General features: G+C 43.2%; 4 protein-coding genes across 9 annotated transcripts; 3 read left to right on the forward strand and 1 right to left on the reverse strand.

Annotated features, from left to right (window-relative positions):
* The first annotated feature begins 29,307 nt into the window (after window positions 1-29,307).
* Window positions 29,308-34,719, forward strand: LOC311133812 (replication termination factor 2-like). The gene is made up of 5 exons (XM_084167390.1): window positions 29,308-29,518; window positions 30,026-30,120; window positions 31,777-31,870; window positions 32,404-32,543; window positions 34,116-34,719. The coding sequence occupies exons 1-5, from the start codon at window positions 29,450-29,452 to the stop codon at window positions 34,117-34,119; spliced, it is 402 nt and encodes a 133-aa protein (XP_084023516.1). The 5' UTR covers window positions 29,308-29,449; the 3' UTR covers window positions 34,120-34,719.
* Window positions 34,720-55,018: 20,299 nt separating this feature from the next.
* Window positions 55,019-99,781, forward strand: LOC311133811 (replication termination factor 2-like). Its single transcript, XM_084167389.1, has 5 exons — window positions 55,019-55,288; window positions 89,932-90,039; window positions 92,889-92,943; window positions 98,064-98,141; window positions 98,589-99,781. Exons 1-5 carry the CDS (start codon window positions 55,250-55,252, stop codon window positions 98,783-98,785), a joined length of 477 nt encoding a protein of 158 aa, XP_084023515.1. The 5' UTR covers window positions 55,019-55,249; the 3' UTR covers window positions 98,786-99,781.
* gcnt7 (glucosaminyl (N-acetyl) transferase family member 7) lies at window positions 70,312-72,722 on the reverse strand (the record flags this gene model as incomplete). Its single annotated transcript, XM_084166900.1, has 3 exons — window positions 70,312-70,550; window positions 70,734-70,826; window positions 71,756-72,722. 3 exons carry the CDS (start codon window positions 72,720-72,722, stop codon window positions 70,312-70,314), a joined length of 1,299 nt encoding a protein of 432 aa, XP_084023026.1.
* Window positions 99,782-105,346: 5,565 nt separating the features above from the next.
* Window positions 105,347-121,822, forward strand: tfap2c (transcription factor AP-2 gamma (activating enhancer binding protein 2 gamma)). Of its 6 annotated transcripts, none has more exons than XM_084167218.1 (8): window positions 105,384-105,460; window positions 109,536-109,994; window positions 110,169-110,220; window positions 111,911-111,994; window positions 112,932-113,154; window positions 115,525-115,643; window positions 119,540-119,681; window positions 120,026-121,822. In XM_084167218.1, the coding sequence occupies exons 1-8, from the start codon at window positions 105,425-105,427 to the stop codon at window positions 120,318-120,320; spliced, it is 1,410 nt and encodes a 469-aa protein (XP_084023344.1). In that variant the 5' UTR covers window positions 105,384-105,424; the 3' UTR covers window positions 120,321-121,822. The 6 variants fall into 6 exon arrangements, with proteins under 6 accessions (XP_084023347.1, XP_084023344.1, XP_084023345.1 ...); XM_084167219.1 differs by having other exon boundaries at window positions 111,911-111,982; XM_084167216.1 differs by lacking the exon at window positions 105,384-105,460 and adding an exon at window positions 107,958-108,397.
* Window positions 121,823-144,179: the final 22,357 nt, after the last annotated feature.

Below are 144,179 nucleotides of genomic sequence, written 5' to 3' on the forward strand. Positions count from 1 at the left end.
GTGTTATCTACCGTAGCTTTGATTGGACTGATCATGTCAACATCATACTTCTTAGCTAGCAAGCTAGACAAGCAGTCATCATCATGAATCACGTTGACAATCTACTGGTAAATCCTTTTCAATCCTTGTCATATGAAGAGAAATTTGAGATAAAACGTCTCGGTGCTCATCGGCCATGGACATAAACATTACACAAAAAGTCAGAAATCGCAAATTCAACAAAGAGTGGTTCGGAAGGAAGCAGTGGCTAACTGCAAGCGTCTCAAAACAATCACTATTTTGCTTCCCCTGCCTGCTATACGGTGGAGAGGGTGTGTGGTCCAAGTCTGGGTTTAAGGATTTAAAACATGTCTGAAAGGGTCTCAAAACATGTGAATTGTGCATCACATATAGACAATGCTGTTAAACTGGGATTACTGGGGAAATCAAACATTTTGGCTCAGCTAGACACCGCATATAGACAAGCCATCGACCTTCACAACCAACAGACGGAGGAGAATAGGTACATGCTTGCCAGAATTATAGCATGCATTAAATTGTGTGGCAATTGTGAGACAGCACTGCAGGAAAAGCAGCCAACAACTGTTCTGACTTGGTGGTGCACATGTAGCCTATAGCCTGTTTTAGAGAAATGTCATCATCGAAGATTATAAGATCTTTCATTGTCTGCTCATGTGCCCACGTTATTTATCCTATGGTTCAGACTTGGTGTACTGGCAGAATACTGTAAGAACGGCCCACGTTCTGAATTATGTCGCTGTCCATTTCAAAAGTGCTGAACAAATAGGCGGCGTATAGGCTACATCCGTCTCAGCTCGCTACATCCGTCTCAGCTCGCTACATCCGTCTCAGCTCGCTACATCCGTCTCAGCTCGCTACATCCGTCTCAGCTCGCTACATCCGTCTCAGCTCACTCATGTCTTAATCCAAATGACGGTTTGTCTCTTAACAACTTATCATTATTTATGCCATAGTTTGTACGTTTGTATAGGTCTATGTCATTAGTAAGCTATTCATTATTTTAGGCAACGTTAGAATTATGCATTTAATTGTTTTGCTTACTTTGTGTGTTATAATTAGCTCAGGTGCTTTTCTCCACGAGGAGGGGATACTATAATGTAATGTTGTTGGGTCTGTAAGTTACAGACCCAACAACATTATATTATAGTATCCCCTCCTTGTAACCATGGTTACCAGTGACAGTCTCTTCCCATTCAAATATTTTTGTTCAACAAAGAGTTTAGTAATAGTCCCATGTACAGTGCCTTCCAAAAGTATTCATCCCCCTTGGCATTTTTCCTATTTTGTTGCATTACAACCTGTAATTTAAATGGATTTTTATTTGGATTTCATGTAATGGACATACATAAAATTGTCCAAATTGGTAAAGTCAAATGAAAAAAATAACTTGTTTAAAAAAATTATAACAAATAAATAACGGAAAAGTGGTGCGTGCATATGTATTCACCCACTTTGCTATGAACCCCCTAAATAAGATATGGTGCAACCAACTACCTTCAGAAGTCACATAATTAGTTAAATAAAGTCCACCTGTGTGCTATCTAAGTGTCACATGATCTGTCACATGATCTCAGTATATATACACCTGTTCTGAAAGGCCCCAGAGTCTGCAACACCACTAAGCAAGGGGCACGACCGAGCAAGCGTCACCATGAAGACCAAGGAGCTCTCCAAACAGGTCAGGGACAAAGGTGTGGAGAAGTACAGATCAGGGTTGGGTTATAAAAAACTATCAGAAAATTTTAACATCCCACGGAGCACCATTAAATCCATTTTTTTTTAAATGGAAAGAATATGGCACCACAACAAACCTGCCAAAAGAGGGCCGCCCACCAAAACTCACGGACCAGGCAAGGAGGGCATTAATCAGAGAGGCAACAAAGAGACCAAAGATAACCCTGAAGGAGCTGCAAAGCTCCACAGCGGAGATTGGAGTATCTGTCCATATGACCACTTTAAGCCGTACACTCCACATAGCTGGGCTTTGCGGAAGAGTGGCCAGAAAAAAGCCATTGCTTAAAGAATAAAATAAGCAAACATGTTTGGTGTTCGCCAAAAGGCATGTGTGAGACTCCCCAAACATATGGAAGAAGGTACTCTGGTCAGATGAGACTAAAATTTTGCTTTTTGTCCATCAAGGAAAACGCTATGTCTGGCGCAAACCCAACACCTCACATAACCCTGTGAACACCATCCCCACAGTGAAGCATGGTGGTTGCAGCATTCCTCCTACAACTGGAGTTATACTTATCAAACATCAGCCCGGCTCCATCAGAGCGGGAGAAGGTGTCCGCCCTCGTCTCCTGCCTCTCGGGGAAAGCCCTGGAGTGGGCCAACGCGGTCTGTAGTGAAGGAGGAGCCGCGTTGGACAACTACGGGGAGTTCGCTCGCCTCTTTCGGGCCGTCTTTGATCACCCGCCCGAAGGTAGAGAGTCAGGCGAGTGGCTCTTCCACCTGAGGCAGGGGACGAGGACCGCGCAGGACTTCACCCTGGAGTTGCGGACTCTAGCGGCTGGGTCCGGGTGGAATGAGCGGGCCCTCATCGACCACTTCCGGTGCCACCTACGAGAGGCTGTCTGAAGTGAAGGGAGCTAGCCTGTCGGGACACCACATTGTCGTTCAATCAACTGGTGGACATGGCCATCCGGTTGGACAACCTGCTGGCTTCTAGAGGACATCCTGGAAGGGACCATTCAACCCCCCCAACCCGGATCCCGAGATGATGGAGCTGGGTGGAGCGGTGATCCGGTAGAGCGGAGGACGACAGCCTCAGTGTCACTCTTGTGGCACGAGAGGACATTCTCCTGCACGCTGTCATCTGCGTTCTTTTGGGTCTGGAGGCGGCAGGCAGGGCACTCTCACGTCACCCCAGGTATCAAACACCCACACTCGTTCAGAGCCCTCTACTGCAACCTACACATCCAATTTCCTGATTACACGGTAGTTCCCCAGTGTAAGGCACTGGTCGATTCAGGCGCAGCTGGGAAATTTATGGACAGGGCATTTGCACATAGGTATTACATTGGTTCCCCTATCCATTCCACACCACATCAGAGCACTTGACAGTTGACCATTAGGGTCCGGGTTTGTTAGGGAAGTTACAGCACCAGTCACTATGGTTACGCACAAGACCCATAGAGAGCAAGTCACCTTTTTTGTATTGAGTCTCCTGATTTCCCTGTTGTGTTAGGTCTTCTCTGGTTAGCACTACACAACCCCACCTTTTCATGGCCACAGAGGGTTCTCACGGGGTGGTCGCGAGAATGTCAGGGTTGGTGTCGAGGTGTTTCCGTTGGTGCAACCACGGTGGAAAGTCCAGACACTACCTCCACCGTGCGCATTCCCCCCGAATACCTCGATTTGGCGCACGTGTTTTCTAAAACAAATTACCACCCCATCGTGCGGGGGATTGCGTGATAAACCTCCGGGAAGACGCTGTGCCTCCCAGGAGTCATGGCGATGGACATCTCCGAGTCCCTGCGCCAGGGCTGTGGGAGGTTCCTCCGCCCCCTCTGGACATCGAGGGGGCACCGGCGTACTCTGTTCGTTCCATCCTGGATCCGAGGCGTCGGGCCTTCAGTACCTCGTGGAGTGGAAGGGGTATGGTCCGGAGGAGCGGTGCTGGATATCCTAGATCCCTCCCTATTGCGGGATTTCCACCGTCGCCATCCGGCTCGCCCTGTCCCTGAGGCCGGTGTCGGCGCGCTGCTGAAGCTGCGCATCAAGGGGGGACTTCCTCCGAAGCTGCCACCTCTCCTTGTACGGGCAGGCTTCGGCGTTCATCGTCACCGGCCTTCTAGCCACTGCCGCTCCTCATCTCATCCCATTTGTTTTGTCTTGTTTATTACACACACCTGGTTCATATCCCCTCATTAGTACCTGTATAAGTGTTCCCTCTTTGTGTGTGATTGTTTATTGTGGAGGATAGTGAAGCTGGGTGGAGCTCTGTGTATTTTGTATCGCCGGGATATTTCCCCGTGTGCCTTGTATTTTCCAGTGCACCTGTTTTGCGCTCTGGATAATTTTTGATGCATTACTGCGTAACTCTGTATTTGCAGAATAAAGCCTGTTATTCTGTGATTTACCCTCCTGCGCCTGACTCCTTCGACATCACCTCATCACATCTGGGGCCTTTCAGAACAGCTGAACAAGTATTTGATACACTGCCGATTTTGCAGGTTTTCCTACTTACAAAGCATGTAGAGGTCTGTAATTTTCATAGGTACACTTCAACTGTGAGAGACGGAATCTAAAACAAAAATCCATAAAAATCACATTGTATGATTTTTAAGTAATTCATTTGCATTTTATTGCATGACATAAGTATTTGATCACCTACCAACCAGTAAGAATTCCGGCTCTCACAGACCTGTTAGTTTTTCTTTAAGAAGCCCTCCTGTTCTCCACTCATTACCTGTATTAACTGCACCTGTTTGAACTTGTTACCTGTATAAAAGACACCTGTCCACACACTCAATCAAACAGACTCCAACCTCTCCACAATGGCCAAGACCAGAGAGCTGTGTAAGGACATCAGGGATAAAATTGTAGACCTGCACAAGGCTGGGATGGCCTACAGGACAATAGGCAAGCAGCTTGGTGAGAAGGCAACAACTGTTGGCGCAATTATTAGAAAATGGAAGAGGTTCAAGATGACGGTCAATCACCCTCGGTCTGGGGCTCCATGCAAGATCTCACCTCGTGGGGCATCAATAATCATCAATCCCGTTTCTTTTATTTATTCCACTTCACCAATTTGGACTATTTTGTGTATGTCCGTTACCTAAAATAGGAAAAAACGCCAAGGGGGATGAATACTTTTGCAAGGCACTGTATCTGTATCCATTCATCATCAATAGTGTCTCCCATGTCTTCCTCACATTTTTGTTAAACGTTTTGTGTCATCGGGAAAAGCCTCTATCAACCCTTGATACAGTTTGGAAATCAACTTCAGAGATTTGTCAGACTGCCTTAAAATAGTTTAAATCTTTGCAGCGCTGGAACAGGTTTACTAGTCTCGGTTGTGGTGCCTTTCCTTCCCTCCTTCAGGTTGACAGCAGTGTAGACGGGTAAAGGTTCTGTCCCTCTGATACTGCCTCCTGCTGGTCAGACAGGGTACTGGTGTTTCTCTACCAAACTTCCTCTTGCGGTGTGATTAGTACAGTGTGTATTGTAAAGTATCAGTGTACAGTAGGCTACTGTAGCTTCCCATGCATGCAGTGCTCGATGACCAGACCCCACGTCTATGAGTGACACCAGATGACCCTCCGTCTCTTTCTCTGCCATCTATCTGGTCTCTGTAGTACTCCAGGCTCTCAGGGGTGAAGGCACTGAGGAAACTCTTGGTGATCTCCCCCTCCATAGCCGAGATGGACTCATCCATATCACGCAGTGACCAATGTGCTTCCTGATACAGCACGGCTAAAGCCTTGTTGAACAGGAATTTGTTATGATGTCACATGACAAGGGGTCTCAGTAGTAGTATATGTAGAAGGTAAAGACAGGCTACAGTACCGTAGAGAGTACAGAGTAAAAATAGCATTGAGACACTTTCAGAGTAAGACTGAGCTCAAAAGGAAATTTATAGTGACAAAATTATTATTATTATATATTATTTTGGTTTGTTTGTTAATTCATTCATTTTTCTTATAATATACTGCAAATGTAAATGCAATGGAGATGAATGCCCTGCTCACCATGTGGATGTGATGGATGATTTGAAGGAGTCAGACGCAGGAGGGTAAATCACAGAATACAGAGTTTATTCCGGAAAACAGAGTTACGCAGTATAGCGTCAAACAGTCCAGTGCGCAAAACAGGCGCACTGGAGCAAATACAGGCACACGGGGAAAATATACCCCGGCAATACAAAATACACGTAGCTCAACCGAGCTATTCTCTCCTCACATAGAACAATCACCCACAAGGACAAGGGGGCAGAGGGAACACTTATACAAGTACTAATGAGGGGATATGAACAAGGTGTGTGTAAATGACAAGACAAAACAAATGGAATGATGATATGAGATGCGGCAGTGGCTAGAAGGCCGGTGACGACGAACGCCGAAGCCTGCCCGAACAAGGAGAGGAGGCAGCTTCGGAGGAAGTCGTGACAGTGGAGCCTGACAGAGTAAAAATACCATTGAGACACTTTCAAAGTAAGTCTGAGTTCATGGGTTGCAGGTAGCTTAGTGGTTAAGAGTGTTGTGCCAGTAACCGAAAGGTCGCTGGTTCTAATCCCCGAGCCGACTAGGTGAAAAATGTGCCCTTGAGCAAGGCACATAACCCTGATTGCTCCTGTAAGTCGCTCTGGATAAGAGCGACTGTAAAATAAAGACATTCATAGTGACAAAATTATTGTTATTAAATATTTTTTGGGTTTGTTTGTTAATTCATTCATTTTTCTTATAGTATACTGCAGATTTAAATGCAATGGAGATGAATGCCCTGCTCACCACGTGGAGCCTGACACACCGGTGATGTGGCTCACATCATCCAGTAGTCCCAGTCTCTGCCACACAGGCCAGTCACTGCTCAGGTCCTGCCCCTGAGCCAACCACAGCTATAACAGGAACCTGGGGAAGAAAGAAACACCATCTCTGTTTGGATCTTCCATCTGTCAGTCACCCCGTTTTAACACATTCTGATGAGACATGTTTCATAATGACACTGGACGATATTTGCGCACCACAGAAGAAATTAACATTTTTCCCCACAACAATGTGTTTCATGAGACTGGAAAAATACATATTTGGTCAGCATTCAGTCTCCATTTGTGCTGAAATTTGTGTTGTAATTATGGATGATAAGAAGCAATTAGTGCAGTGTGTAAATTAGTGCATAAAAATCCTCACCATGTACCTTGTCAGGGTCAGGATGAGAACTGAGGCCCAACCCCACTAGAATCTTTCTCTTCTTCAGGAATTATTTTTCCTCCGGATGGATGTTGAAATCAAGACACACCTCAAATTCATCGCCTGGGCTGTGATTTACAGGGGCCATACAACACGCACGCACGAACGCACACACACACGCACGCGCACACACACACACACACACACACACACAACTAGAAACAAAAATTCAGCCGCATAAATGTACCTAGAACTAAGTTTCTAACACATTAATAACATATAGATATACCATGTGTTTGTATACTTCTGAATGAAATACTGATGGTTTGTTTGGTCAAAGGAAAGCACTTTACCAGTCCTCTGCTCTCAAATGTAGCTTCACCGTGTCTTGTGAAAGGGGAGTATCCATGTAAGTCACATGGGCTTTACAAACACCCTTCATTAATAATCTTTCCTTGGCACTTTATACAAACACTAGAAGGTGGCAAAGACTAAAATGTGGTCTACTGTACTTCTCCCACAGGTAAAGATACTTCGTAGTCATTACTGGCTGGAAATTGCTGGAGTGGAATAGCAGATAAGCCTGTTACATTTGCATATTTTACCTCACCCAATTTATCCTGGGGATGCAAAAAATATGATAGTGAAATCTTGAAAAGTCATATAGAACTTGGATGAAGATGGGGTAGATATTGGTCACGTAAAGGATCAGTGAACCGCACCGTGACGCCAAGCTCTGTCTCCAGGTCTCTGTTGATGTATTAGTGCAGGGTTTTGGACAGGTTGCATGTTTCCTCAGGAGCAAGAATCCTCTTCTTGAAAGGCCCCACACAGTTTCAGAACCACATTCTGCTCCACTAGAACAATAACAACATAGATTGGTTGCTCAATTCAGTGCCCTTTGAATGTACTGTAGACCGATCTGATTCTGCTTTAACTGAACAGCCCTGCTTTAGACTAACTCGCCTATGAGCCGGCTCTCTCTCTCTGCGCCAGCAAATTCAAGCCTATCTTTTGACTGATAGATATTTCCACTTCTTAAATCTTGCAAACACTTTCAAACCTGTTTTCTGGGTCAAGTAAACACCAAACAATGTTCAAAAGGCACCAGGAGAAATAAACAGAGATGAAACAGCAGATAATACTTTGAATTACACTCACTGGCAATGGTCATCAGCTTTTCTACATTCACATCCACAGCAGAGAATAGCGCGGCCTAGGACAACATATACTACAATAATCAGTCAACAGAATAGCATTCTGTTTGTGGTTGTGAAGTAATTGTCTTAATTACACTACCGGTCAAATGTTTTAGAAAACCTACTAATTCAAGGTTTTTTCTTAATTTTTTACTATTTTTGACATTGTAGAATAATAGTGAAGACATCAAAACTATGAAATAACACATATGGAATCATGTAGTAACCAAAAAAGTGTTAAACAAATCAAAATATATTTTATATTTGAGATTCTTCAAATAGCCACCCTTTTCCTTGATGACAGCTTTGCGTACTCTTGGCATTCTCTCAACCAGCTTCATGAGGTAGTCAACTGGAATGCATTTCAATTAACAGGTGTGCCATCTTAAAAGTTAATTTGTGACAAGGTGTATGTGTGTGTGTGTGTGTGTGTGGGGGGGGGGTTCACAGAAGATAGCCCTATTTGGTAAAAGTCCATATTATGGCAAGAACAGCTCAAATAAGTAAAAAGAAGGGACAGTCCATCATTACTTTAAGACATGAAGGTCAGTCAATAAGGAACATTTCAAGAACTTTGAAAGTTTCTTCAAGTGCAGTCGCTAAAACCATCAAGCACTATGATGAAACTGGCTCTCATGAGGACAGCCACAGAAATGGAAGACCCAGAGTTACCTCTGCTGCAGAGGATACATTTATTAGAGTTATCAGCCTCAGAAATTGTAGCCCAAATAAATGCTTCAAGTAACAGACACATCTCATCATCAACTGTTCAAAGGAGACTGTGTGAATCAGGCCTTCATGGTCGAATTGCTGCAAAGAAACACTACTAAAGGACACCAATAAGAAGAAGAGACTTGCTTCGAACAAGAAACACCAGCAATGAACATTAGACCGGTGGAAATGTGTCCTTTGGTCTGGAGTGCAAATTTGAGATTTTTGGTTCCAACCGCCTTGTCTTTGTGAGACGCGGTGTTGGTGAACACTGTTTCCCATGCTTGTTCAATGAACCATAAAAACATAATGAACATGCACCTGTGGAACGGTCGTTCAGACACTAACAGCTTACAGACGGTAGGCAATTAAGGTCACAATTATGAAAACTTAGGACACTAAAAACAGGCCTTTCTACTGACTCTGAAAAACACCAAAAGAAAGATGCCCAGGGTCCCTGCTCATCTGCGTGAAGGTGCCTTAGGCATGCTGCAAGGAGGCATGAGGACTGCAGATGTGGCCAGGGCAATAAATTGCAATGTCCGTACTGTAAGACGCCTAAGACAGCGCTACAGGGAGACAGGACGGACAGCTGATCGTCCTCGCAGTGGCAGACCACGTGTAACAACACCTGCACAGGATCGGTACATCTGAACATCACACCTGCGGGACAGGTACAGAATGGCAACAACAACTGTCCGAGTTACACCAGGAACGCACAATCCCTCCATCAGTGCTCAGACTGTCCGCAATAGGCTGAGAGAGGCTGGACTGAGGGCTTGTAGGTCTGTTGTAAGGCAGGTCCTCACCAGATATCACCGGCAACAACATCGCCTATGGACACTGTCGCTGGACCAGACAGGACTAGCAAAAAGTGCTCTTCACTGACGAGTTGTGGTTTTGTCTCACCAGGGGTGATGGTTGAATTCGCTTTTATCGTCGAAGGAATGAGCGTTACACCGAGGCTTGTACTCTGGAGCGGGATCGATTTAGAGGAGGAGGGTCCGTCATGGTCTGGGGCGGTGTGTCACAGCATCATCGGACTGAGCTTGTTGTCATTGCAGGCAATCTCAACGCTGTGCGTTACAGGGAAGACATCCTCCTCCCTCATGTGGTACCCTTCCTGCAGGCTCATCCTGACATGACCCTCCAGCATGACAATGCCACCAACCATTCTGCTCGTTCTGTGCGTGATTTCCTGCAAGACAGGAATGTCAGTGTTCTGACATGGCCAGCGAAGAGCCCGGATCTCAATCCAATTGAGCACGTCTGGGACCTGTTGGATCGGAGGGTGAGGGCTAGGGCCATTCCCCCCAGAAATGTCCGGGAACTTGCAGGTGCCTTGGTGGAAGAGTGGGGTAACATCTCACAGCAAGAACTGGCAAATCTGGTGCAGTCATGAGGAGGAGATGCACTGCAGTCCTTAATGCAGCTGGTGGCCACACCAGATACTGACTGTTACTTTTGATTTTGACCCCCCCTTTTTTTCAGGGACACATTATTCTATTTCTGTTAGTCACATGTCTGTGGAACTTGTTCAGTTTATGTCTCAGTTGTTGAATCTTGTTATGTTCATACAAATATTTACACATGTTAAGTTTGCTGAAAATAAATGCAGTTGACAGTGAGAGGATGTTTCTTTTTTTGCTGAGTTTATTTTCATATGCACAACGTGATTGCACGAGAAAGGTTGGAATGTCTGACTGAAATACGGGACAAATCAACCTTTTTTTCTAAATTAGTGGTGTTCGAATTTGTTGATAAAATGAGGACAAAGGGCCAAAGGCCCAAAATGCGGGATTGTCCCGCAATAATCTGGGACATGTGGTCACCCTAGGCCAAACCCCAATTATCCCAGCCAATCTTGACTAGCCAAGAAGGATCCTGTCAGCTCAGTGCTTTCTCCTTGGATAAACTAGGCTCATAATTGAACATTTTTATTCATTTTTATGGATACCATTCAAGTTTGTAATTAAGGCACATGAAAGTTCACATGTTCAAGAAGGCATGTTCAAAATGTCCTTACTGTGAAGTAGGAACTAGCGTCAAACGCCCCCCCCCCCATCCTGTAACCAGTAACAAATGTGTGGCTACACTGTCATTACACCCTACCTACCTATGTGCAAATGCATCGGTTTAAGGAACACTATGTCACTTCGGGGTATCTCTGCCTAGTGATTGGCCTACTGTATGCGGGGGCTTACCTTGACGTGACTGTGGACCCTGAAGTGGAAACTCTCATTCCACTCTGGAATATTGCTGTTGGGCACAGTCTTAGTACAGTTGGTCCTGGCAGAAGCCGTGGGGAGACCTACAGTAACATAATAGTCTGACTCAGACCCTGCAAAACAAAACAGGACCATTACAAACTGTTTTGTGAATAGAAACAGATCAGAGTGATGAAATGCTTAAAGGGATAGTTCACGTTTTTTTCTTACCTTGAAATAATTGTCCGCTCTGATAATACATTAAGAAATCTATGAAAAGTAAGCAAAAGGCAAAAACAGTATTACTCACAATAATCCTGAGAGTGGTTGTTTATTGCTTGGAGTATGGTAACATTCAGGCTCTAGTAGGTCTTAACCTCTCTCTATCAGGCAAAGACAATACAGAAATACAAACACATATTCTGGACAAAAGTGCTGATGGTGTACTGAGGAACATCTACAAGTTTGCAGAGTCCAATTTAGTTTGCCGACAATTCGTCAATTTAGTGCAAATGTCGGTAAAAAATGTCTGGGGGAAAGATATGTCGGTTTACCTACCAAAATGGCAACGAAGCGCCAGAAAACCGAAGTTACTACTGAGACTAGCATTAGCTAGCTTTAGCTCAACAACAAGACAGAGGCAGTGGTTAAACGTGTCATCGATACCAGGGCCTTAAAACAGAGAACTGCAGCTCAAAATGGTGGCGCTCGAAGACCAAGACAGGCGCAATAATGTGAGGGTCACAGGGATTGCAGTCACAAGGATTGCTACAACACGGGAGGGAGGTGACGCAATTGCTTTCCTGTAAGAAATGCTACCCAAATGGATTCCCTCACTGGGTGCTACTGCTACTCCGATTCAAATGGAATAGGCCCACAGGATCTACAGCCCCAATGCGTCAGACCATGATATTCAAGGTCCTCAAATACCAAGACCGTAATGCTATTCTGCAAGGGGCTCCTGAAGCTAGAATGAACTCACCCATCCAAGATGCCGGGAGAACCATATGGTTTTATGTGGACTACAGTGCCTTCACAAATCAGCGAAGGAGGGCATTTGCAAATGTCCAGATGGAACTGTATGCGCTGAGCATACCCATTTGTCTGATCTACCCCGCCACCCTGCGACTGACTTTCAAATGCGGCCAGCTCTCCTTAACTTTCGGCAAAAGACGCAGAGGAATGCCGGAGAAGACTGCCCGGTGACTGGTCTACTTGTTCCTGGCCCACAAGGCCAGGGCTTTCCTTTACTGAAACCTGTGTGTCGGGTTAAAAGCGAAAGTGAAATTTCAGTTGGACCTTCTGTGCAAATGACTAATAAAGTGATCTTAATCTTTTCAAGCTGAGTCATGTCTCGAGAAACTAGAATTCCAGATGCAAAACCACTTCCATGTTCTGAAAAAGTAGATCAAGTTGCAGAATATTTTCTTTACATTTCCACACATCAAATGATCACCTTTATGTATGTGTGCTTGAATTTGACAAATTGACACTTTGATCAGCAGCTTCTCTTGTCAGAATATTTGTTGTTGATAATAGTTCCTTTTTCATTAATTAATGCAGGGGCGTTTATAGGATTTTTTAAATGGTGGACTTTTCAATATGACCCTACCTGGGATTTGAACTAACAACCTCTACATTTGGAGTAGACTGATCTTTCTGTAGCACCACAAAGTTTGTAGGATTGTCAGAAGTCCCCTACACATTTATAACCTATGATTCATCTCTGCACTTACCAGAAGAGGGCCATTGGTGTTATTTTAGTTGTCAGTTAATCTGACCGTTCTCTCATCATTCATTTGATTTACTTACACTATTTCACCAATTTTAGGAATATTTTTAATAGTTGTCTAATGTTTGTGGGGCATAAAACTTGGTTTTTATGTTACTCCTAAGATAAATAAAATAGTTATTCTTGAGTGTATTTTTAACAGAGCTCAAATTTACTTCGAAGTGCAAAGTGTAGCAATACAGTGAACTCTGTGATTGACAGACATAGTGGCGTGGCGGAAGATCGGAATGCCCTGAACCAAGAGGTTCCCAGGTGAGTACATGTTGAGTAATAAATACCTTATAAATGAACATGCACAGGGTATTCAATGTACAGTGGGGAGAACAAGTATTTGATACACTGCCGATTTTGCAGGTTTTCCTACTTACAAAGCATGTAGAGGTCTGTAATTTTTATCATAGGTACACTTCAACTGTGAGAGACGGAATCTAAAACAAAAATCCAGAAAATCACATTGTATGATTTTTAAGTAATTAATTTGCATTTTATTGCATGACATAAGTATTTGATCACCTACCAACCAGTAAGAATTCCGGCTCTCACGACCTGTTAGTTTTTCTTTAAGAAGCCCTCCTATTCTCCACTCATTACCTGTATTAACTGCACCTGTTTGAACTCGTTACCTGTATAAAAGACACCTGTCCACACACTCATTCAAACAGACTCCAACCTCTCCACAATGGCCAAGACCAGAGAGCTGTGTAAGGACATCAGGGATAAAATTGTAGACCTGCACAAGGCTGGGATGGGCTACAGGACAATAGGCAAGCAGCTTGGTGAGAAGGGAACAACTGTTGGCACAATTATTAGAAAATGGAAGAAGTTCAAGATGACGGTCAATCACCCTCGGTCTGGGGCTCCATGCAAGATCTCACCTCGTGGGGCATCAATGATCATGAGGAAGGTGAGGGATCAGCTCAGAACTACACGGCAGGACCTGGTCAATGACCTGAAGAGAGCTGGGACCACAGTCTCAAAGAAAACCATTAGTAACACACTACGCTGTCATGGATTAAAATCCTGCAGTGCACGCAAGGTCCCCCCGCTCAAGCAGCGCATGTCCAGGCCCGTCTGAAGTTTGCCAATGACCATCTGGATGATCCAGAGGAGGAATGGGAGAAGGTCATGTGGTCTGATGAGACAAAAATATAGCTTTTTGGTCTAAACTCCACTCGCCGTGTTTGGAGGAAGAAGAAGGATGAGTACAACCCCAAGAACACCATCCCAACCGTGAAGCATGGAGGTTGAAACATCATTCTTTGGGGATGTTTTTCTGCAAATGGGACAGGACGACTGCACCGTATTGAGGGGAGGATGGATGGGGCCATGTATCGCGAGATCTTGGCCAACAACCTCCTTCCCTCAGTAAGAGCATTGAAGATGGGTCGTGGCTGGGTCTTCCATCATGACAACGACCCGAAACACACAGCCAGGGCAACTAAGGAGTGGCTCCGTAAGAAGCATCTCAAGGTCCTGGAGTGGCCTAGCCAGTCTCCAGACCTGAACCCAATAGAAAATCTTTGGAGGGAGCTGAAGGTCCGTATTGCCCAGCGACAGCCCCGAAACCTGAAGGATCTGGAGAAGGTCTGTATGGAGGAGTGGGCCAAAATCCCTGCAGCAGTGTGTGCAAACCTGGTCAAGACCTACAGGAAACATATGATCTCTGTAATTGCAAACAAAGGTTTCTGTACCAAATATTAAGTTCTGCTTTTCTGATGTATCAAATACTTATGTCATGCAATAAAATGCAAATTAATTACTTAAAAATCATACAATGTGATTTTCTGGATTTTTGTTTTAGATTCCGTCTCTCACAGTTGAAGTGTACCTACGATAAAAATTACAGACCTCTACATGCTTTGTAAGTAGGAAAACCTGCAAAATCGGCAGTGTATCAAATACTTGTTCTCCCCACTGTATGTCAAACACTGCATGCAGAGTTCAAATTATACCGTGACATTCAGGGGTTCCTATTCTTTTCATGGGACATTTATGAGCCTAATAGTAAAGACATGTCACTTAAGAGAAAAGGATAGTTAATTGTGCTGTTCCATATACTGTGTGGGCATATTACTGAACAAAAATATAAATGCAACATTTTCAAAGATTTTACTGAGTTACAGTTCATAGAAGGAAATCAGTCAATTTAAATAAATTCATTAGGCCCTAATCTATGGATTTCACATGCCTGGGCAGGGGCTCAACCATGGGTGGGCCTGGGAGGGCATAGACCCACCCACTTGGGAGCCAGGTCCTCCCACTGGGGAGCCATGCCCAGCCAATGAGAATGAGTTTTTCCCCCAAAAAATACTTTAGTACAGACAAAAATACTCCTTAGCACTCCCCTCCCCTTCCTCAGACGATCCCGCATGTGAAGAAGCCGGATGTGGAGGTCCTGGGCTGGCGTGGTTACACGTGGTCTGGTGTTGTGAGGCCGGTTGGATGTACTGCCAAATTCTCTAAAACGGCATATGGTAGAGATATTAACACTCAATTTTCTGGCAACAGCACTGTTGGACATTCCTGCAGTCAGCAAGCCATTTGTACGCTCCCTCAAAACTTGAGACATCTGTGGAATTGTGTTGTGTGACAAAACTGCACATTTTAGAGTGGCCTGTAATGATCATGTTGTTTAATTAGCTTCTTGATATGTCACACCTGTCAGGTGGATGGATTATCTTGGCAAAGGAGAAATGCTGACTAACATGGATGTAAACAAATTTGTGCTCAAAATTCAAGAGAAATAAGCTTTTTGTACGTATGGAAAATTTGGGGGATCTTTTATTTTAGCTCATGAAAAATGGGACAAACACTTTACAGGTTGCGTTTATATTTTTGTTCAGTATATATTTCCTTGTAGGTAGACCATACAGTGCCTTCGGAAAGTATTCAAACCCTTGACTGTTACAGCCTTATTCTAAAATTGATTAAAATCTTGTTTTTCCTCATCGATCTACACACAAAACCCCATAATAACAAAGCAAAAACAGGTTTTTATGTATTAAAAATAAAAAAAACGGAAATATCACATTTACATAAGTATTCAGACCCTTTACTCAGTACTTAGTTGAAGCACCTTTGGCAGCGATTACAGCCTCAATTCTTCTTGGGTGTGACGCTTCAAGCTTGGCACACCTGTATTTGGGGAGTTTGTCCAATTCTTCTCTGCAGATTCTCTCAAGCTCTGTCAGGTTGGATGGGGAGCGTCGCTGCACAGCTATTTTCAGGTCTCTCCAGAGATGTTTGATCGGGATCAAGTCCGGGCTCTGGCTGGGCCACTCAAGGACATTGAGAGACTTGTCCCGAAGCCACTCCTGCGTTGTCTTGTCTGTGTGCTTAGGGTCGTTGTCCTGTTGGAAGGTGAACCTTCACCCCAGTCTGAGGTCCTGAGCGCTCTGGAGCAGGTTTTCATCAAGGACCTCTCTGTACTTTTCTCCGTTCATCTTTCTCTCGATCCTGACTAGTATCCCAGTCCCTGCCATTGAAAAACATCCCCACTGCATGATGCTGCCACCACCATGCTTCACTGTAGGGAAGCTATTCGCCAGATGTGACGCTTGGCATTCAGGCCAAAGAGTTCAATCTTGGTTTCATTAGCACAGAGAATCTTGTTTCTCATGGGCTGAGAGTCCTTTAGATGCCTTTTGGCAAACTCCAAGCGGGCTGTCATGTGCCTTTTACTGAGGAGTGGCTTCCGCCTGGCCACTCTACCATAAAGGCCTAATTGGTGGAGTGCTGTGTTACAGGAGGGGGTCGCAGTTCCGGAGTGACCCACTAGGTGTCATCCTCCGACAACCTTAGGCACCTCCTCACTCACTGTCGGGACTAATCATCATCCTATTGGTGTCACCTGTGTCTATCGGTTCAACTGTGTATTTATGCCCTCACTTCCCTGTTTTCCCTTGATCAGTTTTCTATGCTAGTTTCTCTATGTCCAGCAGTACTACTCAGTGTCTAATCGGAGATCTATGTACAGGTACATGAGAAGTGTTCTCCCTGTTTCGTTATTTGTTTCAGTCTTAGGTAGTATTTAGTATTTTGGGTGTCAGCCGGTTTTTGGAGACTTATTTGGTCCGCCTTTCTTTCATTGTGATAAGTCCATTATTTTGTATTTTGGCTTCGGGACCTCCAGTAAAGATCCTTGTTTCACCATCTCTGCCTACTGCCTACTGTACAGTGGGGAAAAAAAAGTATTTAGTCAGCCACCAATTATGCAAGTTCTCCCACTTAAAAAGATGAGAGAGGCCTGTCATTTTCATCATAGGTACACGTCAACTATGACAGACAGATTGAGATTTTTTTTTCCAGAAAATCACATTGTAGGATTTTTAATGAATTTATTTGCAAATTATGGTGGAAAATAAGTATTTGGTCACCTACAAACAAGCAAGAGTTCTGGCTCTCACAGACCTGTAACTTCTTCTTTAAGAGGCTCCTCTGTCCTCCACTCGTTACCTGTATTAATGGCACCTGTTTGAACTTGTTATCAGTATAAAAGACACCTGTCCACAACCTCAAACAGTCACACTCCAAACTCCACTATGGTCAAGACCAAAGAGCTGTCAAAGGACACCAGAAACAAAATTGTAGACCTGCACCAGGCTGGGAAGACTGAATCTGCAATAGGTAAGCAGCTTGGTTTGAAGAAATCAACTGTGGGAGCAATTATTAGGAAATGGAAGACATACAAGACCACTGATAATCTCCCTCGATCTGGGGCTCCACGCAAGATCTCACCCCGTGGGGTCAAAATGATTACAAGAACGGTGAGCAAAAATCCCAGAACCACACGGGGGGACCTAGTGAATGACCTGCAGAGAGCTGGGACCAAAGTAACAAAGCCTACCATCAATAACACACTACGCCGCCAGGGACTCAAATCCTGCAGTGCCAGACATGTCCCCCTACTTAAGCCAGTACATGTCCAGGCCCGTCTGAAGTTTGCTAGAGTGCATTTGGATGATCCAGAAGAGGATTGGGAGAATGTCATATGGTCAGATATAACCAAAATAGAACTTTTTGGTAAAAACTCAACTCATCGTGTTTGGAGGACAAAGAATGCTGAGTTGCATCCAAAGAACACCATACCTACTGTGAAGCATGGGGGTGGAAACTTCATGCTTTGGGGCTGTTTTTCTGCAAAGGGACCAGGACGACTGATCCGTGTAAAGGAAAGAATGAATGGGGCCATGTATCGTGAGATTTTGAGTGAAAACCTCCTTCCATCAGCAAGGGCATTGAAGATGAAACGTGGCTGGGTCTTTCAGCATGACAATGATCCCAAACACAATGCCCGGGCAACGAAGGAGTGGCTTCGTAAGAAGCATAGCCAGTCTCCAGATCTCAACCCAATAGAAAATCTTTGGAGGGAGTTGAAAGTCCGTGTTACCCAGCGACAGCCCCAAAACATCACTGCTCTAGAGGAGATCTGCATGGAGGAATGGGCCAAAATACCAGCAACAGTGTGTGAAAACCTTGTGAAGACTTACAGAAAACGTATGACCTGTGTCATTGCCAACAAAGAGTATTGAGAAACTTTTGTTATTGACCAAATACTTATTTTCCACCATAATTTGCAAATAAATTCATAAAAAATCCTACAATGTAATTTTCTTAATTTTTTTCCCTCATTTTGTCTGTCATAGTTGACGTGTACCTATGATGAAAATTACAGGCCTCTCTCATCTTTTTAAGTGGGAGAACTTGCACAATTGGTGGCTGACTAAGTACATTTTTTCCCCACTGTATATCCTGCACCACACCTGGGTCACACCTCACCCCAACCCTTACAGAAAACTGAGCCAATATGGACCCAGGGAGGCAGCACAGTATCTGAGCGCATTGGCAACACAGGGAGCTATGCTGAACCAACACGACCGCAGCCTGCAGCAGATCACCGAGAATCTCCACCAGCTGACGATCGCCGTGCAGAGCCGGGTGGACACCCGACCAGCCCCGGCAGCCGGCGGAGCGGAAGCCACGGCAGCGGCGTCTCCAGTCTTGCCTGAGACATCACGTCAACCCCGCCTACCACCTTCGGAGAGGTATGACGGATGTCCAGAGGGCTGCAGAAAATTCCTCACCCAGTGTTCCCTGTTATTCAGCCTACAACCCTCCTCCTTCCCGACGAAGCAGGGCCGGGTGGCCTACATCATCACTCTGTTGACGGGTCGGGCCCTTTCCTGGGCTACCGCGGAGTGGGAGAGCCAAACTCCGGCATGCTCCGACTCCTACCAATTCACCCAGGAGCTACGCAAAGTGTTCGACACCTCTCGGGTGATGTCGGGGCAAGAGGCCGGGAGGCGGCTCACGGCCTGTTGGCAGGGTGACCATTCGATGGCGGACTACTCCGTGGAGTTCCGGACCTGGGCTCGAGAGGCAGGATGGGAGGAGGCTGCCCTGGTTGTCCTTTACGCCCAGGGGCTATCGGAGGGGATGAAGGACGAACTCTCCTTCAGGGAGCTGCCTGAGAGACTGGACGGCCTCGTCGAACTCTCGGTGCGGGTAGACAATCGGCGTCGTGAGAGGGTGCATGAGAGAGGGATGACGCAATGCATGCCTCCACATCCCCCTATCAACCCGGAGGCTTTCCGCCGATTCAGGGAGGAGACGCCTCAGGAGGAGGCTATGCAGCTGGGGGCGGCGCGCTTGTCCAGGATGGAGAGGCAGAGGCGTCTGCGCCAGGGACATTGCTTGTACTGCGGCCAGGCAGGTCACCACTGCGACTCATGCCCGGAGAAGCCGGGAAACGGGAGGGCTCGCTAGTATCGGTAGGGGTGCTAGCGAGCCGGAACCGAAACCCCAAAGACTCCTGGACTTTTCTCCCCGTCAGGGTTCAGTGGGCCGGCGCTACGCGTCGGGCGCATGCACTGGTGGATTCTGGGGCAACAGGAAACCTGATGGACGTGGGGCTGGCCCAAGGGTGGCGTTTTCCGTTACTCTCCCTCTCCGAGCCGGTTCCGGTCATGGGCCTGGACGGCCGGCCATTGCGGTCGGGCTTCATCACCCGGCTCACTGTCCCCGTGCGTGTCCGGGTGGCGGGGGGGCTATGGGAGGATATCCAGTTTTTCATTGTGGACTCTCCGGAGTGTTCCCTCGTCCTCGGGCACCCCTGGCTGGTCGCCCACAAACCCCGGATAGTCTGGTCCACGGGGCGGCTCATCCTGGAGGGAGGCTCCGCCCCCATCCTGTTCCGGTCTCCACCGACCACTCATCAGCCCAAACCACCGTCCCAGACGACCTACCAGTCCTCACCTCTTCCCCAGGTCCCGCACTCCAAACCGCCTACCGTCCTAGCGGCAGTTGCCACCGGGAGGACGGCGGCTATAGACTCCGTCACTGGCCCAGACCTGGCAGGCATTCCCCGGGAGTATTGGGATCTGGGGGAGGCCTTACGACTGTGCTATCGATCTCCTGCCGGGCGCCATGCCCACATGAGGGCGATTGTTTTCCTTGTCCCGGCCGGAGACACTGGCCATGAGGGAGTATATTGACGAGGCACTCGTCGAGGGTCACATCCATCCCTCTACCTCACCCACGGGCGTGGGCTTCTTCTTCGTGGGGAAATAGGACGGTGGGCAGCGGACGTGCATTGATTACCGGGCGCTCAACGACATCAGGGTTAAGAACTGCTACCCACTCCCCCTGATGACGATGGAATTCGAGTCGTTGCAGGGAGCCCGGGTCTTCACCAAGCTGGACTTACGTAATGCCTACAACCTGGTGAGGATTCGGGAGGGGGACAAGTGGAAGATGGCTTTTAACACACCCAGTGGGCATTACGAGTACCAAGTCATGCCGTTCGGTCTAGCCAACGCGCCTGCGATGTTCCAGGCATTGGTCAATGACGTGCTCCGGGACCTCCTCGACTACAGCATCTTCGTGTATTTGGATAACATCCTAATATTTTCGAAGGACATGAGTGAACACCAGCAGCACGTTCGGCAGGTCCTCATACGCCTTCTCCGTCACCAGCTCTACATCAAGGCGGAGAAGTGTGTGTTCCTCACAGAGACAGTCTCCTTCCTGGGGTTCATCGTCATCCAGGGGGACCTACGGATGGACCCAGCCAAGGTCAGTGCGGTACTGGATTGGCCCCAGCCCTAATCCCTCAAGCAACTACAAAAGTTTTTTGATTTGCTAACTTTTATAGGCGATTTATTCGCAATGTTAGCTCCCTAGCCGCTCCCCTGACAGCCCTCCTTCACCTGGACCCCGGAATCGGGGAACGCATTTGATGCGCTTAAGTGCCGCTTTACATTGGCCCCGGTCCTCGGGCATCCTGATCCGTCCCTGCCGTTCATTGTGGAGGTGGATGCTTCAGACGTTGCGATGGGAGCAATCCTGTCCCAGCGGTACCTCACGGACGGTAAGACTCACCCCTGCGTGTTTTTCTCCCATCGGCTGTCCCCGGTGGAGCAGAATTACGACGTGGGGAACCGTGAGCTGCTAGCAGTCAAGTTTGCGCTAGGGAGTGGAGGCATTGGCTTGAGGGGGCCGCCCATCCATTCGTCGTATGGACTGACCACAAGAACTTAGCCTACATTCAGGGGGCCAAGAGGCTAAACTCGCGCCAGACCAGGTGGGCGTTGTTCTTCACCAGGTTCCGGTTCACCATCTCATACCATCCGGGGTTGAAGAACACCAAACCTGACGCGCTGTCCCGGCAGTTCGTCCCCGTGGACCTGGTGGAGAGGGACGACCCAATTGTACCCAATGCCCTGATTGCTGCCCCAGCTCATGGGGAATTGATAGGCTGGTCAGAGCAGCACTACTGCGGGAGCCCGATTCGGGCGGAGGTCCATCGGGGGTAAAGCCATAACACATACGTTTTTCCATCAGCAGGCTATGATCGGGTGTCCTGTTTCGCCAAGTCTTCTTTAACGGAGTCAATCTTTGTGTTGACCTCGGTGGCGAGGGTGGCTATTTATGCGGATAGGTCAGTGGATAGTGACCCCACCTTAGCCAGCACAGTCTGTTCAGACTTACTGATAGCCGCCATTATCTTGGCTAAGTTAGGGGTCAGAGTCCATGTCAGTGTCCGGTGAGCCCGAGGTTTTAGCAGAGGCCTGCTCTTTTGTGACTCGTGGCCCTTGTGTTTCGACATTTTACAATGAAAAGGCCAAAAATGTCAGGAAGAAATTGCCAAATTACTGAATTGGGTTTAATTCCTGATTAAATGTTACAAAATTAACGTGGTAGGGGAGGTGTTGGTGAAGTATTAATAGTAAATTGTTCGCCCTAGTCAGGAGCACCGAGAATACGCGTCTTCACATGTTTCTGCTCACCAGCGCGCCCCTCTGAGCACATTCTGACCTTAAACTTAAGCATGGGGAAATTCCAGTGAAAATATCATGACTGGGTGTGTTCATGCCACATTAAAAGGTAATACATTTTTACTATTAAATGACATGTCTTTACTATCAGGGCCATAAAACAATGTTATGGCGCAAGCCCATGGAAAGTTAGAGACTCCCCGCCCTCGAATGTCATGGTATAATTTTCATTCTGACGATTGACCTTTTTGCTTTCAGTGACGGAATGCGGGCTTAAAAGCTGCAAAGACTTCAAAAGGCAAAATGTGGATTTGCCACTGCTGTTGAACCGTTTCTGTTACAAACACCAATCCAAAGTTCAAACGTGCAGACTCACTCAACATAGATTGCTTCAACAAAGCTTTTCGCTCCCATTCATAAACTATAAAGCTTGTTGTATCCCCATTCATTTCAATGGTGGAATGCAGGCTTCAACATTCCAAACTGAAATCCCTGCCACAGAACTTTCAGAATGTTCAAACTAAAACATTTATAGAGCTTAAAAACACATTCTGTAGTACTCACTCTAGCCAACTATACTAACCAACTTCTGTATAACCCGCTATAATAACTCCACACCTACAAACCACCCGAAAATAACTCACTATAACTAACCCATAGCCTATGACAACCATGTTACTACAATTACTACTACTACCATTACTACTGCTGTGACTACCATTACCACTAGCTCTGGTCCAGGGTGTAGCTAGTCCATAGCTAGCTCTGGTCCGCACTAGCTCTGGTAAGCACTGTCTAGCTCTGGTCCAGGACATAGCTAGTAACTAGCTAGCTCTGGTCGGTACTAGCTCTGGTAAGCACTAACTAGCTCTGGTCCAGGACATAGCTAGTAACTAGCTAGCTCTGGTCGGTACTAGCTCTGGTAAGCACTAACTAGCTCTGGTCCAGGACATAGCTAGTAACTAGCTAGCTCTGGTCGGTACTAGCTCTGGTAAGCACTAACTAGCTCTGGTCCAGGACATAGCTAGTAACTAGCTAGCTCTGGTCGGTACTAGCTCTGGTAAGCACTAACTAGCTCTGGTCCAGGACATAGCTAGTAACTAGCTAGCTCTGGTCGGTACTAGCTCTGGTAAGCACTAACTAGCTCTGGTCCAGGACATAGCTAGTAACTAGCTAGCTCTGGTCGGTACTAGCGCTGGTCCTGCTCTAGTCCAACCTGTAGCTAGTAGCATTGGTCTAGCTCTGGTCCTCATTAACTAGCTCTGGTCCAGGGTGTACAGACTGACTCAACTTAGATTGCTTCAATAATGCTTTATACTACAATTTACCACAGTCGCTACTAATACCACTACTAATTTATTTTTATTTTTATTTAACCTTTATTTAACCAGGTAAGCCAGTTGAGAACAAGTTCTCATTTACAACTGCGACCTGGCCAAGATAAAGCAAAGCAGTGCGATAAAAACAACAACACAGAGTTACATATGGGGTAAACAACACATAAAGTCAAAAATACAACAGAAAATATATATACAGTGTGTGCGAATGTCACGATCGTTACATGATGAGGTGGACCAAGGCGCAGCGTGATAGGCATACATACTTTATTTAGTGTACACAACACGAACCAAAACAACAAACCAAACGATACGTGAAGTCCTAGGTCATAACACAAACCTTTCGGATCAAGATCCCACAAAATAACAGTGCCAAACAGGCTGCCTAAGTATGGTCCCCAATCAGAGACAACAAGCTACAGCTGCCTCTGATTGGGAACCACCCTGGCCAACATAGATATACACAAACTAGAACACAAACCTAGAAAACTAAACAATAGGAAATCCACACCCTGGCTCAACATTTAATAGTCCCCAGAGCCAGGGCGTGACAGTACCCCCCCCCCCCCCCCCCCCACCAAAGACGCGGACTGCGACCACGCCAACCAAACACAATAGGGGAGGGGCCGGGTGGGCATTCTGCCTCGGAGGCGGATCCGGCTCCGGGTGTGACCACCACTCTATCTCTACCCCTCCGTAGCGCCCCTGGTCTGGTCTGGCCCCGCTGGCCGGAGCTGGACTGGACACCGGTGGAGCGGATTGCTCTGGCTCCGGTGTGGAGCAGCTGACCGGTGCCGGACCAGGCACCGGTGGAACAGGCACGGACCGTGCCGGACTGAAGACGCGCACCACTGGCTTGGTGCGGGGAGCAGGAACGGGCCGGACCGGGCTGGCGACGCGCACCACTGGCTTGGTGCGGGGAGCAGGAACGGGCCGGACCGGGCTGACGACGCGCACCATTTGCTTGGTGCGGGGAGCAGGAACGGGCCGGACCGGGCTGACGACGCGCACCATTGGCTTGGTGCGGGGAGCAGGAACGGGCCGGACCGGGCTGACGACGCGCACCATTGGCTTGGTGCGGGGAGCAGGAACGGGCCGGACCGGGCTGGCGACGCGCACCACTGGCTTGGTGCGGGGAGCAGGAACGGGCCGGACCGGTCTGACGACGCGCACCATTGGCTTGGTGCGGGGAGCAGGAACAGGCCGGACCGGGCTGGCGACGCGCACCACTGGCTTGGTGCGGGGAGCAGGAACGGGCCGGACCGGGCTGACGACGCGCACCATTGGCTTGGTGCGGGGAGCAGGAACAGGCCGGACCGGGCTGGCGACGCGCACCACTGGCTTGGTGCGGGGAGCAGGAACAGGCCGGACCGGGCTGGCGACGCGCACCACAGGCTTAGTGCGGGGAGCAGGAACGGGCCTGACCGTACTGGGAACACACACCACTGGCCTTGTGCGGGAATCAGGAACGGGCCGGACCGGACTGGTGACACACACCACTTGCTTGGTGCGAGGAGCGGGACTGGGTTTCCTCATAAACCTCCGCTCCCTCTGCTGCCTAACCAGTTCCTCTCGCCGTGCCTCCACACTCTCCTTCTCCCTCGTGACCAGTGGCCTCCGTAACCTGGCGGCCTCCTCTGCTAACCTGCTGAACCGCTCTATCATGGCCTCCCGCTGCCTCGTCGTCCACGGCGTGAGCCCCCCCCTAAAAATGTTTTGGGCTTGTCTCTCCCCCGTGAACATGGCCTCCATGGCTCTCGCCAGACTCTCACTCTTCTCCTCCCAAGTCCATCCTCTCTCCTCTTCACACTGCTTGATCCAGTCGTGGTGGGATCTTCTGTCACGATCGTTACATGATGAGGCGGACCAAGGCGCAGCGTGATAGGCGTACATACTTTATTTAGTGTACACAACACGAACCAAAACAACAAACCAAACGATACGTGAAGTCCTAGGTCATAACACAAACCTTTCGGATCAAGATCCCACAAAATAACAGTGCCAAACAGGCTGCCTAATTATGGTCCCCAATCAGAGACAACAAGCTACAGCTGCCTCTGATTGGGAACCACCCTGGCCAACATAGATATACATGAACTAGAACACAAACCTAGAAAACTAAACAATAGGAAATCCACACCCTGGCTCAACATTTAATAGTCCCCAGAGCCAGGGCATGACAGCGAATGTAGTAAGTTATGGAGGTAAGGCAATAAATAGGCCATAGTGCAAAATACAGTGCAAAATACAGAAAATTCACATACTCCATTTTCGCATACGTTATGCGCGATTACGTTGTTTCCGGTTATTTGTTGATTTCGGTAGTGCATCCCCATATCTAATTGATCAGCTGTTGTCAAAACCAAAAAGAGTATGACATCCAGCATTTAAAGTACAGTGAGGGAAAAAAGTATTTGATCCCCTGCTGATTTTGTACGTTTGCCCACTGACAAAGAAATTATCAGTCTATAATTTTAATGGTAGGTTTATTTGAACAGTGAGAGACAGAATAACAACAAAAAAATCCATAAAAACGCATGTCAAAAATTTTATAAATTGATTTGCATTTAAATGAGGGAAATAAGTATTTGACCACCTCTCAATCAGAAAGATTTCTGGCTCCCAGGTGTCTTTTATACAGGTAACGAGCTGAGATTAGGAGCACACTCTTAAAGGGAGTGCTCCTAATCTCAGTTTGTTACCTGTATAAAAGACACCTGTCCACAGAAGCAATCAATCAATCAGATTCCAAACTCTCCACCATGGCCAAGACCAAAGAGCTCTCCAAGGATGTCAGGGCCAAGATTGTAGACCTACACAAGGCTGGAATGGGCTACAAGACCATTGCCAAGCAGCTTGGTGAGAAGGTGACAACAGCTGGTGCGATTATTCGTAAATGGAAGAAACACAAAAGACCTGTCAATCTCCCTCAGCCTGGGGCTCCATGCAAGATCTCACCTCGTGGAGTTGCAATGATCATGAGAACGGTGAGGAAGCAGCCCAGAACTACACGGGAGGATCTTGTCAATGATCTCAAGGCAGCTGGGACCATAGTCACCAAGAAAACAGTTGGTAAAACACTATGCCGTGAAGTACTGAAATCCTGCAGCGCCCGCAAGGTCCCCCTGCTCAAGAAAGCACATATACAGGGCCGTATGAAGTTTGCCAATGAACATCTGAATGATTCAGAGGAGAACTGGGTGAAAGTGTTGTGGTCAGATGAGACCAAAATCGAGCTCTTTGGCATCAACTCAACTCGCCGTGTTTGGAGGAGGAGGAATGCTGCCTATGACCCCAAGAACACCATCCCCACCGTCAAACATGGAGGTGGAAACATTATGCTTTGGGGGTGTTTTTCTGCTAAGGGGACAGGACAACTTCACTGCATCAAAGGGACGATGGACGGGGCCATGTACCGTCAAATCTTGGGTGATTTCCCTCAGCCAGGGCATTGAAAATGGGTCGTTGATGGGTATTCCAGCATGACAATGACCCAAAACACACGGCCAAGGCAACAAAGGAGTGGCTCAAGAAGCAGCACATTAAGGTCCTGGAGTGGCCTAGCCAGTCTCCAGACCTTAATCCCATAGAAAATCTGTGGAGGGAGCTGAAGGTTTGAGTTACCAAACGTCAGGCTCGAAACCTTAATGACTTGGAGAAGATCTGCAAATAGGTGTGGGACAAAATCTCTCTTGAGATGTGTGCAAACCTGGTGGCCAACTACAAGAAACGTCTGACCTCTGATTGCCAACAAGGGTTTTGCCACCAAGTACTAAGTCATGTTTTGCAGAGGGGTCAAATACTTATTTCCCTCATTAAAATGCAAATCAATTTATAACATTTTTGACATGCGTTTTTCTGGATCTTTTTGTTGTTATTCTGTCTCTCACTGTTCAAATAAACCTACCATTAAAATTATAGACTGATCATGTCTTTGTCAGTGGGCAAACGTACAAAATCAGCAGGGGATCAAATACTTTTTTCCCTCACTGTAGTTACAATTTCGTATTAACACTGGAATGATAGATGTGCAAAAGATGATGTGCAAATATAGATACTGGGGTGCAAATTAGCAAAATAAATAACAATATGGGGATGAGGTAGTTGGGTGGGCTAATTTCAGAAAGACTGTGTACAGGTGCAGTGATCAGTAAGCTGCTCTGACAACTGACGCTTGTCAGTGACTACCACTACTACTACTACTACCACCACCACTACTGCTACACTCACAACTACTACCACTACTATTACTACTAGCCCACTATAACCCACTATAATCACTCCAGACCTACAAACCATCCCAAAATAGGTCACTATGACTAACCCATAGCCTATGAAAACCCTATTACTACCATTACTACTGCCGTACCTACCACTCCCACTTCTTTAATTACCATGAAAAACACCTCAAAAAGAGCAAGCACACCAAATTCTCTTCAGGAAATGTCATTTTTCTAATTACAATCGAATGCTCGAGATCTGTAAAGTTCTAAGTATTGAGTTAGAAGTGACATGATGAAATATTAGTATTAATTTGTTTATTTGGGATTCATTGAACTGAGCATTCTATTGGGAACACGTATTGTCGTGTAGCTCAGTTGGTAGAGCATGGTGCTTGCAACGGCAGGGTTGTGGGTTCGATTCCCACAGGGGCCAGTATGACATTTTTTTATGCACTCACTAACTGTAAGTCGCTCTGGATAAGAGCGTCTGCTAAATGACTAAAATGTCAATGTAATTAAAGTGCAAGAAAGAAGCCTACAAGATATTACCAATTCTTACAACATACTTTTGAAAATAATATCAACTAAAATTCATTTTTTTAACAATAGCACAGCTATTCATCTAATTTTGGTCTAATTTCCTCTTGACAAAGTGTTTGAACTAGTTGAAGTTGTAGCAAAAACCTATATGATAATATAATATGCCATTTAGCAGACGCTTTTATCCAAAGCGACTTACAGTCATGCGTGCATAAATTTTTTCTGTATGGGTGGTCCCGGGGATAGAACCCACTACCTTGGCGTTACAAGCGCTGTGCTCTACCAGCTGAGCTACAGAGGGCCGCATGATCTCGCCATCACGGTTGACAACTCCATTGTGTCCTCCTCCCAGAGTGCAAAGAACCTTGGCGTGACCCTGGACAATACCCTGTCGTTCTCCGCTAACATCAAAGCGGTGACCCGATCCTGCAGGTTCATGCTCTACAACATTCGCAGAGTACGACCCTACCTTACACAGAAAACGGCACAGGTCCTAATCCAGGCACTTGTAATCTCCCGTCTGGATTACTGCAACTCGCTGTTGGCTGGGCTCCCTGCCTGTGCCATTAAACCCCTTCAATTTATCCAGAACGCTGCAGCCCGTCTGGTGTTCAACCTTCCCAAGTTCTCTCATGTCACCCCGCTCCTCCGCACACTCCACTGGCTTCCAGTTGAGGCTCGCATCTACTACAAGACCATGGTGCTTGCCTACGGAGCTGTGAGGGGAACGGCACCTCCTTACCTTCAGGCTCTGATCAGACCCTACACCCAAACGAGGGCACTACGTTCATCCACCTCTGGCCTGCTAGCTCCCCTACCTCTACGGAAGCACAGTTCCCGCTCAGCCCAGTCAAAGCTATTCGCTGCTCTGGCACCCCAATGGTGGAACAAGCTCCCCCACGACGCCAGGATAGCGGAGTCACTGACCACCTTCCGGAGACTTTTGAAACCATACCTCTTTAAGGAATACCTGGAATAGTATAAAGTAATCCTTCTTCCCCCACCCCCCATAAAAAAACAAAAAGGTGGTTGTCCCACTGGCTATCATAAGTTGAATGCACCAATTTGTAAGTCGCTCTGGATAAAAAATGCTGCTCCCTGGTGGTCATTACTGGAAACTATTTGAACAGGCAAACCTATATTTCTGAACACTAGAGTGCGACATCCAAATTAATGGAACATAGATAGACGTTCTTGGAATATCTTTGTTTGTTTACAACCAAACTGTTTGGTTTTTCTCGGAGCAACAGAGGCCATTCCAATAAATAACTTTTTGTGCTATTTGTCAAAATGGGATGTGATGGTGGAACTATTCCTAAAAGGCATGAGTTGGTGAAAGGCCCAAAGAAAGTTGAGAAGGTATGAGTTATAGCTAGCTAGCTTAAACTAGCTAGTTAACGTTAGGTTGCTAGCTGGCCGACACGTTAGCTAACGGATGTTTTGTTAAATAAAACTGACGCGTTAGTACGCCCAAACTACCCTAATGTTAGATACATACATGTAACCGTTTAGCTTGTTTTTATTAATCAGTTAGTTCGCTTGCTAACTCGCCATGCTCACGTAAAGTCCGCTAGCTAGCTAGCCTGTTATGTTAGTTTCAGAAATAAGAAACCATCAACATAGTTGATGAGACGCTTTGACATGGCTGTGTAACTAGCTACGCTAGTTAATAAGGAGCTTTATGGTACAGGTGGTAGCGCAGTGGACCTGCATTTAAATCACAGAGTTGCTGCAACAATTCCTCCCTTGGCTGTCCCCTATCACTGACGTTACTTAGCTAGTTACAAATTATTTAAGATATAACCAAATACAACGGAACAGCAGTGGGCATGAACTAAGTTGAAAGTGTGAATCTCTCCACTCAAGGTTGACATAAATGCAGAGCTTGCTGCTCGGTGGAAGTACTGTGCTCTCAGCACGGAGAAACTCCGGCGCCCTATTGTTGCTTGTGATCTGGGAAGGTGAGGATTATTTTCATCAGGTTGTTGTTGTTGTTGTGTACAAGTCATATACCTGGTATGACACCGTTATGTATTTATACTGAACAAAAATATAAACAGAACAATTTAAACGATTTTACTGAGTTACAGTTCATATAAGGAAATCTGTCAATTGAAATAAATTCACTAGGCCCTAATCTATGGATTTCACATGACTGTGAATGCGTAGGCCCACCCACTTCGGAGCCAGGCCTACCCACTTGGGGGCCAGGCCCAGCCAATCAGAATGAGTTTTTCCCCACAAAAGGGCTTTTTACAGACAGAAATACTCCTCAGTTTTCATCAGCTGGTCTCAGATGATCCCGCAGGTGAAGAAGCCGGATGTGGAGGTCCTGGGCTGGTGTGGTTACACGTGGTCTGTGGTAGAGAGGCAGGTTGGACGTACTGCCAAATTCTCTAAAACGATGTTGGAGATGGCTTATGGTAGAGAAATGAACATTAAATTCTCTGGCAACAGCTCTGGTAGACATTTCTGCTGTCAGCATGCCAATTGCGCGCTCCCTCAAAACTTGAGACATCTGTGGCATTGTGTTGTGTGACAAAACTGCACATTTTAGAGTGGCCTTTTATTGTCCCCAGCACAAGGTGGACCTGTGTAATGATCATGCTGTTTAATCAGTTTCTTGATATTGGAATCGTATGAACGTTCATTGCTCTCCTTCAAGGAGTGAATGGAAGTCAATTGGGCGCTAGCTCAAAACCCAACAGTAACATGAATTTTGTCAACAAGAAGTACAACATTACAAATAATTTCCGATATTTTATATAATTAACTTTGTTCTCTGTAATATCGTATAGCTTTGGAATCGTGACATTAAGTACTTTTGAGGGAAATAGGCAGGTTTCGACTCATACCCCGACTTTGAGAAGGTATTGCGTGACGATTAGCTTAGCAACCGCATTACGTGTTTTTGTTAACTTGTCTAGTCAAATGGGCCTAGGCTAGGCCTGTAGGGTATCTTCAGTCATAACTTCTTGTCCTAGAAGACAAATAATTTGGCTAATTAAATAAATCGGTGCTCACAATAATAAATGTCTTAAATGGTAGAATGAATGCATCAATCATCTAGCTGACATCTGTAAAGTTCTCTTTCAATGTTGCTCCTCTCGACGGGACCAAGGAGATAAAGCAATAGCTCTAAACAGTGCCTAAATACTCTTCCCTTGCAAACAGATTAGCTAGACAAATAACACATTCACGTTACCTGAAGTGAAATGTAGCCAGACCTTCATAGCAGTGATCCACGCACGTTGTCCTGTTTCAACGAACCCCAACAACACAGCACTCGATCCTTAGCTAAACTTAGTATCTAAAGCTAGCTAAACAACTTCTTCTTGTTGTAGCTTTCCGGCAGACTAGATGCTTTGTGGCAGATTGCTGAATTTCACAGGTCGGAGTGCGAATTACAAATTTTGGGAACATAAAAAGAGGAGAGGCTAAGGAGAGCTAGATACAACTTGTTGACGGCACACACTAAAATAAAATAAAAAAAACTTGCACCACGCAACAGGAAGTGGTCAAAAAATTAACAGTTCAAGAATTTTTGTCAAAAAAGGTCTATTAGATAGTTCTATCACACCTGTATTCCGTAATCAAAATGTTATTCTTGTTTACAGACTTTATAACAAAGATGCCGTGATTGAGTACCTTCTGGATAAATCTGCAGATAGACCCAACAGCGAGGTTGTATCACACCTTCGTGGCATTAAGGTATGGTAATTATCCATGCTTTCAATCATTGAGTGATTGGGGAAAAAATTCTATACAGTTACATTGCAATATATTTCACTCTAAGTATCGATTTGTAAATAAAGAAAACTGTATTTTTTATTTTTTTGTAATACTTTTTTCCTACTGTAGCTAGCGCTAGTCGGCTGTACCTGCGCCACAACTCCGGTATTTTTCATCCTATGTCTTGTTCTACATCTTCTTTTGAAATAGTGAGCCGACATGTTTCCTGCACTTTTATTTCCCTGACTGATCAAAACTCATTTTCTCCTGCTCTCTCTTGTATAGTGAGAAATATGTTTGGAACATCACATCGCAATAAAATCGCAGTACCGAATTACAATACATATAGAATCGTGAGAATCGCAATACATATCGTATCGGCACTTAAGTATCGTGATAATATCTTCTTGTGAGGTCCCTGGCAATTCCCAGCCCTAATATCATTGCATTATCTAAAGTGAATCAAATGAAATAATAACCCTTAATATTATGGTGTGTGTGTCCTGCCACAGGATGTAAAGGAGCTGAACCTGACTGACAACCCAGCCTGGGAAGGTGAGAGGAGGAACACCAAAGGGGACCGCTACGAGGACATGCACTGTGCCATGTTCATCTGTCCTGTGGTGGGCCTGGAGATGAATGGCAAACACAGGTACGGTGCATGTGCGCACGCGTCATTCCTCATGGATTTCTTCATCACTCTGAGGGACCTTCCCCAAGTGTATCCAATTAGTAAGGCTTGCTTTCCTTTGCAAAATGTTTTGCTACGGTGTGTGCACTAATGTATAGGACCCTAGATACTAGCTATATACAGTCAGTTCCAGGGTCAGTAGCTATATACAGGGTCAGTTCCAGGGTCAGTAGCTATATACAGTCAGTTCCAGTGTCAGTAGCTATATACAGTCAGTTCCAGGGTCAGTAGCTATATACAGTCAGTTCCAGTGTCAGTAGCTATATACAGTCAGTTCCAGGGTCAGTAGCTATATACAGTCAGTTCCAGGGTCAGTAGCTATATACAGTCAGTTCCAGGGTCAGTAGCTATATACAGTCAGTTCCAGGGTCAGTAGCTATATACAGTCAGTTCCAGGGTCAGTAGCTATATACAGTCAGTTCCAGGGTCAGTAGCTATATACAGGGACAGTTCCAGGGTCAGTAGCTATATACAGTCAGTTCCAGGGTCAGTAGCTATATACAGTCAGTTCCAGGGTCAGTAGCTATATACAGGGACAGTTCCAGGGTCAGTAGCTATATACAGGGACAGTTCCAGGGTCAGTAGCTATATACAGTCAGTTCCAGGGTCAGTAGCTATATACAGTCAGTTCCAGGGTCAGTAGCTATATACAGTCAGTTCCAGGGGTCAGTAGCTATATACAGTCAGTTCCAGGGTCAGTAGTTATAAACAGTCAGTTCCAGGGTCAGTAGCTATATACAGTCAGTTCCAGGGTCAGTAGCTATATACAGTCAGTTCCAGGGTCAGTGCCAATACCTTATTTACAATGTGCAGAGATACTGGAGTGGTAGGGGTAGGATACAGTGACTTCAGAAAGTATTCACACCCTTTTCCATTTTCCATATTTTGTTGTGTTAAAGCCTGAATTTAAAATTGATTAAATTGTGATTTTTTTGCTGTTTCTGGCCTACACACTATACCCCATAATGTCAAAGTGGAATTATGTTTTTTTGAAATATTTACAAACGAATACAAAATGTAATGCTGAAATGTTTTGAGTCAATAAATAGTCAACCCCTTTGTTATGGCAAGCCTAAATAAGTTCAGGAGTAAAAATGTGCTTAAAGGAAGATTCCACCCAAAAACTGCATTTTGGTATTTGTTTCATTAGTCCATTGTTGACATATTTCCAAAATGTTTTGCTTGTCAGCAATCGAAGTTTTCAAGATATGTAACTTTCAAAATTTAGAAATCATCCCCGTATAATGCATTTTGCATGATATAATGCAAAATGCAGCATCGAATGATGCAAAATGCATCATACGGGGATGCTTTTGGTATTTTGAAAATAATGATGGACTGTCGTTTCTCTTTGCTTATTTGAGCTGTTCTTGCCATTATATGGACTTGGTATTTTACCAAATAGGGCTATCTTCTGTATACCAACCCTACCTTGTCACAACACAACTGATTGTCTCAAATGCATTAAGAAGGAAATAAATCCCACAAATTAACTTTTAACAAGGCACACCTGTTAATTGAAATGCATTCCAGGTGACTACCTCATGAAGCTGGTTGAGAGAAGGCCAAGAGTGTGCAAAGCTGTCATCAAGGCAAAGGGTGGCTACTTTGAACAATCTCAAATATAAAATATGTTTTGATTTGTTTAACACTTTTTTGGTTAGTACATGATTCCATATGTGTTATTTCATAGTTTTGATGTCTTCACTATTATTCTACAATGTAGAAAATAGTAGCAAATAAAGACAAACCGTTGAATGAGTAGGTGTGTCCAAACATTTGACTGGTACTGCATATATTTTACAAATGTAAATTTTTTTCTTACACTTTAACATTGGAGTATTTTGTAGATCGTGGACAAAAAAATGACAAATCCATTTTAATCCCACTTTGTAACACCACCAAATTTGGAAGAGGTAAAGGGGTGTGAATACTTTCTGAAGGCACTGTACGTATAGGCATCAGTATATATGATAAACAGAGTAGCAGCAGTGTATATGGGGAAAAAAATCGCTCTGGATTAGAGCATCTGCTAAATGACTGAAATGTAAAATGTACATGATTGTGTGCATTTGTGTAGCGGCAGAATGAAGTGTGTGAGTGGCCGTGTCCGATTACCCATACTTACGTCCTAAATAGTAGGCCGCTTGAGTATGCGAAAAAATAAAGTTGAATATTATACGACATTTTGAATATGGAGTATACTTTAATTTAGTCTTGGGAGGTATCCAGATTTTCATTTTGTCATACCGCCCTTCTCTTATCCTGGGATTTACAGTATTACCGGCATAGCACACAAGGGGGCGCTAAAAACGCAAGAAAAGCCCATTGGGCCTCTATTACCAGAATGCACATTTTTTTGGGCCAAACTAATAGCGAAATTACAGTTTTCACTCATTAGCATTTAGCTAACATAAACTAATTGCTAAGACAGGCAAATCCAGCTCATGACGTTATACAAGCATAGCTAGTAGGTTCCGAATGTCATTTTCAATGAGTGTGGACATCTTACAAGCGAAAGTGAACGAGAGAAATTGTGCAAATGAACAAAGTTGTGATGCTGTTCTTCCTTCAGAAAAGCATGCATGTGTACACGGAGCAGAGAGGAGAAGAACAGAGGAGAAAGAAAACGCTAGTAGGAAGTACAGGGAACAAATGGCAGTTGTATAGACAACTCATCCAGAGGTCTTTGACTTCTGGCAGAAAGCCATTATAAGATATCTGATGGCAAACATTTAGTAGTGAATTGCGTAAAAGTGTAACTTCATCACCTCATGTGCGCTGCACAACAGACTCTCCAATAAATATAGAACGCTATGGACTCACCAGCTCCCGCCGTCTCCCGTTGTGCTATTTACCAACAAACACGTGACTGGCTCAACTGTTCTGGGGAACTACGGTAAGCTTCATAATGGAAAATAATGTGACGGTTGAAATTAAGAACGTAATCTGCTTTATCTCCTAACTTGTTGCACAAGTTGACTGCAGGTATTTACTTAAAATGTATCTACAAATATTCACATTTATTGAAAAACTTCAAATGAATTGTTTTGACGGTATTGAAAAACCTTCCCGTGCCTTTTCCAAATACCCCGGTTGTCACGCCCTGGCTCTGGGGACTCTAGTATGTTGAGCCAGGGTGTGAGTTTTCATGTGTGTTGGTTCTAGTTGTTGTAATTCTATGTTGGCCAGGGTGGCTCCCAATCGGAGACGGCTGTAGCTCGTTGTCTCTGATTGGGAGTCATACTTAGGTAGCCGTTAGGCATTCATTCATTGTGGTTTCTTGTTCGTGTTTGACCATTGACTGTCACGTCATCGGTTTTGTTGTTTTTGATTGTGTGATCATTATATAAATAAATATGTTCGCATTCAACGCTGCGCCTTGGTCCTCCTCTCTTAACGACGATCCTGACAGAAGAAACCACCAAGACTGGACCAAGCAGCGTGTCCAGGAGCCATCGCCAGGGAGATCTCTAGCAGATCTCCTTCGCCTCCTCGACTGGGTCAAGCCGGGTGAGGAGGAGAAGGGATTGACATGGAAGCAGAAGGGCGAAAGGCTGGCGAGGGACATGGAGACCTGGTCCACGGGTAGGAGAGACGCCCAGAAAATGTTTAGGGGGGGGCTAACGCCGTGGACGACGGGCCAGCAGGAGACCGCGGCAGAGCAGCCCAGCGGGTTGGCAGAGGAGGCCGCCAGGTTACGGGGGCCACTGGTCGAAGAGGGGATGGAAGGTGTAGAGGCACGGCGAGAGGTACTGGGGTGTGTTACCAGTCCGGTCCGGCCCATTCCAGAACCCTGCGTAGGACCAGTGGTGTGTGTCCCCAGTACGGTCCGGCCTGTTCCTGCTCCCCGCACCAAGTCAGTGGTGCGCTTCGTCAGCCCGGCTCGGCCCGTTCCTGCTCCCCGCACCAAGTCAGTGGTGCGCTTCGTCAGCCCGGCTCGGCCTGTTCCTGCTCCCCGCACCAAGTCAGTGGTGCGCTTCGTCAGCCCGGCTCGGCCTGTTCCTGCTCCCCGCACCAAGTCAGTGGTGCGCTTCGTCAGCCCGGCTCGGCCCGTTCCTGCTCCCCGCACCAAGTCAGTGGTGCGCTTCGTCAGCCCGGCTCGGCCCGTTCCTGCTCCCCGCACCAAGTCAGTGGTGCGCTTCGTCAGCCCGGCTCGGCCCGTTCCTGCCCCCCGCACCAAGTCAGTGGTGCGCTTCGTCAGCCCGGCTCGGCCCGTTCCTGCTCCCCGCACCAAGACAGTGGTGCGCTTCGTCAGCCCGGCTCGGCCCGTTCCTGCTCCCCGCACCAAGTCAATGGTGCGTTTCGTCAGCCCGGTTCGGCCCGTTCCTGCGCCCCGCACCAAGTCAGGGGTGCGTTTCGTCAGCCCGGCACAGCCCGTGCCTGTTCCACTGGTTCCTGGTTCAGCACGGGTCAGCTGCTTCACGCCGGAGCTAGAGCAATCCGCTCCACCAGTGTGTAGTCCAGCTCCGGTCAGCAGGGCCAGACCGGACCAGGGGTACTTTGGGGGGTTAGAGAGCGAGTGGGGATCATGCCCGGAGCCGGATCCGCCGCCAAGGCGGAGTGCCCACCCGGTCCCTCCCCTGTGGTATTTGGTTTAGGGGGGGGGGGGGGGTACTGTCACGCCCTGGCTCTGGGGACTCTAGTATGTTGAGCCAGGGTGTGAGTTTTCATGTGTGTTGGTTCTAGTTGTTGTAATTCTATGTTGGCCAGGGTGGCTCCCAATCGGAGACGGCTGTAGCTCGTTGTCTCTGATTGGGAGTCATACTTAGATAGCCGTTAGGCATTCATTCATTGTGGTTTCTTGTTCGTGTTGGTTTGTGTTTGACCATTGACTGTCACGTCATCGGTTTTGTTGTTTTTGATCGTGTGATCATTATATAAATAAATATGTTCGCATTCAACGCTGCGCCTTGGTCCTCCTCTCTTAACGACGATCGTGACACCGGTAAACGGTATACCGCCCAAGCCTACAGTGAGGGGAAAAAAGTATTTGATCCCCTGCTGATTTTGTACGATTTTGTAATTTTAAGCAGACCAAAAACGACTTAGTCTACATTTGAACACCACCGCACACATCTCAGGAGGGATTTTGTTCCAGTCCTCTTTGCAGATCTTCTCCAAGTCATTAAGGTTTCGAGGCTGACGTTTGGCAACTCGAACCTTCAGCTCCCTCCACAGATTTTCTATGGGATTAAGGTCTGGAGACTGGCTAGGCCACTCCAGGACCTTAATGTGCTTCTTCTTGAGCCACTCCTTTGTTGCCTTGGCCGTGTGTTTTGGGTCGTTGTCATGCTGGAATACCCATCCACGACCCATTTTCAATGCCCTGGCTGAGGGCCCAATCCATCGTCCCTGTGATGCAGTGAAGTTGTCCTGTCCTTAGCAGAAAAACACCCCCAAAGCATAATGTTTCCACCTCCATGTTTGACGGTGGGGATGGTGTTCTTGGGGTCATAGGCAGCATTCCTCTTCCTCCAAACACGGCGAGTTGAGTTGATGCCAAAGAGCTCGATTTTGGTCTCATCTGACCACAACACTTTCACCCAGTTCTCCTCTGAATCATTCAGATGTTCACTGGCAAACTTCAGACGGGCCTGTACATGTGTTTCTTGAGCAGGGGGACCTTGCGGGTGCTGCAGGATTTCAGTCCTTCACGGCGTAGTGTGTTACCAATTGTTTTCTTGGTGACTATGGTCCCAGCTGCCTTGAGATCATTGACAAGATCCTTCCGTGTAGTTCTGGGCTGATTCCTCACCATTCTCATGATCATTGCAACTCCACGAGGTGAGATCTTGCATGGAGCCCCAGGCCGAGGGAGATTGACAGTTCTTCTGTTGTCACCTTCTCACCAAGCTGCTTGGCGATGGTCTTGTAGCCCATTCCAGCCTTGTGTAGGTCTATAATCTTGTCCCTGACATCCTTGGAGAGCTCTTTGGTCTTGGCCATGGTGGTCTTGTAGCCCATTCCAGCCTTGTGTAGGTCTATAATCTTGTCCCTGACATCCTTGGAGAGCTCTTTGGTCTTGGCCATGGTGGAGAGTTTGGAATCTGATTGATTGATTGCTTCTGTGGACAGGTGTCTTTTATACAGGTAACAAACTGAGATTAGGAGCACTCCTTTTAAGAGTGTGCTCCTAATATCAGCTCGTTACCTGCATAAAAGACACCTGGGAGCCAGAAATCTTTCTGATTGAGAGGGGGTCAAATACTTATTTCCCTCATTAAAATGCAAATCAATTTATAACATTTTTGACATGTGTTTTTCTGGATTTTGTTGTTGTTATTCTGTCTCTCACTGTTCAAATAAACCTACCATTAAAATTATAGACTGATCATTTCTTTGTCAGTGGGCAAACGTACAAAATCAGCAGGGGATCAAATACTTTTTTCCCTCACTGTACTTTAAATGCTGGATGTCATACTCTTTTTGGTTTTGACAACAGCTGATCAATTAGATATGGGGATGCACTACCGAAATCAACAAATAACCGAAAACAACGTAATCGCGCATAACGCATTCTCTGTATGCGAAAATGGAGTATGTGAATTTTCGAAAATCGAGTATGGTTTAAATGCCAGGATGTTAAACTCATTTCGGCTCTAAATCTAGTAGAATTCGATGCACACTTGTCCACAATGCATTGGAAGAGGTGGGGCTGCGAGTGATAGGCCCTAGTTCTCTTCAAGTAGCCAAACAACAAAACTAGGCTACTTAACTACTTTTCCGAATATCAAAGCTTCTGCGGTGGTGTTCAAATGTAGGCTAAGTCGTTTTTGGTCTGCTTAAAATGATGTGTTTCATCATATAACTTTTTGTTTTACACCAAAGTATTTTAAAATGTTTTACCCATAGTGGATTTCTATTTTCTCATTGAAAAGTGTTTATTGTTCTCTTGGCATTTGTCAGAGCTTTTAAATTAAATACTAAACCATATTTTTTATTTCTGAACGTGTCGCACCGGGGACTCGGGATATGGCTGCGTTATTGATGTCATGTTAATCAGGCCTTTTGATTTGAACATATGGATTGTTGAAATATAACCAAATTATCTGTTTCTGTCTTCAGTCCTTTTTAAAAAAAGGATAGATGGGCTATATGGGCTACGTTAAGAGGTTGAATGTGATAGTCTGCCTATAACCAGCCTGAGTAGGCCTATAACTCCATTCCAATTCTATTCAGAGTTTGGAGAAATTAATCGAATTGGAAATGAGCTATTATCAGGCTGGTTAATGCGATGCACGTCTGTTGAATTTGGAAAAATCCACCCGCACTTGGCCCCGCCCCACCTAGTCAGCCAGTCAAGAGTCGCTACTGCGTTGAGGCCGTGGCATACTGCATACTTTTTACTAAACGGTATGTGCTAAATAGTATGCAACAATGAGTACATAGTATACAGTTTAAGTACAGTACTAGTCAAAAGTTTGGACACACCTACTCATTCCAGGGTTTTCTTTATTTACTGTTTTCTACATTGTAGAAAAATAGTGAAGACATCAAAACTATGAAATAACACATATGGAATCATGTAGTAATGAAAAAAGCGTTAAACAAATCAAAATATATTTTGTATTTGAGATTCTTCAAAGTAGCCACCGTTTGCCTTGATGACAGCTTTGCACACTCTTGGCATTCTCTCAACCAGCTTCATGAGGTAGGCACCTGGAATGCATTTCAATTAACAGGTGTGCCTTGTTAAAAGTTAAATTGTGGAATTTCTTTCCTTCTTAATGCATTTTAGCCAATCAGTTGTGTTGTGACAGGTTAGGGTTGGTATACAGAAGATAGCCCTATTTGATAAAATACCAAGTCCATTTTATGGCAAGAACAAATCAAATAAGCAAAGAGAAACGACAGTCCATCATTACTTTAAGACATGACAATCCAGAACATTTCAAGAACTTTGAACTTTTCTTCAAGTGCAGTTGTAAAAACCATCAAGCGCTATGATGAAACTGGCTCTCATGGGGACCGCCACAGGAAAGGAAGACCCAGGGTTACCTCTGCTACAGAGGATAAGTTAAGTAGAGTTACCAGCCTCAGAAATTGCAGCCCAAATAAATGCTTCACGGAGTTCAAGTAATAGATACATCTCAACATCAACTGTTCAGAGGAGACTGCGTGAATCAGGCATTCATGGTCAAATTGCTGCAAAGAAACCACTACTAAAGGACACCAATAAGAAGAGGAGACTTGCTTGGGCCAAGAAACACGAGCAATGGACATTAGACCGGTGGAAATATGTCCTTTGGTCTGATGAGTCCAAATTTGAGATTCTTGTTTCCAACCGCCGTGTCTTTGTGAGACAAAGAGTAGGTGAATGGATGATCTCCGCATGTGTGGGTCCCACCGTGAAGCATGGAGGAGGAGGTGTTATGGTGTGGGGGTGCTTTGCTGGTAACACTGTCTGTGATTTATTTTCAATTCAAGGCACACTTAAACAGCATTGCTACCACAGCATTCTGCAGCGATACGCCATCTCATTTGGTTTGCGCTTAGTGGGACTAACATTTGTTTTTCAACAGGACAATGACCCAAAACATACCTCCAGGCTGTGTAAGGGCTATTTGACCAAGAAGGAGAGTGATGGAGTACTGCATCAGATGACCTGGCCTCCACAATCATCAGACCTCAACCCAATTGAGATGGTTTGGGATGAGTTGGACCACAGAGTGACGGAAAAGCAGCCAACAAGTGCTCAGCGTATGTGGGAACTCCTTCATAGACTGTTGGAAAAGCATTCCAGGTGAAGCTGGTTGAGAGAATGCCAAGAGTGTGCAAAGCTGTCATCAAGTCAAAGGGTGGCTACTTTGAAGAATCTAAAATATAAAATAGATTTTGATTTGTTTAACACTTTATGGTTACTACATGATTCCATATGTGTTATTTCATAGTTTTGATGTCTTCACTATTATTCTACAATGTAGAAAATAGTAAAAATAAAGAAAAACACTTCAATGAATAGGTGTGCAAACTTTTGACTGGTACTGTATGTAATATGCTGGTATGGGTATTCGGACACAGCCAGTGTGTGTGCAAAAATAAGATAAAAGGGTCAATGCAAATAGTCTGTGTAGTTGTTTTGTTAGCTATTTAGCAGTCTTATGGCTTGGGAATAGAAACTGTTCAGGAGCCTGTTGGTGTCAGACTTGTTGCTCCGGCAACGCTTGCTGCACAGAAGCAGAGAGAACAGACTATGGCTTGGGTGGCTGGGGTCTTTAACAATTTTCCGGGCCTTCCTTTCACACCGCCTGATGTAGAGGTCTTGGTTGGCAGGGTGCTCGGCCCCAGTGATGTACTGGCATTTGGATATGGCATGGGACCTCCTTTGCTGTGTTTTTTCGCAGTATTACTTTAGTGCCTTGTTGCATACATATGCATGTTTTGGAATATTTTTATTCAGTATATTTGTATTATTCTTTTCCCTCTGTCATTCAGGTCATCATTGTGGAGTCACTACAATGTTGTTGATCCATCCTCAGTTTTCTCCCATCACAGCCATTGAACTCTGTAGCAAATAGCCTCATGGTAACATCCCCTGAGCAGTTTCATTCCTGTCCTGCAGCTCTGTTCAGAAGGACGACTGTATCTTTGATGTGTCTGGGTGGTTTAATACCTAATCCACAGCATAACTATTAACTTGATCATGCTTAAAGAGATATTCAATGTCTGGTTTGTTATTGTTACTCATCTACCAATCACTGAACTTCTTTATGAGGCTAAAAAACCTCCCTGGTCTTTGTAGTTGAATCTGTAATTGAAATTCAATACTTGACTGAGGGACTTTACAGATGTTTTATATGTTACATGGACTCACACGAGTGAGTCTATGTAATTTTTGTAATTTGTTTAGCCAAATTTTACTCCTGAACTAATTTAGGCTTGCCTAAACAAAGGTCCTGAATACTTATGCAATGACTATATTTTTGTTATGCATTTTTTTAACCTTAAATTATATAAATTTTTTCTTCCACTTTGACATTCAAGTATTTTGTGTAGATTATTGACAAAGAAATGACAATTAAATTCATTTTAATCACACTTTGTAACACAACATTTGAAGAAATCCAAGGGGTCTGAATACTTTTGCAAGGCATTCCACTTATCTAGGTGGGTGAGGGCAGTGTGGAGTGCAATTGAGATTGTGTCGTCTATGGATCCGTTGGGGTGGTATGCAATTTGGAGTGGGTCAAGGGTGTCTGGGATGATAGAGTTTTGTGCCATAACCAGCCGTTCAAAGCGATTCATGATTACAGATGTGAGTGCTACAGGGCAGTAGTCATTGTGGCAGGTAGTTGTTGGGAATATAAATAATGGTGTTCAGCTTGAGACGTGGGGATTACAGACTGTACTTGTTTGTGTCTTCGGCCGTAGCGTCAGATTTGGCTGCGATAGCGCTGTGTGTGGTTCCCCTGTCCTTTACCTCTGTCGTTAATCCAGGTCCTTTGATTGGGGAAGCAGTGACTGGGACAAGGAGAGGTTAAAAATGACCAGGAATATTGTTGGCAGCTTTTCTGCGCATGCTCTGAGGATGTGCCCTGGAATACCGTCCGGCCCCGTGGCCTTGCGAGTGTTGACCTGATTGAAAACCTTACTCACGTCGGCCTCGGAGAGCGAGATCACCCAGTCCTCTGGGTCGGCGGGGGCCCTCATGCAAGGCTTGATGTTGTTTTTGTTGAAGCGTGCATAAAATGCATTCAGTTTCTCGTGACGTGACTTTCATTATTGTGATAACTATAATGTATTGAATAATTACCTACTATGTTTAATTGTTACTAGATTAAATTAATCATATAACATTGAACTCATTAGGAGATTGGGGCACCACGGGAAAAGTTGTTTAACGAGTTACCATTTCCCAAATTAACTCTAAAGATATCTCTTATCATTTAACAGTCATTTGTTAATCATTTACCTCATATCAGTCTCATTCTGAAAGTCATAGACTCTTTAAGTCTGCACAAACCCGGGTCTTACTGATCATTCCGTACCACAAAAATGTATTTAATTATTTACTAACTAATTAAAATGATAACACTAGATACAAACACTTACACGGTATAGGTAGGGATTAGAAACTTAATACAATAAAAACGGGTCCCTAGCGGAATAACACAATATGACACTTGTTACAAAAGATAGCGAGTTAAAGAGAGAGAGCGAGAGAACACTTGGATACACATGGAACTACGCTCACAGTAATCCTAGTACCTTGCCCCAAACTGCCGCCCGTTTGGTAAGAAGTAATGCATGTTGGACCCAGGCCTTTTTGGGAAGGGGTCGATTGGGCCTTCTCTTTCGGATGGCCTTTTAGAAGTAAGGCTCAGATTGTCCGCAAGAGGTCACAATGTCCTTCTTAGTTGTCTGTTTACTTTCACTCGTTCTGGAAGTGGTCTTCTGTGGACGGCTAATCAGCCATGTCGATGATCCCCTATGGGGTGATGAGAGCAGTGTAGTAGACAATAGTTTGAAGAGAGTAACAGGATGGTTCCACTTAAATTCACCTTCTTAGATACAGTACTTAGAACAGCTACTCAGCCGTAACATTGATTGTTAGTGGAGGCAACTTTGTCATCTTCATCTTGTGATGATTTTCAGAGTCGGGACCAATATGGACCTCGCTGCAGCTTGAGGTCCATCTAGTCTCCCTGGTCTGTAGCGTTTAAAACATTTTGCCATATCCAGGTCGTGCTGCATGTCGGCTGGTCTGGTTTGTTAATTCTTAACTCAATCTTTTATGCACTTTGGTAAAGATGGCCCTCTGTAGCTCAGCTGGTAGAGCACGGCGCTTGTAACGCCAAGGTAGTGGGTTCGATCCCCGGGACCACCCATACACAAAAAAATGTATGCACGCATGACTGTAAGTCGCTTTGGATAAAAGCGTCTGCTAAATGGCATATTATTATTATTATTATATGGCGCTTACATCATGCGGACACTATTTCTGAGCTCCTGTGGGCGAGGCTATTTACTGGGGCAAAGTATTCTGAACACTATGATTTCGTTTAAAGAACCAAAATCATCTTCCTATCTTCATAAAAATATTATCTTTCTCCTGGATATTTCCTACACATTATAATGGATGCAAACTTGAAATGCACAGTATGAAAGCTCCTCGAGTTACAATGTTTTCGTTATAACGTTTTTATAAAAGCTTTTAATGACATCACAAAATAGACATTCATTTTAAAAATTCTCTCTTTCATCACTCCCAACATTCGGATGTTGAAATATACTGTTCCAGTGTCCACCTTTGGTCGTTTAGAGTTTTGGGCGGCAATCTGTCCCTGTAACACAGAGACATTCAGATCGCCAATACTAGCAAACCACGGATGATTTGGCGCGAGGGGTCATAAACCCCCCCCAACAATCTCTTCTTTGTTCTGCGGGAGAGAGAGAGAGAGAGAGATCTGTAGACTGTTGCTTCTCTGTATTCCGATCTTGGACTTTTCACGTGAAATCATCCCATGAGAGTCATGACAAGTCTGGTAGAGAGGCATGGTTGGTTAGATCACGGCTGTGTCTTCCTTTGTAATCCCTAATGGACTGTAGCCCCTGCCACATGCGGCGGGCGTCGGAGCCTGTGTAATAGGATTCCACTTTGATCCTGTGTTGTCTTTTTGCTTGTTTGATGGTTCTGCGGAGGTTGTAGCAGGACTTCCTGTACTTGTTTGTGTCTTCGGCCGTAGCGTCAGAGTTGGCTGCGATAGCGCTGTGTGTGGTTCCCCTGTCCTTTACCTCTGTCGTTAATTCAGGGCCTTTGATTGGGGAAGCAGTGAATCTTCACTGAGGGGACAATCGGGCGATGCATTTCCTAATGAAGCCTGTCGGGGTCGTGCCGGGTAGCAGAGCTCTAATTTTAGTGACGTCTCAAGGATGATCAAAGGAAATTGGATGCACCTAATCTCAATTTGGAGTGTCATAACAAAGTTGTATGAAGTGAATACTTGTGTAAATGAGATTTCTGTATTTAATTTTCAATAAATTTGCAAAAATTCCTAAAAACACGTTTTCACCTTGTCATGGTGAGGTATTGTGTGTAGATGGGTGAGAGAGAAAAAATCTAAAGGTATGAATAATTTCTGAAGGCACTGTATTTAAAAAGTAGCTACTAATATTCCAATTTATAAAAACAAACTGCAAATACCCCGGTGTAAGGTACAGTATATATGATATACTGCCCAAGCCTACCCCTCACTTACGCTACCCACTCCCCCATGGTTTTCTTTGTTACACAAAACCTGCTGTTATAGTCAGTCATCTGTATATTGACAGTTTGAAAATAACATTTGAGGCACTTTAGGTAGTTTGCTAATGGAGGGTGGTGCTGTTTGTGTGACTCTTCTACTGTAAATTACTCAACCTTTAGGATAGCGTGTCCTCTGTCGTGTCCTGGGGAATTTCTGTCGGATGGAGCTGGGGTGTTTCTAACTGTGGACCATTTAGCTGTTTGGTTCCATGGAGTTGGCCACATTTCCATGGCTAATGCATCAATAATTTGCCTTGATATAAACATACAACTCTTCCTGTTTTGAATTAACAGAATTATACAAATTGTGTAGTTCATGTTGATTCCTGCTGTGTGAGCGAGCCACTGTGCGCACGGAGGAAGGAGGGATGCATTCTGAGAAGAAAAAGACTGTTGCTCAAAATGCAATTGTGTGAAAAATAGTTTTCAAAGCAACTACTGTTATAATTAGAGAGGAGAGTCACATCATGTATTTCTCACCTCCTTAAGATTGAGTTCATGGCACTACTTTACAGCAAGTATGGTTTTGACGCGCCAGCGGAGCAGAGCGCGCCATTTGCAGTGAATACGCCTACATCAAGTAGCCTAGGCCTAGCGCCGAAAAAGTCAATCCGCCATCATTACCAAACTGGAAAAATCTAATGATTTATTATTGAAATAGCATGGACAACCGAGGAAAAACAAATTGGTACAATTTAAGGCCAAGTGGCAAACGATAATGCAGACACTAGGGATGGAGGTGTGATAATGCATACACTAGGGACGGAGGTGTGATAATGCAGACACTAGGGATGGAGGTGTGATAATGCAGACACTAGGGATGGAGGTGTGATAATGTAGACACTAGGGACGTAGGTGTGATAATGTAGACACTAGGGACGGAGGTGTGATAATGCAGACACTAGGGATGGAGGTGTGATAACGCAGACACTAGGGATGGAGGTGTGATAACGCAGACACTAGGGATGGAGGTGTGATAACGCAGACACTAGGGATGGAGGTGTGATAATGCAGACACTAGGGACGGAGGTGTGATAATGCAGACACTAGGGATGGAGGTGTGATAATGCAGACATGGGATGGAGGTGTGATAATGCAGACACTAGGGACGGAGGTGTGATAATGCAGACACTAGGGACGGAGGTGTGATAATGCAGACACGGGATGGCGGTGTGGTAATGCAGACACTAGGGATGGAGGTGTGATAATGCAGACACTAGGGACGGAGGTGTGATAATGCAGACACTAGGGATGGAGGTGTGGTAATGCAGACACTAGGGATGGAGGTGTGATAATGCAGACACTAGGGATGGAGGTGTGATAATGCAGACACTGGGGATGGAGGTGTGATAATGTGGGTCTTGGCAGATTACATTTACATTTTAGTCATTTAGCAGACGCTCTTATCCAGAGCGACTTACAGTTAGTGAGTGCATACATTATTTTTTCATACTGGCCCCCCGTGGGAATCGAACCCACAACCCTGGTGTTGCAAACGCCATGCTCTACCAACTGAGCTACATCCCTGCTGGCCATTCCCTCCCCTACCCTGGACGACGCTGGGCCAATTTTGCGCCACCCCATGGGTCTCCCGGTCGCGGCCGGCTACGACAGAGCCTGGATTCGAATCTAGTGGCACAGCTAGCGATGCAGTGCCTTAGACAGATGAGAGGTAGACCTTGTTTGTGGGCGTCTGTAACTCGTTGTTTGTACAGTATGTGTATGTTGTAAATGGTGTGGGAGGTAAAAAATAAAAACATGGGTGGGGAAAAAAACGTTTTTGTAGGACATTAGCCAACATTTACTGATAGGTTAATCAATTAGCCTACATGGCTATATAGCAACAATATCATATTTAGAGTTAGCAATCTACCTAAGTGTTTTGAGTTCCCACTTCCTGGTGGTGAATGATATAGATTTAGGCAAATTTCTCTGAAGCGCTAAAAATTAATTTGATAATTTTGTATCCTATTTTGACAGGTTGCACATCAAAATATAAATCATGCATTCCCTGGATATGTTAGATGAAATAGTTTACTTTTTTAATCATAGGCTACCATCTCAGTTGTAAAGTAAAGTAACTGTCCATTAATATGCCGTCAAATCAGCCTCTAAAGTCCATTGCGCGTGAGATGGCGCTGTGGAGCTAGATTAAACATAATTGAGCAACCAAACACTCAGTCGACAGCGCAGAGGTTGGGTCCCTTGAGTAGAGGATGTGTCTCTCAAGCAGAGGATGAGTTGAGAGCTATGTTCCCTAATTTTTTTAGTCACTTAGCAAATTTCAGGTCTACTGAGCACTAACTTGAACATTATGCCGTGAATTTTTACGCGTTTACCGTGAACACTGCTTTAAGTTACTGTTTCAGACAGTGGTCAAGTAGGCTCCTGTGATTATTAGATCATAATGTTGGCCTACCAGAGTGGCCTACAATCAAAAACAATGGAGAAAATGCATCCCATAACATTTTAACATGGAAATAGCTGTTCTATCATTCAGCCTACAGTAGCAGCCAATGTGTGGTGTTCAATGTAGGCCTACATTCCATGAAACTTTTGAAACAAACATGCAGGGCTTGACATTAACCTTTTTATCCACTTGTCCTTCAGACAAGAAGGTGACTGAATGTTGTTGTTGTTTGATGGAAGAAACCACTTTACAAAATAAAATGCATTGTTATTCTCATACCATTATTACAGAGAATCAGACAAATTATGCTACCCTCTGCCTATTGGCTACTTAGCTTATTCAAGCCGGTCTCAAAATACAGCACTGCTCCTTTAAAAATAAAATAAAAAGCTCTTTACCTGATTCGCTTTTCAAAGATGTCTAGAAATGTACACGTTTTGTGCTCTTGTAGGAAGCAAAGCAATCATTTCCCCATTGCCAACTTATTTATTAACTGGGCTAATAACTCACTAACTAGCAAAGGATATGAACAAATGTGCACACATGGCTACATACAGCTCTCCAGTTGATCTCAAAACAAGCGCAACTACTCACGACCGCTCATGCTGTAAACACAATCCAGTTCAAAGTAAATGGAGTGATGGACGAACTAACAAACGCTTGCCCTTGGTCAGTCCAGTGTTGTGTCGTGTGATTGGTTGAGTCTTCTTGGGTACATGATATCAAACAGATGACTTGGAAAACCCAGCTTCAACTTTAGCAAAGTAAATAAATTAAATTAAAGCTATTGTCGTATCGAGTGAGTGGTGGCAATTATTGCTGATAAACAAAGGAGACCGCTCATACTGAATCCTTGATCATAAGTTTATTCAGATCCCAAGCTTCAGCATAAGTGACAGGTGACATGACACCCGGAGAGACGCCTCAGAATGGCCGCTCTGCCCTTTCTGTAGTCTAGCCCCTATTTATAAACAATGCAAAAAGATGCTCCCTCTTCTGGCCAATCACCAGTCTCCCCTGTCTACAACACACTTCCTGTCTGTTGTATGTGGCGTTACACTAAAACATTCCCTCTTGATACTAAAATCAACATTCTTTCAGTTCCACTTAAAAAACATTTAACACCATCATAATCTCAATACACTACATTCCCCCCTTTCGAGACAAACTAAAAGTCTTGAAAACAAACAGAATAGGATTATGACAAGTAAATGTTTATCTTATTGAGTATCTTTAACAATAAACCAAAAACATTCTCCTCTAGAGTGTAAATACCTTTCTATGAAATATGAACAACTGTTTATGAAGTGTGAATACATTACTATGACATATGAACAAATCTTTATGGAGTGTAAGAGCGAAAAACTGTCCGGTAACCTTCCATCCATCAATCAAGACAGTAAAATTCTCTCACGGTCCCTCTGCCCCAGGCAACCACCTTCGGTACTCCAGATAAACTCATAACCCATGTAAATGCATTTGAAACTATGATGCAATTAAATACACATGTAAGCCCCTGCAAACAAAATCCTATCCAATAAATATCCATTGTAAGGCTGGTCAACCCATTGGACCCTACAGTGAACCTCTCCCTGCCTAATTCCCTGTCCCTAAACATCACCGAAATAAACAAAAACATCTAAGATCCTCACATGTATTCAATAACATCAAACATCATTCTACAAAAATTAATACCTAAGCATATAACACAATTATGTATTACACATGTCTATATTTCTTTGCAGACACTGGAATGTAGTCCACTACACTTCATCGCCCCGTAGTCTCCTCTTCCAATGGACTGTTGATGATGGAATCGGCCACACCCTCCTTGTTTCATCTCCTCCAGTCATATTGTCCTTTCATATTGTCCCTGTTTGAGTATTTCAATCTCCACATGTCCCCCAAATGCTTCTGGAAGAAAAAGAAAAGACCAAACAGTATCTTTTGCAAAACAAACACTTTCAAATTAAACATCAATATCAACTAAGAATATAAAAATGAAATGATATATTAATCACATTAACCTCTTCCCCCCTTGATTCATAAAATCATACCAACATCACCCTAATATTTTTTTTTTTTTTTTTGAAAAATCATCAAATAATCAAAAAGAATGATATTTATCCATTCAGTTCCACTGGTCCATTTTCATCCAGATCAGGAACAGTCAACAACGGCATCTGAGTGTTGTCTCCAGGCATCACTCTCCAACCTATCTCAATATCATAGCTTTCTCAAAGGTCAGTAACAAATTACAAACATCACACAGTGCTATCAAAGCTGCCATTAAATGTAACCCATCACTGCCCCTACTGGCCTACCTGATCTTGCAACCAAGACTTCTCAGATCTCCCAAACGCATCCCTTATATTCTTCAATGCATATATAACTATCTGAACTATCTGGACTCAAAGTATACCTAATATTATCAATATGATCTTCCCAAATGTTATACCATACCATGGAAAAAGTCCCCCCTTCTCCCTTAGATTTATCCTTCAATGATAGGCTTGAAGACTATGACATGTAGCCATGTCTCTTTTCATCCAATTTCAAATATAGCTTCAAATTTCTGTGTCCGGTGCTACCCCTCTTATAATGGTAGAAACCTCATATGGAAGCTTCAACGTTGACATGTAACAACATCCTGTCCATCCATAATGTAAGAATATATATGCTTTATCACCACAAACCCTCCAAATATCTATAAAATTCCCCATAGTCACATTGTCAGGCAAAAGCTAATCTTTTAACCATCAAAGTCCTGCTGTTCCTACTAACTGGTACATAAAAAGTGACATATTTCTCATTACTACCCTTAAGGTCATGCATACCCAAAGTTATCATATAACATCACAATCTGATATTCCCATAAACATACCCCTTACCTCATATGTTTTATTAGAACAAAAACAACTTTTAGCCCTCAATGGTTACACCTCAAATGCTTCAGGGTTTGCTGTTACCTGATTTTACTTTCCATCTAACAAATGCACCCAAGTTAATTCACTTAACCCAATACCACCTAACCCTAGGCTTAAACAAATGTTTTGACAACGACATTATTTTATCGGTTACTGATTGTTGCTGATACCACAGTCATGGCAACGCATAAGATTGACACATACTTGATAGAGGTCGAGCGACCGTCTCTTGCTGGAATTCTCAACAGACATGGACCCTCAAGATTCCTCACTGATCTTACAGAATGAGCTAACCGCTGGAACCAAAGATTCCTACCTGCCCATTTATCTTTAACTTTCACAACAGAAGAATCAAACCACTCCATTTAGTTTCTCTCTTCCCTAACGAGCGGTACTGATCAGATACCTCTCCTTGTCTGTCATTAAAATCAAAGATCTCATCCTGTACCTCCATGATGAATCTATATTCTCTCTACTGCTATCTGTTCTCCTATTTTAACCCTATTCGTACTATAATTGACAGCACTCTCCATCCGTAACATAACCCCTGAGTCCTTCTTACTACCCCTTTAATTTCAGAAAAGTTGTTGTCGGTGTCATACTTCCTACATTTGCTATTGCCATCGTATCATTAATCCCTTCCAAAGTTACCATTAAAGTAGTTGATTTAGTTGATGTATCAACCTTAATTACTTCTAGTGCGGAAGTTCCCGTTATCCTCTGTGTATTATCTACTGTTGGAGTGGCTACTGTAATCTACTCCTCCTGAACTCCCTCAATGACTGTGGAGGCTACAACAGACCTCAACTCTTCCATTATAAGCGTTACTTTATGAATTACATAGCCTTTTAACCAATAATTCTTAACCGGAACAAATTCTAATGCTTGCACTAGATAAGTACACATATATTCTCCCTGACCTTTCTCTGTAACATTACGCAACATAAGTGAACAGTCACTCCTAACCCTCTTCCAAACTATACCTCCTTTGATTAGGTGCCACAGCTTCTACTCTTGGTCCTGATAACAATACTTCTTCTCCATAATTATCTCTCCATGTGGGAGGAACGTCCCCATCCTAACCCTAATAAGTATTTTTTCCCCTAAAATTGGCGCTGGAGCTATTGGTTCCCTTATAATCAAGTGCGATATATTTATGGCTTTAATAACTATCAATGTTGAAAGAGTTAAATTGCTTCTCACTGTTGTTAGGCGTGACCCTGGACAACACCCTGTCGTTCTCCGCCAACATCAAGGCGGTGACCCGATCCTGCAGGTTCATGCTCTACAACATTCGGAGAGTACGACCCTGCCTTACACAGGAAGCGGCACAGGTCCTAATCCAGGCACTTGTCATCTCCCGTCTGGACTATTGCAACTCGCTGTTGGCTGGCCTCCCTGCCTGTGCCATTAAACCCCTACAACTCATCCAGAATGCCGCAGCCCGTCTGGTGTTCAACCTTCCCAAGTTCTCTCACGTCACCCCCCTCCTCCGCACACTCCACTGGCTTCCAGTTGAAGCTCGCATCCGCTACAAGACCATGGTGCTTGCCTATGGAGCAGTGAGGGGAACGGCACCTCTGTACCTTCAGGCTCTGATCAGTCCCTACACCCAAACGAGGGCATTGCGTTCATCCACCTCTGGCCTGCTGGCTCCCCTTCCTCTGCGGAAGCATAGTTCCCGCTCAGCCCAGGCAAAACTGTTCGCTGCTCTGGCACCCCAATGGTGGAACAAGCTCCCTCACGACGCCAGGACAGCGGAGTCACTCACCACCTTCCGGAGACATTTGAAACCCCACCTCTTTAAGGAACACCTGGGATAGGATAAAGTAATCCTTCTAACCCCCCCCCCCCCCCCCCCCCCCCCCAAATTGTAAAGTGGTTATCCCACTGGCTATAGGGTAAACGCACCAATTTGTGAGTCGCTCTGGCTAAGAGCGTCTGCTAAATGACGTTAATGTGCCCTTGAGCAAGGCACTTAACCCTAATTGCTCCTGTAAGTCGCTCTGGATAAGAGCGTCTGCTAAATGACTAAAATGTAAATGTAAAATGTTTTAATAGACTGAAGTGTTAATGTCCTTATTGTTACTTAATCCATTTTCCAAAGATTTGAAGTCTTTGCTTGTACTTCCATCTATCACCACTAGTGTCACTTTTTCCCCAACTCTCAGTCCTATCTCTAATCCCTAACTTTCAAACTTTTGATTATAAAAAATACACCTATAATTACCTTGATCTCCCTGCTGGGAACTGTAACTATAGATACTCAATCACCCTCAATCTTCTCTTATCATTCAGCAACACATACTTTCTCAATGCATCTGCTCCTAACAGATCTAAACTCCTACCATATCTTCCCACTAAACTTTAACATGTCCTTCACCACTGTTCTTTCTCTCTTACTACTAACTTTGAAACTTAGCTTACTGTCTTAGAGTTCCTTCAACCTAGTTCTCCTAACTTTTTTATCTAATCTTTTCCTCCTAACCTTTTAAAAACTTTTTCCACTGATTTATTCACAAAATCCCTTTACCACCAAATTTTTAGAATACGTGATTGGGAAAGTCCCCACCTGCTTCTGACTTTTTTTACACACAGACTTGGCAAACGACTAAACACCTTTTAGCCTAGCCTGAAATCTCTTGGTGTAAGAATGTAACCCAGAATAACAGTCACCCCTTTTCACTTTATTTCCCAGACAGATTGTCTAATAGGCAGTCTAATAGATTATCATCCTTCCTATGATATGATCTTTTTAAGCAAATGATTCCCAAAAACCCTACTTTTTTTAAAATCTTCTACCAGACAGCCGTTTAGTGTACATCCTATTGTACAGTTCAATTTACACCATGCATCTCTTCCCAACACTGCAACAGATTTATGTCCTAATATTAGTATGTCTATTTTAATTTCTCTTTGATTTTTATAGCAGAGCTCCATTGGTTCCCTAAGAGTAATTAACTGTTTTATTACCTCAGATCCCTATCCTAATTAGTTAATTTTACATAGTGAGATGTTTAACCTCTTTAGGCTGAACACATACGTTTTTCCACTATTCACCATTATTTCTCATAGTCCTCTGGTTTTACTTCAATTGTTAGCTATTTTCTCTTCTTCTCTAATCGATGCTATCAGCTGACACCCCCCTTCCGGATCTTCTAGGCACTCTAGAATCTTTAGGGTTCACCTGGAGAACAGGTGATCTTGAATTGCCCCTGTATCTTCCTTAAAAATGTTCTCTGTTTTTCCTCCTGACTTGTTGCACTCACAGGTAAAGTAACCAATCTGTCCACAATTATAACAGTCTTCTGAAAGTTGCTGGAAGTGTAGCTGAAATCTTCCTCCTCCTTCTAAGCCTTCTCGTCCTCTTCCTCTCCAATTCTGTGTCTGTCCAGAAACTGGCTGTGGATATGGAACATTTGGTACCCCTCTTGGCTGGTACAATTGCATTTGATATTGTTCAGTTGAAGCTGTAACAGTGATTGTTGATTTGGTTCACTCTGATTCTTCATAACCAAAGCTTCTTTTCTCCTTCTCCAATTCTTGGGATCCTTTTCTCAGCAGTTTCTCCTCTTCTGTATCTTCAGCTGTGTTACTTCTTCTAAACTATTTGCTTTATCCAGGCATGATAAACATCGGTCTATATCTCTATTTCTTCTTTGCTAGTCATTGTAGGATAAAATCCTCTTGAACATAAAGCACCTTTAATCTCCAAATCTTCATCGCTTTCTTCATCTTTGCTTTCATCAGAGATCAAATCTCGTGTATCCTTCTTCCTTCAACTTCCATCAGAGATCAAATCTCTAGTATCCTTATTCTTTCCTCTCTTGCCAACTTCCTTCTGATCACAGAGTCATATCCACCCATGCATGACCTCTTCTCAATCACTCATCTTCATCATCCTCATCTTCTTTAAGTTCCATCCTCCTTAACCTCCCTCTTTTCTTCCAGACATCTCATTTTCTTCCTTCTGGAGTTTTGGATTCATCTTTATCGTCGTTTCTGCTTGTCCTCTATCTATTATTTGTTCATCTTCATCTCTGATGCAACAATCACCCTCCTGGATGATCCCTGGAAGCTGATGATAAACATCCCTAAGCTCTCCTTCCCTTCTCATAAGGTGGGTGTCATTTTGCTGAATCCGTATGTGAGAAATGTGTACTAACTGGACCTGTATTATTAGTTTGTTTTGTTACGTGAAGGTTTCCAGTTGTCATTGTACTAGAAGCTACAGTAAAAGGTGTATAAGGTAGCTTAGTGGGTAAGAGCGTTGTGCCAGTAACCGAAAGGTCGCTGGTTCTAATCCCCGAGCCGACTAGGTAAAAAAATCTGTCGACGTGCCCTTGAGCAAGGCACTTAACCCTAATTGCTCCTGTAAGTCGCTCTGGATAAGAGCGTCTGCTAAATGACAAAAATAAAAAATAAAAATAAATAAACTTCTGCCATTAGTTTTTCTAACCCTACTTTAGTTAAAGGATTACAATTTTTTCCCCTATATCAACCCTTCTATATTCCTTTATCGTGAATTATTTTATTTTAGACTATATAGCCTATGGCTTCCCCCCTTAAATTATTAACATAAACCTAACAACTTTTTTTTTTTTTTTTTATAAATCAATTAAAAATCATGAATAATTAAAACCAATTTTTATTCCTATATCCTATGTCACCAATTTATCAATTAATGTTGGCTATCTTACCACAACCCATCAAGAAAGTAAATGCAAGTTAGTCAACTTCAAAAACAAAGCCTTCTAACCTTACAACCCTTTGATTTTTATAAATTCCATTGTTTAATATGCACCCAAGTATCTTAAATTTACAGAATAATGTCAGTACCTGATTTCCAACACAATTCCAATCAAACCCCAGTGATGCACAGAGCCTCCAAAATGCAATTTTTAATGAAATAGTATTTGCCAAGCCTATGTGAAATTGTCATCAAATATTTTGTAAGGGATGATTTTGTGAACTAGCCTGATATCTGATCCTCTGCCTCTGCCGCATCACGTGATGTCACGTCAGCACTTCCTGTATCTCCTCTCTCTCTCTCTCCTGTCTCTCATATGACAAGGGAACAAAGACACAGAAACAGATTTTAGTAGTTAATGCAATCACTGAGTATTTCCAACCATTCAATATTCATTCGTTCTACATTATTCACTCTAAGACTAAATTCAGAACTAAATAGATCGCTCAAAAACATTTATTTTATTTATTTATTTTAATCGTCATTTAATTTAATTTATTATAATCCGTCAACATATCTCTCTCTCATTTATCAATTCAATAGGTCACAAAACAAGTTTCATCTTTAACCATCCGCCGTTTAAACTAGAATACTCGTGTCAAAATATATCTTCTCTTTGTTTCCTCGTCTGTGTCTATTTCTCTCCCTGCGACACGCAGGCCCCACAGAGATATGACCCTGTACCCACAATCCCCTTTGTTGTAGTTTTAGCATCCCCTCGTGGTGTAGTTTAGTGCCGTAAACCAAAACGTGTCCTAATCTCGTGCCATAAACTCCCCCTTTCTGTAGTGTAGTGTCGCAAAATTAAACGCATGCGCAAATGCATTCAATGATACGATTCCCGGACAATAGAACGATAGCATTACGCTACAGCTTCACTATTTTATACCCTATACTCACACAATTACACATAACAGAGCTCACATTTGCGTAGAACTTTAAATTCTACACACACATACATATTTTAAGAGGCTTAGTCCATCGCAATGGGACCTCTAAGGATACATTAGCATGTAGCACAGAACACAATTAGCATTTAGCATTAGCCGCCATATACCATGTAGCATGAAACACACTCCCATTTAGCATTAACCTTAGCCTTAGCCTTTAGCTAACTGCGGCCTACCTAAGCTAACTGCGGCCTACCTAAGTAACCTTGCATTGTGCCCAAATCATTATCCATCATTATCCATATCTCCGCCTAACTTTATGCTGCCTTGAGTTCTGGATAATTATATGAGCGGTTACCCCAAACGAATAATCCGTCATCTATAAGATGAGCATAACATACAATATCATCGTCCAGCTCATGGTTCCCAGAACCAACCTGACGAAGTCTAATACGTCGCCCAGGATTTGTAGCCCACTCCTGCGAGTCGCCCCCGCTGGGGGTCTTTCCAGATTCACAATGCCATAAATATGCATACGTATTCCAGCTTTTATTCACTACCAATCCATTATTCTAGCCTTCATCAACCAAATTTAGAATATTTATTTCAGACTCCTAGTCAACAGCAATCACACCACCCGAGGCACGGTCGTAATGGTACATCTCTCCAGTGTACACAAGTCGTATCCAATCTAACAAGCTCCGAAGCGGTAAGAAAAACTCACCCTTGTCTGGCCATGCTTCAAAGCGAGTTAGCCTGGCAGCTGACTGAAACAAAGGAGAGGTGCAGACCAGCCCCACGTTGGGCGCCATTTGTCGTATCGAGTGAGTGGTGGCAATTATTGCTGATTAAACAAAGGAGACCGCTCATACTGAATCCTTGATCATAAGTTTATTCAGATCCCAAGCTTCAGCATAAGTGACAGGTGACATGACACCCGGAGAGACGCCTCAGAATGGCCGCTCTGCCCTTTCTGTAGTCTAGCCCCTATTTATAAACAATGCAAAAAGATGCTCCCTCTTCTGGCCAATCACCAGTCTCCCCTGTCTACAACACACTTCCTGTCTGTTGTATGTGGCGTTACACTAAAACATTCCCTCTTGATACTAAAATCAACATTCTTTCAGTTCCACTTAAAAAACATTTAACACCATCATAATCTCAATACACTACACTATTCTATACCTTGAGTTGAAATACTTGCTAAAGTTAGCTAGGTAGCTAATTACTTGTTAGCCAGCAACGTTTGTAAGCAACACCATAGTCCACCACTAGCTAGCTAAATGTTTTTCTTCACCTTTCCACAAAGTGTCTGGTATTTGTTTGCTTGATATGAGGGAGTTAACCCCAATTTATCAAATAATCGGTGGCTCATGGGCATAATGTGGCTGTGATCTAACAGGTTAATTCATCACACACTAGGTCCTGGCCATCATTTTAATACAGCTAAATATAATGACTCCATTGTTGGGAATAATATGTGGGTGCACACAATAATAATAATAATGGCAGAACGATGATGACATTGAAAGAAAGGAAGGACTAGTGGGCTAGTTAAGAGAACGTGCAGGAATTGAGATGAAGGCAGGATCCAATATTTTGGCTATTTATTAAGCCCTAGGGCACACACACAGCATATGGGGATTTTGGATTATATGGAGACACAAAGGGGAGGACCTGCTACATTAACAGTACATAACTGGTGCCAGATAATAGAAAGCAAAATGAAATGTATATGATTAACCAGCTAAACTCAGGTTAACATGTCATCATGGTACACACAGCATTCAAAGCAGGACTGATGACCCAAGCAACGCCATGCATTCAACAAACATTTAACTGAGGAAAACAGATTTGTTTTATGGCAATTGTCCAATTGGGAACTACCATTGTCTATCAAATTACAATGTCAAATTATTTCAATTTGGCATTGGAAGTTCTATTGAGTAGAGGCAGTAATACAGGAGTGAAATCGTATAGGGAGTCTCATCTTATCAGATGTTATCAGCAAGCCAGAGCCATCTGTGGAAAGAGCACAAGTAGGAAAATATGTATGTGCAAACAGATAACAAATGTATAATTCAACATAAGATTCTACCTAAAACAATGACATGAGCTCTGTCCCAATTAATCTCAGCTCAACTCCTCACTTCCTCACTACTCACATCCTTCTCAAAACCCATTGGAGGTCTGAGGGGAGGAACCTTTGGTCCTCTCCTCCGATGGGGTTTTAGAAGGAGGCACGGAAAAGGATGCAAGGAATTGAGGAAAGATAAAATGGTACAGAGCTGTTGCATGTTTGCCTCTATGGAATGGCAGACATCACTATGTGGGACTGAGCAGAGGTGTGCAATCCACGGCATTTGTCAGTATTATTGAGCCATAAGAAACCTACCTTAGATCTTTAGTTAAGAAACACATAAATGAGCATACAAGTATGTTTAAGGATGTTTAAGCAGTCCTGCATGTTCTTAAAGTGAGGCATCAGCACAATCTATATATCGGACAGAAAGATACTGAAGATGGAATTAGATGTAGTATGGAGTCAAAGGGCTGAATCCCAACATAAAATCCTTGTAGCTTGAATTTTCAATGCATGATTTACGCAAAGGTCTCAGTTCTGTCCATGTGTTTAACAGTGTGTGTGTGGGAACTAACCAAGTCAATGAGTGTGTATGGGGACTGGACATCACTGAGTGCAGAGTAGAGGGGCAAGCTCAGACGAACAGTGTAGTTCATCCCTGCCTTGAAACACTGGTCTGGGGAGCACCAAATATCTTGGGAGACGTGAGCGAGAGAGAGTGATGTCACAAAACACTGAATCACACAAGAAAAGTGTGTGGCAATAAAACACAGGCCTGTAATGCAGGGTGTATACAGACTCAGAGTAGACTCATATACATAAAATGTATATCCTACACTACACACACATAGTTGCATATACAGACCCATTACTCAATCTCTCACATGCAACATACAGAGAGAGAGGGGGAGAGAGAGACTAGGTGTGTGTTTACCATGATCCAGGGTGGAGGAGTATCATCTGGTTGTCGTCATCAGGCATGGTGTTGGCACAGCGGCTGATTGTTGAGATCACACTGGGACGCATCATTGTCATCAACACCTCCCCCCTAACTACACCAACACAACAGATACATAGACATTGGAGTTTGATACCCCTGGTCAGGACTCCACTGAGGAAGGTGGAGGAATACGTATGTGCTGAGTTGTGTAAGGTACAAAATTAGTTGGGGAACACCCATGACCCCAAAAGCCACAAAAGAGCGTTACATCAAGGTCAAAGGTGACTCACAGGTCCAAACTTGGCGTCCTCTGACTCGTAGGTGTAGTGGTCCAGGGCGATGAAGTAGAAGCCTAACTCCACCTTGTCAGACATATGTTCTCTACACACACACTGGCCTGTCTCATGAGAATAACGGCAGTGAGAGCGAGTAAACAGATGATGTCAGGAACTCAATTGGAGTTGAAAAGTTTTAACATCTTAGTGTTGCATTTGTCAACTATCGATAATCCTTTAGCCAAATAAGTGATAACACTCTATGTGGGACTGAGGTGAGCTGTACCAATCCACATCACTCGTCAGTCAGAATGGCTCAGTATTGAACAGCCTGCTGTCATTTCATGCCCAACCATCCTCTGTGGAGAGCTATCCTCCTAGAGATTTTCACTTGATCCCTTTTTCTAACCTACTTGTACACATTCAGTATAGAACCATCCTCTGTATAGAACTATCTTTCTAACCCAATAGACAGAAGTTGGTCAAAGTCAATAACATGTCATCCTATCTACATGACAAATGTCCTAATAAGAATGCCTCCATACATTGTCAAAGCAATTACAGGAACTCTCAGTACCACTAATGATTAAGTGACGGGGGTAGAAATCATGGTCACCTGCAGGAAGTCCCCAGAGTGCTGTTCATAGAGGAGAGCCAAGATACTTGGGACAGAGTGGACTCCTGTATCTCCTACAGTGGCTTGCGAAAGTATTCACCCCCCTTGGCATTTTTCCTATTTTGTTGCCTTACAACCTGGAATTAAAATGGATTTTTGGGGGGTTTGTATCATTTGATTTACACAACATGCCTACCACTTTGAAGATGCAAAATATTTTTTTGTGTGAAACAAACAAGAAATAAGACAAAAAAACAGTCAATACTTTGTAGAGCCACCTTTTGCAGCAATTACAGCTGCAAGTCTCTTGGGGTATGTCTCTATAAGCTTGGCACATCTAGCCACTGGGATGTTTGCCCTTTCTTCAAGACATCTGCTACAGCTCCTTCAAGTTGGATGGGTTCCGCTGGTGTACAGCAATCTTTAAGTCATACCACAGATTCTCAATTGGATTGAGGGCTGGGCTTTGACTAGGCCATTCCAAGACATTTAAATGTTTCCCCTTAAACCATTCAAGTGTTGCTTTAGCAGTATGCTTAGGGTCATTGTCCTGCTGGAAGGTGAACTTCCGTCCCAGTCTCAAATCTCTGAAAGACTGAAACAGGTTTCCCTCAAGAATTTCCCTGTATTTAGCGCCATCCATCATTCCTTCAATACTGACCAGTTTTCCAGTCCCTGCCGATGAAAAAATCCCCACAGCATGATGCTGCCACCACCATGCTTCACTGTTGGGATGGTGTTCTCAGGGTGATGTGAGGTGTTGGGTTTGCGTCAGACATAGCGTTTTCCTTTACGGCCAAAAAGCTCAATTTTAGTCTCATCTGACCAGAGTACCTTCTTCCATATGTTTGGGGAGTCTCCCACATTCCTTGTGGTGAACACCAAACGTGTTTGCTTATTTTTTTCTTTAAGCAATGGCTTTTTTCTGGCCACTCTTCCGTAAAGCCCAGCTCTGTGGAGTGTATGGCTTAAAGTGGTCCTATGGACAGATACTCCAATCTCCACTGTGGAGCTTTGCAGCTCCTTCAGGGTTATCTTTGGTCTCTTTGTTGTCTCTCTGATTAATGCCTTCCTTGCCTGGTCCGTGAGTTTTGGTGGGCGGCCCTCTCTTGGCAGGTTTGTTGTGGTGCCATATTATTTCCATTTTTTAATAATGGATTTCATGGTGCTCCGTGGGATGTTCAAAGTTGCAGATATTTCTTTTATAACCCAACCGTGATCTGTACTTCTCCACAAGTTTGTCCCTGACCTGTTTGGAGAGCTCCTTGGTCTTCATGGTGCCACTTGCTTGGTGGTGACCCTTGCTTAGTGGTGTTGCAGACTCTAGGGCCTTTCAGAACAGGTGTATATATACTGAGATCATGTGACACTTAGATTGCACACAGGTGGACTTTATTTAACTAATTATGTGACTTCTGACGGTAATTGGTTGCACCAGATCTTATTTAGGTGCTTCATAGCAAAGTGGGTGAATACATATGCACACACCACTTTTCCGTTATTTATTTTTTAGAATTTTTTGAAACAAGTAATTTTTTTCATTTCACTTCACCAATTTGGACTTAGTTCGGAGTTGGATCTCTCTTGGCTCCCCCTCACTCTATCTCAGTCAAGGGCCTTTTCCCCAGTGAGATCCTTCCCAGTCTGTTCTCACCCTGCCCGTCCCTCCTTCGCCACTCCCTCCCAGTCATGCTGGTCTTCCAAGTCCTCCTTCTCTACCAACCCCTCATTAACCTAGCTAGCTAGTTACAATGCTCTTGGTTAAACCAAAAATACTGGTAACTTTTATATGTAGTTAAACTTTAGCTAGCTAGCTTCCTAGCTAGTTGCTAGCTGACGCTAACCTAGCTTGCCTAATCAGTAGACTAAATAACTACCTGTTTTAATTTCAATTTCGATATTGAAATCAAGGTGGATTAACTTAGTTGGTTGGTTAGATTCTCTACTGAAAAACATACAGAGCTTACCTTTTTATCATCGGCCATCTTCCCTACTTCACCACCATCATCTTGCCTTTCACCGTCAATCCGGGTTTCCACTAGATAACACAGTCACAAAGTCTAAATTGACTATCGTAAAAAGTCATGAAAACAAAAATGAGCTTTTTGGTCTTCATTTAAGGTTAAGCACAAAGTTAGCAGTGTGGTTAGGTTTCAAATCCGCGTTTAAGAAGAGAAGTGTAGAAATAGGCATGGCTAGACTTTTCCCCTGTAATAAATTATAGTAAAATATAGCAGTTGTGAGAGCAAGAATTTTGGTGTGAGAGGAGAAGTCCATGTGGGGATGCGGTATTTGTGAGAGCGCAGTCTTGACATGTAGAAAGTATCTCTGCAAATCTTTTAAAAAATCTCTGCTCTCGCTTTCATATTTTGCATGCAACAATGATGTTCTACTCGCTCAAAGTCACAACTCAAGTTACATTTGCTTGCCCCCGCTGCCTGTGCGCTCGCGGTACTCATCTTCTGCTCGCGTGAGCCATCTTCTGCTCATGGGAGCCATCTTCTGCTCACGGGAGCCATCTTCTGCTCACGGGAGCCATCTTCTGCGCTCTCGACACAGTGTTTAGTTGCTCAATTATGTTTCATCTCGCACGCAATGGACTTTAGAGGCTGATTTGACGCTATACATAAAAACTTTTTTTAAATCGTTGTATTTATTGTTATCGAGCAAAAATAGTTACATTTGTCACAATATTACTCTTTGGTCCATTTCGCCCAGCTCTAGCACCTCCCCCCAAAATAATTCATCATAATCTATCGCTGATTTTATCGTTATCGCATTATTCTTTTTACATTTATTGCGATATGGATTTTTGTCTATATCGCCCAGCTCTACTTCCCCATCCACCATGCCTTCCCCATCCACCATGCTTGCCCCATACACCATGCTTGCCCCATACACCATGCCTGCCCCATCCACCATACCTTCCACCATGCCTGCCCCATCCACCATGCCTGCCCCATCCACTATGCCTGCCCCATCCGTCATACCTTCCACCATGCCTGCCCCATCCACCATGCCTTCTGCCATCCACGCCCCATCCACCATGCTTGCCCCATCTGCCATGCCTTCCACCATGCCTGCCCCATCCACCATGCCTTCCTCATCCACCATGCCTGCCCCTTCCACGATGCCTTCCTCCATTCACACCCCATCCGCCATGCCTTCCACCATGCCATCCCCATCCACGATGCCTTCCTCCATTCACACCCCATCCACCATGCCTTCCACCATGCCTGCCCCATCCACGATGCCTTCCGCCATCCACACCCCAATCCACCATGCCTGCCTCATCCACCATTCCTGCCCCATCCACGATGCCTTCTGCCATCCACACCACCTCCACCATGCCTGCCCCATCCACCATGCCTGCCCCATCCACCATGCCTTCCACCATCCACGCCCCATCCACCATGCCTTCCACCATCCACGCCCCATCTACCATGCCTGCCCCATCCACCATGCCTTCCACCATCCACGCCCCATCCACCATGCCTGCCCCATCCACCATGCCTTCCGCCATCCATGCCCCATCCACCATGCCTGCCTCATCCACCATGCCTGCCACATCCACCATGCCTGCCCCATCCACCATGCCTTCCGCCATCCACGCCCCATCCACCATGCCTGCCTCATCCACCATGCCTGCACCATCCACCATGCCTTCCACCATCCACGCCCCATCCACCATGCCTTCCACCATCCACGCCCCATCCACCATGCCTGCCCCATCCACCATGCCTTCCACCATCCACGCCCCATCCACCATGCCTGCCCCATCCACCATGCCTTCCGCCATCCATGCCCCATCCACCATGCCTGCCTCATCCACCATGCCTGCCACATCCACCATGCCTTCCCCATCCACCATGCCTTCCGCAATCCACGCCCCATCCACCATGCCTGCCACATCCACCATGCCTTCCGCCATCCACGCCCCATCCGCCATGCCTGCCTCATCCACCATGCCTGCCCCATCCACCATGCCTGCCCCATCCACCATGCCTTCCGCCATCCACGCCCCATCCACCATGCTTGCCCCATCTGCCATGCCTTCCACCATGCCTGCCTTATCCACCATGCCTGCCCCATCCACGATGCCTTCCTCCATTCACACCCCATCCACTATGCCTGCCCCATCCGCCATGCCTACCACCATGCCTGCCCCATCCACCATGCCTGCCCCATACACCATGCCTTCCCCATCCACCATGCCTGCCCCATCCGCCATGCCTTCCACCATGCCTGCCCCATCCACGATGCCTACCGCCATCCACGATGCCTACCGCCATCCAAACCCCAATCCACCATGCCTGCCCCATCCACCATGCCTGCCCCATCCACCATGCCTTCCACCATGCCTGCCCCATCCACCATGCCTGCCCCATCCACCATGCCTGCCTCATCCACCATGCCTGCCTCATCCACCATGCCTGCCCCATCCACCATGCCTTCCGCCATCAACGCCCCATCCACCATGCCTGCCCCATCCACCATGCCTTCCGCCATCCATGCCCCATCCACCATGCCTGCCTCATCCACCATGCATGCCCCATCCACCATGCCTGCCTCATCCACCATGCCTGCCCCATTCACCATGCCTTCCGCCATCAACGCCCCATCCACCATGCCTGCCCCATCCACCATGCCTGCCCCAATCCACCATGCCTGCCCCATCCACCATGCCTGCCCCATCCACCATGCCTTCCACCATGCCTGCCTCATCCACCATGCCTGCCCCATCCACCATGCCTGCCTCATCCACCATGCCTGCCTCATCCACCATGCCTGCCCCATCCACCATGCATTCCACCATGCCTGCCTCATCCACCATGCCTGCCCCATCCACCATGCCTGCCTCATCCACCATGCCTGCCTCATCCACCATGCCTGCCCCATCCACCATGCCTGCCCCATCCACCATGCCTTCCGCCATCCATGCCCCATCCACCATGCCTGCCTCATCCACCATGCATGCCCCATCCACCATGCCTGCCTCATCCACCATGCCTGCCCCATCCACCATGCCTTCCGCCATCCACGCCCCATCCACCATGCCTGCCTCATCCACCATGCCTTCTGCCATCCACGCCCCATCCACCATGCCTGCCTCATCTACCATGCCTGCCCCATCCACCATGCCTTCCGCCATCCACAACCTATTCGCCATGCCTGTCCCATACGCCATGCCTGCCTCATACACCATGCCTTCCCCACTGTGTTCTCGCCTTTTATTGACTACATGTTCTATTTATGGTAAGAATGTGATAGGAGAAATAGGACACAAAATACACAGGAAGTCCTATTGAGAACAGATGGCCTCCGAAAATCGATGTGCTGTGAACGTACGACAGTAACAGCTACCGCCTAGCCGTCCACCACGCTAGCGTTGCTTTAATGCTGAGCCCTCCTCGGTGTCATGGAAACCAGATAACCCCCAGATCTGTGCCTGTCATTATTCCCATGATGCCTCCTGCCAGCTGAGCGGAGGCTGAGCCAGGCTATATGAGGACGCTGCCAGATGATGGGAAACAGATGCTGCTGTGGTATTGGTAGACCGAGCAGCACAACAGATCACCTCTCTGACTCCAACTGACAGAGAGAGCAGCGTTGTTGTGGTTGTCCACTTGTGGGGCGCTCCCTCGTTAGGCCTACCTCTCAAGGGAAAAACAGATCCTAGTGGCTTGTTCATTTGTTGTGATGTACGGTTTGATGTTGTGATGTACGGTTTGATGTTGTGATGTACGGTTTGATGTTGCGATGTACGGTCTGATGTTGTGATGTACGGTTTGATGTTGCGATGTACGGTCTGATGTTGTGATGTACGGTTTGATGTTGTGATGTACGGTTTGATGTTGTGATGTACGGTTTGATGTTGTGATGTGAGGTTTGATGTTGTGATGTATGGTTTGTGTGTGCGAATCGAATCGACAACCGCTTGTCAAGTCATAAAGTGAAGAAAAGGTTAAGTTAAGACCAAGTTAATTTATAACTAATGTTGAATGTATTCAATGCTTTGGGAATTTCCGTGATTAGCTACACAAACACACATGTTTTGGGTAAAATGTTAATGCTGTGCGATTTCCATACAAGCCCTTAATAATATCAAATGTTAAATCAATTGTGTTTAAAACATTTGAAAATGTTTTGATGTCAAAGTGTAAGTTGAATAACTTAACAGCCTCTTCCTAATTTCAATTTGTTGGGCCCTGTTTTCTTAAATTGACAACATACACAATGTAACAATATTTCATGGTGGTGCAAATGTTTAGGCATATCTATGCTTATGGCACTGTTTAGCATTAGTTGAAATTATCAAAGAACAGGAGGACATTTTGGGATTGCACCTTTAAATAATTAGTAGTATTATTTTGTGATAGTTGCAAAACAAATGGCAAACAACGGTAATTAGTTATGATTAGCACATGCAACATTTTGACCTTTTAACAATCAAACATACAGTACCAGTCAAAAGTTTGGACACACCTACTCATTCCAGGGTATTTCTTTATTTTTACTATTTTCTACATTGTAGAATAATAGTGAAGACATCAAAACTATGAAATAACATATGGAATCATGTAGTAACCCAAAAAGTGTTAAACAAATCAAAATATGTAAGTAGAATTTCAAACACAGATTCAATCACAAAGACCAGGGAGGCTTTCCAATGCCTCGCAAAGAAGGGCACCTATTGGTAGAGCATGGTTGAGCCTCTGTAGCTCAATTGGTAGAGCATGGCGCTTGTAACGCCAGGGTAGTGGGTTCTATCCCCGGGACCACCCATATGTAAAAATTTATGCACACATGGATAAGTCACTTTGGATAAAAGCGTCTGCTAAATGGCATATTATATTATATTTTTATAAAAGTAAAGAGAAAAAAAACAGACATTGAATAATCCTTTGAGCATGGTGAAGTTATTAATTACACTTTGGATGGTGTATCAATATACCCAGCCACTACAAAGATACAAGTGTTGCCGGAGAGGAAGGAAACCTCTCAGGGATTTCACCATGAGGCCAATGGTGACATTAACAGACTTTTGAATGGCTGTGATAGCAGAAAACTGAGTACTGATCAACAATTTAGTTACTCCACAATACTAACCTAAGAGTGAAAAGAAGGAAGCCTGTGCAGAATAAAAATATTCCAAAACATGCATCCTGTTTGCAATAAGGAACTAAAGTAAAACTGCAAAAAATGTGGCAAAGAAATTAACATTTATGTCCTGAATACAAAGCGTTATGTTTGGGGCAAATCCAACACATCACTGAGTACCACTCTTCATATTTTCAAGCATGGTGGTGGCTGCATCATGTTATGGGTATGCTTGGCAAGAACTAGGGAGTTTTTTGGGGGGTTAAAAATTAACAGAATAGAGATAAGCACAGGCAAAATCCTAGAGGAAAACCTGGTTCAGTCTGCTTTCCAACAGACTCTGGGAGACATTCACCTTTCAGCAGGACAATAACCCAAAACACAAGGACAAATATAATAGTTTACTTTAAATATATTATTCTTAATGTGTCATCCAGTGTAAAAAAAAAATCTATTACTTTTAGTTTTTGAAATGACAACACATCTAAGCAGCCATGTTCAGAGAGTTGTGTATTGGTCTCGCCTGTAAAGTTTACCGAATCCCTTTGGTACAGTGGGTCTGTTGTCAAAGTGGGTCTGTTGTCAAAGTGCACCACAGGTCTCTAAAGGGGCCTTGTGTGGCGCAGCCGGGGGAGACTTATGAATTCCTTAGTGATTATGGTTGCGTCATCCTCTCAGCCACTGTGCGTCCGCATACATAGGTTGAGGTTTGGTTTTCTCTTTGCAGAACTCGGCTGTGCTCGTATAGTCCCTAAAGACCTTCGCTTGAAAAACTAGAAAAAAGGTGGCAATATTACAGTTGTTTGTCCCTTTTGAGCCACCGTAGCAACAACATAGCTAGTACACTTCCTCAAAATAGCCCAAATGAATCTAAGATTAATCAAGAAATCTGTAATAAATGTTGACATTTTTGCAGAGGAGGTCTTAGTCACGCAATTTTACATCTAAGATGTTTGGTGCAGTATTTCTCATGTGGAAAAATGTGCATGAAAACTAGTCGTCTCTCGTTGAATGACAACAAATACGTCATTGAAGAATCCCGTCCATAGTTCCCACTTAGGGCTGGGCGGTATACCGTATTTTACTATATACAGTACCAGTATTGATGCACGGACCGGTTTCAGTTTTTACTTTACCTTCTATTTAGCAAGGTGTTGCTAAAATAATTTGTGCTAACCGCTAATGGTAATCACTAGTTAGCTGGCTAGCTAGCTTGCTAAATGTACTAAGAGTCAGAGAAAACGTAGCTAGCTAATACTGCCTGTGTACCAGTGCTGGTGTAGGCCTAGATAAGCATGTTTGTGCATCGGTATCTTATCAGAGAGGAATAGGCGAAGCATGAATATGTTGGCTAGCTAGCTAGCTACATGAAGTAAGAGACCATGTAATGTGACATCTAATCACCTGGAAACACCCTGTCAATAATTCCTCCCTGGTTTATTCATTATTGTCATGTCAAACAACAATGTATTCAAGGGGCTGCCCACTATATTCCAACTCTAGAATTAGAATAATCATTATATTTCCATGATTCCAACAGTTCACATATTAACTAGGCCTATATTTTATGCTGCATGGCACAGTGTGGAAATTATAATAAAAGTGCAGGAAATGTATGAAAATGCTGAGAATTATTATTGTTTGGAGTTGGATTTAACAGTATAAATAAGGGGTGGGCATAGTGTCAGTGGGTTTTTGTTTTTTCCTTTCAATTAAGACCTAGACAACCATGTGAGGGGAGTTCCTTACTAATTAGTGACCTTAATTCATAAATCAAATACAAGGAAGGAGCGAAAACCGACAGACACTCGGCCCTCCGTGGAATGAGTTTCACACGTGGTATAAATGGAGAAAGCCCCATTGAAATCACTTATACTTTATGTGTTGCCATCCTATATCTACTCATAAAGCATATTTAGAACTTGTATTATTGAAAAACATAAAATACAGTCAAAAATATTGTGATATTATATTTTGTCCATATCGCCAAGCCCTATTCCCACTCCTACTAGGAGTAGTACTGTAGACCAATAACTGACGAACGGGCGTAGACTTCGGTAACCGGACTTTGATTTTCCTCAATAAAAAATGTTGTGTGCTTAAACAGCCCCAAAAACGAACAGAAACTTCACAAAATGTTGTCATAATGTTTGTGCAAACTGTTTCAACTGGGCAGCATGCGGCTTTAGTGATATACCAAGTCTATTTTTATCACAAAGCGTTTCAGGACAACCGAGATATGTCAATAACAAGTCTTCTCTGGTCACCTTGCATTCGGTTTCCTACGATTGGAGAGGAATTCCGCTTTTTTGCTTTTGAATAGGTATCCATGCAGTGACATTCTCGAGATTTGGGCTTAACGCACAAACAGAAATGCATCAAGGCCCTAGCAGCACACTTTAGTACAGCCCTCTAAAGCGATACAATAACCAACACGTCTATTGGAGATGTACATCCAATTCCGGTCAGGAAGAACCCCACGGCCTCGTCAAAGTCCCACTGTGGCATTGAAAAGAGCGGTAGTGTTGCCTTGCGTGGCAAGTTGCCACCATGACTGGATGGGAACCGTGGCTTGCTGCAGGACCTTGTCCCTGTGCCACTGCTCCAGGCAGTCCAAAGCTTCTGGGATGGTCTTGCTCTCAAACTTGTTGGCAAACATGCTGTTTCTGTTGATGATCCATTGCAAATCCTCCAGACCGTAGATGCAGATGTCCCTGACATAACGGCCTGCGGAAAGACGAGCAGCAGCAGAAAGGACATGCAGATCAGATCAGTGTCAAATCCTATCAACTGCTGTTGTGTAAACTGTTTACTTGCTAATCTAATCTGAAACCAAGGAGCAAAAAATGCCCTAGACAAGTGAGTTCAAGACTGGAAACTGACAATGACTGGGATCAGGAGTTGTTGTACCTTTGCATCCGTTGTGTTCAGTCCCCTCTTGGTCCCTCCATTTTATCGCCCTGATCTCGCCGCTCCAACCTCCGTCTACATGACTTCCTGGCGCTTCTAAGAGCAGATAACCGATCCAAAACAGATTATATCTCATTCTCACATTTCAGTATTCATAGCCTTTTGAATGTCATCAGTGATTCACGGGACACTGATCTACTCATATACTGTAGATAAAGCAAGCCGCAAAAAAATCAGTACGAATGAATTCCCCCTAACTTAATTTTAAGTCCTTCTAGGGAGTTTTTCCTAGCCACTGTGCATCTCCATTGCTTGCTGTTTGGGGATTTAGGCTGAGTATCTGTAAAGCACTTTGTGACAACTGCTCATGTAGAAATTGCTTAATAAAATAAAATGGATTGTGCTAGGCTGGTCTACTGTACTTGAAACAGTGTGGGCATGTTGAACACATTCCTTTTAAGTTTCAAGCTTTATTTACATTTTTACATTTTAGTAATTTAGCAGACGCTCTTATCCAGAGCGACTTACAGGAGCAATTAGGGTTAAGTGCCTTGCTCAAGGGCACATCGACAGAATTTTTTCACCTAGTCGGCTCGGGGATTAGAACCAGCGACCTTTCGGTTACTGGCACAACGCTCTTACCTACTAAGCCCTTTATAAAGGCTAAAAGTAATATTTGAACAGTGAACACCTCAAATACATTTAAGTTAGCCTTTCATGAACTTACATGAACTCACAGGTACTAGGCCGCCAGGATTTATGGACTTCGCATAGGTTTTTCGTCTCCTAGGTATTTGCTTTTGGAATGCATTTCAAATTGGAAAGGCTGTGTGTAGCATAGCTATGCACTCATGGAAAGGTCTAGTGTTGTAGAAGTCTCATCCGTTTTCCTCACGGATGTAACAGTTCGAAATGTCCCTATATATTGACATAAACTCAGTACCAATTGTGTTGTGGAGATTAACTTCTATTGGCCACTGTATTAGAAAGTTGCTTTTTATGAGTGGTTCTAAAGCCTTTACCTTTGATGTGATTGAGTGTCACCCAGTAGTGCTCATCTGGGCTGAATGCGTCTTTGGACCACTCCAGCAAGTCCCTGGACACCTGACTTCTCAGTACAAACTCCACAAAGGTCCTGGTTAGCGCGTAGTAGGCTGTGCCAAAGTATATCTGCACCCCGTGGGGTGGAGCACCCTTCTTTGGGGCTCCTCGCTTGGGGGCCGAGTGGGAGCCCCTGACCTCCCTGTAACTCAGCTGAGTCCGGTGCCTCATGGACGCCGGCTGCTTGATGCCCGGGGTCATGTTCCTGTCCCTCCACTCCTTGCTCTGCATGTAGCGCACCAGCTCCAGATTGCTTTTGACGGGGAAGTCCTGGCCACACAGGTTGACCACCTTCCTCCAGGGCACCGGCGATTCCACCAGGTCCCTCATACAGTTGATGTCTGCCTGCAGCCGCGAGAAGCCGGCGTAGGTCACCATCTCGCTGCGGCTGGCCAGGAACACGTTGGGGAAGCAGCCCACCAGGCTCTTCACAGCTTCCCTGTACTCCTTTGGAGCCTTGACGTCCACATGGACACAGTAGACATTCTGGGGCGCGTAGATGGCCCGCAGCAGGCGCACAAGCAGCTCCAGCTCCTTGTGGACAGTGAGGATGAAGGCCAGAGGGTAGTCTTCCTCTTCGCGGCTCAGTGGGCTGGTGATGAAGTGGAGCTCCCTCACCAGGCGGGAGCAGTCCAGGTTCCTGCCTCCACCCCCCATACGCAGAAGATAGCTCTCCACCTGGCAGTCGTGGCGTTGCCATGCTGGCGAGCCTGCAGTGCTGGGGAGGAAGGCTTGGCAGTACTGGGAGAAGGGCCTGCAGCCCAGGGGCCTGCGCTGACCCTTGGGATCTGTAGGGTCCTTGGCACTCAGGTAGATGACTGAGCAGATGAACATGCAGATTCCCAGGCAGAACAGGAAACTGCACTTGGTGCCATCCAGCTGGAGCATAATAATCCAGCACCGGACGGACACCATGCAACCACCTGCAACAAAAGACCAGGGTTAGCTAGATCCTCTGTAGCTCAGCTGGTAGAGCACGGCGCTTGTAACGCCAAGGTAGTGGGTTCGATCCCCGGGACCAGCCATACACAAAAAAAATGTATGTACGCATGACTGTAAGTCGCTTTGGATAAAAGCGTCTGCTAAATGGCATATTATTATTATATTATTTAGGCTGTGCTTTGAAACGACAAATCCCGACTCGAGACATTAAAAGTCTCTAAAGACTCTGAACCTTCCATACAGAAGAACCAACATTATCCTTGGCAATGTTTGACAATCTAAGGAGACTCTAGGTGTTCTTTCCTCATTGCTGCTTAGTTTGGGGTTCTTTCTAGAGGTGTTTAACGATCCAGCACACAGCAAACAAGAGCAGCTTTTTATGGAGCTCGTAGTAGTCCGATCACAACAGATGACGCATGAAACAAGTGTTTAGAGAAAAAATACATAGCCAGTGCAGCTAGATGGACTGAGGAAGCCAGCTCAGGTTGAAGAAGTTGAAGAAATTTATAATTAACCAATACAGGGCCGTTACCGAGTGAGGCAAGACTGCATTTCCTTTTGTGCAACAGAGGCATGGAACAGTCTGCAAAATACGTTTCACCTAGATGTACTAGTGCTCCTTAGTGAGTTTAAAACTATGTCCCAAAACTCTGTTGAGGAGGAATGTAAGTGTTTCCTGTAGGCCTAATCCGCTCTTAATGACGTGTTGTGCTGTTTGTATTGTATGTTGAAATGTTTTAATGTTATATTGACTGCTGCTGCTTTCTTGGTCAGGTCTCCCTTGCAAAAGAGGGGTTTCTTCCTGGTTAAATAAAACATAAAAAAATAAAAAAGGTATATAGGAAGGACTGAGAAGCTCAGTTCTGGTGACTTTTTAAAAGGACATTCTAGTCCAATGAAAATAAAATTATGCTGACACCAAATTGGTTAAATTATTATTTGTTTAAATTATTTTAACATATTAGAGCATACATATAGCCTATGCATGTTCCATATTATCAGGTATGCTTTTAGGAATAAGCATTATCACCTGTAGCCCAACTGATGCGGTATAGTGGCTATAAATAAATAGGCTGAAGCATGGGGTTGCCTATCTGCATTTACCCACTGTACTCTATTGGGCTAATCATTAGCTAGATCCCAAATGTGATATTTTAACTAGTTAGTATCCTATTGATTAATTTTATTTCCCCAATAAACTTACATAAACACAGTGAATATAATGTAGGCCTACCTGTTAGGGTAACTTGGGGTAAACTGCCACCCGGGGTAAGAACTACTTCTCACATAAACATACTTTTAGGTAAGGTGGTGTTTTTCACTAAGTTACCCTACAATTGAGCCTTGTTACATCTAGCCCCACTCTCCCCTATGCACTCAAAGTGAATTGTGGAGCGGTAACATGCCTAACGATGGCTCTGCATATTTAGGATTTGATAAATAAATAAAGTAGGAATGGAAAGCTAGGATCCCCCTATTTTTAACAATGGCTATCAAAACTGCTGTTTTCCCCGCGATTGCAAGACTTGTTGTGCATTGACTGCTTGTCAGAATGCATGTTTCCCTCCCTTGAATGCGCCTGGAGATAAATATTTATCTTGCATAGAACACACAACAAAAAGCCGACTAGGTACAGTGCCATCAGAAAGTATTCATACCCCTTGACTTATTCCACATTTTGTTGTGTTACAGCCTGAATTTAAAATGGATTAAACATATTTTCTTCTCACTCATCTACACACACTACCCCATAATGAAAAAGTGAAAATGTTTTAAAAATTTGTGCATATTTATTGATAATGAAATACAGAAATATCTCATTTACATAAGTATTCACACCCCTGAGTTAATACTTGTTAGAATTAACTTTGGCAGTGATTACAGCTATGAGTCTTTCTGGGTAAGTCTCTAAGAGCTTTGCACACCTGGATTGTACAATATTTGCACATTATTCTTTAAAAAACGTATTCAAGATCTGTCAAGTTGGTTGTTGATCATTGCTAGACAGCCATTTTCAAGTCTTGCCATAAATTTTCAAGCTAATTTAAGTCTAAACTGTACCACTTAGGAACATTCAATGTTGTCTTGGTAAGCAACTCCAGTGTTTATTTGGCCTTGTGTTTTACATTATTGTCCTGCTGAAAGGTGAATTTGTCTCCCAGTGTCTGTTGGAAAGCAGACTGAACCAGGTTTACCTCTAGGATTTTGCCTGTGCTTAGCTCTATTTCATTAATTTTTATATAAAAAAACTCCCTAGTCCTTGCCGATGACAAGCATACCCATAACATGATGCAGCCACCACCATGCTTGAAAATATAAAGAGCGGTACTCAGTGACGTGTTGTGTTGGATTTGCCCCAAACATAACGCTTTGTATTCAGGACAGAAAGTTAATGTCTTTGCCATATTTTTTACAGTTTTACTTTAGTGCCTTCTTGCAAACAGGATGCTTGTTTTGGAATATTTGTATTCTGTACAGGCTTCCTTCTTTTCACTCTATAATTTAGGTTAGTATTGTGGAGTAACTACAATGTTGTTTATCCATCCTCAGTTTTCTCCTTTCACAGCCATTAAACGTTTAAAAGTCACCATTGGCCTAATGGTGAAATCCTTGAGCGGTTTCCTTACTCTCGGGGCAACTGAGTTAGGAAGTACGCCTGTATCTTTGTAGTGACTGGGTGTATTGACACACCATCCAAAGTGTAAATAATAACTTCACCATGCTCAAAGGATATTCAATGTCTATTTTCTTTTATTTCTTATTTTATCTACCAATAGGTGATCTTCAATGCGAGGCATTGGAAAACTCCTGAACTTGTTTAGGCTTGCCATAACAAAGGGATTGAATACTTATTGACTCAAGACATTTCAGCTTTTCATTTTTACACTAAACAAAAATAAACACAACATGCAACAACTTCAAAGGATTTACTGAGTTGCAGTTCATATAAGGAAATCAATCAATTAAAATAAATATTTAGGCCCTAATCTATGGATTTCACATGACTGGGAATACAGATATGCATCTGTTGGTCCCAGACACCTTAAAAAAAAAAGGTAGGGGCTTGGATCAGAAAAACAGTATCTGGTGTGACCACCATTTGCCTCATGCAGTGTGACACATCTTCGCATAGTGTTGATCAGGCTGTTGATTGTGGCCTGTGGAATGTTGTCCAACTCCTCTTCAATGGCTGTACGAAGTTGCTGGAAATTGGCGGAAACTGGAACACGCTGCCGTACACGTTGATCCAGAGCATCCCAAACATGCTCAATGGGTGAGATTGAGCATGTAGGCCATGAAATAACTGGGACATTTTCAGCTTCCAGGAATTGTGTACAGATCCTTGCGACATGTGGCCATACATTATCATGCTGAGACATGAGGTGTGACGATGGATGAACGACACAACAATGGGCCTCAGGATCTCGTCACGGTACTCTGTTCACAACGTTAACATGAGCAAACCGCTCACCCACACGACGCCATACACGCTATCTGCCATCTGCCCGGTACAGCTGAAACCGGAATTCATCCGTGAAGAGCACACTTCTCCAGCGTGCCAGTGGCCATCAAAGGTGAGCATCCCTGGGTTGTGCAAACCCACAGTTTCGTAAGATTTCCGGATGGCTGGTCTCAGGCGATCCTGCAGGTGAAGAAGCCGGATGTGGAGGTCCTGGGCTGACGTGGTTACACGTGGTCTGCGGTTGTAAGGCCGATTGGACATACTGCCAAATTCTCTAAAACGACGTTGTTTGGTAGAGAAATTAGCATTAAATTATCTGGCAACAGCTCTGGTGGACATTCCTGCAGTCAGCATTCCAATTGCACGCTCCCTCAAAACTTGAGACATCTGTGGCATTGTGTTGTGTGACAAAACTGCACATTTTAGAGTGGCCTTTTATTTTCCCCAGCACAAGGTGCACCTGTGTAATGATCATGCTGTTTAATCAGCTTCTGGATATGCCACACCTGTCAGGTGGATGGTTTATCTTGGCAAAGGACAAATGCTCCGTAACTGAGAGAAATAAGCTTTTTGTGCGTATGGAACATTTCTAGGATATTTTATTTAGGCTCATGAAACATGGGACCAACACTTCACGTTGCGTTTATGTTTTTGTTCAGTATAAATTGTAAAAAAATTCAAAAAACATAATTCCACTTTGACTCTATGGGGTATTGTGTGTAGGCCAGTGTCACAAAATTGCAATTTTATCCATTTTAAATTCAGGCTGTAACACAACAGAATGTGGAAAAAGTCGAGGGGTGTGAATACTTTCTGAAGGCACTGTAAATAGATAAACTATTCTACTATGGGGTAGTCTGATTTTTCTATTCATTGTTTGTTTTGTTTGCAGAGGAAAAGTACAGTGCCTTGCAAAAGTATTCAGCTCCCTTGGCATTTTTCTTATTATGTTACATTACTACCTGTAATTTAAATGGATTTTTATTTGGATTTCATGTAATGGACATACACAAAATAGTCCAAATTGGTGAAGTGAAATGAAAAAAGTTACTTGTTTCAAAACATTCTAAAAAGTAAAAAATAAATAAATTGGTGTGTGCATATGTATTCACCCCCTTTTCTATGAAGCCCCTAAATAAGATCTGGTGCAACCAATTACCGTCAGAAGTCCCATAATGAGTTAAATAAAGTACACCTGTGTGCAATCTAAGTGTCACATGATCTCAGTATATATACACCTGTTCTGAATGGCCCCAGAGTCTGCAACACCACTAAGTAATTTAAATTTAAATGTAAAAAAGTAAGGGGCACCACCAAGCAAGCGGCATCATGAAGACCAAGGAGCTCTCCAAACAGGTCAGGGACAAACTTGTGGAGAAGTACAGATCACGGTTGGGTTATAAAAAAGCAATCAGCAACTTTGAACATCCCACAGAGCACCATTAAATCCATTATTAAAAAATGGAAAGAATATGGCACCACAACAAACCTGCCAAGAGAGGGCCGCCCACCAAAACTCACAGACCAGGCAAGGAGGGCATTAATCAGAGAGACAACAAAGAGACCAAAGATAACCCTGAAGGAGCTGCAAAGCTCCACAGTGGAGATTGGAGTATCTGTCCATAGGACCACTTTAAGCCATACACTCCACAGAGCTGGGCTTTACGGAAGAGTGGCCACCACAAGGCATGTGGGAGACTCCCCAAACATATGGAAGAAGGTACTCTGGTCAGATGAGACTAAAATTGAGCTTTTTGGGCATAAAGGAAAACGCTATGTCTGGCGCAAACCCTCTCATCACCCTGAGAACACCATCCCAACAGTGAAGCATGGTGGTGGCAGCATCATGCTGTGGGGATGTTTTTAATTGGCAGGGACAGGGAAACTGGTCAGTATTGAAGGAATGATGGATGGCGCTAAATACAGGGAAATCCTTGAGGGAAACCAGTTTCAGTCTTCCAGAGATTTGAGACTGGGACGGAGGTTCACCTTCCAGCAGGACAATGACCCTAAGCATACTGCTAAAGCAACACTCAAGTGGTTTAAGGGGAAACATTTAAATGTCTTGGAATGGCCTAGTCAAAGCCCAGACTTCAATCCAATTGAGCATCTGTGGTATGATTTAAAGATTGCTGTACACCAGCGGAACCCATCCAACTTGAAGGAGCTGGAGCAGTTTTGCCTTGAAGAATGGGCAAAAATACCAGTGGCTAGATGTGCCAAGCGTATAGAGACATACCCCAAGAGACTTGCAGCTGTAATTGCTGCAAAAGGTGGGGGTGAATAGTTATGCACGCTCATGTTTTCAGTTTATTTGTCTTATTTCTTGATTGTTTCACAAAAAAATAATATTTTGCATCTTCAAAGTGGTAAGCATGTTGTGTAAATCTAATGATACAAACCCACCCAAAAATCAATTTTAATTCCAGGTTGTAAGGCAACAAAATAGGAAAAATGCCAAGGGGGGTGAATACTTTCGCAAGCCACTGTAAATGTTGACTGTTCTAGCATCTTCAAAATGTGGCTCAGAATAAATATTTTTTAATATTCCATATTTCTTGGGTGGGTCTGGCAATGATTTGCCGTGGCGCCGCGCCATATACAGTTGAAGTCGGAAGTTTACATACACCTTTGCCAAATACATTTAAACTCAGTTTTTTCACAATTCCTGACATTTAATCCTAGTAAATATTCCCTGTTTTAGGTCAGTTAGGATCACCACTTTATTTTAAGAATGTGAAATGTCATAATAATAGTAGAGAGAATGATTTATTTCAGCTTTTATTTATTTCATCACATTCCCAGTGGGTCAGAAGTATTAGTATTAGTATTTGGTAGCATTGCCTTTAAATTGTTTAACTTGGGTCAAACATTTCGAGTAGCCTTCCACAAGCTTCCCACAATAAGTTGGGTGAATTTTGGCCCATTCCTCCTGACAGAGCTGGTGCAATTGACTCAGGTTTGTAGGCCTCCTTGTTAGCACACGCTTTTAAAGTTCTGCCCACAAATGTTCTATAGGATTGAGGTCAGGGATTTGTGATGGCCACTCCAATACCTTGACTTTGTTGTCCTTAAGCCATTTTGCCACAACTTTGGAAGTATGCTTGGGGTCATTGTCCATTTGGAAGACGCATTTGCGACCAAGGTTTAACTTCCTGACTGATGTCTCGAGATGTTGCTTCAATATATCTGTGCTTCACGGTTGGGATGGTGTTCTTCGGCTTGCAAGTCCCCCCCTTTTCCTCCAAACGTAACGATGGTCATTATGGCCAAACAGTTCTATTTTTGTTTCATCAGACCAGAGGACATTTCTCAAAAAATTACGATCTTTGTCCCCATGTGCAGTTGCAAACCGTAGTCTGGCCTTTTTATGGTGGTTTTGGAGCAGTGGCTTCTTCCTTGCTGAGCGGCCTTTCAGGTTAAGTCGATATAGCACTCGTTTTACTGTGGATATAGATACTTTTGTACCTGTTTCCACCAGCATCTTCACAAAGTCCTTAACTGTTTTCTGGCAGGTAGCTTAGTGGGTAAGAGCGTTGTGCCAGTAACCGAAAGGTCGCTGGTTCTAATCCCCGAGCCGACTAGGTGAGAAATCTGTAGATGTGCCCTTAAGCAAGGTACTTAACCCTAATTGCTCATGTAAGTCACTCTGGATAAGAGCGTCTGCTAAATGACTAAAATGTAAAATGTAAAAATTTGCACCAAAGTACGTTCATCTCTAGGAGACAGAACGCGTCTCCTTCCTGAGCGGTATGACAGCTGCGTGGTCCCAAGATGTTTATACTTGCATACTATTGTTTGTACATATGAACGTGGTACCTTCAGGCGTTTGGAAATTGCTCCCAAGGATGAACCAGACTTGTGGCGGTATACCATTCTTTTTCTGAGGTCTTGGCTGATTTCTTTTGATTTTCCCATGATGTTAAGCAAAGAGGCACTGAGTTTGAAGGTAGGCCTTGAATCACATCCACAGGTACACCTCCAATTGACTCAGAGGATGTCAAATAGCCTATTAGAAGCTTCTAAAGCCATGATATCATTTTCTGGAATTTTCCAAGCTGTTTAAAGGCACAGTCAACTTAGTGTATGTAAACTTCTGACTCACTGGAATTGTGATACAGTGTATTATAAGTGAAATAATCTGTCTGTAAACAATTGTTGGAAATATTAATTGTGTCATGCACAAAGTAGATGTCCTAACCGACTTGCCAAAACTATAGTTTGTTAACAAGAAATGTGTGGAGTGGTTGAAAAACAAGTTTTAATGACTCCAACCTAAGTGTATGTAAACTTCCGACTTCAACTGTATAAATGACTGCAGTGGAACCACTGACATACTCTAGCTCCTAAATACAATATCCCTGCTCTAAATAGAAGCACATGGCCATTTCTACCTTTATTCATTTTCATTTTTCAATAATAAGTGGACACAGCTTAATCCTCACGTACAGTGGGGAGAACAAGTATTTGATACACTGCCGATTTTGCAGGTTTTCCTACTTACAAAGCATGTCGAGGTCTGTAATTTTTATCATAGGTACACTTCAACTGTGAGAGTTGGAATCTAAAACAACAATCCAGAAAATCACATTGTATGATTTTTAAGTAATTCATTTGCATTTTATTGCATGACATAAGTATTTGATCACCTACCAACCAGTAAGAGTTCCGGCTCTCACAGACCTGTTAGTTTTTCTTTAAGAAGCCCTCCTGTTCTCCACTCATTACCTGTATTAACTGCACCTGTTTGAACTTGTTACCTGTATAAAAGACACCTGTCCACACACTCAATCAAACAGACTCCAACCTCTCCACAATGGCCAAGACCAGAGAGCTGTGTTAGGACATCAGGGATAAAATTGTAGACCTGCACAAGGCTGGGATGGGCTACAGGACAATAGGCAAGCAGCTTGGTGAGAAGGCAACAACTGTTGGCGCAATTATTAGAAAATGGAAGAAGTTCAAGATGACGGTCAATCACCCTCGGTCTGGGGCTCCATGCAAGATCTCACCTCATGGGGCATCAATGATCATGAGGAAGGTGAGGGATCATCCCAGAACTACACAGCAGGACCTGGTCAATGACCTGAAGAGAGCTGGGACCACAGTCTCAAAGAAAACCATTAGTAACACACTACGCCGTCATGGATTAAAATCCTGCAGCGCACGCAAGGTCCCCCTGCTTTATGGTAACAACCTCCTTCCCTCAGTAAGAGCATTGAAGATGGGTCGTGGCTGGGTCTTCCAGCATGACAACGACCCGAAACACACAGCCAGGGTAACTAAGGAGTGGCTCCGTAAGAAGCATCTCAAGATCCTGGAGTAGCCTAGCCAGTCTCCAGACCTGAACCCAATAGAAAATCTTTGGAGGGAGCTGAATGTCCGTATTGCCCAGCGACAGCCCCGAAACCTGAAGGATCTGGAGAAGGTCTGTATGGAGGAGTGTGTGCAAACCTGGTCAAGACCTACAGGAAACATATGATCTCTGTAATTGCAAACAAAGGTTTCTGTACCAAATATTAAGTTCTGCTTTTCTGATGTATCAAATACTTATGTCATGCAATAAAATGAAAATTAATTACTTAAAAATCATACAATGTGATTTTCTGGAGTTTTGTTTTAGATTCCGTCTCTCACAGTTGAAGTGTACCTATGATAAAAATTACAGACCTCTACATGCTTTGTAAGTAGGAAAACCTGCAAAATCGGCAGTGTATCAAATACTTGTTCTCCCCACTGTAGGTCTACCAGTTGCTCCTGCTAACAGATGGATTATCTCTGTAAGAAGTGAGCTACACTGCTTCACTTCGTTCACCGCACTACCACCCAGGTGGAGAGTCAATAAGAATCCACTAGAAAAGGGAGACGTTTTTCTCTTCAACACCCTCTGCAGTCGCCTAATAGCACACTAGAGAGACGTATTCACCTGAGACTTGCTGAAACCTTGTAATCGGTGGCAACCTGTTGCAGAGATTTGGACATCGGGCTTGTTATGGAAACGTGTGAGAGTGTAATGAGATCACAAGGGTCTCTCACAGAAAAGGCACAGGCCATTGTAACATGAGGAAAAGAACAAACAAAATTGGTATCCGCAGTAATTACGTCAACAGACAGAGAAAGCTGTCTTGGCATACTGACTCGTGAAGTAGAAAAGTTGTCTTGTTTGCTTATGACAAATGTTTTAACTGCCATTAATTCATTGTCTGCAGTAACAGTTAATAGGAAACGTTTTAATAATTATTATTTGACCCCCTCTCAATCAGAAAGATTTCTGGCTCCCAGGTGTCTTTTATACAGGTAACGAGCTGAGATTAGGAGCACACTCTTAAAGGGAGTGCTCCTAATCTCAGCTTGTTACCTGTATAAAACACACCGGTCCACAGAAGCAATCAATCAATCAGATTCCAAACTCTCCACCATGGCCAGGACCAAAGAGCTCTCCAAGGATGTCAGGGACAAGATTGTAGACCTACACAAGGCTGGAATGGGCTACAAGACCATCGCCAAGCAGCTTGTTGAGAAGGTGATAACAGTTGGTGCGATTATTCGCAAATGGAAGAAACACAATAGAACTGTCAATCTCCCTCGGCCTGGGGCTCCATGCAAGATCTCACCTCGTGGAGTTGCAATGATCATGAGAATGGTGAAGAATCAGCCCAGAACTACACGGGAGGATCTTGTCAATGATCTCAAGGCAGCTGGGACCATAGTCACCAAGAAAACAATTGGTAATACACTACGCCGTGAAGGACTGAAATCCTGCAGCGCCCGCAAGGTCCCCATGCTCAAGAAAGCACATATACATGCCCGTCTGAAGTTTGCCAATGAACATCTGAATGATTCAGAGGAGAACTGGGTGAAAGTGTTGTGGTCAGATGAGACCGAAATGGAGCTCTTTGGCATCAACTCAACTCGCCGTGTTTGGAGGAGGAGGAATGCTGCCTATGACCCCAAGAACACCATCCCCACCGTCAAACATGGAGGTGGAAACATTATGCTTTGGGGGTGTTTTTCTGCTAAGGGGACAGGACAACTTCACCGCATCAAAGGGACGATGGACGGGGCCATGTACCGTCAAATCTTGGGTGAGAACCTCCTTCCCTCAGCCAGGGCATTGAAAATGGGTCATGGATGGGTATTCCAGCATGACAATGACCCTAAACACACGGCCAAGGCAACAAAGGAGTTGCTCAAGAAGAGGCACATTAAGGTCCTGGAGTGGCCTAGCCAGTCTCCAGACCTTAATCCCATAGAAAATCTGTGGAGGGAGCTGAAGGTTTGAGTTGCCAAACGTCAGCCTCGAAACCTTAATGACTTGGAGAAGTTCTGCAAAGAGGAGTGGGAAAAAATCCCTCCTGAGATGTGTGCAAACCTGGTGGCCAACTACAAGAAATATCTGACCTCTGTGATTGCCAACAAGGGTTTTGCCACCAAGTACTAAGTCATGTTTTGCAGAGGGGTCAAATACTTATTTCCCTCATTAAAATGTAAATCAATTTGTAACATTTTTGACATGCGTTTTTCTGGATTTTTTTGTTGTTATTCTGTTTTACACTGTTCAAATAAACCTATCATTAAAATTATAGACTGATCATTTCTTTGTCAGTGGGCAAACGTACAAAATCACCAGGGGATCAAATACTTTTTTCCCTCACTGTATGTCACTATATATCAGTTTATCCAGTATATCACTATGGATCAGTTTATCCAGTATGTCACTATAGATCAGTTTATACAGTATGTCACTATAGATATTTTTTGTTAAATGGGAATTCATGATTGCCAAAAAGAACTGACTTTACCACCACCTGTTGCCATTATTATATTATATTAAACACTGCTAGTTCTCATGGAGCCATATGTTTATTTTTATCACCAGTTAATGAACCAATTGAAAGCTCATCGGTGGAATTGTTGTTACCACACACAGCTGAGCTTAGCATATTACCTTCACCACCATTTCAATTCCGGGCAATAAATACAATCTTTCATCACCTCCAAGAGTTTATGAAACACACACGCACAGAGAAAGAGCGAACAGAGAAAGAGCGGCAGGCTAAGTCTAACCAGTTACCTTAATTGCAGTTGAGCCCAGGTATTTTCGCTGAAGAAGATCTTAAACATTAAGCCCCTGACCAAAACATGGCGGGCCGGAACCAGCAGGGAGTAAAGACAGGTGCACACGGAGCTGGAACCATGGGTCGGCAAGGGATGGGCAGGTGGAGCTGAAGCTGCTGCTGCGCGCTGCGTTTGTTGTGGTTGTCTCCGGGTAGCGCGTGGCTCGCAAGGTTGCTGTGCTCCGCGTGTTTCTCTACTGTGAGTTTGTGTCTGCATCTGTATCTTTCATTTCTTGCCCTAGCGTGTGTGTTGGAGGTGCTTCCTCTGCATTTCCCCTGAGACGAGGGCCGGGCCCTGCCTGGTAACAAGCGGCTTCTCTCTCATTTGGCGCACACACACACATACACTCATACAAGCAACCTTTCCCAACAGTCTCCTCCCCCCTTCAAACTACTTCTGACTTCCTTTTTTCTCTCTTCCTCTCTCACCCCATCTTTCTCTCTCTCTCTCTCTCTCTCTCTCTCTCTTGCTCTCTCTCTCTCTCTCTGTCTCTCTCTCTCGCTATCTTCTCTCTCTCTGTCTCTCTCTCTTTCTCTCTCTCTGCCTCTCTCTCTGCCTCTCTCTCTTGCTCTCTCTCTCTGCCTCTCTCTCTCGCTCTGTCTCTCTCTCTTCTCTCTCTATCTCTCTCTCTCTCTCTTTTATCTCTCTCTCTCCCTCTCTTCTCTCTCTCCCTCTCTTCTCTCTCTCTCCTCTCTCTCTCTTCTCTCCCTCACTGCCTCGCTCTCTCTGCCTCTTTCTCTCTCTCACCCATCTCTCTCACCCCATCTCTCTCTCTCACCCCATCTCTCACCCCATCTCTCTCTCTCACCCCATCTCTCTCACCCCATCTCCCATCTCTCTCTCTCTCTCTCTCTCTCTCTCTCTCTCTCTCACACACATCTCTCTCTCACCCCATCTCTCTCTCTCTCACCCCATCTCTCTCTCTCTCTCACATCCTCTCATTAACCTATAATTTCCTTGCCTCTCTCTTTCTGTCTGTCTCTCTGTCTTTCTTTTCTTTGAGACCTCAGGTGGTTCTGCTGCCTGTGGCTTGTTTAGTACTGAGTAGAGCGCAGCCGGCAGCGACGACAGCCCCAGCCAGGGTTTGTTTGCTGCTTGATCAGCGACTGAGATTAGCCCTCGTTGTGTTAACAGGGCCACGTGTTCAGAGGTCACATTGAGCTGCCACCAGGACACAATAGGTCCCCCCTGCTGGTCGGCTTTTGTCTTCTTTTGGCCGAGTGTGACGTTATTAGTCTGCGTATGTCTCACCTCTCGTTTTATTAATGTAAAGAAACATTCAGTAGTGATCCACATAGGTCAGTGTTTTGTTTTTATGGAAAGGCAAAAAATAACACAAACTGATTTCCGGATAAGAAGCTGGAGTGATTTGAGTGGAATAGTGATTTTTTCCCCCCCCTTCATTTATTATTTAATTTCATATGTGACCGACCGCCTCGATTCGGTCTTATGTAGCAACATTTTAAATTGTGTTTTTTACATTGAATAAAAGTAGAGACTCAGAGCTACAAAATGGTATATCATACACTGCAGTTGAGGAACAATGGGGAGGTATTTCTGCTTTGAAAGTTGATAAACTTGTAAGAAAATGGTCCTTGAATGTTTTGGTACACCTACTGTAGAGTTCTTCTTTGTCTACACCAATTCAGCATGGTTCACACCATCTTAAGCCTTAGCCCTCCCATCTCTTTAAGGATTCACATGTGAGGCCATGTGCTAAACAGAGTGAGTAAGGTAGTGTATTAAACAACCAAATATTTCAAGGCTAAAAGTGGTGAAAGTAGGAGCCTACAATAAGGAAAAACTAAATGTAAAATACTTTTATCTAGTTCTTGGCCTATATCCTAATCTGACTTTGGTGCAGGTCATGTTGTTCTTTACATTACCGTCTCTGGTAAACACGCACTATATCAAATAAAATCTAAGTTTATTTAGATATGCACAGAAAGTATAAACAGTACAGTGAAATGAAATGGTTACTTGCATATTTGCATAGTATAAATATCAAAAATAGAGAGTGTCCAGATATAAATATTTTATCTTTACTTGTCTAAATTGATGGGTCATGTGAAATAAATGCTATAATCACCCCCCAGCCATATCTATCTAAGTGGATGGGTCAATATTGTATAGACATATACACATGTTCATGAAATACAATAGATGGCCGTAATCACCCCCAGACACACTTGATAGGTAATGTAATCATCTGGCGAAGTGGAGTCTTTTGTTAGGTAACATTAGGCTATAACTAGCAATGCAAATTAATTTCTGAGAGACAAATTATATTACAACACAGATCATGTAATCATCTGGCGAAGTGGAGTCTTTTGTTTAGACATGTAAGCTAGCTAGCTAGCTAAACAATGAACCATAATCCCAACCCATACAATACTAGCAATACAAACCGATTGCCATAGCTAGTCACCATGCATGAAATGCTGTAGTATGAATCTGCAGGTAGCTAAAGCTAACAAACTAGGTTCAATGTTAGCTAGCTAGCTAACATTAGGCTATAACTAGCAATGCAAATGGATTTCTGAGAAACAAATAATATTACTACAGTACACAGATCATACACGTAACGTTAGCTACATAGCTAACAGTATGCTTTAACTTGCAATAAGAACGACTTTCTGACTAAATTAGAAACGTATAATATCTGAAAATGTATCTAACTAGACTCTTACCCGTATACATGGATGAACGCTTCTCCCTCTCTCTCATGGATGCCATGGTTGCCCTTAGTTTGAAGCTGTAATCCAGAGACAGGTGTTTTATACAACAGCATTCTGTGTTATTTTTTCAACTCCCTCCGCATTTGCAATCAAATGCCAGAACTTTCTCCATCTGCTTAGCCACCGTACTCTGCTTCCATCGGGCATTCCACTGATTTCAAAACTTGGTCAACATCTTCTGTGACAACAACACTGTTGATTGCCGTTTCTTCCCCATCACTGTCATCAGAAGACTCTACAATGTCTGGTTCAATGTTATTGTTTTTTAACCTAAATCAGGGATTTTCTCATTGTCTGATTCATTTTCATGGCACGATCGTCCTCCAGAAAGTAGTCAGTCCATCACACATTCTTCCCACTGATCTTTGTCAATAGCACTAGCAATGTTGTTGAGAGCAGTAGCAACACTTTTGCAGTTCTCCATGATATCTTTGAAAAAAGCCACATTAGCAAGGACTATCTACACATACTGAGCAGCTCATGTTATAGACAGAAGCATGCTACATGGCAGACCAATCCGAACTCATCTCTCGGCATGTCCAGTCCATCCATTATCTCAGCCGATCATGTCTAGCGGGAACGTTCCTGTCTTTTTCCGTGGCTAAACCAACTAGGCTGGCCAATTACCGTCATCCAAAATTCCATGACCCTCACAGCCCTATTTGCATGCACACTGTATGAAACCACTTCAGTTGGTTGCAGCTATATGCCATTCATATCTGTTTGCTTTTATTGTCCTGCACCTATGCCTCTACTGACATTAATTCCAATTAGACTGGTTTTGGATTTCTCCCTGACCAAGGTGGCTGCCATTTTGGAACTTTGAGGATTTATGACATAGCCCCTCTAGTAATATAATAGGATCTCTATGGGTTGCAGTATCGTAGTACTAGGCTTAGGCTATTAAGCTATTTATTGTTTTGTGATTATAACTACAGTGGGGAGAACAAGTATTTGATACACTGCCGATTTTGTAGGTTTTACTACTTACAAAGCATGTAGAGGTCTGTAATTTTTTATCATAGGTACACTTCAACTGTGAGAGACAGAATCTAAAACAAAAATCCAGAAAATCACATTGAATGATTTTTAAGTAATTAATTTGCATTTTATTGCATGACATAAGTATTTGATCACCTACCAACCAGTAAGAATTCCGGCTCTCACAGACCTGTTAGTTTTTCTGTAAGAAGCCCTCCTGTTCTCCACTCATTACCTGTATTAACTGCACCTGTTTGAACTCCTTACCTGTATAAAAGACACCTGTCCACACACTCAATCAAACAGACTCCAACCTCTCCACAATGGCCAAGACCAGAGAGCTGTGTAAGGACATCAGGGATAAAATTGTAGACCTGCACAAGGCTGGGATGGGCTACAGGATAATAGGCAAGCAGCTTGGTGAGAAGGCAACAACTGTTGGTGCAATTGTTAAAAAAATGGAAGAAGTTCAAGATGATGGTAAATCACCCTCGGTCTGGGGCTCCATGCAAAATCTCACCTCGTGGGGCATCAATAATCATGAGGAAGGTTGAGGGTTCAGCCGAGAACTACACGGCAGGACCTGGTCAATGACCTGAAGAGAGCTGGGACCACAGTCTCAAAGAAAACCATTAGTAACACACTACGCCGTCATGGATTAAAATCCTCCAGCGCATGTCCAGGTCCGTCTGAAGTTTGCCAATGACCATCTGGATGATCCAGAGGAGGAATGGGAGAAGGTCATGTGGTCTGATGAGACAAAAATATAGCTTTTTGGTCTAAACTCTACTCGCCGTGTTTGGAGGAAGAAGAAGGATGAGTACAACCCCAAGAACACCATCCCAACCGTGAAGCATGGAGGTGGAAACATCATTCTTTGGGGATGCTTTTCTGCAAAGGGGACAGGACGACTGCACCGTATTGAGGGGAGGATGGATGGGGCCATGTATCGCGAGATCTTGGCCAACAACCTCCTTCCCTCAGTAAGAGCATTGAAGATGGGTCGTGGCTGGGTCTTCCAGCATGACAACGACCCGAAACACACAGCCAGGGCAACTAAGGAGTGGCTCCGTAAGAAGCATCTCAAGGTCCTGGAGTGGCCTAGCCAGTCTCCAGACCTGAACCCAATAGAAAATCTTTGGAGGGAGCTGAAAGTCCGTATTGCCCAGCGACAGCCCCGTAACCTGAAGGATCTGGAGAAGGTCTGTATGGAGGAGTGGGCCAAAATCCCTGCTGCAGTGTGTGCAAACCTGGTCAAGACCTACAGGAAATGTATGATCTCTGTAATTGCAAACAAAGGTTTCTGTACCAAATATTAAGTTCTGCTTTTCTGATATATCAAATACTTATGTCATGCAATAAAATGCAAATTAATTACTTAAAAATCATACAATGTGATTTTCTGGATTTTTGTTTTAGATTCCGTCTCTCACAGTTGAAGTGTACCTATGATAAAAATTACAGACCTCTACATGCTTTGTAAGTAGGAAAACCTGCAAAATTGGCAGTGTATCAAATACTTGTTCTCCCCACTGTATGTACCACTGACATTTGGATGGTATTATTGATCCGCAGTACACTGACTGAACTATGACCTTTGCTTCATGTCTTTGTTGTTGTGGCTCTGAAGTACACCAAATGTATTTCATATGTTTAACTCGTTTATTTGCGTTGAACATTGTGCACAACATAGACATACCGTAGGTGAGGTGAGAAGCCCTAAATGAAGCGTTTCATTAAGCCATCACCGTTGTGTTAAATTAATGAATTAAAAATAAGATACTAAAAAGCATGTATGTCATAACAATAATGTATAAGAATGTCAGGGCTTAACTAAACCTGCTCTTTGTTGTAGTGTGGTGACCCATTCAAAGAAGAAGACCTCGTCGTCCTCAACGGGACCAAGGAGGAGGTGGAGAAACTGAGGAAGATAATGGAGGAGAAGAGAGCCAAGGCAACAAAGGTTCGCATTCCTTGAGTTTTCAAATAACATTTTAAGGGGAAATCCTAACTTCCACTTAAAGGGATAGTTCATCCAAATTACAAAATTACATATTGGTTGCTAACTTTTGTCACACCCTGGCTCTGGGACTCTATATGTTGAGCCAGGGTGTGGATATTCTATAGGTTGTATTTCTGTGTTGGCCAGAGTGGTTCCCAATCAGAGGCAACGAGTGTCAGCTGTGGCTGGTTGTCTCTGATTGGGAGCCATATTTATAGAGGCTATTTGCCCACAAATGTTGTGGGATCTTGTTTCTAGTCTGTTTGTGTTAGACCGTGAACTGTCACGTTATCGTTTTGTTGTTTTTGATCGTGTCTCTAATAAAGAGTATGTTTGCCTGCAACGCTGCGCCTTGGTCCTCCTCTGTATACGACGATCGTGACAGAAGATCCCACCAAACCAGGACCAAGCAGCGTGTCCAGGAACACACGCAGGAGGTAACGCTGGTGGATGTCCTCCTCGGCTGGGGGCAGATTACGAAGGAGGAGGCCGTCCGGTACCGAAAGGCGATGAAGGGGGAGACCCAGGCAGGAGTGGAGAAGCGGCGTCGACCGGGCCGTGGTCGGACAGGCGAGAGGCACCCCCAATAATTTTTTAGGGGGGGGCACACGGCATGGGCGACTGGGCAGCAGGAGGCTGCCACAGGGCGAATTGGGAGATCAGGAGAGGAGGCCACCGGGTTTTGGGGGCCAGAAGGCAGGTTGGCGGAGCCTGGATGGAGAGCAGAGCCAACTCCCCGTACTCAGGCATGGCAGCATGAGACTGGGCAGGTTCCGCGGTATGCGGAGCTGCGCACTGTGCCACGAGTGGTCCGGCATAGTCCGGTACGTCCTGTGCGAGCACCCCGCACGTGTTGTGCGAAGGTGGGCATGCAGCCAGGACGGAGTGTGCCGGCTCAGCGCTCATGGCCTCCAGTGCCTCTCCTCGGTCCCGGATATCCTGCGCCAGTGTCATGTGCTGTTATGCCAGTACGGGTACACAGCCCTGTACGTCCTGTGCTGATGCCTCACACAGAGTGTGTGAAGGTAGGCATTCAGCCAGGACGGGTTGTAGCAGCTCTTCACTCCAGGTCTCCTATCCGTCTCCACAGCCCGGTCCGGCCTGTCCCTGCTCCACGCACCAAGCCTACGGTGTGCGTCGCCAGCCCGGTCCGGCCTGTCCCTGCTCCACGCACCAAGCCTACGGTGTGCGTCGCCAGCCCGGTCCGGCCTGTCCCTGCTCCACGCACCAAGCCTACGGTGTGCGTCGCCAGCCCGGTCCGGCCTGTCCCTGCTCCTCGCACCAAGCCAGGGGTGCGCATCGTCAGCCCGGTCCGGCCCGTTCCTACTCCACGCACCAAGCCAGGGGTGCGCATCGTCAGCCCGGTCCGGCCCGTTCCTACTCCACGCACCAAGCCAGGGGTGCGCATCGTCAGCCCGGTCCGGCCCGTTCCTACTCCACGCACCAAGCCAGGGGTGCGCATCGTCACCCCGGTCCGGCCCGTTCCTACTCCACGCACCAAGCCAGGGGTGCGCATCGTCAGCCCGGTCCGGCCCGTTCCTACTCCACGCACCAAGCCAGGGGTGCGCATCGTCAGTCAAGCACAACCCGTGCCTGGGTCACCGGTGCCTGGTAAGGTACCGGTCAGCTGCTCCACACCGGAGCCAAAGCGGTCCGCTTCTACGATGTCCGGTCCAGCTCCAGCCAGCGGGGCCAGACCGGACCAGGGGCGCCACGGGGGGATGGTGGAAGGGTGGTGGTCAAGCCCGGAGCCGGAACCGCCTCCGAGGAGGAATGCCCACCCAGCCCTCCCCTGGTGTGTGTACGTTAGGCGCCGTCGCAGTCCGCACCTTTAGGGGGGGGTACTGTCACACCCTGGCTCTGGGACTCTATATGTTGAGCCAGGGTGTGGATATTCTATAGGTTGTATTTCTGTGTTGGCCAGAGTGGTTCCCAATCAGAGGCAACGAGTGTCAGCTGTGGCTGGTTGTCTCTGATTGGGAGCCATATTTATAGAGGCTATTTGCCCACAAATGTTGTGGGATCTTGTTTCTAGTCTGTTTGTGTTAGACCGTGAACTGTCACGTTATCGTTTTGTTGTTTTTGATCGTGTCTCTAATAAAGAGTATGTTTGCCTGCAACGCTGCGCCTTGGTCCTCCTCTATATACGACGATCGTGACAACTTTTTAGCATTTTGGGTACAATTCCAATGCAAGAATGGTACCTATATTAGCATTTTCACGCTTCATGTCCAAATCATCTATAAGAAACTTAACTGAGTTATACAATCAATTTTAAGATACTTTAGGATGATTTGGACATGAAGCGCAAAAATTGAAATATAGGTCGCATTGACTTGCAATGGATTTGTGTCACAAATGCTAAAAAGTTAGCATTTGAAACCTTGTCCATAGACTGTTTACAGCAGGGGTGTCAAAAATCATTCCACGGAGGGCCCAAGTGTTTGTGGGTTTCTGGGATTTCCTTTCAATTCAAACCTAGACAACCAGGTGAGGGGAGTTCCTTACTAATTAGTGAACTTAATTAATCAATGAAGTACAAGGGTGGAGTGAAAACCCACAGACACTTGGCCGTCCGCAGAATGAGTCTGACACATCTTGTTTACAGGGTAAGGAAACCAACATGTACTTTTGTAATTTGGCTGAACTATCCCTTTAAGTCAAATTTCCCCCTAGTCATGATGCTTGCATGATGCATTGATGTCAAAGTGAAGATTTGACTCACTATAGGTGGAAGTTAGGATTCGCCACTTACTGGTTATGTCAGTTGCCTGGAATTTACGGTAAAATTTATGTTTTTTTTTTTGTAGAAATCGAAGAAGAGCAAATTTGCTGAGACTGTTTCCAAGCCATCACAGTCACAAGGTAGGAAGTGTGGAGGTGTCACGATCGTCATAATGATTGGACCAAGGCGCAGCGTGATATGCGTACATCTTTTTAATAGTGTACTGGCAACACGATACAAAACAACCAAACGAAACGTGAAGTCCTCGGTTAAGAACACAAACCAACACGGAACAAGATCCCACAAAACACAAGTGCACAACAGGCTGCCTAAGTATGGTTCCCAATCAGAGACAACAAGCAACAGCTGATTCTCGTTGCCTCTGATTGAGAACCACCCCGGCCAACATAGAAACACATAACCTAGAACAGAACATAGAAAATGAAACATACACACTACACAAAGAAACTAACACCCTGGCTCAACATACAAGAGTCCCCAGAGCCAGGGCGTGACAGGAGGACGCTTGACATATCTCATATTTTTGCTTTATACACACTCACACAGAAATTGGTGCAACCAGTTTGCTGAATGAATGACAGTTTTGCTTTTGTCTGCTTTTGTTTGCGTTATAGAACACATGACATTGTATTATGTAGACTTGGGTTGTGTTCCAAAGGGCACCCTATTGCTGATATGGTTTTCTAGTTTTGACTAGAGCCCTATGGAAGAAACTGGGTGTGTATAACCTTAGTTAGACCACAGGCAGTCAAACCGAGCTAAACATATAATAGTGAGTAGCTTATCGTTATGTTATTAATCTAAAAACTAAAATGTGCAATGTTATGATTAGGGCCATGTGGACATTGTATTGGTCACGTACGCCGAATACAACAGGTGTAGATTTATCAGTGAAATGCTTACTTACGAGCCCATTCCAAAAAGTGCAGAGTTTAAAAGTAAGACAAATATTTGCTGAATAAAAAAGGCAATATTAACAAAAAATCTATAATGAGGCTTTATACAAGGAGTACCAGTACTGACTCAATGTGCAGGGGTACGGGATAGTAATGAGGCTATATACAAGGAGTACCAGTACTGACTCAATGTGCAGGGGTACGGGGTAGTAATGAGGCTATATACAAGGAGTACCTGTACTGACTCAATGTGCAGGGGTACGGGATAGTAATGAAGCTATATACAAGGAGTACCAGTACCGAGTCAATGTGCAGGAGTACGGGGTAGTCGAGGTAACAGTATGTATGTGTAGGTAGGGGTAAAAGTGACCAGGAAATCAGGATATATAATAAACAGTGTAGCAGCAGCGTATGTAAAGTGTGTGTGTGTGTTTGAGTGTCAGTGTAGTATGTGTGAGTGTGCATAGAGCCAGCAAGGGATTCAGTGCAAAACAATTAAGATAAAGAAATACACTGATCAAAAATATTAACGCAACATGTAAAGTGTTGGTTTCATGAGCTGAAATAAAAGATCCTAGAAATTTTACATATGCACAAAAAGCTTATTTCTCTCAACTTTCGGGCACAAATGTGTTTATATCCCTGTTTTTGAGCATTTCTCCTTTGCCAAGATAATCCAACCACCTGACAGGTGTGGCATATAAAGAAGCTGATTATACAGGATGATCATTACACAGCTTCTATCTCAAGGCCATCAGACTGTTAAATAGCCACCACTAGCACATATTGGGCTGCTGCCTATAGGCATAGACTAGAAATCACTGGCCACTTTAAGAATTGAACACTAGTCACTTTAATAATGTTTACATATCTCATCTCAAATGTATATACTGTATTCTATAATATTCTACTGTATCTTAGTCCATGCCGCTCTGTCATTGCTTGTCCATATATGTATATATTCTTAATTCCATTCCTTACTTAGATTGTGTGTATTGGGTATATGTTGTGAAATTGTTAGATATTACTTGTTAGATATTACTGCACTGTCGGAGCTAGAAGCACAAGCATTTTGCTACACCCGCAATAACATCTGCTAAAAACGTGTATGTGACAAATAAAATGTGATTTGATTTGTGATAGTGTTACAGGTTTTGGTTTTTCCTTTTATGTTTTTTTGAGGACTTTAGCATGTTAGCACGTAGGGCGCACCAATTGGTTTCACCTCGTTAGTCAGTATGTGTTACCCCTGTGCTGGCTGCCATCTCGTTAGTGTGAAGGTGTTTCACCTGTGGCCCAGGTGCTATTTAATAGTGGCTGGCCCAGTGCTCCAGTTGTCTTGAGAGATGTGGAGGGTTAACTCCTTTAGTTGTCTTGATAGATGTGGAGGGTTAACTCCTTTAGTTGTCTTGATAGATGTGGAGGGTTAACACCTTTAGTTGTCTTGATAGATGTGGAGTGTTAACTCCTTTAGTTGTCTTGATAGATGTGGAGGGTTAACTCCTTTAGTTGTCTTGATAGATGTGGAGGGTTAACTCCTTTAGTTGTCTTGAGAGATGTGGAGGGTGAACTCCTTTAGTTGTCTTGAAAGATGTGGAGGGTTAACACCTTTAGTTGTCTTGATAGATGTGGAGGGTTAACTCCTTTAGTTGTCTTGAGAGATGTGGAGGGTTAACACCTTTAGTTGTCTTGATAGATGTGGAGGGTTAACTCCTTTAGTTGTCTTGAGAGATGTGGAGGGTTAACTCCTTTAGTTGTCTTGATAGATGTGGAGGGTTAACTCCTTTAGTTATCTTGATAGATGTGGAGGGTTAAAACCTTTAGTTGTCTTGATAGATGTGGAGGGTTAACACCTTTAGTTTTCTTGATAGATTGGGAGGTTTAACACCTTTAGTTGTCTTGATAGATGTGGAGGGTTAACACCTTTACTTGTCTTGATAGATGTGGAGGGTTAGCTCCTTTAGTTGTCTTGATAGATGTAGAGGGTTAACTCCTTTAGTTGTCTTGAAAGATGTGGAGGGTTAACTCCTTTAGTTGTCTTGATAGATGTGGAGGGTTAACTCCTTTAGTTGTCTTGATAGATGTGGAGGGTTAACTCCTTTAGTTGTCTTGATAGATGTGGAGGGTTAACTCCTTTAGTTGTCTTGATAGATGTGGAGGGTTAACTCCTTTAGTTGTCTTGATAGATGTGGAGGGTTAACTCCTTTAGTTGTCTTGAGAGATGTGGAGGGTGAACTCCTTTAGTTGTCTTGAAAGATGTGAAGGGTTAACACCTTTAGTTGTCTTGATAGATGTGGAGGGTTAATTCCTTTAGTTGTCTTGAGAGATGTGGATGGTTAACTCCTTTAGTTGTCTTGATAGATGTGGAGGGTTAACTTCTTTAGTTGTCTTGGTAGATGTGGAGGGTTAACTCCTTTACTTGTCTTGATAGATGTGGAGGGTTAACTCCTTTAGTTGTCTTGATAGATGTGGAGGGTTAACTCCTTTAGTTGTCTTGATAGATGTGGAGGGTTAACTCCTTTAGTTGTCTTGATATATGTGGAGGGTTAACACCTTTAGTTGTCTTGATAGATGTGGAGGGTTAACTCCTTTACTTGTCTTGATAGATGTGGAGGGTTAACTCCTTTAGTTGTCTTGATAGATGTGGAGGGTTAACTCCTTTAGTTGTCTTGATAGATGTGGAGGGTTAACTCCTTTAGTTGTCTTGATAGATGTGGAGGGTTAACACCTTTAGTTGTCTTGATAGATGTGGAGGGTTAACTCCTTTAGTTGTCTTGATAGATGTGGAGGGTTAACTCCTTTAGTTGTCTTGATAGATGTGGAGGGTTAACTCCTTTAGTTATCTTGATAGATGTGGAGGGTTAAAACCTTTAGTTGTCTTGATAGATGTGGAGGGTTAACACCTTTAGTTTTCTTGATAGATTGGGAGGTTTAACACCTTTAGTTGTCTTGATAGATGTGGAGGGTTAACAGCTTTACTTGTCTTGATAGATGTGGAGGGTTAGCTCCTTTAGTTGTCTTGATAGATGTGGAGGGTTAACTCCTTTAGTTGTCTTGAAAGATGTGGAGGGTTAACTCCTTTAGTTGTCTTGATAGATGTGGAGGGTTAACTCCTTTAGTTGTCTTGATAGATGTGGAGGGTTAACTCCTTTAGTTGTCTTGATAGATGTGGAGGGTTAACTCCTTTAGTTGTCTTGATAGATGTGGAGGGTTAACTCCTTTAGTTGTCTTGATAGATGTGGAGGGTTAACTCCTTTAGTTGTCTTGATAGATGTGGAGGGTTAACACCTTTAGTTGTCTTGATAGATGTGGAGGGTTAACACCTTTAGTTGTCTTGATAGATGTGGAGGGTTAACTCCTTTAGTTGTCTTGATAGATGTGGAGGGTTAACACCTTTTAGTTGGCTCTCCCTATTTGGATTTCTAGACAAACAAGCCTTTATCTGATCTTCCCTGTTTTAATTTTGCTCCACTTTATGGTCTGCTTCCTGTTTTTAAGTTTGGAATAGGTTTTTATTTTGTTTGCCTCTTCTTGGGCAAATGTAGTGGGCGCTCATGGTGGGTGTCTTTTAGGTTCCAGTTGTTGTTGCAAGTCAACTTCCAGTGGACACGCCCGTGAGTGTCTTTCAGAACCCCTCCTAAAACCCCAACTGTTTAGTTTTTGTTGTTGTCAGTGACTCTTTGTTAGTTCCCCTTCTGTTTGAGTGGCATTATTTGGTTTTCTTGCTGGGGAACGTAACAGATAGTTACTGTGCCTTCAGAAACTATTCACACCCCTTGACTTTTCCACATTTTGTTGTGTTACTGCCTGAACTCCAAATGAATTAAATTGAGATTTTGTGTCACTGGCCTACACACAATACCCCTTAAGTATTCACCCCACTGGGACAATACATGTCAGAAACACCTTTGGCAGCGATTACAGCTGTGAGTCTTTTGGGGTATGTTTCTAAGAGCTTTGCACACCTGGATTTGTAAATATTTGCCCATTATTCTTTTTTACATTCTTCAAGCTCTGTCAGGTTGGTTGTTGATCATTGTTGAAAGCCATTTTCAAGTCTTTCCATAGATTTTCAAGCCAAGTCAAAACTGTAATTAAGCCACTCAGAAAAAGTATATGTTGGTAAGCAACTCCAGTGTAGATATTCACACAATGTGCCACTGTTGATAGTCAAAGATTCTGCCATTCTTCAGACACAGACGGGAGGTTCATGTAATGTTTTCTCTACCTCGCTCTCCAAAATACCAGAGTAAAACTGCATGAAATTGAGGATAGATGAGTGATGGATTTTTATATTAAAACTTTCGATGTATTACTTGTTCACGTTCTTTGTTCCTATATAGAAAATCCAGACTCCACTGAAACCTTTTTTGCAGAGGGAAAAACTTCAACAGAAAATGGCGACGACAGCAGCCAGCCAGGTGTTTATTTGTGGTTTATTTGACTAGGGAGAAACACAAACACATTAACACTTTGAACAAACAATCATCCAATGCAGTTAACAATAGTGTGTAGCTTGCACTCATTTGTATTGCCTTTCTGACAGTATACTCACCTTACAGTTCATAACTCAGCAGCATGATGTCTTAACCCTATAACTGCCACTGTGCCCTTGAGCAAGGCTCTTAACCCCTAAAGTGCTCTCCATCCAGAGCCTGGACCGGATCCCTGTGTGTGTGTGTGTGTGTGTGTGTGTGTGTGTGTGTGTGTGTGTGTGTGTGTGTGTGTGTGTGTGTGTGTGTGTGTATATATATTTGAAGGCGTTGAGATAGACAGGAGACCAATTTCTGTTTCTCACAAAAGTGACAAAGTATTCTATTTTATGCTACACAATTGTCATTATTGGTCATTTTGTCTTCTCCCCGTAGCAGTCCCTGGGCCCTCTGGTTGGTCCAGCTCCTCCAAGGTGGTCAAACCCTTGGAGGCATCCGGGAGCAAGAGGTCCATCCAGACCATGGAAGAGAAGTCGGAGACCTACAAATCTCTCTTCACCAGCCACAGTTCAGCCAAGCGCACCAAAGACCAGATATCCAACTGGGTCACCCACACCCCCTACCACTTCTAAATGAGCCCACTACGCCTATATATCGCCTCCCAGTGGTCATGTCAGGCAGCACACTTAACCAGGTGCTCCTGTGTATTTGCAGTGAGAAACAATTTGAGGTATCCCTTTATTCGAAGGGTACCTAAAAAAAAAAGTAAAAAATAGTTATTTATAACCTATTCTTAATGCATTCATGAGCACATAAGTGTTTCGTAAATGCTGATGTCAACAACGGCAAGTTGAAATCTGCAGTATAAGTGCACATTTCTGTGACACAAAGGGAATATCAACTTGCTACTGCTTATGATTGTGTTGTATGTAGGTTATGAAGCCCTTATGTTGGTGTCCTTTTAATAAATTGTTAACGAATTTGACAGATGACTTTTTCTTATAGGTATTCATTGTTTCTTAAAGGTATTCATCAATACATGTGCTATAGGTTAGGGTTACTAATTCTCCTTTTCCTTTTTTTCTATGAATTGGCTGTATTATATGTTGGTCTTATCTAGATATCCATCTAGGTTTTTATATAGATGTGGATTTGGCAAGTCACTATGATTCATCTTTTGATTATGGTTTGCTATGCAATATGTTATACAAATGTTTTGAAATTATATTACAAGGGCCTAGTTAATAGAAAGTGGAGAAGTGGAATAGTGAGTGCTCATTCATAACATCTTATTGCTTATGTAAGTGGTCCTCTGTAGCTCAATTGGTAGAGCATGGCGCTTGTAACGCCAGAGTAGTGGGTTCGATCCCCGGGACCACCCATACGTAAAAATGTATGCACGCATGACTGTAAGTCGCTTTGGATAAAAGTGTCTGCTAAATGGCATATTATTATATTAATATTAAACATTGTCTATACTCAATATTTACATTTCCTCCAAATAACTTGTCACCCACCACCAATCAAAATATAGATTGATAAAAACACATTTTTTTATTAAGATGTCCATATTTGATTTTTATTTAAACGGATACCTTTTTAAATACTTTTTTCCACGCATATTTGTTCACCCCTCAACCCAAACAATGTCAAAATAAAGTATTTTTTACTTAAAAATTGGGTATTCCTTTTTACTATAGGACAACATATAGTACTGTGTACAAGTTAAGGTGCATTAAGTCGAATGAAACAATCAAGTTGTCCCCTTCTGCTGGTATTTTAGTTATATCCCTACATTACTGCCGTGTCTCACATTATCTTCTCAGTGTTTTTCAGGTTTGTGGTGGGTTTATAGCATTTGTGGTATATTTGAATTAATATTACATAAAAACAATTATTCTAGGACACACCATGAAAGTGTGCAAGATAGTATTTTAGGGTCACACAAAGGTGCCAAGGAAACATTGATAGCACAGAAAAATATGTGCTTGGCTTAAATAATTCATTCATGCCACAAGATGGTAGCAGAGGTTTAACTTTGCCTTAGATTCTACTTAGTGTGGAGTAGACAGACCTCTGGAATTTTACATTGACATTTTAGTCATTTAGCAGAGGCTCTTATCCAGAAAGACTTACAGTAGTGAGTGCATACATTTTCTTACTTTTTTCATACTGGTCCCCTGCGGGAATCGTACCCACAACCCTGCAGATGGCTAGATTCAACTAACTAAGGATATATACCTCTCCCTCAACGTGATCATGACAAAGGAGATGATTGTGGACTACAGGAAAAGGAGGACCAAGCACGCCCCCATTCTCATCGACAGGGCTGTAGTGGAGCAGGTTGAGAGCTTCAAGTTCCTTGGTGTCCACATCACCAACAAACTATCATGGTCCAAACACACCAAGACAGTCTTGAAGAGGGCACGACAAAGCCTATTCCCCCTCAGGAGACTGAAAAGATTTGGCATGGGTCCTCAGATCCTCAAAAAGTTATACAGCTGCATCATCGAGAGCATCCTGACTGGTTGCATCACCGCCTGGTATGGCAACTGCTCTGCCTCCGACCGCAAGGCAATACAGAGGGTAGTGCGTATGGCCCAGTACATCACTGGGGCCAAGCTTCCTGCCATCCAGGACCTCTATACCAGGTGGTGTCAGAGGAAGGCCCTAAAAATTGCCAAAGACTCAAGCCACCCTAGTCATAGACTGTTCTCTCTGCTACCGCACAGCAAGCGGTACCGGAGCGCCAAGTCTAGGTCCAAAAGGCTTCTTAACAGCTTCTAACCCCAAGCCATAAGACTCCTGAACAGCTAATCAAATGGCTACCCGGACTATTTGCATTGTCCCAAATAAGTATTTGGTCACCTACAAACAGGCAAGATTTCTGGCTCTCACAGACCTGTAACTTCTTATTTAAGAGGCTCCTCTGTTCTCCACTCGTTACCTGTATTAATGGCACCTGTTTGAACTTGTTATCAGTATAAAAGACACCTGTCCACAACCTCAAACAGTTACACTCCAAACTCCACTATGGCCAAGACCAAAGAGCTGTCAAAGGACACCAGAAACAAAATTGTAGACCTGCACCAGGCTGGGAAGACTGAATCTGCAATAGGTAAGCCGCTTGGTTTGAAGAAATCAACTGTGGGAGCAATTATTAGGAAATGGAAGACATACAAGACCACTGATAATCTCCCTCGATCTGGGGCTCCATGCAAGATCTCACCCCGTGGGGTCAAAATGATCACAAGAACGGTGAGCAAAAATCCCAGAACCACACGGGGGGACCTAGTGAATGACCTGCAGAGAGCTGGGACCAAAGTAACAAAGCCTACCATCAGTAACACACTATGCCGCCAGGGACTCAAATCCTGCAGTGCCAGACGTGTCCCCCTGCTTAAGCCAGTACATGTCCAGGCCCGTCTGAAGTTTGCTAGAGTGCATTTGGATGATCCAGAAGAGGATTGGGAGAATGTCATATGGAAACCAAAATAGAACTTATTGGTAAAAACTCAACTCGTCGTGTTTGGAGGACAAAGAATGCTGAGTTGCATCCAAAGAACACCATACCTACTGTGAAGCATGGGGGTGGAAACATCATGCTTTGGGGCTGTTTTTCTGCAAAGGGACCAGGACGACTGATCCGTGTAAAGGAAAGAATGAATGGGGCCATGTATCGTGAGATTTTGAGTGAAAACCTCCTTCCATCAGCAAGGGCATTGAAGATGAAACGTGGCTGGGTCTTTCAGCATGACAATGATCCCAAACACACCGCCCGGGCAACGAAGGAGTGGCTTCGTAAGAAGCATTTCAAGGTCCTGGAGTGGCCTAGCCAGTCTCCAGATCTCAACCCCATAGAAAATCTTTGGAGGGAGTTGAAAGTCCGTGTTGCCCAGCAACAGCCCCAAAACATCACTGCTCTAGAGGAGATCTGCATGGAGGAATGGGCCAAAATACCAGCAACAGTGTGTGAAAACCTTGTGAAGACTTACAGAAAACGTTTGACCTGTGTCATTGCCAACAAAAGGTATATAACAAAGTATTGAGAAACTTTTGTTATTGACCAAATACTTATTTTCCACCCTAATTTGCAAATAAATTCATTAAAAATCCTACAATGTGATTTTCTGGATTTTTTTTCTCATTTTGTCTGTCATAGATGACGTGTACCTATGATGAAAATTACAGGCCTCTCTCATCTTTTTAAGTGGGAGAACTTGCACAATCGGTGGCTGACTAAATACTTTTTTTTCCCCACTGTATCCTCGCTACTGTTATTTTACTACTGCTCTTTAATTTATTTATTTTTTTCTTCTTCATTTTTTTTTTTTACTTATCTATTTTTTACTTAACACGTATTTTTCTTAAAACTGCATTGTTGGTTAAGGGCTTGTAAGTAAGCATTTCACTGTAAGGTCTACTACACCTGTTGTATTCGGCGCATGTGACAAATACAATTTGATTTGATTTGATTGACACAGGGAGCCCAATTCTGATCTTTTTCACTAATTGGTCTTTTGACCAATCATATCAGCTGTTTTGCTAATAATTGTGCCAATGCAACCTTTGACCTCTGGAAAAAGTCAAGAATATTATGTTTCCCATTCAATTAAATAAATGAGGGACAGTCTTTAACCTTGTAATTTCTATCTTGTAAATGTTTAGTTAATTATTAGGCTTTTTTACAGATACTGTATGTTCATAACCATCTTCATTTATTGCTCAAAGATACAGTTGAAGTCGGAAGTTTACATACACCTTAGCCAAATACATTTAAACTCAGTTTTTCACAATTCCTGACATTTAATCCTAGTAAAAATTCAATGTCTTAGGTCAGTTAGGGTCACCACTTTATTTTAAGAATGTGAAATGTCAGAATAATAGTAGAGAGAATTATTTGTTTAAGCTTTTAGTTCTTTCATCACATTCCCAGTGGGTCAGAAGTTTACATACACTCAATTAGTATTTGGTAGCATTGCCTTTAAATTGTTTAACTTGTTTCAAACGTTTCGGGTAGCCTTCCACAAGCTTCCCACAATAAGTTGGGTGAATTTTGGCCCATTCCTCCTGACAGAGCCGGTGTAACTGACTCAGGTTTGTAGGCCTCCTTGCTCGCACACGCCTTTTCAGTTCTGCCCACAAATGTTCTATAGGATTGAGGTCAGGGCTTTGTGATGGCCACTCCAATACCTTCACCTTGTTGTCCTTAAGCCATTTTGCCACAACTTTGGAAGTATGCTTGGGGTCATTGTCCATTCGGAAGACCCATTTGCGACCAAGCTTTAACTTCCTGACTGATGTCTTGAGATGTTGCTTCAATATATCCACATCATTTTCCTTCCTCATGATGCCATCTATTTTGTGAAGTGCACCAGTCCCTCCTGCAGCAAAGCACCCCCACAACATGATGCTGCCACCCCCGTGCTTCACGGTTGGGATGGTGTTCTTCAGCTTGCAAGAACCCCCCCTTTTTCCTCCAAACATAACGATGGTCATTATGGCCAAACAGTTCTATTTTTGTTTAATCAGACCAGAGGACATTTCTCCAACAAGTACGATCTTTGTCCCCATGTGCAGTTGCAAACCGTAGTCTGGCTTTTTATGGTGGTTTTGGAGCAGTGGCTTCTTCCTTGCTGAGCGGCCTTTCAGGTTATGTCGATATAGGACTCGTTTTACTGTGGATATAGATACTTTTGTACCTGTTTCCTCCAGCATCTTCTCAAGGTCCTTTGCTGTTGTTCTGGGATTGATTTGCACTTTTCGCACCAAAGTACATCCATCTCTAGGAGACAGAACGCATCTCCTTCCTGAGCAGTATGACGGCTGCATGGTCCCATGGTGTTTATACTTGCTTATTATTGTTTGTACAGATGAACGTGGTACCTTCAGGCGTTTGGAAATTGCTCCCAAGGATGAACCAACCAGACTTGTGGAGGTCTACAAAAAAAAATTCTGAGGTCTTGGCTGATTTCTTTTGATTTTCCCATGATGTCAAGCAAAGAGGCACTTGAGTTTGAAGGTAGGCCTTGAAATATATCCACAGGTACACCTCCAATTGACTCAAATTATGTCAATTAGCCTATCAGAAGCTTCTAAAGCCATGACATAATTTTCCTGAATTTTCCAAGTTGTTTAAAGGCACAGTCAACTTAGTGTATGTAAACTTCTGACCCACTGGAATTGTGATACAGTGAATTATAAGTGAAATAATCTGTCTGTAAACAATTGTTGGAAAAATTACTTGTGTCATGCACAAAGTAGATGTCCAAACCGACTTGCCAAAACTATAGTTTGTTAACAAGAAATGTGTGGAGTGGTTGAAAAACGGGTTATAATGACTCCAACCTAAGTGTATGTAAACTTCCGACTTCAACTGTAGATCAAATCAAATAGAAAGACCGTGCATTTATTCACCGAACGCACATTACATTGTCACAGTGGATGGAAAGGCGATTCTTGTAAGCCTTCAGTCGTTCGTTGAACGAAAATTAGAATGCATCAATGCAACTTTGTTGATGTTGTAAGCGGCAATTCCAGGTAGTTTGCTGCAAGCTATTCTTTGTAATATAGCGTTTTGGTTATCCTCTGGCACTTGGCTTTGGAGTTGCGACTATTTCAGGATACATATTTGAATCTGTACATTTGACATTTTAGTCATTTTAGCAGATTCTTATCCAGGGCGACTTACGAGCAATTAGGGTTAAGTGCATTGCTCAAGGGCACATCGACAGGTTTTTCACCTAGTCGGCGCGGGGATTCCAACCAGTGACCTTTCTGTATTTAGTTAATAATTAGGCCTACCCTACACAAGTTTACGATAGGCTAAACAATAGGTTGAACGTTTATATGAGATAAATTGAGTCTCTAGTATTTTAGGCCTCAGGAATCCACAAAATACATTGAAAAGGAAAATGTAGCTGTTGTTTATTGAAATGGAAAGAAACGAAAAGAAATAAGCATATTGCCTATTCAGAAGCCTCTCTCGTGGTTTAAATGCATTTATTCTATGAAGATACACTTCCGTAAGTGTTGTTTAGGCTACCCTCGAATGTGTAGATTCAACTGCAATGAAATTGCAGAGAGATGTAGGAAAGTCGAACAACATTAGAGTAGGCCTATCACTGAAACGTGCATAGGGTTTCACTCAGGTGCAGTACCATACAGGGCGCATGCGCGTTCCAAGAGAACCAGGTGAAGTCAGCAATAGACAACTTGCGAATTCCCTCATTCATAGCCTCTCCACTGGAATTATACCGCGATCCTCACAGATGTCTTTACTGGAGAGGCTCGAATCAGACTGGCGGGTAAGCAAATGCATGTTTTGCTTTCAATGTGTTATTTAGAATGATTACGCCTATTACTTGTCTATCTTTCGACCTAAGTCAGTACGTTACATTAATTGTAGGTTACAGGTTTTTAGGACCGTGTAGTCGTTTGTACTAGGCTACTCCGCGGCCCTTGATAGTGGCTTTACTATTGCTAAATATGCCATTTCAATTAATTATTATTAAAACAATAATCATGATAATATACCCTATAACGTTTATCTATTGAAATAGTCGGGTGCTCACGACTTCGGAGGTTGAAGCCCTGCAGAAGAGATAGTCATAGGCCTACATTTGCCATACACCTTGGTCATTACATATCTTGTATGATTTTAAAATACGTAACCAACGGCAACTCAGATTTATAGTTCAAATTGGCAACTGGTTTTCTGATAACTTTAATTGTATTCGTTTCAAGAACATTATGTCTCACAATACTCAGTAGCCTATAGCCTAGACCAAATGTGCACCATATTATAATATATAGGCCTAAAATAGGCTACAATAAATAAATAAGCTTAAATAATATAAGACTATTAATAGAAAATCTGTTGCATTGAGATTGATTGCACGTCCATCAAAATTGGTCATTTGTCTCTGAATATAGTTAAACATAGACTATATATTCTACATGAGTTTAGCTTCTTCAGTGTGACATCATTTTTGCATAATTCACCTTTTTTTTCCTATTTCGAAAGAGGATTTTTTACATTTACATTAAACCACATGGCCCATGTGAAGCCTAACATTTGTAGCTAATTGCCTTTATGGATAACGATTAAGGCCTACTTTAAAATGGGCTATTCTGTCAAGAGTTCTTGTTTAAACGAATTGGCATTGCCATGATTGTCATTGAAATGATAAAAAAAAACCTGTTGAAAACACAACAGCTAGGCAACTCTTGCGTGTCTAACCTCATTTACTCTGTGCCACCGCGATGTAAAGATCCCTTAATTAGTGAGCATTCATTTCTGGTTCATATCATAACACGCTCAGAAGAAGGACACGCAGCTTAAAGACACGGCGTCGTTCATGGATGAGATGATCTTTTCCAATCGTTATTGTTTCCCAGAGACGATGACCACGTGTACGTAATAGGCGTAGAGTTATTATTAAGCATTCCCAAAACCTTAATGATAAAGACGCATGTATTGTTTTGCCAGACAGAAAATTATTCAAAGCCTTAGGTTAATTAACTGCTGTATCTATAGGGTAAATAATCTTTCACCATGATATTGGAAACAATAAAAAGAAAAATCCAAACGTAAGTGTATTTATTTCTTTAAAATAGGCTATAACTCCCTTTTGCGTCAAGTTATGCATATCAAAACATTAAGTACACTTTTATTTTAGACATTGCAGTGCTCCACCAAAAATGTTAATGAAGCTTTAAGGGGGAGATTTTCGTTAAGATGTCTGGTGCTTAGTGGTTTGAAGAAGAGCAATGCTTTTAAGCCTTGGGGCTTTACTGGTTTTGAAGGCACCAAACTACAAGGTAAAGCTCCAAAATGCAACTATTCCTTATATGTTAAGGTTTATGATGGAAATCGGATTATTTGATATGAGCGCGATGACTCTTGCTTTATTAAAGCTGGAATCCTTAGTTGCTAGATCCATGTTTGGACGTATGAATTAATAATATATACCCATTGATTCTTGAAGAATATAACCTATAAATGCTTCATGAGCTTAGTTCAACTGTCATAACACATCAGAACCCCAAATATAGGCTTTTTTTCTCCAATGTTTGTAAACAACGTAAATGTAAACAAACACTGTATAGCCTCAAAACATGGTTAAAACTATAATGTTTATTTCATGGAGTTTTTTTTTTTAATGTATTGTTTCAACTAAGGAGTCAACTAGCGAAATTGGCTAATTCATGTTTTTCAGACTTTGTTGACAAGTGGAGTGCTTTGCCACTGAACCCAACGCCTGGTCTAATCGAATGATTTGAAAAGTGAAGTGTCAATAAGAGTCAATAAAAAGTGAAAAAAGTAACTACATATTGACAGCACTGCAATGTAATGGGACCACAATGGAGGACGTGCGCATAATGCTTTAAAGCCTTTTCGTAGGCTATTGTTTTGCTAATTTCTATTGAACATTTTATTGCCAATTTAACATGGCTAAAAAATATCAATTTTCTCGATTACATTCATAGGCTATTGTTATCACTTACAGTATTTTAAAATAACTTTTTCAAACTATGATGTTATTATAGGCTATGTAATAAGATGCATTTAGTTATTCGGCCACAATTACCAATAATAATTAAACTCTAGTAAGGCTATCGAAAGTATAATCATATAATATTTTCACGTCAAGAGAGCAACTGCAGACGGACAGCAATATGATTGGCTCCTTATTCCAATAATAACCAATCAGCAAACTTTTCTTCTGCCATATTCAAGATGACGTCACGACAAAGGCACGCCCCTTAAAAATATCTAACCTTTGTAAATATAGTACACATGCTTTCAAGCGAGTTCAGTAAGGAGCAAAGTATTGAACATCATCGCTTTGTCCGTCAGAGGGAGTCGAGTTTCATATATTCAGCGCTTCGTCCCATATTCACTGCAGAACTGCTTACCGCGTCGGGCTGGAAAGGGATCTTGCTTGAAAAACTATTTTCACTCATAGTTGCTGTTGAGACCTATGTTGATAGCCGCCCGAATCACGCTCAAACGTCAGTAGGCTCCGCTCAAACGTCAGTACGCTTCAAGAAACCGCAGCCCCACTCGAGTTGAAGAAGTCTATTCATGATTTCTAGGAAGTAGACTTTGTTTCCTACCTGGATTAACTCGTAGACGACCATCAATTTACCTGGTCAACGTTCTTGTTGTAAGATTTTGCCTGTCAGAAACTATGCTGTGGAAACTAGCAGATAACGTGAAGTACGAGGATGATTGTGAGGTGAGTTTTAGCAACACAAACCGCACGGCATTAAGTTTCAACAAGGTTAGGAATTATGGAAGAACATTATTTCATAAAAAATGTTGTGGCCCTCATGCGCCCCATCGCTCTATCGCATCTTTAATGGGTATACTTTTTGTTTATGTGTATTTGTCGCGCGACAATCGCTTTTAGGCAGACTACTTGATAAAAGCTTGACGGAATGACAATTATTTTAATGGGAAAATTGTTAAAACTATGAAGCATATTTTGAATAAGACAGATCAGTGGTCAGTTTATGCTATTTTTCATTGTCGAGTGGAAGTTCAAGTGCATTAGCACACATGTTTGGTTTTCTTTCTTTGAATGGTAGCCTAAATATAGTTCATAATGTAACATTATAAGTTGTCTATAGGCTATTTTAGATGGGCTACTCTTTCCGCAGCATCTCGACCATTGTATTGGCGACTAATGACGTGTGGTTTGATTTCAATAAATAACATTTATTTTGTGTTGCTTGAGTTGGATTTAGGTGACAGTGTAAAGCGTTTTGATTTACTTAGGTGGGCCTATTTTTCTGAGCTGAGTCAGGTTATTGTAAATTATTACAATTCCAAAAGTATTGTTGTTATTGTTATGATTATTAATAATAATATTATAGGCCCACATGGGTAGTAAAATAGTCCCCTGCTGACTGTATTTTGAGGGTCTGTGGTGACAGCAATATCACAGCAGTCCACATAGATTGCATGCTATCAGAAATTAGAAAATGCTTTTAGTTATTTTCCTTTTCTGTGTAACTAAATATGCATTATTACTTTGAATAGTGAAACAATGTCTTGCTTTTCAAGGCTGGGCTAAGTAGTCTTCTTCTGATAATTGTGTACTGAAATAACATTATAAAAATAGCTTAATTCCGGCCACTAAATATTATTCATGAATGTGTAAACCATTTCACCATATGCTTTCCTAATCGATGGAGAAAATAAATATTGATGTCAGCGTCAGGCCTAGCTGTCAACACAGTTGTCTTTCCAATGAATTCTGTTGAGGACTGTTGATTCACTACGCATTTGTCTGATTGACAAGGGGCACAATATATTATAATTTATCCCAATATCATTATCATCCTAAATGAAGGTCTCTCTTCTGTCTCCAGGAAAGGCACGATGGGAGTAGCAATGGGAACCCCCGGTTACCTCACCTCCCTGCGGTGAGCCAGCACATTTACAGCCCGTCGCCGTCCCTCTCCCACTCCGCCAACTCAGACTTCCAACCCCCGTACTTCCCGCCTCCATACCAGCCTATATCATACCCCCAGTCCAGTGACCCCTACTCGCACCTCAGCGACCCTTTCAACATCAACTCCATACACCAGTCGTCCTCGAACCAGCAGCAGTCATGGCCGGGGCGACATGGTCAAGAAGGACTGGGACCTCATTCGCGAAGCGGACTCGCAAGTCAGATTCTGGGCCTGGATGGCGGCTCGTCCGGCTTGAGGAGAGATGGCTTCCGTCGGCCGGAGCTGCTGCCGCCTCACGCCCATAGCATCGAGTCAACCATCATTGGTGATAACATAGGACTGCACGAAATGGGCCATGGCCTGGATGACGTTCAAGTGAGTGATTTGATTGTGATTTTGTTGTCTGAGTGAAATTGAATGAGGCATGCAAAAGAAAGGCATGGTTTTATTGTCATGATGGAATGGAAATGTCATATTTCATAATTAACTCCCTTAATTATTATTTTAAGAATAAGTATTACATATTGCTTTTTCTAACTTATTTTTCAGCATGTAGATGACCACAGTATTATAATGGCAGATCAGACAGTCATCAAAAAAGGTGGGTTTATTTTACTTTCCACATACGTGCATGTAGCCTATTGACATATGAGAAATGCTTTCACAATTTCAAGACAATATTCCCTTACTGGTTTGTGAGTTACACATGCTTGATGTATAAGGGCACAGTGCCAGCCATTGGTGTGCAACAGGTAACAAGAATGCAATAGAGAAACATTGAGTGCTGTTTACATTTAGTCCATCCCTGAGATTGCTTGTTACCAAGTACCTACCTGGAGAAATCTACTTCTACAAATATTTTGCTATTATTTGTACAGTGACATGTCCTTGCATTTGATGATGGAAAATAAGAGTGGGAAAGTCTGGTAGTTGTACTTGTTCATACATACATTGATAATCCCAGTAGTCATAAGGTTGACTTAACTAAACCTAGTTTGATGCTCTATATATTCCTGTGCTGAGCTTATTTGAATAGAACAGCAGAAAAAGAACCTTTTCAAAATGGCAGGCTATAGCTGACAAGATGGGGCTGTGAGGACATTGTGCAACCGTTGAAATACTGCATTGAGAGAGGAAGACAGAGGGAGAGGGAACGCTTTGGAAAGTCTTTAGAGGTCTAAGCTGGTGCATTCGACTCCTTTTGAATTCCAGTTAAAAGCAGTCCAATGGGTCGTTGCTCTTCTCGAGACTCGCTGGCTGACTTTCTGAAAAACCAGCTTTAGCTGGGGTGTGGCATCCTCCTTGCATGCGAAGGACAATTCAGTAATTTGTTGGGACATGAAATGTTTTGAATGAGGAGGATTCAGTGTTATCTATTAGGCCCTACCCTCAACAGTCTTCCATTCAGTCATTTTGTGCGTTGATTTGAAATTCTGCACCACCTTTGTAACCCAATTAATTTATAGATTCATGTATTGTAGATATTGAATTCATGGCTATCATATTTGTAGTAAATGGATAATAGATGTTATGAGGTTTATTAAAACAACATCACTGTAAACATACAATTTCAGGAGCTTTGACGGTAGATAACATTATTGTGATGTGGTGGGTCACTAGAGTTTGTATGAATGGTATGTCCTTAGCAACATTGGCAGGAACAATAAAGAATAGTTTATGTATTTTCTGTAATAAAGCCTACATATATAATGCTAAACTGCTTGCGCCACAGGATGAAGTTTGAGATTGATGCAGCGAAAAAAATTATAGTAAACATTATGTAGAATGAATAGCCTAACGTGCATGCACACATATTTATTTATATATTTAGCCAAAATAAGGAAATGAGTACAAAAATCTGCCGGATTTTTGATGGCAACTTAGGCAGTTGAAAGCTTGAATAAAATATTGAATCCAGCTATAACCATTTGTGTTAGAGCTACCTAAATGCTCTTAATGCTTTGTTTTGCGTAGCCTACATATTTTTATCAATGGCAGCCATTTTGGATTGTATTAAATTGGTGGACATTTTTGATGATTAGATTTGAATCAATACGACAATCCGATAAAAAACATACAATATTGAGGTAGCAAGTTGTACAGCACAATAAAGGACAAATAGTATTTGTTACAGTGTGCGCTGACTCACTTTATTGATCTTCCTCTCAAGGGCAGACTGTGGGTAGCCTACATTCTTGTAAACTGCGGCAGCAATGCCTCACTCTTAGCCATTTACCCTATAGATGAGCTCTAAATCATAATTTTGTCCCCCTTTGTGATTCTTGTCTCAGTACTAGGACTACGAGGTGGCAGAAACCTTGATCGCTTACAGAGGACTTATTATGAGGGGGGCATTCTTGCGGGTGAGGACGAAGGTATATGTAGTGTACTTGTATGTTTGTCTGGGTGTGACTTGTGTGGTTTGACCCTTGAACTTTTGATCTAAAATGGCCACCCAGTTTGCCAGTTTGGGCCCTCTTGCTGTACAACAGAAGTCTTTAGATTAGGTTCTTATTAGTCACTCAATTAGAAGCTACAGACCCTTGAACGTTTGATCCAAAATGGCCATCCAATTTGGGACCTGTTTCTGTAAAACAAGTCTTTATTTTAGTCACTCAATTAGAAGTATCTACAGGGTTCGTCTAAGGCAAGGCAGGGAGAATGGACTCTGTGAAGTAGCATGGAGCAGTTGTGTATGCGTGTGGATGTCAGTGGGTGGTAGGAATGAGGCGACTTTTAGCTGTGAAACCTCAGGAATGACTGTTGGTAAAAAAAATACTAGTTCATCATAGTTACCTAGTGAATGGCCACTTATGGTATACATCTTGGCTTCTGCAAAGGTAACAGGTTTGTTGTTTACGTGTAACAGTTCAGAGTTATATAGATTTTTTACAAATCATTATGATGATGTTAAATTTCACTGTTTATTAATAGAGAAAGCATGTCAAAGTTGGAATCCAAGCTGCAGTGTGGGGCGGTAACAGACAGTGGTGAGGGATTTTTACAACTGTCGGCAAATGCAGCCAGTCTTGATGACTCAAATCCTTTTAAAAAACTAAACATTTTCTAGAAAATTCTCTTCACCCAGAACATGTTTACAATGTAGCACAACCTTCATAAAGTCCAATAATGTTGTCTAATGTCCGTCTATCCTCTCTGCAAACCAACATTTCCAATGGGACAATAAAGATACTCTACATTAACCTTGATACTCCAACTTTTACTCGCACATTTACTCTCATTATAATTTCTCTTCACATTATTAACCAAACACTCATACTAACCTCTCCTCTCTCCACCCCCCTTCCCCAGGCCCCGTGTCCCTCCCTAAGGGCAACTCATTGGGCCTGCCCTTCCAGAAGGAGTCCCTGCTAGGCATGGTGTCCAACCCCACCGAGGTGTTCTGCTCGGTGCCCGGACGACTCTCGCTTCTCAGCTCCACCTCCAAGTACAAGGTGACAGTGGCAGAGGTGCAGCGGCGCCTGTCTCCTCCCGAATGCCTCAACGCCTCCCTGCTGGGGGGAGTCCTGCGTAGGTCAGTATCCACACAACATTAATCCATTATGAGATGGCTATAAGACATGTTAAGGGTGTTAAACGTGCTTATGACAGGTCTTGCAAAGCATTATAACATCAGTCATAATGTGCTACACCTGGTAAAGTGTTACCCCGAAGGTTTAAATAAACAAATGCATTATAACTGCATCATAATGCACTATAATGGCAGGTGTTACTGTTTTTTCATTGGGTGCAATTGTGAACAATAGCCAACATCTAGTCCATTAAAATATGGTTGACAGCAGCTCAAAGGATCAGTGATTTTGGTCCAGCTGATGTGGTGTATTTAGGAGATCATGGAGAGATGTCCACACAAAACATGTCTCTGGTAAGTTTGATATTGCTGCTGTTCTATAGCTAGTGAGCTAATTCAGATGTACAGTGCATTGGGAAAGTATTCAGACCCATTGACTTTTTCCACATTTTGTTACGTTGTAGCCTTATTCTAAAATGGATTAAATTATTATTTTTTTCCTCATCAATCTACACACAATACCCCACAATGACAAAGCAAAAACAGGTTTTTACAATTGTTTTGGCAAATGTATAAAAAATTAAAATAGTGAGCTACTTCAGATGTGTTGATTCAGGGGGGTGAATACTTCATTAAATGAAATATTTATGTATTTCAATAAATTTGCTAACATTTCTAAAACATATGTTTTCACTTTTGTCATTAAGGGGCATTTTGTGTAGATGGGAGAGAGAAAAAAAAATACAATTTTTATCAATTTTGAATTCAGGCTGTAACACAACAAAATGTGGAATAAGTCAAGGGGTATGAATACTTTGTGAAGGTTCTGGGCTTCAGGGTACTGCTGGATACTAAGCTAATGAACGTTTTCGACCTGGTTCATAGACAGACAGTAGGTCAGTAAAGCAACGTTGATGGATACGTAAAAAAAAGGTGTTCTCTAAAAGAAGATGTTCCTCTTCAGTAATTGTGTGGTTGAAAGCATCTTGACTACCTTTTTGTATACTCTGCAATTCCTGGTACTTCACTTTGGGGAAAGGTTACATCAGATAAGTTAGCACCAGTATGTATGTGTGTGTATGTATGTGTGTGTATATATATATATATATATATATATATATATATATATATATATATATATGAGAGAGAGAGTGAGTTCAGGGGGGTTGCAGGGCTATTTTAATTGCTGCTGAGTAGTTGACCTTGTGCCCCATATGTCAGCAGGCAGTCTGTTGAGGGACTAGGGGATTCTGACCAGGGCTTCTGCCTGTTTCTGCTGAGAAGGCATGTTTCTCACTTCCCATGTGCCCCTGCCAGTGCCACATACGTTAAACGCCTCTAACACACACACGCACACACACACACACACACACACACACACACACTGAGACACTGTTAAGTAGGTCATGAAGCGATAGGATGGAGTGGGGGCTGTGGAGAGAGGGGGGCAGTCACACACATGCCTCCCCAAAGATGCCGTCTCTCTCACCCACCACGGAGGGAGCGAAGCCTGCCACTCAGTCATGCGGAAAACTGAATCGTGTGTGTGTGTGATTTCCCTGCTATGTGCTTAAGGCGGGACAAGCATCATTTGTGTCAGTGTGTTATTTATTTTAGGTCAGGAAGGGTATCGGAGGCTCTTTTTCGTTTGATTTATTCGTTTTCAAAATTGAATGATGAGGCCTCCTTCAGGGATGGGCCTTTCACTGCTATGCTCTCTCAAAGTGACAGGAAGTCTGGAGTTAGGGTGACAGGAAGTCTGGAGTTAGGGTGACAGTAGCCCTTACAACACCACTTAATGTTGCTGACTCTGCGCTTCATAAAAAAAACATTCCATCACAAATAGCCTATAGAATGGAATATGATATATTCTTCAGTTAGAGCAGGGGTGTCAAACTCATTTTGCCCCATGGGCCACATTCGGTCTTCAAAGAGGCCCGGCGGGTTCGCACTGAAAATGTTCCCCGACTGTCTAGCTTTCATTTCAGTGATTAAAAGCGAGCTGGACACAGTCAAGAAACTGTATGAATGTAGGTCCATTATAATTTCTATACAGTTTCGATTTGGTTTCAGTCCTTTTAAAGTATATTGAGTTCGTCCCCCCCCCCTCCAAATAGGCTATATCTATCTATCTATATATAATTTTTTTTTTATTTTATTTTTTTACCCCCCCGTGGGCCATATTGGACCCCCTTGCGGGGGACGTATGTTTGACACCCCTGAGTTAGAGGGGACTGTATGACTGTTATGAATTAAGGAAACACAATTTCTTCACTATAAAGGAACCCATTGTGGCCTTGTTTATATGAAAGCTTACATATTGTCAAGTAACGATGATGATGCTAATTGTCTTCTTCCTTATTTTTCCTACAGAGCCAAGTCTAAAAATGGTGGCCGGTCATTGAGAGAGAAGCTGGACAAGATTGGGCTCAACCTGCCCGCTGGAAGGAGAAAAGCTGCTAACGTCACCCTGCTAACTGCACTGGTAGAAGGTACGCCGCTCAATTTCCTCTTCAAACTTAAACTGTGGTAAATGTGCCCCAGAGTGGTCTCAACATATAACATTATAGAAATACAATGCATAGAACTCCTCTCCATCTTTACTCGTTGAACAAGCTGGCTGGTCCAAAAAATGGTCTGAATTGATTATTGCACATATTATGCACAGATAGATGTGATCAGAAATAACTGATTAAGTTGTCTGAGATGGTGATCAGACACCATTGCTTACACCCATGGTTGTTTCTTCCACTGGCGATGGACCAGCTATCTATTCATTATAGATTGAGATCCCTAAGCTACTGTGACATGATTACCATACTGCTATAATACTGGCTGTATATAGCTTCAATGGTAACTGTGGCTAGTACTTTTCTTGTCAAAATGGCTGTGACCTAGCTGATGTTTGAGTTCTTGCTGGCATTCCTCTGTCTTTAAATATCAAGGCAGCGTTGACGTTATCCACCCTGACTGTCTTGGTGACATTTTGAGGTTATCAAGCAGCTGGCCAGACCTGAAGAGCAGGAGAAACACAGCTTTATGGAGTCCAGTCTATTACGGCTGTGACACTATCTAATACCACACACAGCTTTATGGAGTCCAGTCTATTACGGCTGTGACACTATCTAATACCACACACAGCTTTATGGAGTCCAGTCTATTACGGCTGTGACACTATCTAATACCACACACAGCTTTATGGAGTCCAGTCTATTACGGCTGTGACACTATCTAATACCACACACAGCTTTATGGAGTCCAGTCTATTACGGCTGTGACACTATCTAATACCACACACAGCTTTATGGAGTCCAGTCTATTACGGCTGTGACACTATCTAATACCACACACAGCTTTATGGAGTCCAGTCTATTACGGCTGTGACACTATCTAATACCACACACAGCTTTATGGAGTCCAGTCTATTACGGCTGTGACACTATCTAATACCACACACAGCTTTATGGAGTCCAGTCTATTACGGCTGTGACACTATCTAATACCACACACAGCTTTATGGAGTCCAGTCTATTACGGCTGTGACACTATCTAATACCACACACAGCTTTATGGAGTCCAGTCTATTACGGCTGTGACACTATCTAATATGACACACGCGACCAAAGGACAAAGAAATGTGTAGCTTGTAACCTTCCTGTCTTACAGATCACACAAACTCTACAAAGATGTAAAGGGAAATCACCACACACAGTAGCCATCTCCAGGGCTGTAGCCAGGGTGTGAGTTTTAGTGGGGGTGGGGGGGGGTGCATTTCTATACAATTTAATAACTCTAAAATGCTATTTGGAGAACAGCAAAAACAAATAAAGATTACCCTAGCCATTATCACATTGATTGCTGTAGCTTCATTCACCTCAGTTGATCTACAAACACATAGCCTATTAGCTACACAATTAGCCGCTACACATTAACTCAGCACCAGGATTAAAAACTATAATTTAATACGTACACAGGGATCTGTTAGCAGAAAAAGTATTATATTAACAAAAGGTAAACAAATGCTTTACAGAAGGGGAAAAAATGTTGCAGTTTTACAGCTAATGTCCTGCAATTCTACACATTTTGCTATGACTTATGCCATGCTAATATGACACATACAAAAGTATGTGGACACCTGCTCGTCGAACATCTCATTCCAAAATCATGGGCATTAATATGGAAATGGTTTGTCGAGATCGGTGTGGAAGAACTTGACTGGCCTGCACAGAGCCCTGACCTAAACCCCATAGAACACCTTTGGGATAAATTGGAACACCAACTGCGAGCCAGGCCTAATCGCCCAACATCAGTGCCCGACCTCACTAATGCTCTTGTGGCTGAATGGAAGCAAGTCCCCGCAGCAATGTTCCAACATCTAGTGGAAATCCTTCCCAGAAGAGTGGAGGCTGTTATAGCAGCAAAGGGCCCGTGCACAGGGGCATTGTCATGCTGAAACAGGAAAGGGCCTTCCCCAAACTGTTGCCACAAAGTTGGAAGCACAAAATCGTCTAGAATGTCATTGTATGCTGTAGCGTTAAGATTTCCCTTCACTGGAACTAAGGGACCTAGCCCGAACCATGAAAAACAGCCCCAGACCATTATTCCTCCTCCAACCAAACTTTACAGTTGGCACTATGCATTGGGGCAGGTTGCGTTCTCCTGGAATCCGCCAAACCCAGATTTGTCTGTTGGACTGCCAGATGGTGAAGGGTGATTCATCACTCCAGAGAACTCGTTTCCACTGCTCCAGAGTCTAATGGTGGCGAGCATTATACCACTCAAGCTGACGCTTGGCATTGCGCATTTTGATCTTAGGCTTGTTTTCATTTTCATGGCTGCTCGGCCATGAAAATAATTTCATGAAGCTCCCAACGAACAGTTATTGTGCTGACATTGCTTCCAGAGGCAGTTTGGAACTCGGTAGTGTGTTGCAACTGAGGACAGACGATTTTTACGCGCTACGCACTTCAGCACTCGCCGATCCCGTTCTGTGAACTTGTGTGGCCTACCACTTCGCGGCTGAGCCGTTGTTGCTCCTAGACGTTTCCGCTTCACAATAACAGCACTTGACTGGGGCAACTCTAGTAGGGCAGAAATTTGACGAATTGTTGGAAAGGTGGCATCCTATGACAGTGCCATGTTGAAAGTCACTGAGCTCTTTATTACGGGCCATTCTACTGCCATTGTTTGTCTATGGAGATTGCATGGCGGTGTGCTCAATTTTATACACCTGTCAACAGTGGGTGTGGCTGAAATAGCCGAATCCACTAATTTGAAGGGATGTCCACATACTTTTGGCCATGTGTATCTGAGTAAGAGTGACTAACAAAATCAATGGGGGCCCCCTGGAGGTCAGGGCCCCTGGGCACGTGCCCTTCGTGCCCGGTCGGTAATTCGACCATGATTACTACAAGTTTAGATAGCTGGCTAGAATAACTAGACTTATTTACCAATCTAAAATGTTTTAACTGACATGGGCTAATTGAGTGACTGTCAGTGAGTGACATATAACAAGAGGAAAACTGCTGACAGACAACCAAGTTTCTAAATTGCACCTTGTGAATTCGACTACTCTAACACTCAACAGTATTATTTTTTAAATTAAAAATTAAAAAGCATACTGTGGTCCGAACCTCAGTGTACTCATATGTAGCAACGGCCCTGCACATCTCCTCACTATTTCATGAAGATGTTTCTTGTCTAGATTCGTTCATTGTTTTTGAGACAGGATAGTCACGTCCATTTATTAATGAATCCCGTCTTTGACGCTCTCATCAGTCATACCTCGGCTAGACAATGTCTAAGCAATGACACATAGCTGTGCGCCCAATATTAATTGAATCACGTCTAACTGCTCATAGCCACGTGTGATTTCAGTTTTTCCCTCTAATCCTTAATCACTATAAATGGGTGCAGGAGGATGACTCGGGGCCAGTGTTATTTAGAGACCTTCAAAGTCTGAATCAAGGCTGGTTATCACGTGTTCCACTTGCCAGGAGGGCCAACTGACCTTAAAGCCTAGCGTTTCTGAATTGCTACATTCCCCATGTGATGTGCGTGCCTATCAATAAGTGACTCTGTTTGGCGCTACAGGCCGTCCGGGTGCAGTTAGCCACATTAGCCCATTAAAGACCACGCAGGAAGTCCCCCTCTGAAGATGGGATATATTCACCCTCAGTGGCTTGTCTTCCCCCGAGCTAAGAGACTGAGCACAACTGATTATTATTCATTGCACTGTTCCACTGTCTACATATAGTGCCCTGTGGCCTGTGCTATGTCAGCAAGACCACATTTGCATCTACGGTCTCCTAGAAAAGAGTTTTGGTGTATTGTTTTGCATCTGTTTGTGTGTTTGTGGAGTTTTCAAACCGTGTCTTTGTCTTTATAGGAGAAGCCGTTCACTTGGCAAGGGATTTTGGCTACTCGTGTGAGACAGAGTTTCCGGCAAAGGCCGTCGCTGAATACCTGTGTCGACCACACGTGGAACGCAATGAGGTCAACTCCCGCAAGAACATGCTCCTTGCTGCTAAGTGAGTGTCTCTCTGTCTGTCTGTGTCTCTGTCTCTCTCTGTCCTCCAAATTAAGGGATGTAATTTACATAAAAGCCCTGCAAGGTTTTGAACATATGTGAAGTTTTTGACTTGGTTTTCAACGTTTCAAAAAGCATTTTTGTAGTTTTCAATCTGCTCTTGATTTATAAAACATCTTGATGCCTATGCTACTTTTAAGACCTCCCAATTTCATAATGTCAACATGAAACAGTGTACTTCTCTGATTGGATCATTGTCAACTAGACATAAATCCAGTAGTCCATGTCTGGGTCATGTACATTTCGCTATCTTTATCAACATTTCTGTCGTCTTTTTTTCACCAGGCAAATCTGTAAGGAGTTCACCGACCTGTTGACTCAGGACCGGTCGCCTCTGGGGAACACGCGGCCGGCACCCATCCTGGATCAGGGCATCCAGGGCTACCTGACACACTTCAGCCTCATCACCCACGGCTTCGGCTCACCCGCCATCTGTGCTGCCATGACCTCCCTCCAGAACTACCTGAATGAGGCCCTCAAACAGGTGGACAAAATGTACCTGAGCTCAGGAAGCGACATGCAGGGCTCCTCTGACAACGGTAGCAAAGCCTCTGACAAAATGGAGAAGCACAGGAAATGAGGAAATGCTCTCCCCCCCCCCCCCCCCCATTCCCCTTTGGACTTCTTTGACATCGATATTTAGAAGCGAAAATGGTCTGTATGATTCTAATTCTAGATTTTTTGTGTTTCTGCACAGTTGAATTGAACATTTTACCCCGTTATGGCCAATGTTTACAAGTTTAGTATCTCAAAAGACACTGCTTTTGCCCGGCTACCACCATTGGCTGCTTTCAATGCGAGATCGACCTACCTTGGTGCCTACTGTAAAAGTGGGTGCTTAAACTGTGCACAGCCAAAGGGTCTGGACTTTGTTGACATGGGGTAAGGAACAGAAAGCAGACTTTGTTGTTTCCCTAGAGGACATCATTTCAAGATGGGTCGCTGTGGTTGTGAATTCTTTTCAGCTTTTTTCCCCTCCTCTTCTGTCTGGAGGCAAAGCCTCTGATTTCCTGTGTCTCTTCCGCGGTGCTCAGTTCCCATTGGACTTACCAAAGGACACTTTTTTCTACGGGAGAGAAGAAAATCCACTTCATTCGTTTTTTTATTCGTTGCTTGAATTTTCAAAACGACTTCAATGGGTACAGTGTTATTGTGCTTTTTTCATGGGAGTTTTTTTTAGTAGGTCTGGTATAAAAAAAAAAAAGCCTGTTTGTGTGTTTCTCTGTTTTCCCCAGAAACCAGAAACCTTAGAGAAGATTTGCAATAGCAGCCATTCAGTGTTGGATCAGGGATGGTTACTTGTGGGCTATGACAAAAGGCAATGGACTATTTTTTTGTCTTCTTTTTTTGTTTTTTGGAATCTTTGTTACTTTATATCCTGTCTTTAAGTACTCATATTGCCCATTGGTTCCTTTAGTATTTGTACACATTGCAATGTAAAAGAAATCAGTCCTGGATCAGATTAGATATCCCTCACCTTCAGTACAAAACTATTCAATGTTGATGTTAACTATATCCAATCATAATAAGACATTTTCATCTAAACTGTATCTCTTTCAGCCAGTATGCCAGCAAGAGTGTATGTGTTACATTGTGTGTGTCTGTGTATGCAAAATGTTTATATTTCTTTTGAGAAAGAGTGTTTTTTGTCCGTTACCTTTACCCTGAATGTAAATATTTTCTAATTGATGTTGTAATTTAATGGGATATGTAAATAATGGTATCATTCTGGTGTATGGCTTAACCTTTTATGATGTAATAAACTTTTATAAATGGGTTAGTTTTTATAATGTAGAGGTTAGGCAGTGGGTATGATATACTTTTTGAATATGTGTAAAACTGTTTTAAAGTAATAGGAAAAAATAATAAAAAGTCAACCCTGTTATAACGACTTTGATGATATTCTCCTATTTGGGCAAGAGTTTTGCCTTGCATAGACATTAATGAGCTATCAGACAAAGGCTTCTCTCCCTCTCTCCATTTCTCCCTCTCTCGCAACCGCACACATTCACACACACAAAGTAGCAATGTACAACAGCCCCTGTTTTTTCAGCTGTGTGTTTAATAAATGATGGGCAAGTCATGTGTGTGAAGATTTTCCTATTAGTAAATGGCAAAGTCCCACAAATAATGGGAACAGTGGGCATCATTATCTGTAGTAACTTAGCTACACAAATAAGCAATGTGGCTTGGTAGAAAAAGGCCTCATGTGGGGGTCAGGCACTCTAGTCCGAGCTAACCATTGCTAGTTTATGTTTTCACTTAGTTATGTATGTGTGCTGTGCACCAAATGGTTGTTTGTCCCCCTAAAGCTGTGGTTTATTTTGTGGACTGTATATTTTTTAGAAAGTTCCCATTTTCACATTCATATGCCCATCTGGGGAACAGGTGTTTTCATGTGTTGCCCAATCTAATCTGATCTCTACTTTAGCATATGACACACTAAAACGTGTGAGTTGGATGTTTCACAATAGGGGAAGACCATTTTGATCTGTGAGGAAAAAAACGATTGAATTAAGGTGCTGTGGTTCTCAATGTGTTGAGACTTGAACAAGGCAGCCTAATCATCATCCACTGTCTCCACTGAATCATGCGGCAAGTCTGTTTACAGGGATCACAGCAACTCTCACAACACAAATCCCTGCCCCCATGTGAAACAAATGTGTCATACGATTATCCATGTTAGACACTTGAGTTAAGATTACAGCGGGATTTCAGAGTATCTCTCACTTAAGTGACGCATACAGTATGTAGGAAGCCTACAACATTCCTCTTATCTGGGCTATCCAATGCCTCATTGAAATGTGTTACCACTGACATCCCTCTTTTACTACCCTGTGTCCTGCGGTGTTGTTCACTAAGAAACCAGTGGCTTTGTCCGAATAACCATACTAGCGTACTAAATAGTATGCGAAAAAATAATGTTTTATAGTATGTGGAATGTCTAAACTAATACTCTGAATGCGTCATCTGATGTGCGATTGTGCTGACCCCCGCCATCCGTTCATTTTGGTACAGCCCGTCAATTTATCTGATTATCAGCTGTTGTCAAACACGTGAGTCGGAAAAGACAATTGAATTCTACTACAGTAGATCAAACGCCGAAATGAGTATGCAGTTTAAGTATGTAGTACGCTAGTGTAGGTACTCGGACACGACCACCGCCTAGTTGGACAAATAGTTTGCTGTTTGACTCCTGTCATGTCTAGCAGCCCAACAAGTAGGAGCGTCTCCCTTAGAACCTGTTTGACCAGACCTGTCAGTCCCGCTGTAGCTGAGCACTCTTAGCACTCTGCTAGCAGTTTTCTGTAACTGCCTTCAGTTACATTTTTTTTTTTCTCCAGAAGGGTTGAAAGCTGAGACAGGGAACTGCTTCAATTGTCTTTGATGACCGGTCTAGCATGGTTATGGCAACACTTCCTTCCTCAAAGGCATCGACCAGAGGCGATTTTCTTTATTTTCTCTCGTCTATCAAACTCTTGTTAATGTTCGTCCACTCACAGGTCTTGCTTTGTGTTGTTAGCTTTAGCCACAGACTAGTTGTTAGCTAAGTAACTGTTTACAGTTCTCGCCGTCGCTGTTTGCTCTTTTGAAAGCCACCAGTGGATGTCATAGTTTTGTTGGTTTACTGTCATATGCTCAGAATGTAATGATGTCAGAGATAGCTGTGGGTTCTGAGCTACCACCAACATTCTTGGTCTTCTATGTAGCTAGGTTTTAAATTACACGTTTCACTCCTTTACATGACAACATGTAGAATATTCAATAAAAGCTGAATGATCCTGTATTTGTGTCCGTTGATGAACTTGTAAAGTGTTTTCCCCTGCCATTTCCCCCCATTCATCACAACAAGATACTCATTTGCATTGGCCATAGTCCACTCATAACATGGTAGTTATGGAAACCCCGTTTTTTTCCCCCTTACCCTTTTCATAGACATGTTGTTTGTTTTGATGGGTTTTGTTGATAGGAAAGGGAGCATGATAGTTCAGCAGTATAAAACAATCATTTTTAATTGTATCCCTATATGGTCACCCAAGTGCTGCACCCACTCACACAATTTCAATCAACACAGGATGGTTTATATGTGAAGCAAGTTTGGACCTGTTACGCGTACCTGAATCTAATCTGTTCTCTGAAACATAATTGACGAGTTAATATATAATAATCGTTTGATCTCATTTTGACTCCCGGAGCTAGTTATCAACTCTCAATTCATCGGGCCATAAACATATTTTATGTAAGCCGTGACTCGATGACCTTTCTATGTAGGTCACGAGAAGTCACATGACACTGTTGTTTCAAGATGGAGGAGGACAGATCATGAAACACTCACTGGCTTCAAAGATGACAAGAATCCTCAATTGTTACCCAAGTTGTGTGTCACATTCTTTTGGCATATTATCTATCCTGTCTTGATTTTAAAAAATGGGTTCAGTTGACAGCCCCTCAGTGGGAATGTGTTCATGTATGATTGACTGCATCCCAAAATGTCAATGTCAGTTTCATAGAAGCAATGTCAATTAGAAGTTCATCACTTCTTTTATCCACTCCATTCTTAACCGTTTCCTAACAGACGCAACATAACCGCCTTTTAATCCTGCTCTGCATTAAGAGTCATTTGCAGTCGCTCTAATCGGTACTGAAACTCCCGACCACTGAAACCACTTAATAGCACAAGGTTGAAAACATGGGGGGTAAGTGGGGGGGGGGGGGGGGGGGGGGGGCAGTTAAATAACAAGGACATCGAACAACAGCGGGGATGGTAAACAACTAAATGTGGGGAGAAAATGTGGAAGAAATTAATCTAAATTACAGACGAGAATAGGTTTAGCTAGGGTGGGGCGGAGGGGCGCATAGACCCAGGGAAGGATGGGTTTAGCTAGGGTAGAGAGGAGGGGCGCATAGACCCAGGGAAGGATGGGTTTAGCTAGGGTGAAGAGGAGGGGCGCATAGACCCAGGGAAGGATGGGTTTAGCTAGGGTGAAGAGGAGGGGCGCATAGACCCAGGGAAGGATGGGTTTAGCTAGGGTGAAGAGGAGGGGTGCATAGACCCAGGGAAGGAGGGGTTCAGCTAGGGTGAAGAGGAGGGGTGCATAGACCCAGGGAAGGATGGGTTTAGCTAGGGTGAAGAGGAGGGGCGCATAGACCCAGAGAAGTGGGGAAGGGGGAGGGAGGAGGTTGCACTCACTGCCTAAGTGACTCCTCTTCTCTGCTTTTTGTTATTTTATTTTGGACTCATTCTGTGGGAACATGGTGGCCTGTCCCTCTTCCTCCTCGGCCGCCCACCCAACACCCCACCCTTCCCTGCGCCTCACTAATTCTACCAATTAGGCTGCAGTCCAGGCTACAGTGTCGTCGGGGCCGCAGCGACCCTTCTATCCCTCGACTCCCCTCATAGACAACAGATGTCTAGGTTTCTCAGGGAACTATCTCTGCTAGCTAACTCCGCTAGGAACCAAAATAAGGATGTTTCCCTCTTCCTGGAACTGCTAACTAACTGGGACTCTGCCGCTTGTGAAAGAGGTAACTTTTATCGAGGGCAAGATTCCCCCCATTCGCCAGGGCCTCCTCTTCCTCCCTCTTTCTATTTAGCACAACAGAAAAACAGATAAATTACAAGATGGCCGACACCGCATCTCTAGCAAAATTAAAAGCGTCTGTCGTCTCCCGAACAAACACGCAGGCAGCCTTGTCCACCGATCTAGCACTGAGCAGCAACAGTAATTGGAACAAGCTGTTTGGTCAACAAACTACATGTACACAGACTTGGTACTGTACGGTCCAAATGGCTGAACAAACACAGCCTTTTTAACAATGGAGTTGAAATGTCTGATCCTATGTATTAGCCTTTGACATTTTTCCAATATTGTCTTCAATTTCTATGGATTATAGTCCTTATGGATTATGAAGAGATTATTGATTTGTCTCTTCCACTTCTCTCCCCTAGCTCTCCCTCTCTATATATCTGTCTCTTTCTCATTGCTGACCACATGGCTGATTCCCAAGCCTATGCTGTTAATGATTGTTAGCAGACTCCTAATGCTGCTGTAATGTGTTAGCCGTTAGCACTGGGTGGGAGGACTCCGTGGGGGAGAGGCAGGAGTCACCCAGGAGCCACCTGTTAGCCAGCCCAGCCCAATACATCATGGGAAGGCTTGGTGATGCCAACTGCCAATCAGTGTGTGACACCCACATACTGTAAATGGAAGGATTTAGGCTGATAGAATTCCAAACAAACATTTTCAAAAAGCAAAGGTTTTATGGAACTCAAATGTAGCCAAACGAAGCAGGTTATGAAATGCTGTTGTAGATTCTGTTATTGCAAAAGCGGAAAATTACAGAAAATAATATAAAATGAAGGGAAATGTATTAGGCACATGACAGCTAATTGATATATATTAGCATGACAGCTAATTGATATACATCAGAAAATTCACTTTTCCTACATAACTGAAATACACTAAGGAGGAGAGAGAGGAATTTGGACAAAAGCTGATCTATGTGATGGCCTATTGACACACACAGAACAGAAAACATATACAGTCATTGTTTTGTCAGTAATAGTGTTGATTTTCCAATGGAATAAAAGCATTTTAAAACCAACAGTGGAGATTGTAGCAGTGAATCATAAAGCAGGACTTCTGGTTGTGACTTTGTAGCAACAATGTTACAGATGAGAATTCTCAGGTTTCTCTCTATACATAGTGTACTGTAATTCAACGTCTTTACAGACCACTGAACCATCTAATGAAGTCAATGCAATGTCTTGCTCCATAAAGATTTCAGGAAAAGTAAAGATAACCAAGAGCACGTTGCGGCGAAGATACTGTATGCTGTAGCAGAAAGCAAATGACCCATGAAACAAAGTAAATACAGCCTTCAAATGAACCTCTGGTCCGTTTACCATCAATCATGCCTTCAAATGAACCTCTGGTCCGTTTACCATCAATCATGCCTTCAAATGAACCTCTCTGGTCTGTTTACCATCAATCATTCCTTCAAATGAACCTCTGGTCCGTTTACCATCAATCATGCCTTCAAATGAACCTCTCTGGTCAGTTTACCATCAATCATGCGTTCAAATGAACCTCTGGTCCGTTTACCATCAATCATGCCTTCAAATGAACCTCTCTGGTCTGTTTACCATCAATCATGACTTCAAATGAACCACTCTGGTCTGTTTACCATCAATCATGCCTTCAAATGAACCTCTCTAGTCTGTTTACCATCATTCATTCCTTCAAATGAACCTCTGGTCCGTTTACCATCAATCATGCCTTCAAATGAACCTCTCTGGTCTGTTTACCATCAATCATGATTTCAAATTAACCACTCTGGTCTGTTTACCATCAATCATGCCTTCAAATGAACCTCTCTAGTCTGTTTACCATCAATCATGCCTTCAAATGAACATCTGGTCCATTTACCATCAATCATGCCTTCAAATGAAACTCTCTGGTCCATTTACCATCAATCATGCCTTCAATTTTCCTCTCTGGTCTGTTTATTTTTTTTTATTTTTTTTTTATTTTATTTATTTTTTTGTCATTTAGCAGACGCTCTTATCCAGAGCGACTTACAGGAGCAATTAGGGTTAAGTGCCTTGCTCAAGGGCACATCGACAGATTTTTCACCTAGTTGGCTCGGGGATTAGAACCAGCGACCTTTCGGTTACTGGCACAACGCTCTTACCCACTAAGCTACCTGCCGCCCCATCAATCATGCCTTCAAATGAACTTCTCTGGTCTGCTTACCATCAATCATTACTTCAAATGAAACTCTCTGGTCCGTTTACCATCCTTCATGCCTTCAAATTAACGTCTGGTCCGTATACCATCAATCATGCCTTCAAATGAACCTCTCTGGTATGTTTACCATCAGTCAAGCCTTCAAATGAATCTCTCTGGTCCGTTTACCATCCTTCATGCCTTCAAATTAACCTCTCTAAGCCATTTAACATCAATCATGACTTCAAATAAAGCTCTCTGGTCTGTTTACCATCAATCATGCCTTCAAATGAACCTCTCCGGTCCGTTTACCAACAGTCATGCCTTCAAAAGAATTCTCACTGGTCCATTTACCATCCATCATGCGTTAAAATTAACCTCTCTGGTCCGTTTACCATCAATCATGCCTTCAAATGAACCTCTCTGGTCCGTTTACCATATATCATGCCATCAAATGAACCTCTCTGGTCCATTTACCATCAATCATGCCTTCAAATGTACTTCTCTTTGGTATTTTTACCATCAATCATGCCTTCAACTGAAACTCTCTGGTCTGTTTACAATCATTCATGCCTTCAATTAACCTCTCTGGTCTGTTTACCACCAATCATGTCTTCAAATGAACCTCTCTGGTCTGTTTACAATCATTCATGCCTTCAATTAACCTCTCTGGTCTGTTTACCACCAATCATGCCTTCAAATGAACCTCTCTGGTCGGATTACCATCAATCATGTCTTCAAATGAACCTCTCTGGTCCGTTTACCATCAATCATGCCTTCAAATGAACCTCTCTGGTCTGTTTACCATGAATAATGCCTTCAAATGAACCTCTCTGGTCCGTACAATCAATCATGCCTTCAAATTAACGTCTGGTCCGTACACCATCAATCATGCCTTCAAATGAACCTCTCTGGTACGTTTACCATCAGTCAAGCCTTCAAATGAATCTCTCTGGTCCGTTTACCATCCATCATGCCTTCAAATTAACCTCTCTAAGCCATTTAACATCAATCATGACTTCAAATAAAGCTCTCTGGTCTGTTTACCATCAATCATGCCTTCAAATGAACGTCTCTGGTCCGTTTAACATCAATTATGCCTTCATATAAACTTATCTGGTCTGTACAATCAATCATGCTTTCAAATTAACCTCTTGTCCGTTTACCATCAATAATGCCTTCAAATGAACCTCTCCGGTCCGTTTACCATCAGTCATGCCTTCAAAAGAATTCTCACTGATCCATTTACCATCCATCATGCGTTAAAACTAACCTCTCTGGTCCATTTACCATCAATCATGCCATCAAATACATCTCTCCGGTCCGTTTACCATCTATCATGCCTTCAAATGAACCTCTCTGGTCCGTTTACCATCAATCATGCCTTCAAATGAACTTCTCTGGTCCGTTTACCATCTATCATGCCTTCAAATGAAACTCTGTCATCCGTTTACCAGCAATCATGCCTTCAGAACCTCTCTGATCCGTTTACCATCAATCATAACTTCAAATGAACCTCTCTAGTCCGTTTACCAGCAATCATGCCTTCCAATGACTCTCTCTGGTCCGTTTACCGTCTATCATGCCTTCAAATGAAACTCTCTGGTCCATTTACCATCAATCATGCCTTCAATTATCCTCTCTGGTCTGTTTACCATCAATCATGCCTTCAAATGAACTTCTCTGGTCTGTTTACCATCAATCAATCCTTCAAATGAACTTCTCTGGTCTGTTTACCATCAATCATTTTTTCAAATGATTGTCTCTGGTCTGTTTACCATCAATCGTGCCTTCAATTAACCTCTCTTGTCTGTTTACAATCAATTAAGCCTTCAAATGAATCTCTCTGGTCCGTTTACCATCAGTCATGCCTTCAAAGAACCTCTGGTCCTTTTACCATCAATAACGCCTTCAAATGAACCTCTCTGGTCCATTTACCATCAATCAATCCTTCAAATGAAACTCTCTGGTCCGTTTACCATCAATAATGACTTCAAATGAATCTCTCTGGTCTGTTTACCATATATCATGCCATCAAATGAACCTCTCTGGTCCATTTACCATCAATCATGCCTTCAAATTTACTTATCTTTGGTATGTTTACCATCAATCATGCCTTCAACTGAAACTCTCTGGTCTGTTTACAATCATTCATGCCTTCAATTAACCTCTCTGGTCTGTTTACAACCAATCATGTCTTCAAATGAACCTCTCTGGTCTGTTTACCATCAATCATGCCTTCAAATGAACCTCTCTGGTCGGATTACCATCAATCATGTCTTCAAATGAACCTCTCTGGTCCGTTTACCATCAATCATGCCTTCAAATGAACCTCTCTGGTCTGTTTACCATCAATAATGCCTTCAAATGAACCTCTCTGGTCCGTACAATCAATCATGCCTTCAAATTAACGTCTGGTCCATATACCATCAATCATGCCTTCAAATGAACCTCTCTGGTATGTTTACCATCAGTCAAGCCTTCAAATGAATCTCTCTGGTCCGTTTACCATCCTTCATGCCTTCAAATTAACCTCTCTAAGCCATTTAACATCAATCATGACTTCAAATAAAGCTCTCTGGTCTGTTTACCATCAATCATGCCTTCAAATGAACGTCTCTGGTCCGTTTAACATCAATTATGCCTTCAAATAAACCTATCTGGTCTGTACAATCAATCATGCCTTCAAATTAACCTCTTGTCCGTTTACCATCAATAATGCCTTCAAATGAACCTCTCCGGTCTGTTTACCATCAGTCATGCCTTCAAAAGAATTCTCACTGATCCATTTACCATCCATCATGCGTTAAAATTAACCTCTCTGGTCCATTTACCATCAATCATGACTTCAAATAAAGCTCTCTGGTCTGTTTACCATCAATAATGCCTTCAAATGAACCTCTCTGGTCCGTACAATCAATCATGCCTTCAAATTAACGTCTGGTCCATATACCATCAATCATGCCTTCAAATGAACCTCTCTGGTCCGTACAATCAATCATGCCTTCAAATTAACGTCTGGTCCGTATACCATCAATCATGCCTTCAAATGAACCTCTCTGGTACGTTTACCATCAGTCAAGCCTTCAAATGAATCTCTCTGGTCCATTTACCATCCATCATGCGTTAAAACTAATCTCTCTGGTCCATTTACCATCAATCATGCCATCAAATACATCTCTCCTGTCCGTTTACCATCTATCATGCCTTCAAATGAACCTCTCTGGTCCGTTTACCATCAATCATGCCTTCAAATGAACTTCTCTGGTCCGTTTACCATCAATCATGCCTTCAAATGAAACTCTCTCATCCGTTTACCATCAATCATGCCTTCAGAACCTCTCTGATCCGTTTACCATCAATCATAACTTCAAATGAACCTCTCTAGTCCGTTTACCAGCAATCATGCCTTCCAATGACTCTCTCTGGTCCGTTTACCATCAATCATGCCTTCAATTATCCTCTCTGGTCTGTTTACCATCAATCATGCCTTCAAATGAACTTCTCTGTTCTGTTTACCATCAATCATTCCTTCAAATGAAACTCTCTGTTCTGTTTACCATCAATCATTTTTTCAAATGATTCTCTCTGGTCTGTTTACCATCAATCATTTTTTCAAATGATTGTCCCTGGTCTGTTTACCATCAATCATGCCTTCAAATGAATTTCTCTGGTCCATTTCAAATCAATCGTGCCTTCAATTAACCTCTCTTGTCTGTTTACAATCAATCAAGCCTTCAAATGAACCTCTCTGGTCCGTTTACAATCAGTCATGCCTTCAAAGAACCTCTGGTCCTTTTACCATCAATAATGCCTTCAAATGAACCTCTCTGGTCCATTTACCATCAATCATGCCTTCAAATGAATCTCTCTGGTCTGTTTACCATATATCATGCCATCAAATGAACCTCTCTGGTCCATTTACCATCAATCATGCCTTCAAATTTACTTCTCTTTGGTATGTTTACCATCAATCATGCCTTCAACTGAAACTCTCTGGTCCGTATACCATCAATCATGCCTTCAAATGAACCTCTCTGGTCCGTTTCCCATCAGTAATGCCTTCAAATGATCTCTCTGGTCCGTTTACCATCCATCATGCCTTCAAATTAACCTCTCTGGGCCATTTACCATCAATCATGCCCTCAAATGCACCTCTCCTGTCCGTTTACCATCAATCATGCCTTCAAATGAACCTCTCTGGTCCGTTTACCATCAATCATGCCTTCAACTGAAACTCTCTGTTCTGTTTACAATCAATCATGCCTTCAAATGAACCTCCAGGTCCGTTTACCATTAATCATGTCTTCAAATGAACCTCCCTGTTCCGTTTACCATCAATCATGCCTTCAAATGAATCTCTCTGGTCCGTTTACCATCTATCATGCCTTCAAATAAACCTCTCTGGTCCATTTACCATCAATCATGCCTTCAAATGAACTTATCTGGTCTGTTTACCATCAATCATGCCTTCAATTGAAACTCTCTGGTCTGTTTACCATCAATCATGCCTTCAAATGAACGTCTCTGGTCCGTTTACCATCAATTATGCCTTCAAATAAACCTATCTTGTCTGTACAATCAATCATGCCTTCAAATTAACCTCTTGTCCGTTTACCATCAATAATGCCTTCAAATGAACCTCTCCGGTCCGTTTACCATCAGTCATGCCTTCAAAAGAATTCTCACTGGTCCATTTACCATCAATTATGTCTTCAAATAAACCTATCTGGTCTGTACAATCAATCATGCGTTAAAATTAACCTCTCTCGTCCATTTACCATCAATCATGCCATCAAATACACCTCTCCTGTCCGTTTACCATCTATCAAGCTTTCAAATGAACCTATCTGGTCCGTTTACCATCAATCATGCCTTCAAATGAACTTCTCTGGTCCGTTTACCATCTATCATGCCTTCAAATTAAACTCTCTCATCCGTTTACCATCAATCATGCCTTCAGAACCTCTCTGATCCGTTTACCATCAATCATAACTTCAAATGAACCTCTCTAGTCCGTTTACCAGCAATCATACCTTCCAATGACTCTCTCTGGTCCGTTTACCGTCTATCATGCCTTCAAATGAAACTCTCTGGTCCATTTACCATCAATCATGCCTTCAATTATCCTCTCTGGTCTGTCTACCATCAATCATTCCTTCAAATGAAACTCTCTGGTCTGTTTACCATCAATCATTTTTTCAAATGATTCTCTCTGGTCTGTTTACCATCAATCATTTTTTCAAATGATTCTCTCTGGTCAGTTTACCATCAATCATGCCTTCAAATGAATCTCTTTGGTCCATTTTCCATCAATCGTGCCTTCAATTAACCTCTCTGGTCTGTTTACAATATATCATGCCTTCAAATGAACCTCTCTGGTCCGTTTCCCATCGGTCATGCCTTCAAATTAATCTCTCTAGTCCGATTACCATCCATCATACCTTCAAATTAACCTCTCTGGGCCATTTACCATCAATCATGCCCTCAAATGCACCTCTCCTGTCCGTTTACCATCAATCATGCCTTCAAATGAACCTCTCTGGTCCGTTTACCATCAATCATGCCTTCAACTGAAACTCTCTGGTCTGTTTACAATCAATCATGCCTTCAAATGAACCTCCAGGTCCGTTTACCATTAATCATGTCTTCAAATGAACCTCTCTGTTCCGTTTACCATCAATCATGCCTTCAAATGAATCTCTCTGGTCCGTTTACCATCTATCATGCCTTCAAATAAACCTCTCTGGTCCATTTACCATCAATCATGCCTTCAAATGAACTTCTCTGGTCTGTTTACTATCAATCATGCCTTCAACTGAAACTCTCTGGTCTGTTTACAATCAATCATGCCTTCAAATGAACCTGTCTGGTCTGTTTACCTTCAATCATGACTTCAAATAAACCTCTCTGGTCTGTTTACCATCAATCATGCCTTCAAATGAACGTCTCTGGTCCGTTTACCATCAATTATGCCTTCAAATAAACCTATCTGGTCTGTACAATCAATCATGCCTTCAAATTAACCTCTTGTCCGTTTACCATCAATAATGCCTTCAAATGAACCTCTCCGGTCCGTTTACCATCAGTCATGCCTTCAAAAGAATTCTCACTGGTCCATTTACCATCAATCATGCCTTCAATTATCCTCTCTGGTCTGTCTACCATCAATCATTCCTTCAAATGAAACTCTCTGGTCTGTTTACCATCAATCATTTTTTCAAATGATTCTCTCTGGTCTGTTTACCATCAATCATTTTTTCAAATGATTCTCTCTGGTCAGTTTACCATCAATCATGCCTTCAAATGAATCTCTCTGGTCCATTTTCCATCAATCGTGCCTTCAATTAAACTCTCTGGTCTGTTTACAATCAATCAAGCCTTCAAATGAACCTCTCTGGTCCGTTTACCATCAGTCATGCCTTCAAAGAACCTCTGGTCCTTTTACCATCAATAATGCCTTCAAATGAACCCCTCTTGTCCATTTACCATCAATCAATCCTTCAAATGAAACTCTCTGGTCCGTTTACCATCAATCATGCCTTCAAATGAATATCTCTGCTCCGTTTACCATATATCATGCCATCAACTGAACCTCTCTGGTCCATTTACCATCAATCATGCCTTCAAATTTACTTCTCTTTGGTATGTTTACCATCAATCATGCCTTCAACTGAAACTCTCTGGTCTGTTTACAATCATTCATGCCTTCAATTAAACTCTCTGGTCTGTTTACCATCAATCATGTCTTCAAATGAACCTCTCTGGTCTGTTTACCATCAATCATGCCTTCAACTGAACCTCTCTGGTCGGTTTACAATCAATCATGTCTTCAAATAAACCTCTCTTGTCCGATTACCATCAATCATGCCTTCAAATGAACCTCTCTGGTCTGCTTACCATCAATCATGCCTTCAAATGAACCTCTCTGGTCCGTTTACCATCAGTCATGCCTTCAAATGAATCTCTCTGGTCCGTTTACCATCCATCATGAGAGGTTGTGTTTTCTCTAGCAGGAGGTAAGCTTCTTATATGGTGTTGAGTAAAGCTTAAACCATGTATTTAGATTGTAGGTAGGTATTGTAGTTAGGTATTGTAGGTAGTAGGTAGTTTATTTAGGTAGTTATTGTAGGTTATTGTAGGTAATTATTGTAGGTAAGTATTGTATTCGGCGGAGCCCGGCGAAGCACGAGGCTAGCTAACCCACTACCTGGACCAATAAAGCTAGCTAGCTAGCTAGCGGGTAGCTACTGGTAACTTTTAGCAACTTTGGATAGTTGTTTCCAATGTTATTTCACGCTTAAGAGTACCTGTAATTAAGCCAGCTAGCTACCTACCATTCAGCTGTTTTTCTAACCTCATTATCTGAGGCATTAACGTTAGGTAGTTAGTAGCTACTGTACTTAATTACAGCTACTGATTGCAGAAGACCAATGTCTTCCTGTCTGCCACCCAGACAGCTGGCGTCGGGTAAGTTTGGCTTTATACATAGCTTGGGCTTTGTCGAGTAAGGCTTAAACTATGTATTTAGATTGTAGTTAGGTATTGTAGGTAGGCATCGTGGGCTGTTGTGGGTAGTTATTGTAGGTTAGCATTGTATTCGGCGGTGCCGGGTGTAGCACGAAGCTAGCTAGCTAGCTAACTCACCTCCTGGACTAGCTGGCGAGTAGCTATTAGCAATGGTAGCAACTAAATACAATATCCTTTTAGCCAGCTACATTTGTTCGCAGCGCCGCCGTTTTTCAAACAAAGTCAACACAGCAGCCATTGCTAGCTAGCCAACACGACCAGCTAGCTGTACTGTAGCAGCTAAATACAATATATTTGTGCTAGCTAGCCAACGTTTAATTATTGCTGCGTTATGAAAGGAACTAGACACGGACACGAATTATCTGTTTAGTGTGTTAACACACTATTGGTAGTTTGTTGTAACCAAGTATTGGTGCTAAACTGTGTGTTATTGGATGCTAGAATGCTAGTTAGCTATGGCGTCATAGTTAGCTAGCTGAATAAAGTAAGTTGAGTCTACTCCTTGAAACATTGAACCGCTGTAGTTCACAACAATTCTAATTTCTAAAGTGGAAGTTGGGAGAGTTTTATTCGGGTGGTTCAGTGAAACAATTATAGTTTCTGAGGTGGAAGTTGGGAGAGTTATATTTGGGAGTTTTTGGTGAGGGAGGCCCTACTCTCTCCTTTGCCAGATGTTTAGTTCATTCCATTCTGATCTCCTCTGCATTATTGTAGCCATTTGCCACAGCCTGTCAACTATGCCTCTGCCTATCCCTGTTCTCTCCTCTCCGCACAGGCTACACAAACGCCTCACACCGCGTGGCTGCTGCCTCTCTAACCTGGTGGTCCCTGCACGCACCCCACACCTGGAGTTCCAGGTCTCAGGCAGCCTCTGGAACCGCCGTTCTGCTGCCAACAAGGCTGACTTCATCCCAGCCTATGCTACCCTCCAGTCCCTCGACTTCCTGGTGCTGACGGAAACATGGATTACCACTGAAAACACTGCTACTCCTACTGCTCTCTCCTCGTCTGACCATGTGTTCTCGCATACCCCGAGAGCATCTGGTCAGAGGGGTGGTGGCACAGGAATCCTCATCTCTCCCAAGTGGACATTCTCAATTTTCCCCTAACCCATCTGTCTATCTCCTCATTTGAATTCCATGCTGTCACAGTCACTAGCCCATTTAAGCTTAATATCCTTGTCATCTATCACCCTCCAGGTTCCCTTGGAGAGTTCATCAATGAGCTTGACGCCTTGATAAGTTCCTTTCCTGAGGATGGCTCACCCCTCACAGTTTTGGGGGATTTCAACCTCCCTACGTCTACCTTTGACTAATTTCTCTCTGCCTCCTTCTTTCCACTCCTCTCCTCTTTTGACCTCACCCTCTCACCGTCCCCCCCTACTCAAAAGGCAGGCAATACGCTTGACCTCATCTTTACTAGATGCTGCTCTTCTACTAATCTCACTGCAACTCCCCTCCATGTCTCCGACCACTACTTTGTATCCTTTTCTCTCTCGCTCTCCTCCAACACTACTCACTCTGCCCCTACACAGATGGTAATGCACCACCGCAACCTTCGCTCTCTCTCTCCCACTACTCTCTCCTCTTCCATCCTATCATCTCTTCCCTCTGCTCAATCCTTCTCCCTCCAATCTCCTGATTCTGCCTCCTCAACCCTCCTCTCCTCCCTTTCTGCATCCTTTGACTCTCTGTGTCCCCTATCCTCCCGGCCGGCTCGGTCCTCCCCTCCAGCTCCGTGGCTTGATGACTCATTGCGAGCTCACAGAACAGAGCTCCGGGCAGCGGAGCGGAAATGGAAGAAAACTAAACTCCCTGCCGACCTGGCATCTTTTCACTCCCTCCTCTCTACATTTTCTTCATCTGTTTCTGCTGCTAAGGCCACTTTCTACCACTCTAAATTCCAAGCATCTGCCTCTAACCCTAGGAAGCTCTTTGTCACATTCTCCTCCCTGCTGAATCATCCCCCCCCCCCTCCCTCCTCTCTCTCTGTGGATGACTTCGTCAACCACTTTGAAAAGAAGGTTGACGACATCCGATCCTCGTTTGTTAAGTCTAATGACACTGCTGGTCCTGCTCACACTGCCCTACCCTATGCTTTGACTTCTTTCTCCCCTCTCTCTCCAGATAAAATCTTGCGACTTGTGACTGCAGGCCGCCCAACAACCTGCCCACTTGACCCCATCCCCTCCTCTCTTCTCCAGACCATCTCCGGTGACCTTCTCCCCTACCTCACCTCGCTGATCAACTCATCCTTGACCTCTGGCTATGTCCCTTCCGTCTTCAAGAGAGCGAGAGTTGCACCCCTTCTCAAAAATCCAACACTCGATCCCACTGATGTCAACAACTACAGACCAGTATCCCTTCTTTCTTTTCTTTCCAAAACTATTGAGCGTGCCGTCTTTAGCCAACTCTCTTGCTATCTCTCTCAGAATGACCTTCTTGATCCAAACCAGTCAGGTTTCAGGACTGGTCATTCAACTGAGACTGCTCTTCTCTGTGTCACGGAGGCTCTCCGCACTGCTAAAGCTAACTCTCTCTCCTCTGCTCTTGTCCTTCTAGACCTGTCTGCTGCCTTTGATACTGTGAACCATCAGATCCTCCTCTCCACCCTCTCCGAGCTGGGCATCTCCGGCGCGGCTCACTCCTGGATTGCGTCCTACCTGACCGGTCGCTCCTACCAAGTGGCGTGGCGAGAAGCTGTCTCCGCACCACGTGCTCTCACCACTGGTGTCCCCCAGGGCTCAGTTCTAGGCCCTCTCCTATTCTCCCTATACACCAAGTCACTTGGTCACCACCTTCCGGAGACACTTGAAACCCCACCTCTTTAAGGAATACCTGGGATAGGATAAAGTAATCCTTCTACCCCCCCGCCCCCCCCCTAAAAAAAATAATAATAATAATAATATTGTAAAGTTGTTATCCCACTGGCTATAGGGTGAATGCACCAATTTGTAAGTCGCTCTGGATAAGAGCGTCTGCTAAATGACGTAAATGTAAATGTAAATGTAATCATAACTTCAAATTAACCTCTCTGGTCCATTTACCATCAATTGTGCCTTCATTTAACCTCTCTGGTCTGTTTACAATCAATCATGCCTTCAAATGAACCTCTCTGGTCCGTTTACCATCATTCATGCCTTCAAAGAACCTCTGGTCCTTTTACCATCAATAATGCCTTCAAATGAACCTCTCTGGTCCATTTACCATCAATCAATCCTTCAAATGAAACTCTCTGGTCCGTTTACCATCAATCATGCCTTCAAATGAATCTCTCTGGTCCGTTTACCATATATTATGCCATCAAATGAACCTCTCTGGTCCGTTTACCATCAGTCATGCCTTCAAAGAACCTCTGGTCCTTTTACCATCAATAATGCCTTCAAATGAACCTCTCTGGTCCATTTACCATCAATCAATCCTTCAAATGAAACTCTCTGGTCCGTTTACCATCAATCATGCCTTCAAATGAATCTCTCTGGTCCGTTTACCATATATTATGCCATCAAATGAACCTCTCTGGTCCATTTACCATCAATCATGACTTTAAATGTACATCTCTTTGGTATGTTTACCATCAATCATGCCTTCAACTGAAACTCTCTGGTCTGTTTACAATCATTCATGCCTTCAATTAACCTCTCTGGTCTGTTTACCATCAATCATGTCTTCAAATGAACCTCTCTGGTCTGTTTACCATCAATCATGCCTTCAAATGAACCTCTCTGGTCGGTTTACCATCAATCATGTCTTCAAATGAACCTCTCTGGTCCGTTTACCATCAATCATGCCATCAAATGAACCTCTTTGGTCTGTACAATCAATCATGCCTTCAAATGAACCTCTGGTCCGTTTACCATCCATCATGCCTTCAAATTAACCTCTCTGGTCTGTTTACCATCAATCATGCCTTCAAATGAACCTCTCTGGTCGTTTTACCATCAATCATGCCTTTAAATGAAACTCTCTGGTCTGTTTACCATCAATCATGCCTTCCAATGAAACTCTCTGGTCCGTTTAAATTCAATCATGCCTTCAAATGAATCTCTTGTTCGTTTACCATCTATCATGCCTTCAAAGAACCTCTGGTCCATTTACCATCAATCATGTCTTCAAATGAACTTCTCTGGTCCGTTTACCATCAATCATGTCTTTAAATGAACCTCTCTGGTCTGTTTATCAATCATGCCTTCAAATGAACCTCTCTGGTCGGTTTACCATCAATCATGTCTTCAAATGAACCTCTCTGGTCCGTTTACCATCAATCATGCCTTCAAATGAACCTCTCTGGTCTGTTTACTATCAATAATGCCTTCAAATCAACCTCTCTGGTCCGTACAATCAATCATGCCTTCAAATTAACGTCTGGTCCGTATACCATCAATCATGCCTTCAAATGAATCTCTCTGGTCCGTTTACCATCAATCATGCCTTCAACTGAAACTCTCTGGTCTGTTTACAATCAATCATGCATTCAAATGAACATCTCTGGTCGGTTTACCATTAATCATGCCTTCAAATGAATCTCTCTGGTCCGTTTACCATCAATCATGCCTTCAAATGAATCTCTCTGGTCCGTTTACCATCTGTCATGCCTTCAAATGAACCTCTCTGGTCCATTTACCATCAATCATGCCTTCAAATGAACTTCTCTGGTCTGTTTACCATCAATCATGCCTCAACTGAAACTCTCTGGTCTATTTACAATTCATCATGCCTTCAAATGAACCTGTCTGCTCTGTTGACCTTCAATCATGACTTCAAATAAACCTGTCTGGTCTGTACAATCAATTATGCCTTCAAATTAACCTCTTGTCCGTTTACCATCAATCATGCCATCAAATGAATCTCTCTGGTCCGTTTACCATATATTATGCCATCAAATTAACCTCTCTGGTCCATTTACCATCAATCATGACTTCAAATGAAACTCTCTGGTCTGTTTACAATCATTCATGCCTTCAATTAACCTCTCTGGTCTGTTTACCATCAGTCATGTCTTCAAATGAACCTCTCTGGTCTGTTTACCATCAATCATGCCTTCAAATGAACCTCTCTGGTCGGTTTACCATCAATCATGTCTTCAAATGAACCTCTCTGGTCCGTTTACCATCAATCATGCCTTCAAATGAACCTCTCTGGTCTGTTTACTATCAATAATGCCTTCAACTGAACCTATCTGGTCTGTAAAATCAATCTTGCCTTCAAATTAACCTCTGGTCCGTTTACCATCAGTCATGCCTTCAAATGAATTTCTCTGGTCCGTTTACCATCAATCATGCCTTCAAATTAACCTCTGGTCCGTTTACCATCAATCATGCCTTCAAATGAATCTCTCTGGTCCGTTTATCATCTATCATGCCTTCAAATGAACCTCTCTGGTCCGTTTACCATCAATCATGCCTTCAAATGAATCTGTCTGGTTCGTTTACCATCCATAATCCTTCAAATGAAACTCTCTGGTCTGTTTACCATCAATCATGCCTTCCAATGAAACTCTCTGGTCCGTTTAAATTCAATCATGCCTTCATATGAATCTCTTGTTCGTTTACCATCTATCATGCCTTCAAAGAACCTCTGGTCCATTTTCCATCAATCATGTCTTTAAATGAACCTCTCTGGTCTGTTTACTATCAATCATGCCTTCAAATGAACGTATCTGGTCCATTTACCATCAATCATGCCTTCCAATGAAACTCTCTGGTCCGTTTAAATTCAATCATGCCTTCAAATGAATCTCTCTTGTTCTTTTACCATCAATCATTTTTTCAAAGAACCCCTTGTCCATTTACCATCATTCATGTCTTCAAATGAACCTTTCTGGTCTTTTTACCATCAATCATGCCTTCAAATGAAACTCTCTGATATGTTTACTATCAATCATGCCATCAAATGAACCTCTCTGGTCTGTTTACCACCATTCATGCCTTCCAATAAAACTCTCTGGTCCGTTTAAATTCAATCATGCCTTCAAATGAATATCTCTTGTTCGTTTACCATCTATCATGCCTTCAAAGAACCTCTGGTCCATTTAAAATCAATCATGTCTTCAAATGAAACTCTCTGGTCCGTTTAAATTCAATCATGCCTTCAAATGAATCTCTTGTTCGTTTACCATCTATCATGCCTTCAAAGAACCTCTGGTCCATTTACCATCAATCATGTCTTCAAATGAACTTCTCTGGTCCGTTTACCATCAATCATGCCATCAAATGAAACTCTTTGGTCTGTACAATCAATCATGCCTTCAAATGAACCTCTGGTCCGTTTACCATCCATCATGCCTTCAAATTAACCTCTCTGGTCTGTTTACCATCAATCATGCCTTCAAATGAACCTCTCTGGTCGTTTTACCATCAATCATGCCTTCAAATGAAACTCTCTGGTCTGTTTACCATCAATCATGCCTTCCAATGAAACTCTCTGGTCCGTTTAAATTCAATCATGCCTTCAAATGAATCTCTTGTTTGTTTACCATCTATCATGCCTTCAAAGAACCTCTGGTCCATTTACCATCAATCATGTCTTCAAATGAACTTCTCTGGTCCGTTTACCATCAATCATGTCTTTAAATGAACCTCTCTGGTCTGTTTATCAATCATGCCTTCAAATGAACTTATCTGGTCCATTTACCATCAATCATGCCTTCCAATGAAACTCTCTGGTCCATTTAAATTCAATCATGCCTTCAAATGAATCTCTCTTGTTCTTTTACCATCTATCATGCCTTCAAAGAACCCCTTGTCCATTTACCATCATTCATGTCTTCAAATGAACCTCTCTGGTCTTTTTACCATCAATCATGCCTTCAAATGAAAATCTCTGATATGTTTACTATCAATCATGCCATCAAATGAACCTCTCTGGTCTGTTTACCATCATTCATGCCTTCCAATAAAACTCTCTGGTCCGTTTAAATTCAATCATGCCTTCAAATGAATCTCTCTTGTTCGTTTACCATCTATCATGCCTTCAAAGAACCTCTGGTCCATTTACCATCAATCATGTCTTCAAATGAACCTCTCTGGTCTGTTTACCATCAATCATGCCTTCAAATGAAACTCTCTGGTCTGTTTACCATCAATCATGCCTTCCAATGAAACTCTCTGGTCCGTTTAAATTCAATCATGTCTTCAAATGAATCTCTTGTTCGTTTACCATCTATCATGCCTTCAAAGAACCTCTGGTCCGTTTACCATCCATCATGCCTTCAAATTAACCTCTCTGGTCTGTTTACCATCAATCATGTCTTCAAATGAACTTCTCTGGTCCGTTTACCATCAATCATGCCTTCAAATGAACCTCTTTGGTCTGTACAATCAATCATGCCTTCAAATGAACATCTGGTCCGTTTACCATCCATCATGCCTTCAAATTAACCTCTCTGGTCTGTTTACCATCAATAATGCCTTCAAATGAACTTCTCTTGTCCGTTAACCGTCAATCATGCCTTCAAATGAACCTCTCTGGTCCGTTTACCATCAATCATGCCTTCAAAGAACCTCTGGTCCATTTACAATCAATCATGTCTTTAAATGAACCACTCTGGTCTGTTTACCATCAATCATGCCTTTAATTAACCTCTCTGTTCTGTTTACAATTAATCATGCCTTCGAATGAATCTCTTGTTCGTTTACCATCTATCATGCCTTCAAAGAACCTCTGGTCCTTTTACCATCAATCATGTCTTCAAATGAACCTCTCTGGTCTGTTTACCATCAATCATGCATTCAAATGAACTTCTCTGGTCTTTTTACCATCAATCATGCCTTCAAATTAAACTCTCTGGTCTGTTTACCATCAATCACGCCTTCAAATGAACCTCTCTGGTCTGTTTACCATCATCATACCTTCAAATGAACCTCTCTGATCTGTTTACCATCAATCATGCCTTCAAATAAGCCTATCTGGTTTGTTTACAATCAATCATGCCTGCAATTGACTCTCTCTGGTCCGTTTACCGTCTATCATACCTTCAAATGAACCTCTGGTCCATTTACCATCAATCATGCCTTGAATTTAACGTCTCTGGTCTGTTTACCATCAATCATGTTTTCAAATTATTCTCTCTGGTTTGTACAATCAATCATGCCTTCAAATTAACCTCTGGTCCGTTTACCATCAATCATGCCTTCAAATGAAACTCTCTGGTCCGTTTTCCATCAATCATGCCTTCAAATGAACATCAATGGTCTGTTTACCATCAATTATGCCTTCAAATGAACCTCTCTGGTTTGTACAATCAATCATGCCTTCAAATTAACCTCTGTTCTGTTTATCATCAATCATGCCTTCAAATGAAACTCTCTGGTCTGTTTACCATCAATCATGCCTTCATAAGAACCTATCTGGTCTGTTTACCATCAATCATGACTTCCAATGAAACTCTCTGGTCCTTTTAAATTCAACAATGCCTTCAAATTAACCTCTCTATTCCATTTTCCATCAATCATGCCTTCAAATGAACCTCTCCGGTCTGTATACCATCAATCATGCCTTCAAATGACTCTCTTTGGTCCGTTTACCGTCTCTCATACCTTCAAATGAACCTCTGGTCCATTTACAATCAATCATGCCTTGAATTAACGTCTCTGGTCTGTTTACCATCAATTATGCATTCAAATGAACCTCTCTGGTTTGTACAATCAATCATGCCTTCAAATTAACCTCTGTTCTGTTTACCATCATTCATGCCTTCAAATGAAACTCTCTGGTCTGTTTACCATCAATCATGCCTTCAAATTAACCTCTCTAGTCCATTTTCCATCAATCATAACTTCAAATGAACCTCTCTGGTCTGTTTACAATCAATCATGCCTTCAAATGAAAATCTCTGGTCCATTTACCATCACGCATACCTTCAAATGAACCTCTTTGGTCCCTTTACCATCAATCATGCCTTCAATTAACCTCTCTTGTCTGTTTATAATCAATCATGCCTTCAAATGAACTTCTCTTGTCTGTTTACCATCAATCATGCCTTCAAATGAACCTCTCTGGTCCATTTACCATCACTCATGCCTTCAAATGAACCTTTCCGGTCAGTATACCATCAATCATGCCTTCAAATGAACCTCTCTGGTCAGTTTACCATCAATCATGCCTTCAAATGAACCTATCTGGTCTGTTTACCATCAATCATGCCTTCAAATGAACCTCTCTGGTCGGTTTACCATCGAT

Source organism: Coregonus lavaretus (genome assembly GCF_964263955.1).
Source record: "Coregonus lavaretus genome assembly, chromosome: 8".
Lineage (NCBI taxonomy): Eukaryota > Metazoa > Chordata > Actinopteri > Salmoniformes > Salmonidae > Coregonus > Coregonus lavaretus.

Coding starts and splice junctions, on each gene's coding strand:
- LOC311133812 (XM_084167390.1), top strand. CDS start 29,450: ATGGGATGTGATGGTGGAACTATTCCTAAAAGGCATGAGTTGGTGAAA. Junction 29,519..30,025: donor GCCCAAAGAAAGTTGAGAAG/GTATGAGTTATA, acceptor TCTCCACTCAAG/GTTGACATAAATGCAGAGCT. Junction 31,871..32,403: donor CACACCTTCGTGGCATTAAG/GTATGGTAATTA, acceptor GTCCTGCCACAG/GATGTAAAGGAGCTGAACCT.
- LOC311133811 (XM_084167389.1), top strand. CDS start 55,250: ATGATAAACATCCCTAAGCTCTCCTTCCCTTCTCATAAG. Junction 90,040..92,888: donor AGAGAGCCAAGGCAACAAAG/GTTCGCATTCCT, acceptor TTTTTTTTGTAG/AAATCGAAGAAGAGCAAATT. Junction 92,944..98,063: donor CAAGCCATCACAGTCACAAG/GTAGGAAGTGTG, acceptor GTTCCTATATAG/AAAATCCAGACTCCACTGAA.
- tfap2c (XM_084167216.1), top strand. CDS start 108,350: ATGCTGTGGAAACTAGCAGATAACGTGAAGTACGAGGATGATTGTGAG. Junction 108,398..109,535: donor AGTACGAGGATGATTGTGAG/GTGAGTTTTAGC, acceptor TTCTGTCTCCAG/GAAAGGCACGATGGGAGTAG. Junction 119,682..120,025: donor AACATGCTCCTTGCTGCTAA/GTGAGTGTCTCT, acceptor TTTTTTCACCAG/GCAAATCTGTAAGGAGTTCA.